This window comes from Miscanthus floridulus, chromosome 9 (assembly GCF_019320115.1).
Source record: "Miscanthus floridulus cultivar M001 chromosome 9, ASM1932011v1, whole genome shotgun sequence".
NCBI classification, from domain to species: Eukaryota; Viridiplantae; Streptophyta; class Magnoliopsida; order Poales; family Poaceae; genus Miscanthus; species Miscanthus floridulus.
Window position 1 is genome coordinate 44,954,522 of NC_089588.1, and position 144,179 is coordinate 45,098,700.

General features: G+C 46.1%; 1 protein-coding gene and 5 pseudogenes across 1 annotated transcript; 4 read left to right on the forward strand and 2 right to left on the reverse strand.

The window, feature by feature from the left end:
• Positions 1–10,996: 10,996 nt before the first annotated feature.
• LOC136479778 (probable cinnamyl alcohol dehydrogenase 1) lies at positions 10,997–47,590 on the forward strand (annotated as a pseudogene).
• A 23,234-nt stretch (positions 47,591–70,824) lies between these two features.
• Positions 70,825–76,213, forward strand: LOC136479779 (uncharacterized). The gene is made up of 7 exons (XM_066477534.1): positions 70,825–70,952; positions 71,023–71,227; positions 72,825–73,824; positions 73,936–74,616; positions 75,187–75,373; positions 75,465–75,552; positions 75,638–76,213. Exons 1-7 carry the CDS (start codon positions 70,825–70,827, stop codon positions 76,211–76,213), a joined length of 2,865 nt encoding a protein of 954 aa, XP_066333631.1.
• Positions 76,214–76,243: 30 nt separating this feature from the next.
• Positions 76,244–81,262, forward strand: LOC136479780 (uncharacterized; annotated as a pseudogene).
• Positions 81,263–87,500: 6,238 nt separating this feature from the next.
• On the reverse strand, positions 87,501–111,148 carry LOC136481840 (uncharacterized; annotated as a pseudogene).
• A 28,179-nt stretch (positions 111,149–139,327) lies between these two features.
• On the forward strand, positions 139,328–140,191 carry LOC136479782 (cytokinin dehydrogenase 10-like; annotated as a pseudogene).
• A 564-nt stretch (positions 140,192–140,755) lies between these two features.
• Positions 140,756–142,454, reverse strand: LOC136481841 (aquaporin SIP1-1-like; annotated as a pseudogene).
• Positions 142,455–144,179: the final 1,725 nt, after the last annotated feature.

Here is a 144,179-nt window from a genome sequence, read left to right on the forward strand (position 1 = left end):
CCTCAGCATCCATGCTTCGTCGCCCTCTGCACCTCGCCCACGTCCTCGTCGAATGCTACGGCCATGTTGTCGCGCACGCCTTCGTCCACGACGCCCGGAGCTACAGAAGCCGTCGCCCTTCCCGATCCCGCAACCACCTCGCCGACCTTCGTCCACGACGTCGTCCACGTCCTCGCCGATCGCCGCGCTACGTCCACGTCCGATGTAGCCCGCTGTTTCCACCACACGCACAACCGAGCCACGCCCCCTGGACGCACGCCATGTTCGCACCCACGAACACGAGCCAAGTTGTAGCCTTGACGAGCCCCTAGCGGCTAGGTAACAACAGTCACCACCATGGCGTTGTGCACTCTCGCCATGGCCAAGACACGGCCATGGTGGGGCCGTTCCACCCACACCCAAAGGGTAGGGTTAGGGGAAAGCCCACCATGAGACTCGCCTCACCCTGGAACATGCCCTGCCTTAGCCATAACCAAAGATGAACCCTGACCGCCCTAGCCACTTGACCTCGCCGGCATGGACGCGCTCCGGAGCGCTGCCGTGCCGTGGACCTTCCCACCGTCTCCGGCCACCTCACTCATCGGGATTGCGCCGTTGAGCATCACCGCGAGCCCTCGAACACCGCCAACTAGTTGGACAACCCCCAGTGCCTTAGCCCGACAACGTTCGCAACCACCTCGCTGGCCCACCATGTCCCCCCTTGCCGCAGCCATGGCGAGACTGTTTCCGATGACCCCGGCCACCGTATGGCTCGGGAAGAGACTGATGGAGCTCGCTGTCGCCCCTTGAGCCTAGCCGCATAGTTGGATGATGTCCTAGGCTACCCGAACCACCTCGCCGATGTTTTTGAGATCTCGCCGGTGCTTCGCTGCATTCCAGGCGCCACCACGAGCGCCGCCGTGACCATGGTCACCGGCATCGCCACCCATGACCCCGTCCTGACCCCAATCAAAGATAAGGTCCACTTCTGACCTCAATCGCGCCCCGCAGCCACCTCGCCACCTATCTGCTCACCGTCGGCGAATGCGTCGCCGTGAAGAAAACAGAGGAGGACAGAAAGATGTAGCAGCAGTGTTCCAGCGGACTCGTTCCACCACGAGCCAGGAAGGGAGAAGGAGAAGTGGACATGGTCCACCGCGGACCGTGTCTGCGGTTCATGGACCGGCGTGGCCTAGTTCACCGTGAGCCGACAGCATGCACCCAAGCCTGTTAAGGGCCCAGACCGAGCCACGTGGCCTCCCTCCCTACGCGACACGTGTCCGGGCTGGCCTAGCCTAGACCGGCCCGTGACCAGGTCCATTAAGCCCGATAAGAGCCCAACCTACGACCGGGCCCACCTGTCAGCCACTGTTACCGCTGGACCAAACCTGCGCTGCCACGTGTCAAGCCCCAGTTCACCCGTTCCTATTTTCTTTTTCATGAAAAGGATTCAACCTTTGGAAATTCATAGAAAATTCATACGACCTCAGAAAAATGTGAAACCAGTTCCCACATTTTTCTAAAATCGAGCCCTACGATGTGGACCAACCCTTAAGTACTTTTGACCCCTCAAAATTGAAGAGCCCACTCTTTGCTTGTGCTCACACCGTTCACGAAAGACACGTACGATGCCCTGGAATGCCACCATATGGTTCCAAGCACCCCTCGACCATGATCTATGACCAAGCCACTGACTCGACGCTCTTAGCCATGCCCGGCCAACCATGGCCAACTGTAGCCGCGCAAGACTGGCCAATCGAATCTATGGTAAGCCATTGTTGGCCATTACTGGCCAAATGCAAGTCGTGACCTTCTGGGACAAGCCATGATATCCCTTGGACAACCATGCCCTCGCTACACAATTGAGCCATAGTCGATATCTTACCGTGACCATAGAAAGCCCCCGTCTTCTATCTTTCCGTATACATATGTTATCTCCGATATGCTTCGTCCTTACAACCCGTCTATATGTCTGCCATACATGAATTCACCTATCACCCAGCTATGGAATGTGCTACTCCGCAGTCGTGTCGAGTTGTTGCGTCTTTCGGTCGTGTTTGGTTCTTATCGCTGGTTGTTGGTGTTGTTGCCTATGTGCTGAGCCTTCGAGCCGGCTAAGGGATCGTACCTCGTTCGGACGTTACGATCATGGGATCCGTCTCACCATGACCATGATGCCGAGTGTAACTCGACCCCTTGCTTTTTAGTTGACTTCATAGTACCACGAGTGTTAGCTCCTGTCTTTGGCCCTAGAATATGGTCGTGATGGATTCAATGTCGATACTAACATCAATGCGGATATCACCCGCACGCTTTGAGCCCTCCATGACCAAGTCCTGTGGGAGATGACCTGGGAGATAACAATCATGGAACGATGGATGCCAACTCGTTGGTGTAGCTTGTGGCCGTGAGTTCGCCTTGCCATGACCATGGAGCTACGCCACTCTTTTGCTTTTACTTGCCTCTTCATGCTCAAACCCCCATATGATTGTACCTTGTATGACCATCGCATTTCTTTGATTCCTGCGGTGACAACGGCACCGCTATGAATTAGAGAGATGTCTTAGTGCCAGTGCACCTAAGTCGGGTACCCTACGAGTGGTTTGCGCACTTGGTGTTTGTCGCTTCCTTCTAATGCCCCGTCTTTCGTCATGGCACGAGTGTTGGAAGAAGTAGACCTTGTGCCTTGTTGTTCTTGCTCTTGTTGCACCGATAGCCCGCTCTGTTCGATTCCGTCTTGCCCATGACGATTGGATCAAAGACCGGACTATTCCCTTTGGGCTAGCGAAGCTATGGTCTATGTCGTACCTCAGACCCGTGCGTGTCGACCCGATCGACCGTCCAAAACCATCTTTCCCGAAGATGTGTCTGAGAACATGACATGGATGTGCCTAGCTAACCCCCGCATCTTTTGCCGTGTTGAGCGACTCTCTTCTCGGCTCCCAACGTTATTATGTCATGTGGGTCGAGGGGAACCGTAGATGTCCAATCTCCTTGCGCTACCGCATTCCACCAGAGCGGGCGAGCCAAAGTACGTTGGAGCCAAGTTACAATAGTATTAATCATTCTTGTTTGCTACTTGTGTCCAATTGTGACTTGTGGGATAAGGCTATAAGAGCCAAACCCCGTCGTTCTTCTTTCTTGGGGCCCGACTTCCAATCCCCGTCAATTCAATGACACCGGATCGAAAGATCGTGAGCCGTGGTGTTTGCTCTGGATAAGCTCTGGCTTAAACCGTTTATCGTAAAGCCATACCGGCTTGGCCATGACTTAAGCTTGTGCTCAGCATACCACCACTCGTGTTTCCTTGGCCCATGGATCAGACATCAGCTAAGAGGGCCAAGTCATTTCCTCTTTGTGTTCCTTCTGGGTCTTGTCGCCTTTTTAGAATATTGTTTGTTCGCTTGCCTTGAGTGAGTTTTGGGGGTAATTGCCTCGAGGACAACATTGGATCAGAACTCGATGGAGAAGGAGGACGTGATCGATGACAGGACCCTACGAAGAGGAGACCTTGCTGATCGACTACATCAACTAACGAAGATTTGTACCACTACTACCTCGACATCGCAGGTGTCATGGCAGCACCCTCTTTTAGAGAATCCTATTAGACATTGCATAATATCTAGAACTGCTAGCACTTTATAATTATTCCTTTGCTAGTACTTTGATGCATGCTACTACCTGAGCCATTATTACCCTGATGCAACCCACTCTACCACATCACCCTGCTTTGCGCATTCGCTCGCTTATATATGCTTACTTGCCTGCTTGCTTGCATATTACACCACTATACTTATTATTAACTCCACTTCGCATTATATCGGGGATGTGATGCTGGTGGTGAACCCCCTAGGAATGGTTTGGTTATGGGTGCCGGCCATGGTGGTGTGTGACCGTGCTGCGTGTGTCTTGGGTGCATGGAGAGTGAGGGTTGTGTCGAACGAGCTGGAATAACGACGAGCCTGGGGCGAGTCTTGCCATGTGGTGCTACCTGGGCACTTGGATATGGAATACCTGTGGCGGGTAAATGGTAATTGGAGGTGGCCTTGGGTGTGAACCTCGGAGAGGTGGAGCCCGGGGTAGAGGTGCTGTGGTGGCACGTAAAATGGAAACCCTGATGAAGACATTCTGGCTTGGTCAATCCCTAAGGACTTACTAGTACTCAGACTCACCAGGAATCCTTTACATCCCACTCGCCCTATATGGTGCGGGACGGTCGGACTACTTGGTAGAGCGATGCCACTACTGCTAGGCGAACGTGTGCAAGGAGGTACGGGGCGCGCGGTTTTTCCCCCACACCCTTCCGAGACTTCAGGAGGCCTTGTGGACCCAGCTCTGGACATCCGGAGGGCCCCGGCTCTGTCTACGACTCACAGTATCAGCCATCCCAGACTAGACTTGGGATGTTCCAGGGCTGAGAGGTAGGGTGGCATCGTTCTAGGCTAGCAAGCGATCGGAATTCTACCTAGGAGATACATGGCTCCGAGGATGGCTAATCTTGTGGGTATGTAAAAGCTCTGTAGAGTGTTTGGTTGATCGATCGATACATATGCTGACTTGTCGGCTATGGACCTTTCCTGGGTTTCGCTTAAACTAGATAGGAGATGAGTCCTTCTTTCCTCCCTCCAGGGTTGGGGTATTTTCCGGTCGTGAGCCTTGGGGGCTGCGGGCCGTTGAGACAAGGCCGAGAGGGAGTTGGCCTATCGACCTGAGTGTGTGAGATGAGATATGGTGTGGTGGTATGGAGATGGTTTGGGATGGATGGTTGGTGGATGGATATGGATGGTGTGGTGGTGAATGTGTTAAAAATTGGATATTATTATATTACTAATGTTATTTACTTCTCATGCGCTAAGGATGCAAACCACATCCAAATATTAGGATCGCCAGATCCCTTGTTTATCTTTTCCACTAAAGCTCATCGGTGCTGACCATGGCCTGCACACATCTGGCGGTGTGCAGATTTCCTGCTTCTCAGAGATGCTGACTTTAAAAGGATTAGGAGGTCTCGTGCCTACGCTCAAGTTTGGTTCGGAGATGGAATCTACGATGCACTACGCCAACTCTGATGATGCCCGTGAAGGAGGAGCCTTCACTCGATAGTCTTCCGCTAGATTAACTCTGTAATAGGTGTGTTCCCCAGTGACGTAATATCTTGTATTCTTTAAATCTTACGATGTATGACTGTGACATCGACTGAAATAAGATAATATGATGGAATCAGTTCTTGGTTTTATCATATTAAAATTCATTCTGTGGATTTTCCCTTCAAGGAAAATTGAGGATGTTTCAGTTGGTATCAGAGCCATACTTGACTCTAGGACGAGACCTTTAGTACCAAACACTAGTGTTGAAGCCAAACATTCTATCTGTAGTAGGAGTCATAGCTACTAACACTTGATTCCTCGTCTTTACCTTAAATTCTACCACTAACTGACTGTCCCCGCCTTTACAAAGTTGACCACTAGGAAATGATTCCCTCGTTATTGCCCACGTTAGAACGATAGATCTGTGAGACTCAAAGGCTTAGGAGTTGCCTCAAGTCAACACTATGCGTATAGGAGTTGTAATGCTGTCTGATTGCCTGGATCTTATGTTGTTGTGTTTCTTGTGCTTCTTGCGAATTTTATTATCTGAGTGTAGGTTATAGAAGTGTAACACCCTAAAATGAGCTACTTTCTAAAAAGAGTAAAACGATTTCTGTTAATTGTTTTGTGCTCATAAAAACATAAGTAAAAGAAAACTTTCTTTAAATTAAATCTAACATAAGGGTAGCAATATGTTTGCGCATACATGCCGTTGCATTGATACTTTTGTGATGAGTGGTTTGGAAAATAAATTCAAATCTCAATCTTTAAAATATTGCTTTCAAGTAGTGGTTTAAAAAGAATTTGAAAACTTGCAAAGACAAAAGTTAGATAAGATGCTTTGTTTTCAAAATCCAATGGCTTAGAAAATGTTTTAAGACGCGTTAGAACGATGCCTCTCTTTTCGAGAATCTTTCCGACCTTTTTTCGGGATTAAATTCCTATTTCTTGGAGCTTTTTCTTTTTTCTCGATCAATCCAAAAGTCTTTTCTGGGAGCTAAACCACTTTGGTTGTGTTCCTTATTTTTCTATCTATCCCTAGGAATTTTTCTAGTATTTTTCGGAGCTCAGAGATATTTTTCGATGTCTAAATAGTAATTCTCAATTTTCTATAATTATTTTAATTCCGAAAATCAATAATTGATAAAATATCTTCACTTTCCAAAATCTTCCAACCCTGCGTATATATATATGCCGATGTAGCCCTCGACTTGTGGATTCCAGAAGTACGATCCGTTTCCCCAGCCGTTGCTCGTAGCCTCCCAGATCTAAAGCCGAAGTTTCGGATCCCTGTATCTCCGGCGAACTTCCGGCAAACCTTCGGCGAGCGTTTCCGTCCATATTCGGCGTCCTCCGCTGAAACCACCACCACCACAAGGTAGATCTCGTCGTCCTCTACACCATAGTGTATCCCTATTCTCGAATCCATCACCGTTTGACTGTTTCCCCTTCGTTTTTCTTTTTCCGGTCGGTTTTCCAGTCAGGAGCACCATGGCCGGCCATGTTCTTCGTCTTCTCCGGCCATCCCGTCGCCCTGCGCGTCTCCTTCGGGCACATCGCGCATCGCGGCCATCCAGTGCCCCCCGCCGCCGCCCCCTGGTGCGCCATGCATCCCCCGGCCCACGGCGCCGCCGCCTCCTGGTGTGCTGTGCGTCCTGGGCCCGCAGCTCCGCGTCCAGGCCAGCAGCCGCCGACCCTGCCTGGGCCTGCGCGCGGTAGGAGCCGGCCAGCTCGCCCCTGCCGAGTGCCCTGCAGCCGGCTGGCCATTCCCGGCCTTCCCTTCCCTGCACGGTAGCAGCAGTCAGCCGACCCACCGTGGCTGCTACTGTGTACGTACGCAAGGAGCACTGACAGGAAGAAGAAGAGGAGGTAGAAGATGCAAGTTTGTCACCAGTCTTTAACTAATCGTAGTTTACTCGTTTTAATTCTGTTTCAGTTCGTTTCAGTTGCGTTAGTTTCATGTCGTGGAGATCTACGCAGTAGAGTTATTAGTTTTCATATCACATGTTTACGAATTTATTTTATTAAAATATTAATTATGCCTATAATTAATTAATCGCGGATTAATTAAAGTCGATTTAGGTTTTCGATTCGATTGCGCGAGTTTCATCGCAGTGTGCGATACGTGTTAGCAGCGATGTTTAACATGTCTCACATCTTGGAAATTTATAAGTTAAATATTAATTTGATTAAGGATTATTCAATAACTTTTAATTAAAAGCAATTTAAGTTCTAATTCCGTTTTACACCGTTTAAGTTGCGTTTGGTTCATGCTGACGTGAACTATATGTTAGGAGCAATGTTTTTCATGTCACATGTTTTTCCATATATAGCTAAATATTAAATTGATTAGTATATTTGCACACTAGTTTGGAATTAAAAGCAATATAGCTGCTTAACCTTGATAATTTATACCTAAAAGTTAATATGATTCATTGTTAACTTAAAAGTGTTTCTAGAATATAATTTGATTAGTTGAACAAGATACATATGTGATAAGTACGAGTAGATGATGTCACATGCTTAATTCCTTTGCGAAGGTGAATTTTAATTTGTTTAATAAATTATGTGATAACATTTATAAATAATACATGATTAGCTTTAACTCGACTTTTAAAACTAAATATGTTGTGATTAATCTAAATCAATATTGCTCATATAGTTTTTCTTAGCTAACCTAAAACAAGCTCGTAGTTGTTCTTTTATAATATAATATAAATCTTTTGATAGTGGGTTTCTTTTAACCGTAGCTCCTTTCTTAGTGTCTTTTGCGTTCTCATAACCGTAGCATCGAGCCGTTCTTGTCGCGTTACTTTTGTTTCGGCGTGTTCTACGCAGTGGCGTTAGTGGTTCTCATGTTACTCAAATATGTTTTGGCAGTTAAAAAGTTAATTGTATTAATACTATCAATTGCATTGTTTTCGGAATATAAAGTCAATATAGGTTTTATACTACGCTCTTTCTTAAGCAATGAATCAAGTTGATTAATGAAAATATTTACATGTGTTTCTATAGTTAAAATAAGCTAAATGGATAGGTTTAATTTTCCGTTGCACCGAAAATCCTTCGATAGTCGCTTTTTCGTTGAATCGCATATAGCGTGTCTTTTGCGTTTGTGTGTTCATAGCGATACGCCGTTTTGCTTATTTTATTGGTTGGTGTACTGTTCTCATATATTCTTGTTTGTATGCCATGTATGGATGTTCGTGTGGTGATATATGGTTCAGTCAATCGGTGAGGTTTACGTGGTGATTAAGAAGCTGTTCTCTGAAGACTAGAAGCTGAGAATTGGAAGCAGAAGATTGAAAGTTGAATACTAAAGGCTTTTTGAGCGTATTGCTTTGGGGGAAAAGCAAGTTAAGGCAAGTGTACCAAAGGCCCCTTGTTACCTATGAACTATTACCATTCATATTCATGCATGTGTTTAATTTGAAATGGCTTTAAGGACTTTACCTAGATGAATACTTGTACCACATATCCTTGATACCTATGGTTTTTGGGTAGGCATTTTGGATAGATGCTGCAGCGCTTAACATAAAATAATTATTAAACATGATTAAAGGCTATATGCAATGTGATAAAATGGAGCTTTTTAGCAACAGATAGTGGGCTAGAGTACGGGGTTGAGTACTCTAGTGCCTCTCCATAAGGACTTAATCCTGAAGCGGCAACCTAGGAAGGTCCGTACAACCCCGAGTGTCATATGGCTCTGACTTTAACCTGTTAACTAGTTTGTACTAGCTCGTCTGTTGCTCCAGTAAGGGTAAGAGGGTATCTTTCCTTTTTCTGCTAGGGTGTGTACCGTGCTGCGATGCCCACGTGTACCATTCCTTTGTAGCTACGACTTGTTAGTGCAACTAGCTAAGGGTTTCATAGTGAAACCTTGCCACACTTCCTGGGAAGAGGTGTAGTGGGCCTTGCAAACCCCGGCATTGGGAATCATGGCTCGGTTGGGTAAAGATGTACAATTTCTGTAGAAATATTTAACCTGTTATAACAGCCGTGCTCACGGATATGAGCGGTCTGGATCCTTCAAGATTAGTGGTTACTGTGGATGGTGGATGGCTGGGAATTGAGATAAACTTGACTATACTTTAATATCACTTGGGAATTGGGATTGTTCACTAAAGTAGTGATACAAGATGCTAAAACTGGATCAACTAAAATTGCGAACCACAGTCAAACAGTGTCAAGCCTTTTGAGCCTCATAGATCCCTTTGATATACTTGCTAAGCATGGTGAGCTTACACTTTCTTTACATCCAATAAAAATCCCGGATGGGTACCAGATTACCAGTCTGAAGGAGTTAGGCTTGTGGTCAACCAGTCAGTCGTCCCTGTGGATTTGGAGTCTTCGCCTGAAGATCGGAGTCGACTTTCCGCTGCATATACTCTAAGGTTATTTTCCTTTTACTAATTCGTTATGTAATAAGTATTGTCTCTTGATATTACCCTTATTTGTGGCTATATGTGAGATTTGACTTCCTGGGCTCACATATAGTGTGTATCTGGTTTTGTCTTTAAAACCGGGTGCTACAAGAAGCTATTTTATTTACATGTGACTCTAGGACCCTGGCTAACCTAGCAGGCTATGAACCAAGACCGCCATATGACTAGACAAAACCTCTAGAGATCCTTGGACACCCCGTACAAATTTGGATTGAGTTATCGAAGAAAACAAAAGGATGACAATTCCTTTTGCAAGGTTCTATGGAACAACTACCCCGATCAAGAAGCAACACGACAGAAGTTTGGACTTCGAAGGCAGCACCCCGCCTCATCACCGACCGAGCAACACCTTAATCTCGGGGACAAGATTCCTGTAAGGGGGGTGGACTGTAACAAACCGGATTTTTGGAGAAGCCAAAAATACGATCTTTTTAAAGTTTTTCCTGCAATGTGTGAAGCATGTAGATGCTAGGTCAAACAAAGAACAATTTATAAATAAATTGTTGCATACATATAGTGTTGCTTGTAGGAGCTTGCCAGAGTTCCTTATTTAGTTTAGGGTTTTGTGTTGGAGAGCACAAGTCCGTAGCAAATCCTTTTGACTCCTTCTGGAATCTCTCATGAATCCCTTGACCTAATTTCTATAATCAACCAACTATCTTCATCAACTCAATGCCTGTGAGTTGCCAACCCTTGACATGGACCCCACTACCCCTAGTTGACCTCTAGCGGACCCCACCAGGAGGTGTACATGTTGGCGACACATGTATACAATACACGAGCCTTGGTTTATTTAGAAAATAGGAAATAGAAATAGAAAAGGAAGGAAATGGTAGGGGGAAAAAGAAATGGCCAAAACAGCCCAAGGGGACAGCAGGCCCAGCCAGCCTCTCCCACTCGAAGTTGTGGCCCAGCCTGGCCCGCCAGCCCACTCGCCAATCCTCCCTTCTGGCCCACTCGTGCACACGTGGCCTGCTTGGCCAAACCGGCGCAGCAGCCCGGCCTGCCCCTCTCTCCTCCCTTCGGCCCGCCTCGCCAGCGCCTTGCCCCAACCAGGCCGCTGCCACTGCATGGCCCAGCCCGGCCAGTAGCCGAAGCCCCCACTCCAACCCTAGGGCGCACGCGCCCTGGCCTCCAGACGCCGCCGCCGCTCGCTCTGACATGCGCCCTGCACGCAAGCTCACGACCCCACGCGCCTCGGCTTCCATGCCACTTGATGCGCGCCGTGTGTCTCTGCCCATGCACGGACGTCGAGGATGGACGGAGCCCCTAGAAGCCCTAGCCACTCGCCCTATAAATACCGCAGTAGTCGGCACCCTCGACCACTCCCTGTAGCCACCGCCGCCCTGCTTGCCTCCGCCTCCGTCGCCCGCGAGCGCTGCTCCGAGCCTCACCACCGGGAGCGCCTCTAGCTCGACAGTGACAGTGCCACCGTGCAGCCCTCCTAGTCGAACTCCGTAGTCACGGCCTCAGCCAGCCACCATGGCCACACCGTCGGTGCCTCGCCGCGCCGCACCGCAGCCAGCCACGACGTTCAGAGCCCGCTCGCGCGTCGCGTGCGCCGAGGACAGCAACGCCGAGCTGGAGCTGTACCACGCAAAGGGACACGCCCCAGCGGCCACGAACATCACGCCGTCCTCGCCACGACGCGTCCGCGAGGACCACCGATGGAGCCACGATCACGTCGAGCTTCGCCCCATCCCCAAGCACCGCGTCCATGACGAACCGCCGAAGCCGCGTCCACGCCCAATGTCGTCCTCGCTGTTCGAGCGGCAACCACGATGCCTCGCCTCAGCATCCATGCTTTATCGCCCTCTGCGCCTCGCCCGCGTCCTCGCCGAACGCTACGGCCATGTTGTTGCGCACGCCTTCGTCCACGACGCCCGGAGCTGCAGAAGTCATCGCCCTTCCCAATCGCGCAACCACCTCACCGACCTTTGTCCACGACGTCGTCCACGTCCTCACCGATTGCCGCGCTACGTCCACGCCCGAGGTAGCCCGCTGTTTCCACCACACGCACGACCGAGCCATGCCCCCCTGGATGCACGCCATGTTCGCACCCACAAACATGAGCCAAGTTGTAGCCTTGATGAGCCCCTAGCAGCTAGGGAACAACAGTCACCACCACGGCGCCATGCACTCTCGCCATGGCCAGGACACGGCCATGGTGGGGCCGTTCCGCCCACACCCGGAGGGTAGGGTTAGGGGAAAGCCCACCATGACCCTCGCCTCACCCTAGAACACGCCCTGCCTTAGCCGTAACTGAAGATGAACCCTGACCGCCCTAGCCACTTGACCTTGCCGGCATAGACGCGCTCCGGAGCGCTGCTGTGCCACGGACCTTCCCACCGTCTCCGGCCACCTCGCTCGTCGGGATTGCATCGTCGAGCATCACCGTGAGCCCTCGAACACCGCCAAGTAGTTGGACAACCCCTAGTGCCTTAGCCTGACACCGTTCGCAACCACCTCGCCAGGCCACCATGTCCCCCCTTGCCGCAGCCATGGCGAGACTGTTTCCGACGACCCCGGCCACCGTATGGCTCGAGAAGAGACTGATGGAGCTCGCCGTCACCCCTTGAGCCTAGCCTCATAGTTGGATGATGTCCTAGGCTACCCAAACCACCTCGCCGATGTTTCTGAGATCTCGCCGGTGCTTCGCTGCATTCCAGGAGCCACCACGGGCTCCGCCGCGACCATGGTCACCGGCGTCGCAACCCATGACCCCGTCCTAACCCAAATCAAAGATAAGGTCCACTTTTGACCTCAATCGCACCCTACAGCCGCCTCGCCACCGATCCGCTCACCGTCGGTGAATGCGTCGCCGCGAAGAAAATAGAGGAGGACAGAAATATGTAGCAGCAGCGTGCCAGCGGACTCGTTCCACCGCGAGCCAGGAAGGGAGAAGGAGAAGTGGACATGGTCCACCGCGGACCGTGTCTGCGGTTCATGGACTGGTGTGGCCTAGTTCATCGTGAGCCGACAACATGCACCCAAGCCTGTGAAGGGCCCAGACCGAGCCACGTGGCCTCCATCCATGCGCGACACGTGTCCGGGCTGGCCTAGCCCAGACCGGCCCGTGACCCTGTCCATTAAGCCCAATAAGAGCCCAACCTGCGACTAGGCCCACCTGTCAGTCACTGTTACCGCTGGACCAAACCTGCGCTGCCACGTGTCAAGCCCCAGTTCACCCCTTCCTTTTTTCTTTTTCAAGAAAATGATTTAACCTTTGGAAATTCATAGAAAATTCATACGACCTCAGAAAAATGTGAAACCAGTTCCCACATTTTTCTAAAATCGAGCCCTACAATGTAGACCAACCTTAAGTACTTTTGACCCCTCAAAATTGAAGAGCCCACTCTTTGCTTGCGCTCACACCGTTTGCGCAAGACACGTACGATGCCCTGGAATGCCACCATATGGTTCCAAGCACCCCTCGGCCATGATCTATGACCAAGCCACTGACTCGACGCTTTTAGCCATGCCTGGCCAACCATGGCCAATTGTAGCCGCGCAAGACTGGCCAATCGAATCTATGGTAAGCCATTGTTGGCCATTACTGGCCAAATGCAAGTCGTGACCTTCTGGGACAAGCCATGATATCCCTTGGACAACCATGCCCTTGCTACACAATCGAGCCATAGTCGATATCTTACCGTGACCATAGAAAGCCCCCGTCTTCTATCTTTCCATATACATATGTTATCTCCGATATGCTCCGTCCTTACAACCCATCTATATGTCTGCCATACAGGAATTCACCTATCACCCAGCTATGGAATGTGCTACTCCGCATTCGCGTCGAGTTGCTACGTCTTTCGGTCGTGTTTGGTTCTTATCGCTGGTTGTTGGTGTTGTTGCCTGTGTGCCGAGCCTTCGAGCTGGCTGAGGGATCGTACCTCGTTCGGACGTTACGATCGCGAGATCTGTCTCGCCATGACCATGATGCTGAGTGTAACTCGACCCCTCGCTTTTTAGTTGACTTCATAGTACCACGAGTGTTAGCTCCTGTCTTCGGCCCTAGAACATGGTCGTGATGGATTTGATGTCGATACTAACATCAATGCGGATATCACCCGCACGCTTTGAGCCCTCCATGACCAAGTCCTGTGGGAGATGACCTAGGAGATAACAATCATGGAACGATGGATGCCAACTCGTTGGTGTAGCTTGTGGCCATGAGTTCGCCTCGCCATGACCATGGAGCTACGCCAGTCTTTTGCTTTTACTTGCCTCTTCGTGCACAAACCCCCGTATGATTGTACCTTGTATGACCATCACATTTCTTTGATTCCCATGGTGACAACCGCACCGCTATGAATTAGAGAGACGTCTTAGTGCCAGTGCACCTAAGTCGGGTACCCTACGAGTGGTTTGCGCACTTGGTGTTTGTCGCTTCCTTCCGATGCCCCGTCTTTCGTCGTGGCGCGAGTGTTGGAAGAAGTAGACCTTGTCCCTTGTTGTTCTTGCTCTTGTTGCATAGATAGCCCGCTCTGTTCGATTCTGTCTTGCCCATGACGATTGGATCAAAGACCGGACTATTCCTTTTGGGTTAGCGAAGCTATGGTCTATGTCGTACCTCAGACCCGTGCGTGTCGACCCGATCGACCGTCTAAAACCATCTTTCCCGAAGATGTGTCTGAGAACATGACATGGATGTGCCTAGCTAACCCCCGCATCTTTTGCCATGTTGAGTGACTCTCTTCTCGGCTCCCGATGTTATTGTGTCGTGTGGGTCGAGGGGAACCGTTGATGTCCAATCTCCTTGCGCTACCACTTTCCACCATAGCAGGCGAGCCGAAGTACGTTGGAGCCAAGTTACAATAGTATTAATCATTCTTGTTTGCTACTCGTGTCCAATTGTGACTTGCGGGATAAGGCTATAAGAGTCGAACCCCGTCGTTCTTCTTTCTTGGGGCCCGACTTCCAATCCCCGTCAATTCAATGACATCGGATCGAAAGATCATGAGCCGTGGTGTTTGCTCTAGATAAGCTCTGGCTTAAACCGTTTATCATAAAGCCATACCGGCTTTGCCATGACTTAAGCTTGTGCTCAGCATACCACCACTCGTGTTTCCTTGGCCCATGGATCAGACATCAGCCAAGAGGGCCAAGTCATTTCCTCTTTGTGTTCCTTCTGGGTCTTGTCGCCTTTTTGGAATATTGTTTGTTCTCTTGCCTTGAGTGAGTTTTGGGGGTAATTGCCTCGAGGACAACGTTGGATCGGAACCCGATGGAGAAGGAGGACGTGATCGACGACATGACCCTGCGAAGAGAAGACCTTGCTGATCGACTACATCAACTAACGAAGATTTGTACCACTACTACCTCGACATCGCAGGTGTCATGGCAGCACCCTCTTTTAGAGAATCCTATTAGACATTGCATAATATCTAGAACTGCTAGCGCTTTATAATTATTCCTTTGCTAGTACTTTGATGCATGCTACTACCTGAGCCATTATTACCCTGATGCAACCCACTCTACCATGTCACCCTACTTTGCGCATTCGCTCGCTTATATATGATTACTTGCCTGCTTGCTTGCATATTACACCACTATACTTATTATTAACTCCACTTCGCATTATATCAGGGATGTGATGCTGGTGTTGAACCCCCTGGTTATGGTTTGGTTATGGGTGCCAGACTTGGTGGTGTGTGAGCGTGCTGCGTGTGTCTTGGGTGCGTGGAGAGTGAGGGTTGTGTCGACCGAGCTGGAATAATGATGAGCCTCAAGCGAGTCTTGCCATGTGGTGCTACCTGGGCACTTGGATATGGAATACCTGTGGCGGGTAAATGGTAATTGGAGGTGGCCTTGGGTGTGAACCTCGGATAGGTGGAGCCCGGTGTAGAGGTGCTATGGTGGCACGTAAAATGGAAACCCTGATGAAGACATTCTAGCTTGGTCAATCCCTAAGGACTTACTAGTACTCAGACTCACCGGGAATCCTTTACATCCCACTCGACCTATATGGTGCGGGACGGTCGGACTACTTGGTAGAGCGATGCCACTAATGCTAGGCGAACGTGTGCAAGGAGGTACGGGGCGCGCGGTTTTTCCCCCACACCCTTCCGAGACTTCAGGAGGCCTTGTGGACCCGGCTCTTGACATCCGGAGGGCCCCGGCTCTGTCTATGACTCACAGTATCAGCCATCCCAGACTATACTTGGGATGTTCCAGGGCTGAGAGGTAGGGTGGCATCGTTCTAGGCTAGCAAGCGATCGGAATTCTACCTAGGAGATACATGGCTCCGAGGATGGCTAATCTTGTGGGTATGTAAAACCTCTGCAGAGTGTTTGGTTGATCGATCGATACATATGCTGACTTGTCGGCTATGGACCTTTCCTGGGTTTCGCTTAAACTAGATAGGAGATGAGTCCTTCTTTCCTCCCTCCAGGGTTGGGGTATTTTCTGGTCGTGAGCCTTGGGGGCTGCGGGCCGTTGAGACAAGGCCAAGAGGGAGTTGGCCTATCGACCTGAGTGTGTGAGATGAGATATGGTGTGGTGGTATGGAGATGGTTTGGGATGGATGGTTGGTGGATGGATATGGATGGTGTGGTGGTGAATGTGTTAAAAATTGGATATTATTATATTACTAATGTTATTTACTTCTCATGCGCTAAGGATGCAAACCACATCCAAATATTAGGATCGCCAGATCCCTTGTTTATCTTTTCCACTAAAGCTCATCGGTGCTGACCATGGCCTGCACACATCTGGCGGTGTGCAAATTTCCTGCTTCTCAGAGATGCTGACTTTAAAAGGATTAGGAGGTCTCGTGCCTACGCTCAAGTTTGGTTCGGAGATGGAATCTACGATGCACTACGCCAACTCTGATGATGCCCGTGAAGGAGGAGCCTTCACTCGATAGTCTTCCGCTAGATTAACTCTGTAATAGGTGTGTTCCCCAGTGACGTAATATCTTGTATTCTTGTAATCTTACGATGTATGACTGTGACATCGACTGAAATAAGATAATATGATGGAATCAGTTCTTGGTTTTATCATATTAAAATTCATTCTGTGGATTTTCCCTTCAAGGAAAATTGAGGATGTTTCATCATGCTTGTCCCTTCTTTTTCTTTTGAAGGGGAGGTGAGGTTTGATTCGGAGTCCCTTGCGTGAAGTGTTGTGAGGGTGCTCTTTTGTTTTGACCTCGCGCCTGTCCCTTCCTTTTCTTTTGAAGGGGTGGTGAGGTTTGATTCGGAGCCCCTTGCGTGAAGTTTTACGAGGGTGCTCTTTTGTTTTCATCTCACACCTGTCGCTTCTTTTTTCTTTTGAAGGGGAGGTGAGGTTTGATTTAGACCCCCTTGCGTGAAGTGTTGCGTGGGTGCTCTTTAGTTTTGACCTCACGCCTTGTCTTTTGTTTTCTTTCGAAAGGCAAGGTGAGGTTTGGTTAGGAGTCCCTCGCGTGGAATGTTGTGAGGGTGCTCTTTTGTTTTGACCTCCCCCTTGTCTGTTGTTTTCTTTTGAAAGGCAAGGTGAGGTTTGGTTAGGAATCCCTCACGTCGTAATGTTGCGACGGTGCTCTTTTGTTTTGACCTCCCTCCTTGTCTTTCATTTTCTTTTGAACATGCCCTCACGGTGATGACAAAACAATCAACAACGCTTAAATGCATATCCAATGGTGACAAAATTGCATTTGGTATTACAATATATTTACTAATTGGGCCTTAATATACACCATACATACACCATACATATATAATCGTTACATCCATACATCATGTCCACAAACAAGAGTACTCTTTACAATAACAATCAATGCTAACATAACAACTGTGTGAACTGATGTACTAACACAAGTGGTATATAGATTGCAGAATAAAGGTACTGCTCTCTACAGACTTACATAACAAAAACTCCTATGTGTCACTCCTACTGCAAGGCAAAGCTTCCTTCAGATTGGTAGCCAATGCACCATGGAACCCCTCTTTTTCCTCCCTTATCCATTGCAGGAAAATTGTTGAAAAGTACTCAGACTCCACAACCTGCACAAAGCAGTAGAATTAATAGTATTCAACATACCATTTCTTTTGTTAATAAGCCAAAATTGGCCTATATATACAATCAAAAGAACTGAGTACCTGAACAAAGACATGTCGTAACAACAAAATACAGCAAATGCACCTTTACTGCTCTTCTAATGACTCCAAGAACAAGGGAAAATATGGAACATAGTAAGGCATGTTCATATGCAGATGCCCTCTTGGTCTATGATAGCGGATGACACAAGCATGTATGACATGAACCTTTCTGTGGTCCATGTCATATGCAATCAGTGTTTTTTCCTCCCCAACAAAATAAATAAAATTCCATTCTAGGTGAACTATAATCACTTTGTAGTCTGCATCACAAAGCTCAGAACCAAATTCAATATTGTTCTGTCCAAATAGCTCCTGTGTGCTCACAACATGCTTCAATCTCCATTTATTAGTACCATAGTCTTCAAGTATCCACACTGAAAGCTGGGACATATTGTGAATAGCGGCACAACACAAACACAAGTGACCCTGAGTTTGATGGATGGAGATTTCAGCACCATGTGGTTTAGGAATTGTCCTCCATGTCTTTCCCTCCATATCCACAGCAACTATCAAGAGTACTCAAGCATGTGTATAAAACCATTATGAAAAACACATCTCGATTTTGAACATAGTACAATACCCTAGCCCCGTTCAGATTCCTTAAAGATCCAAGCTGCAATTTTAGATGAGTAGATCTCCACACCTACGCACGCACCCTCCACCTGCAGACATTCAATCACATGGAAGTGTGAGGACACTATTGGATCGAAACCCAAGTGAGCCTCACTAGCAGAATGGATGCTATGTGGTAGTACAAGCCACTTCTTGGTCGTCGGATTGCAGAGAACATAGCGACATAATCTATGAGGCCCAAGACACCAGCAGAGGATGAGGCCGCTGTACCAATCTGAGACTAGGACTTTGTCAAGAGGGAAGGGCATGAAGGACAATCAGTGTCATTCACTGGTGATGCTGGTGAAGTGGCGATTGTCATTCCACCAGCTGCCAAAGAGGAAGCCGACAACAATCTAGGAAAGCTCCTTACGGTGGTCAAGGTCGGAGATGACGCGCTTCTAGGAGCGATAGATAGACTTGCAGTAGCACAAGGACCGAGCGGGGAGGTGGCGGAGGATCTCAACAAGCACATGGTTTTGTGAGGCTACCCACTGCATTCCTCCTATTGGGGGCCTCCTCCATCTGGAAGAGCTAGGACACCACCCGCTGAAGAGATGAGGTTGTCCTGCCATGCAATTGTATCAACCAACATTAGCAAGTAGATGAGTTTTGAGGAGAACGACCAATGATGGAAGTAAATAATTATTGCCCTTGCCTTTGGATCTGGCGGCGATGAGCACGAGCAACCACGCTGGTGACAACAGTAGCTCAGTCGCTGGTGGATCTGTGCGGGCATGCCGGTGAGGTGCATCGGCGCGGAGCAAGAGCTGTACTGCCGATGATTGGTGGCTTGCATGCCAGTGAGTATGGATGGTGTCGCCATTGAGCAGTGTTGACCAGGTATGGAGGTGAGGAACAACAGCAATGAGGACGAGAAAGGGTGGTGGGACAGGCTCACCGCATAACTTTTATGACCCGTGGTAATGAAAAATTTCATCAAAACTTCCTAATTCCGTGTGAGAGGGCTCCCACGTGGGAATGCAAATTTTGGAATGAAGCGGCGGTGAATGTACAGTACCATCACAACTGGATAGAAGTGGCGACTAATGCAGTACAAACCATTGGTGGAGATTGGGGCCAACGAAGATGTTGACACCGGAAGATGAATGTACCAACTGGATAGCAGATTCAACATTTAGCATGTACTCGGATTGAAAGAAAGGCAATCTGCGCACTTAGAAAAGCACAATGCCTTTACTTGGATTGAAAGGAAGCCAACTTGAGTCTCATACATTCATAGCTACTAAGTAGAGCGATAGTACAAAGCTAACAAGCATGCCTAAGGCTATAATGCAATACTAATTTGTTTTAAACATAATAATTAGGCCCACACTACGCAAAAGGTAAAAGGTCGTGATATGTACATCATTAGTTCCATAATTAATCAATCTCCATATGATCCTGTAGATCCTGGTCGACCTCCATGGCATCGTTGTGAATCTCTATGTCATCACGAGCATTCACCACTACTACCCTGTCCACATCCATTAGTACACTTTCTTCTACCTCATCATCTTTGTCCACAAAGCACTGATTTGAAGAACCAATACTGAGGACAATAAGGCTCACAAGTTATACTCCATGGAAATAAAAGGCCAAAAACTCCAAAACAAGAACATGTATTTTCATCTACAGAGGGAACAACAGTACTGTAGTTGAGTTTGGATCCATCAAAAAAGGTCCAATTCAGTACAAAGGAAGATTGAATCAAATGAAGTTACCATAGATCCGGGAGAAGCAGAGAAGCATTGACCATGCGCTGAAGATTTGTGTGTTGGCGAGGATGGAGGTGATGTAGTAGAGAGCAAGAGAGAGGCTCCCTTCCGTCCGCTGGTAGCAGGGTGAAGCAGAGAAAGGGAGCAAAGAGGGGAATGGACGGGAGGGACTTGTGGTAGGACCATGGGAGTCTATATAGAGTTCAATAAATTGTTCGCTCTTGTAGCAGGACCTAGTGTCCAGGGAACTAGGATGCCTCTCTTATGCATTTAATTCAACACTAGGTTAATCATGTTGCATTTAGTTCAACAATAGTTTTACAAAAGTGACACAATTCAGTCAGAGACATCAATTGATACTTGGAACTACTACAGTGAACTAAGCAACTTGCCAATGAACATGCCCACGACTAAGGTAAGTTCAAAATAGGTGAAAGAAGAATAGCAAGCACATTTCTTTCTCAAAGGTACCAAATTTTCCTTCATCTTCGTTGGAACCCTCGCCATTTCTTCAATCTATGGCATATGTTCCACCTCCTGTAGGTCTTCATTTGTTCTAACATTTGCCTCCTCCTTTAGATCCCTTATCTTGTTACATAAATCCAAAAGCAAAGTCTTCAGAAAATTTCCATATGGGGGATCATACCACTCATAGAACTCACAATCTAAGTCGGACTACAAAAAAAACCAAATTACTATAAGTACATCGCGATTTTAGCTTTTGCATTAGGAAAACTGAATAAACAAGAAAGAAATCGAGTTCATTTGCCATATAGCATCTGTGGTACCAACGTCCTAGGTTTTCGTGACTCCATGAAATCCACTAAGGCATTTTCAAGCCACAGCGACACAAAATTGGTGGCTGGTATGCAAAGGGGTAGTCACGGTATGGGATGGACGGCCCCTCCTGTTGTAGCCTCCTCCGCTGGAAGCCCGTGTTCTTCTCGCAAGGCCGCCTAGGGATGGTGTAGACCACTGTGAGGAGTTGGAGCTAGATCCAGCCATCGAGCAATCAAGGTTCAATGTGTTGCACACTGAGTAATAAGGTCGGCCAGGGTCTTTTGTCTTCGCTTTATGTGCCTCCTTCCAAGGCATCAACACGTCCTGGAAAACCCTCACACTCCTGACAAGATGAGATCCTCTATCACCGGCGATTCATGGAACTATCCACCATAGAAGGAGGCCCGTTTTGCCTCTTTTTTGCATACATAGAGATGTACACGTGGACCACAATCAAGACCAACACATATATAGTCGACCGAGGCACACATTGAATTAACAGTTCAACCAAAAGAATAGTGCAACAATTATGCAGTACTCATACATACTAATCGAGAGGCTTCAATACTTAGTGGGAGTGTTGGTGGTCCTTAACTCCTAAAATCAACCACCAAATCTCGCATAAAATGCACTCATATAAAATACCAAACATAGTATTAGGGATTATAACTAACAAATTCCACAAGTTTTGGTGATTGTTCATTTGCAGGAGGACATGTGTGCAAATACATAAAAAGGGCCAAGAAAATACCTTGAATAAACAGAGAAATGGAAAAAGACCACTTACCAGACAAACCTGGGCCCAAGCACGAGAAGACCAAACCCAGGCCCAGCACACAACCGACCAGCCAAAGGCGGTTGGGGGGTGGCACTACCTAGGGATGGGCGACCAAGGGGGTCGGCCGACCCCCTGTCCATGCTTTTTGCCCCTAGCCTCCACGTGGCAACCGTGCATTACTCATTGAAAGGCGGTTAGAGGGTGGATTCCTAGAATATTCCCCCAGAACTGATCTTGGAGTACTATTTAAAGAGAGGAAGAGCTCTCATCCAAGGGGGAGAATACACAAGACATAAGAGAAGAGCCCCATTTCAAGTTTAGCTCTTTAGCTATTATTACTGTAGGGAGTGAGTGAGGAAGAGTTAGAGGAGTACCGAAGTTGTCGACTCTCTCTAAGCTTGTACCTCGATGAATCTCTTGCTGTTTGGAGTACAGAGTTTCGTGTTCTCTATGGTGGTGAGTTCTCAAGGCAAAGCTAGTTTTGTTTACTATTTGCTTGTGGGTTCATCATTCATTCTAGTAACAAATGCTCTAGTAGAGGACTCCTGATAAAGACAAAAATTCCTAGCCGATGCTAGAGTAGTAATTGGTAACGTACATGTGGTGTCTAAGCTATAGGTTACCTTCATTTGCCTTTTTCCCCACGGTTGAGAGGTAGGTGGCAGGTGGTGACAGCCCTGTCCATCCTTTGTTTCCCTCCACATTTGGGTTCAGCGTAGAGCTATTGGCCGACATCACTTGGCAGACCAGGTGTGATCGGGTGCCCTAAGCAAGCTCATAGTGATCAAGCTAACTTATCCTAAGATCTCTATCCCTAGAAAACCTCGCTACCCGAGCCACTCTCCCTCTTGTCATCTTGGGTGAACTATCTAAGAGACTTGTACACTTCCATTCCTTGTGAAAATACAATACCCTGAATACTCTCGGGTGAAGTGCTACAACGATATATCCATGCGCTTGCGGATTTATTCGTGAACATTAATAAATACCAACAAGCATTTCTAGCACCATTGCCATGGAATGGTCGTCGTATTATCTCCAAACCTAGTTCACCTATGTATCCCTTTCTTTTACCTTTCTTGTCTTTTTATTCTTCTCCAATGGAGCAACCTACCATTCAACAAATTTCTTCTCCTATGGGTGAGTTCTTAGAGCCACCAGCATCTTCAAAGCCAATCATAGCTTCTGGCTATGAACTCCGTCCTAGCATTATAGCCATGGTTTGGGAACAAACCTTCTCTGGTTTAGACTATGAATATCCATACCATCACCTACGGGAGTTTGAGTAGCTTTGTGCTTGCTTGACAATCTCAGGCATGAGACAAGAAACATTTCGGTAGAAGTTGTTTCCCTTCTCTCCTGATGAGAGGGTGAAACAATGGTATGCCCATAACATAGGAAAGGTAAATCGAGATTGGGAGAAGTTGAGAAATAGATTCTGTCTCACGTTCTTCCCTACATCTCGAATCGCTTCCCTGCGACAAGAGATTCTCAGCTTCCGCCAACATGAGAAGGAAACCATAGGTGCAGCCTAGGCTAGATTTTCAGTTTTAACACACTCTGGCCCAGACTTGTATTTACCCAACCATGTGTTGTTGCAACACTTTTGGTTAGGTCTTAGCAAGGAGTTTGCCCTATAGCTTTATATCACTGCTGGAGGATCCTTTAATCACAAAACCACAGTGGAAGGAGAAACACTTTTAGATCGCATTCTAGAGAACACTTCTTCCACTGAACCCCTCTAAGTAGAACCTAAGTCAAGCCATGAGGAAGTCTCATCAGCTGAATTCGAACCCTTACTTCCTACCCTTCTAGATTCAACCTTGGGACCCTCACCTGAACCGGGAACTTTGGAGGAAGAAATTCAACCCCCTGAACTTCCCTTTTTCAAGGAAGAACTTTTCAAAGATTTTGGAAATACCTTGAATTATTCTTGATGAAAGAAACCACCAGTTCCTGTCACTCCTATTGACCCTCTAGATAAAGATTTCCTTAGAAAAACTATCAAGGAGTTGACTGCCATCATGAGCAGCAAATGGGTAGAAGAAGCGGAGCTTTCGTCTGAAGAAATTCATATTCGCGTCCCTTCTTTAACCATATAATGCAAAATCTATGGAAACTGGGTAGATGTGCTATATAACCCTACTATCGGAGCAAACCTCTTATCTGCATCTCACTCACCTACTTGGGTGATGAGCCCCTTGCTCTCACAAACAAATCCTTTAGATTCACCCCACGATCTAGCCTAAAAGGAATTGGGATTCTCCATAATATAACAGTATATCATGTTAATGTTGAAGTTGCCCTTGACTTCCATGTTTTTGAAATCTAGGATTTTGACATCTTGATAGGGCATCCCTTAGAAAAAATCTTCATGGAGCCACCAACTTTAGGGAACCTTGACATAAAGCTTGGGAGAGATACCTTCTCCATTCCCATCACTCGAGCTAAAAACTCGGTGATAGAACTTCTCCCTTATTCAAAACCATTTGAGGAGGTCATGGCTATTTCTCCTTTTGAGCCTCCTAAGGCATCCTTGGTTAAAGATGCTAAACTCTTCATTCAAGATGAGGATGACCTAGGAGAAACCATCAAACTTCCCACACATGGAACACCATCACGACCTCTGATCGAACTCAAACCCCTACCAGCTGGCCTTCATTATGCTTTCTTAAATGATGACAATAAAACTCCTATAATCATAAGCAATAAGATCTCAGATAAGGAGACTGTTAAACTCATCGCCATTCAAGAAAAACATAGGCCTATTTTTGGGTACTCTCTCTAGGATCTCAAGGGGATTAGTCCTACCCTCTGCACCCATCGCATTCCAATTGATCCTTCAAGCACACCTTCTAGAGAGCCTCAACATAGGCTAAATAATGTGAGGCGAGAAGTCATTAAGAAAGAAGTCCTCAAACTCTTACACGCTGGGATAATTTATCCCATGCCACACAATGAATGGGTTAGCCCCATTCAGGTTGTGCCAAAGAAAGGAGGGATGACAGTCGTTGAGAATAGCAAAAATGAGTTGATCCCACAACCAACCGTCATGGAGTGGAGGATGTGCATTCATTGACAAAAACTTAACTCGACAACAAAGAAAGATCACTTCCCTCCCCCTTTCATTGATGAAATGTTAGAGCTGTTGGCAAAGCACTCTTTCTTTTGTTTCGTTGATGGGTATTCGGGGTATCATCAAATTCCCATCCACCCTGATGATCAAAGCAAGACCACCTTTACCTGCCTATATGGAACATACGCCTATCGAAGAATGTCTTTTGGTTTTTGTAATGCACCCGCTTCGTTCCAACAGTGTATGATGTCTATTTCCTCTAACATGATCGAGGAAATCATGGAAGTTTTCATGGATGATTTTTCTGTCTATGGGAAAACCTTCGATCATTGTCTAGAAAATTTAGACAGAGTCTTGCAAACATGCCAAGAGAATGACTTGGTGCTTAACTAGGAAAAGTGCCATTTTATGGTCCGAGAAGGCATTGTTCTTGGACACCTTGTGTCCGAAAGGGGGATTGAGGTGGACAAAGCAAAAATCGAAGTTATAGAACAACTCCCGCCTCCTATAAACATGAAGGGAGTCTGTAGCTTCCTAGGTCATGTAGGGTTCTATCAACGCTTCATTAAAGATTTCTCTCAGATGACTAGACCCCTCACGAACCTCCTCGCTAAAGATGCACCTTTTGAGTTTACCGATGAGTGTTTAGATGCTTTCCACATCCTTAAGAAAGCACTCGTCTCGGCGCCAATCATTCAACCCCATGATTGGGCGCTATCTTTTGAGATCATGTGTGATGCTAGTGACTATGCCATTGGGGTGGTCCTTGGCCAAACCAAAGATAAGAAGCATCATGCTATTGCTTAAGCAAGCAAAACACTGATAGGAGCACAACTTAATTATGCAACCACTGAAAAAGAACTCCTAGCAGTTGTTTTTGCTATTGATAAGTTTAGATCTTACTTAGTTAGAACAAAGATTATCATTTACACTGATCATGCTGCTTTAAAATATCTGCTCACTAAGAAAGATGCTAAACCTAGATTAATAAGATGGATACTTCTACTCCAAGAATTTGATCTTGAAATAAAAGATAAAAAGGGAGTAGAGAATACTATTTCAGATCATTTGTCATGTATGCAAGTCACTAACATGTAGGAGCTCCCCATAAACGATTTTCTATGTGACGACATGCTACTAAAGTGACAGACTCCAACCCGTGGTATGCAAACATCGTGAACTTCATGGTTGCAGGATATGTGCCACTAGAGGAGAATAAGAAGAAACTCCAATTAGAAAGCAGACGCCACCTTTGGGATGACCCATACCTGTACAGGGTATGCTCCGACGGATTGTTAAGGAGATGTGTACCAATGGCAGAAGGGATACAGATCATAGAAAGATGCCATGCAGCACCATACAGAGGTCACTACAGAGTGTTCTGCACACAAGCAAAAATCTGGCAATGCAGATTCTTCTAGCCCACAATGTACGAAGACATCAAAGAGGTCATCCAAAGATGTCAGAAGTGCCAGCTGCATGGGAACATCACTGCTCACAATGCAATGCCCCTGACATACAACCTATAAGTGAAGCTATTTGACGTATGGGGTATTGACCTCATGGACCATTTCAAAAGTCCTATGAATGCGAGTATATCCTAGTAGTCATTGACTACGTGTCCATGTGGGTGGAGGCAATACCATGTAGAGCTGCCAACACCAAGCATGCACAGAAGATGTTCCATGAAGTATTTTTTCCTCGCTTTGAAACACCCAAGATGGTCATAAGTGATGGAGGGTCTCACTTCATTGATAAGACCTTCCGAAACTTCTTGGAAGAGCTCGGAGCAAGGCACAACATCGCCACACCTTATCACCATCAGACAAGGGGTCAAGCAGAGACATCCAACAAACAAATCAAAAACATTCTACAGAAAACAGTCAATGGGATGGGGAAGGGATGGAAAAACAAGCTACCTGATGCACTTTGGGCATACATAACAGCTTACAAGACCCCTATCGGCATGTCACCATACCAGCTTTTGTACAAAAAAAGCTGCCACTTACCAGTTGAGCTAGAGCACAGAGCTCACTAGGCCATCAAGAGCTGGAACAAGGATATTAAGCTAGCTGACAAAAATAGGCAAATGCAGATTGTTGAGCTAGAAGAATGGAGAGAAAGAGCATACCATAGTACCAAGTTGTACAAAGAAAGAACTAAAAGATGGCACGATCGCAGAATCAAACCAAAAGAAATAAAAGAGGGAGATAAAGTGTTACTATTTAACTCAAAGGTCAGACTTTTTGGGCAAGGAAAACTTCAAAGAAAATGGAAGTGGCCATACACCGTCATCAACACATCGTCACACAGCACGATCACAATTCAAGATGAAGAAGGTAATATTTCAAAGGTAAATGGTCAGCGATTAAAAGTTTTTCTTAAACCCTTGCACAAATTTGAAGAGGAGATAGATGTCATAGAACTAATTGATTTCAATGCATTGCATTAGCCTTTCCTCTATTTACTCTTCTCAAATAATCTTGACCACGTACATATCTCTCACTTAAATACATTTAAAAATATCATAAAAGTTTGGGATCCAGCGGAGATCAAGGGGGGTCGGGCGACCCAGCCCTAGCTCCTTTATGCCCCAGATTTTTTGTCAGCAGCAGATTCGGTGCCCCAACTTTGATTTCCTGAGTTATGGCACATCTTGACTGCGTTTTACTCTGGTAGAGGCCATTCTCCACTATTTAAACCCCCTAAGCCTTTGCCTTCTCCGCACACCAACACCTCTCCCTCTCTTCCTCCAAACATTCTCATGGCTGGTAAGACACTAGCTCTCTACACTGGCTCTAGCTCCACCTATGAGCTCGAAGGAATTCCATCACCTGCAAACCATCTTTTCTTCACCAATGAGCGCATCACAGAAGAAGCTAGAGCCATCACCCTAAAACCCCTAGCCATTCTACCACCACAAGAAAATGAGATCGGAGCCAGCTAAGGGTCAAGCCCCAACAACTCTGGATTAGCAGCAAGGTCCGTTGCACCCAATGGCAACGGAAAGGCAAAAGTTGGGCGCATGCATCCCTATCAAAGACCTACCATGGGTGCCATTGATCTCAAGAAGAAGGGTAACTTCCAAGGGGACGACGGTCCAACCCTAAAACCAAGAGAGACATACAGGAATTCTCTTGTAACGCCATCAAGCCACGTGTGCTACCATACTTACTCTAGTTCGTCCTTCCCTCCCAAAAGCCCTCCTTCGAAACCTCGCTTCACTGTTATAGGAATCCACAAGCCAGGAGGTGGGTACGGGAAGGCTGTAAAACCAGCGCTGACTCCAAAAGATAAGGAGTAGCCTAAATCTTCTCACAGGCACATCAAAGTCTGGAGGCACATCCTGTCTCTTACCATCAAGCGACCTCCCAGACAGTTCGAAAGTAGCGATGAGGAATAAGAACCAAAGGAGACTACCATTGCTCAGCTAAGCACCGCAATTAGATCCTTGCGCTTAGAAAATAGGCGACTTCACAACCGTTTAGCGGAGTACATCATCAAAACTAAAAATTTTGAGGATGACATCAACCACATCTGCCACGGTATGGGCATGAAAATGAATCGCCTAGCCAAAGCCATAGGGAAGGAAGACGCGGTTGACCCATACTTTTAAACCTTCCCTACTAGAATAACTTAGGCGCATTTTATTTTCCTAATTACTTTTATTTTCCTTTACTTATTTCAATCATGTAATGCACCTATATCATCTTGAATTCAATAAAAACTCAGCTCCCTAGTATTTTTACTGGTAGAGCTTTTATCTCCACTTGTATTGTGTTTTCTATGTCTTCAAATAAAAACCAGGTACAACAACAAGTGTGGGGGAGAATATCTACACAAGCATCTGCAATAACCTCCCCTAAAATGATGCACAAAAGATCACACAGCAAATTCAAGACTGGTGTGTGCATCCTCACTCCTCCTTTTGATAAAGATTAAAATAAAACCAACTAAAAATGTAAGATAAAAAATATTGTTCAATCTCCATGCTATCTTTTGATTGAATTTGCATACACTTTATTCCTCACTAACATTCCCAGACTTGTGAACAATTTATCATAGGGAACCCATGATATCTAAGTAACTGAAATATGTGATATAGTGGGATGAAAAAGAACCTTGCTCTCTCATGCAAAGTACTTGGGATTTATTCTTGCAAAATCAAAATTTAAAATAGCATGCTCCTTAATGATATTCAAATTCCTACCAAGGCCAAAGATATGATATTCTTTCAAAAACCTTATGATCATGCTACTTGTCTCTACACTGAGCTTTGTCAAACTATTGTGATCCTTGTGAAGAAATATTTCATACTTTCATGAATCAAGAGCACGTACACACCACCCACAAAAAGCTAAACTTTCACACTGGAAGATAGCACAAAATTCCATCCATCCATCTACAAAATAAAAACTCTATCAAAATTTTGATCTTTTTCCACAAAAGTCCCATAAAAAGAGAGGCATGGCAATGAAGAAAAAAGAGAAACATATGAAAGTCCGAGCAAAAAAAAGGAAATTGGACACATGAAGGTCCAAGTAAAAAGAAAGAAAAACATTTTGGACACAAGAAGGTCCATAAGAAGATTGCCATTACCTCTAAGAAACCTATGAAGAGGAGAGATCATGAGTAAAAGTAGGAGTTCCACTGCATCATTCACCAAAAATTTACCACACACATTGCACCTCTTGATCAGATTGTATGACGTATTTCTCCTCGGATCTGGTTTTTGACTTCACAACATGTGCAAGGCGAGTATGCCATACTTTTCCCTACCCGAGCTCCACATAAGCATTTCTAGAAGTAGAAAGATAAGAGGCAACAACTTTGCCTAGGTGAGGAACCAAACACAAACTTGAGCGATCTAAGAGAATCATTCGAGAAGTAGAGCTACATTTACATTTTCAAAATCAAATAAAAAACCCAAGTTTCTAAAAAGATTGAAGTAAGGGGATTTGAATCCACGCTGTTCCATTATTCAATTACCCAAGATAATGTGGTAGATACTCAAGGTTCACAGGTTCAGGTGAAGTGTGGAATAACTTGTATGCAGATTTCATGTCAAGGAGATGAATCACCTTAGTCCTTGAGCTTTACTCGAGGACGAGCAAAGGGGTAAGTGTGGGGGAGCTTGTTGGCGGTCCTTAACTCCTAAAATCATCCACCAAATCTTGCATAAAATCCACTCATATAAACACCAAACTTAGTATTAGGGATTATAACTAACAAATTCCACAAGTTTTGGTGATTGCTCATTTGCAGGAGGACATGTGTGCAAATACAAAAAAAGGGCCAAGAAAATACATTGAATAAATAGAGAAATGGAAAAGGCCACTTACCAGACAAACCTGGGCCCAAGCACGAGAAGACTAAACCCAATCCCAGCACACAACCAACCAACCAAAGGTGGTAAGGGGTGGCACAACTTGGGGATGGGCAACCCAAGGGGTCGGGCGACCCCCTGTCCATGCCTTTTGCCCCCAGCCTCCATGTGGCAACCCTGCATTACTCCTTGAAGGCATTTATGGGGTGGATTCCCCAAATATTCCCCCAGAACTGACCTTGGTGTACTATTTAAAGAGAGGAAGAGCTCTCATCCAAGGGGGAGAATACACAAGACACAAGAGAAGAGCCCCATTCGAAGTTTAGCACTTTAGCTATTGTTAGTGTTGGGAGTGAGTGAGGAAGAGTTAGAGGAGTACCAGAGTTGTCGGCTCTCTCTAAGCTTGTACCTCGATGAATCTCTTGATGTTTGGAGTATAGAGTTTCGTATTCTCCTACGGTGATGAGTTATCATGGCAAAGCTAGTTTTACTATTTGCTTGTGGGTTCGTCGTTCGTTCTAGTAATGAATGCTCTAGTAGAGGACTCCTGATAAAGACGGAAGTTCCTGGCTGACGCTAGAGTCGTAATCGGTAGCGTAGACATGGTGTCTAAGCTATAGGTCACCTTCGTTTGCCTCGTTCCCCACTGATGAGAGGTAGGTGGCTGGTGGTGATAGCCCTGTCCATCCTTTATTTTCCTCCACATTCGGGTTCGGCGTAGAGCTATTGGCCAGCATCACTTGGCAGACCGTGTGCGATCCGGTGCCCGAAGCAAGCTCATAGTGATCAAGCTGACTTATCCAAAGATCTCTTTCCCTAGAAAACCTCGCTACCTGAGCTACTCTCCCTCTTGTCATCTTGCGTGAACTAGCTAAAAGACTTATACACTTCCATTCCTTGTGAAAATACGATACCTTGAATACTCCTGGGTGAAGTGCTACAACGGTATATCCGTGCGCTTGTGGATTTATTCATGAACGTTAAGAAATACTAATAGGGAGTACATATAAACTTCATTAACATAAAAGTTTCCCTAATTCTAAGAATGTGGGATGCGTAGGCAGTTGCTAAGGTACTCAATTGGTTGATGCAGTCCGGAAACCTAGAGGTAGTGAACCGTGTTCAAGATGATAGCATCTCCATCCATGTCCACATTGTATCGATAAAGCATGGATGCTTCCTGTGTAGTCCTGCAAAGCACAAAAATCTTTCACAAACAGGGTCTTCAATGATTCTTGTGAAACTTTGTGGTCCAAGAAGGTGACGAACAACAACTTGAACAATCAACCCTTGCTCCTGATGAATAAGATGGCACCAAGTAGAAAACAACAACTGCTGGGCTCCTGGTGCCACCCCTAGCTACCAAAAGGCAAGGCTGCTCGCATAGAAATGTCTTCTTCCAACATAAGACATCTATTGTAATGAAGAAAATCCTAATATAAACAAAACTGATACGCAACCCGAAACCAATTAGAATCAAATGCAAACAAGGGCGGACCGAATTCATCTAACCTTCATGGGTCGTTGTCTAGGGTGACAATGTAAGATGTATGAGGCCAGGCAACCAGCGTAGTAGAGGCGAAGAAACCATAGTGTCAGAATGAAGGAGAACCACTGGGTGGGGAGAACTAATTAAGTGCTTCATAGTGGGGTTTTCTTGTGGGACAAACCACCGCCAAGGCACCAACAAGGGCCGAGGAGAGATGGGAGTTGGGGAACGGGCTAGGTGATTCTAGGTTTGTTGCGAAATGGATGGTCCAGATTGATCGGCACCAAGAACGAACAGCGCGGGATAAGTAAAACAGTGTCCATATTAAGCGGACCATTCCACGCTAAGACATCGGTATAATACAGCGATTGTCAGCTGTTGAACAACTAAGTACAATTAGATTCTCCTAGAAACAACTGTTGCAACCATACATGATAGTTTTTTGTCGTGTACAAGATAGTTATTTTTCATTCATATACACAAAAGAATAAACATACTCTCTCTATGGGCAAATGAAATAACCATTGGTCAGAATAGATTTTTTCCATTAATTCATTGTAATAGATAGTAGATACAATTTGGACGAGTATGTGATTGTACTTGTCCAGAAACTACTGAATCTAAACTACTGAACCTAAACTATTCAGCCTACTAAATCTAAACTATGATCTAAAAACGATCCTCTCTGTTATGGCGAGAGGATGATGCTCACTTTGCTCACTTGGGAGGAGGCACGTCATCGTCGTTGTCATTGTCAAAGAAGTCAATGTCGTCGTCCTCCTCCTCCTCTGCCTCCTCGTCATCCTTGTCCTCCTCCGCCTCCTAGGAGCTCCAGGGTGGACTCCGATCAGGAGACCCCTAGTAGCTAGAGGCATCGTCGGAAGTGGAGTGTTGCATCCACTCATCCTCCTTGGAGGATGAGTAATTACTGGGAAGCTTGAAGGGGGCTACCCGACATGGTTGTAGATGGAAGAAGGGGATGAACATGGAACAAGGGTGGTTTTAGATGGCAACAGCTTGAAGAATATGTAGAGCAGTGAGTGAGCCTCGCTTTGGCTTCGCCCGGTGGAAGTAATGGTGATGGGACGACGTTAGAAGTTGGGACATTCAACACTCACGTTGAATTTACCATCGGTAGACCAAATTGTCATTTAGGGCCGGCAGCCATAATGTGTATCTCAATTCGCTCGGCGTTCCATATGACGGAGAAATGCAACACCCAATAGTACTATAGCATCTATCATTCAACCATCGGTGCTAGAAGTTTCATCCACCGGTTCGATTCCTTTCTAGGCCCCGCTATCATTCCAACCGGCGGTGGAGCTACATCACCATCGCTTATGTAATAAACGACGGTGATAATGGCGACAGCGATCACTCGATCTATAGTAGTGTGAACACCAAGATTTATTCCCATTGTTCAGTTGCTTGCCGGCAACTTACATCCATGTTGTGGCGAGTCTAAGCTAGGTGGCTCACGTGCTAATTGGCATCACACGCCAAGCCCACACCAAGGGCGCCATAAGAACCACACTAGAGAGCACTCCACAAGCCACAATTCCACTAGAGTTGCTTTTTGCGAATCTCCCATGGGGAATAAGCACAAGAACCCCTCACAATGCCTTGATCGGAGCCAGCAACAATCACCAAAGCCGCTCAATGTCCTCCGCTGCTCCAAACCATCTAGGTGGCGGCAACCACCAAGAGTAACAAGAAATCCCGTAGCGAACATGATCACTAGTGCCACTAGATGCCTCAACTCAATCCAAGTGCACTAGGATCACTCCAAATCTCACTTAGGATGAATCAATGACCAAGGAGATGAGAGGGAGGTGTTTGTCTCAGCTCTAGGGGGTGTATCACACATGAAAAATGCCAAGAGAGCAGGCCACAAGCTAGCCAAGCCCCTTAAATAGACCCCCAAGAACTCCACTAGACGTTACTCCAACAAACCGACCATCGGACCTTCTTTATGGGACCATCGGACTAGCCGACGGCTCGGTCCGACCTCTTTTGCGATCGCCACATGTCCGCACCTTTGAATTTGACTGTTACATGCCCAAACGATCGACTGCATGGTCCAAGGCCAACTCCCATTGGACCAATGCCACTCACGGTCCGACGCAGTCTAGAGAGGGACCAGAGAGTGCAAAATGACTTTGACTGAGTCCGACCCAGACCGTCGAACCAATTCCAAGGGTCCGATGCTCCTTTGACCGCGTTGAAAGCTCTAATTTGGTTTTGGTGAATTGATGAAACCCTAAGTGCTAACCTAGTTTATCAAGTGATCATGAGATAGGTAGCACATTCCAAGTGGTGAAGCAAATGAAGATCATAACATAATGATGGTGATGCCATGGTGATGATCAAGTGCTTGGACTTGAAAAGAAGAAAGAGAAAAACAAAAAGCTCAAGGCAAAGGTATAAATTGTAGGAGCTATTTTGTTTTGGTGATCAAGACACTTAGAGAGTGTGATCACATTTAGGTTTGATAGCCATACTATTAAGAGGGGTGAAACTCGTATCGAAATGCGGTTATCAAAGTGCCACTAGATGCTCTAACTCATTGCATATGCATTTAGGATCCAGTGGAATACTAACACCCTTGGAAATATTTGTGAAAATATGCTAACACATGTGCACAAGGTGATACACTTGGTGGTTGGCACATTTGAGCAAGGGTGAAGAAAATAGAAGTGAAAAGGAGTTAGTCACGCTGGTCACAAAGTGACCGGACGCTGGTCTCAGAGGGACCGGCGCGTCTGGTCAATTGTAGCAGCGAAGACGCCGGCGTCGGTCTTCGACTGGACGTTGGGTCTCAAACTGACCGGATGCTGGAAGGCTGCGTCTGGTCCTACTGACGTGGTAGCACAGTGATCAAGGTGACTAATCGGACACTGGCTGTGTCCGGTCAAGGGCGACCGGACGCATCCGGTCTAGAAAAGTCGTCTCTGGATGCTTACTAGAAACGACCATACGCTGGGTTTCAGCGTCCGGTCACTTTAAGCCATAGCGTCCAGTCACTATATTACCGTTGAGATCGAGCATATAGTATTTGAAGAGAGGGGACACGTGGCACGCATCACGTGACCATACGCTGAGGTCCAGCGTCTGGTCAATATGACCGGAGCGTCCGGTCACCCCGCGTTGTGCCCAGTGAAGGGGTACAACGGCTCTATTTCATGGGGGCTTCTATTTAAGCCCCATGGCCGGTTCAAGCTCACACCCTTGGCCATTTTGCATTAACATAACAACCTTGTGAGCTTAGCCAAAACCCTACCACTCATCTCCTTCATTGATTCATCATCTTTGTGAGATTGGGAATGAATCCAAGTGCATTGCTTGAGTGTTTGCATCTAGAGGCACTTGGTGTTCGTGTTTTGCTGTAGGATTCGCTTGTTACTCTTGGTGGTTGCCGCCACCTAGACAGCTTGGAGTAGTGAGGATCATCGAGCGGAGGTTGGTGATTGTCTCTGGCTACGATCATGGTGATTGTGAGGGGTTCTTGACCTTTCCCTGGCGGAGAGCCAAAAGGTACTCTAGTGGATTGCTCGTGGCTTGTGTGATCCTCATCTTGTGTTGGTTGTGCAGCACCCTATTGAGGGTTTGGCGTGTGATGCCAATTAGTGTGTGAACCTCCAAGTGAGTGAATCGCCACAACGAGGAGTAACTTGTCGACAAGCAAGTGAACCTCGGTAAAAAATCATTGTGTTCATCATTTGATTAGGAGGTGATTGGTCTTCATCGATACTCATTCTTGTGATTGATTGGTTTACTCCTCGACGTGGCGGTATAACCTTCTTGTTCACTCTCTTTACATTACGGCAAACAAGTTGTCAAGCTCTTTAGTGTAGCTAGTTGTGAGAGCTTGTTAGTTTGGTTGGTGTAGCTCTTTAGTTAGCTTTTGTGAGCACACTAACTTTGTGTAGTGTCATAGCTATTGTGTGAATAGAAACAATATAAACTAGAATTGTGGTAGGTGGCTTGCATTTTTAGTAGGCTAGTGCAACACTCGCTTCGCCTCATAATTGTCTAACCAATTTGTTAAGTGTTGTTGTAGAATTTTTTAATAGGCTATTCACCCCCCCTCTAGCCATTAGGACCTTTGAAGTGGTATCAGAGCCGAGGTCACCGTGATTTGAGGCTTAATAACCTTCGGTGTAAAAATGGCTCAAATCAACAACACCAAGAAGCCACACCAATTTGATGGCTCAAATTATCCCTATTGGAAGGCTAAGATGACAACTTATATCAAATCAATTAATAGGAAGTTTGGAATGTGGTGGAGACCAAGATTGAGATTGAGGATGAAGAGGCTCCCACCACCGCCGAAGAAATGCTACTCCAAAATAATGACATTGCTCTTAGTGCTATCCATGATGCTTTGGATGAGAGAACTTTTGAGCAAATCAAGAATATTGAGAGAGCTCATGAGGCATGGAAGAAATTGGAGGAATCATTTGAGGGCACTCAAGCCGTGAAGGGTGCAAAGGCATACATTCTCAAAGAGAAGTTTGCAAGCTTCAAGATGAAGGAGGATGAGAGTGTGTCGGAGATGTTCCATAGGCTTCAAGTGCTTGTCAATGATCTCAAAGCACTTGGAGAAGAGGTGAAGGACAAGGACTTCTCCCACAAGTTCTTGAGATGCTTGCCTTCAAGATTTGGCACATTGGTCACTATTCTAGTGAGGAGTGATTTGGACACAATGACATCAAACCAAGTATTGGGAGATATAATGACCGATGACACATATAGAGATGACGATGAGAAGGAATAAAAGAAGGATAAGAAAGATGAGAAGAACGAGGAGAATAAGAAGAGTGTGGCATTCAAGGCCACATCATCCAAGGGGAAGGCAAAACAAGGAACATCAAGTGAAGATGATGATTCATAGGATGATGATGATGATGAGAAGATGACTCTCTTTCTCAAGAGATTTGGGAAGTTCATGGTGAAGAAAGGCTATCATGCTAGAAGAAAGAAATCTTCATCCAAGAACAAGGAAGAGTCAAGGAGGTGCTTCAAATGTGGAAGCAAAGATCATCTTGTTGCTCAATGTCCATACAATAGCGACAATGATGATGACAACAAGAAGAACAAGAAGAAGGACAAGAAGGAAAAGAAAGAGAAGAAGGACAAGATGACCTTCAAGAAGAAGAAGGGTGGTTCATATGTGGTCACTTGGGATAGTGATGCTTCCTCAAGTGATGATGATGATAGTGATGATGACAAGACCACCAAGAAGAAGGCACTTGCAAGCATTGCTATCAATGAGAAGCCTTCTCTCTTCGACACTCCATCATGCTTGATGGCTAAGGCCTCTAAGGTACAAATTTGTGATGATGGAAGTGATAATGAACATGATAATGAGAATGATAGTGATAGTGATGATGAACCTACTAAAGATGAATTATTTGACATGCTTGAAGATGCTACAGAACACTTTGACATTAAGAGAAGATAATGCAAGAGCTTGAATAAGGAGGTAAAATCCCTTAAGCAAGCCCTTGATGAGCTCAAAGCAACTCATGAGAGGCTAGAGGAATCCCATGAGAAGCTGGACAAGGATCACAAGAAGCTTGAAAAGGCCCATTCATCTTTGCTTAATGAGCAAAATAAAAAGAAGCATGTTGAAACTTGTCATGTAGGATTAACTTGTGATATAATTGATGAATCACTATCTATGCCTATCATTGTTCCTCCCACTAACCCTTCTTGTAGTACTTCTACTTCCACCTCATCTAGTAGTGATGGTCTCACTTGTGATGCCTCACTAGTGGTTGAGAATGAGAATCTCAAGAAGGAGGTCAACAAGCTCACTCACACCTTGGCTAAGGCTTATGGTGGTGAGGACCGCTTGCTTATGTTCTTGGGTAGCCAAAGAGCTTCTCTCTACAAAGAGGGATTGGGCTATATCCCCAAGAAAGGCAAGGCGACCTTTGCTCCTCACAAGACTAGTTTTGTGAAGAACAATGGTTGGTTTTGCATTAGTTGCAAGCAAGTTGGTCATGTAAAACAAAAGTGCATGAACAAGAAGTCACAAGCTAATGTATCCTCCATTAAGCTTGATTCTTTCTATTTGCTTACCAAGGGTGCAAATGGTGTAAAGGCTAAGTTCATTGGTAAACCATGGATAGGCTCAAAGAAGAAAGCCATTTGGGTACCAAAGAGTTTAGTGACTAACCTTCAAGGACCCAAGCAAGTTTGGGTACCTAAAAGGAATTGATCTTCTTTTATAGGTCAATTACAAAGCCGGAGGAAGGCATTGTGTTCTTGATAGTGGGTGCACTCAACACATGACCGGTGATGCAAGAATGTTCAACTCAATCAACACCAATGGCAATGATGGTTATGAAAGTATCACATTTGGTGACAATGGCAAAGGCAAGGTCAAAGGACTTGGTAAGATTGCAATATCCAATGACATGAGCATATCCAATGTGTTACTAGTAGAGAGCTTGAACTTCAATTTGCTATCTGTGGCTCAATTGTGTGATCTTGGATTCAAATGCATATTTGGGGTAGATGATGTAGAGATCATAAGTGTAGATGGCTCTAACTTGATCTTCAAAGGCTTTAGATATGAGAATCTATACTTGGTTGATCTCAATGCTAGTGAAGCTAGATTATCTACATGCTTGTTCACTAAGTCTAGCATGGGTTGGTTATGGCATAGAAGGCTTGGTCATATTGGAATGAAACAATTAAATAGATTTGTTTAGCATGACTTGGTTAAAGGCTTGAAAGATGTTGTGTTTGAAAAGGATAATCTTTGTAGCTCTTGTCAAGCCGGCAAACAAGTTGGAAACACCCACCCTAAGAAAAGCATGATGAGCACTAGTAAAGCATTTGAGTTATTGCACATGGACTTATTTGGGCCAACACAATACACTAGCATTGGTGGAAACAAATATGGCTTTGTGATAGTGGATGACTACACTAGATACACATGGGTATTCTTTCTAGTGGACAAAAGTGATGTATTTGCAACATTCAAATCATTTGTCAAGGGCATTCACAATGAGTTTGAAACAACCATCAAAAGAGTTAGAAGTGACAATGGTAGTGAGTTCAAGAACACTAGAATTGATGAGTTGTGTGATGAATTTGGAATTAGACATCAATTCTCGGCCAAGTACACACCTCAATCAAATGGCCTTGTTGAGAGGAAGAATAGAACACTCATTGATATGGCAAGGTCTATGCTTAGTGAGTACAATGTGAGTCAATCCTTTTGGGCCGAAGCTATCAACACGGCTTGCTATTGTAGCAACCGTCTCTATTGTCACCCATTGAAAGAGAAGACACCATATGAGCTCTTGAATGGTAGAAAGCCCAACATTGCATATTTTTGGGTCTTTGGTTGCAAATGCTATATCTTGACGAAAGGCACTAGATTGGGCAAGTTTGACAAGAAATGTGATGAAGGATTCCTACTTGGTTATTCCACTACAAGCAAAGCATATAGAGTTTGGAATTTGGATAGTGGTAATCTTGAGGAAGTTCATGATGTTGAATTTGATGAAACCAAGGGTTCAGAAGTAGAGAATGAGAACTTGGAAGATGTTAGAGGCATTCAACTTTCAAATGCCATGAAGAACATAAATATTGGTGAATTGAGGCCTAGGCAAGTGATGATGATGAAGATGATCAAGTGCAAGTGCTCTCTAACTCCAATGTGCAAGATGATACAAATCAAGCTATTACAAGTGAATCTCATGATTATGAACAAGATCAAGTGGCTAGTACATCATCTCAACCAAATGATCAAGCAAGTGCAAGCAATCAAGTTCCAATCCTCCAACCAACCAATGTTGCAAGGGATCATCCATTGGACACTATCATTGGTGATATTTCAAGAGGTGTGCAAACTAGATCAAGATTGGCTTCATTTTGTGAGCACTTCTCATTTGTGTCATCCATTGAACCAAAGAAGATAGATGAAGCATTAAAGGATGTTGATTGGGTGAATGCTATGCATGAAGAATTGAATAACTTCACAAGAAATCAAGTATGGGAATTGGTAGAAAGACCAAAGGGACACAATGTGATTGGAACCAAATGGATCTTTAGAAACAAGCAAGATCAAGATGGGATAGTAGTAAGGAACAAAGCACGATTGGTAGCACAAGGCTATACACAAGTTGAAGGTCTTGACTTTGGAGAAACATATGCCCCGGTTGCTAGATTGGAAGCAATTAGAATCTTGCTAGCCTATGCTTGTGCCCACAACATCAAACTCTATCAAATGGATGTTAAGAGTGCATTTCTCAATGGCTACATCAATGAAGAAGTATATGTTAAGCAACCCCCCAGTTTTGAAGATGATGAGAAGCCCAACCATGTATACAAGTTGAAGAAGGCATTGTATGGCTTGAAGCAAGCATCTAGAGCATGGTATGAGAGATTGAGGGACTTCCTACTCTCTAAAGGGTTCACAATGGGCAAGGTTGACACCACTCTTTTCATCAAGAAGATTGGAAAAGATTTATTTGTGTTGCAAATCTATGTTGACGATATCATATTTGGATCAACCAATCAAGACTTTTGTGAAGAATTTGGAAAGATGATGGCTAATGAGTTTGAGATGTCCATGATTGGAGAGTTGAGTTACTTCCTTGGTCTTCAAATCAAGCAATTGAAGAATGGTACATTTATGAGTCAAGCCAAGTATATAAAGGACATGATCAAGAAGTTTGGCATGAGTGATTGCAAAGCCATTAGTACACCAATGGGAACAAATGGCAACTTGGATAGTGATGCAAGTGATAATATGGTGGATCAAAAGTTGTACCGATCTATGATTGGAAACCTACTCTATGTGACCGCATCAAGGCCGGATGTCATGTTTAGTGTATGCATGTGTGCAAGATTTCAAGCCTCACCCAGGGAAAGTCATTTGAAGGCTACAAAGAGAATATTGAGGTACTTGAAGCATACACAAAATGTTGGTTTGTGGTATCCCAAAGGAGCAAAGTTTGAGCTAGTTGGTTACTCTGACTCAGATTATGCGGGATGCAAGGTTGAAAGAAAGAGCACCTCAGGCACATGCCAATTGTTGGGAAGATCACTTGTTTCATGGTCATCAAAGAAGCAAAATAGTGTTGCATTATCAACCGCCGAAGCCAAATACATATCCGCTGGTAGCTGTTGTGCACAAGTTCTTTGGATGAAGGCCACTTTGAGTGATTTTGGAATCAAGTTCAAGAAAGTGCCATTACTATGTGACAATGAAAGTGCAATCAAATTAACAAATAATCTGGTAAAACATGCAAGAACAAAGCACATTGATGTCCGCCACCATTTCATAAGAGATCACCAACAAAAAGGGGACATTTGCATTGAGAGTGTAGGCACCGAAGATCAATTTGCCGATATATTCACCAAGCCATTGGATGAGAAAAGGTTTTGCAAGCTAAGGAATGAGTTGAACATATTGGATTTCACAAATATGTGTTGATGCACCCCCACTTATATGACATACCTCTCCTTTGAGCAATCAAAGGTAAAAAGTTGATTGGCATGGCATACATCCTTGCTAAGGACATGTTTAATGCATCTAGACATTTTTAACATTTAATAGGCTCATTCATGAAAATCAAATGAATTTGATGATTGTATGGTACCACTATTGCTTGTATGCTTAATTTGATCTAGTGGTAGCATATGACATGTTTGTGGGCTTGTAAACCTAGTGTTTGATCTAGAAAATAAGCTCTAAGTATTTAACTCAACATGGTACAAGATAACCCTTATTTGGAGGTGTGAAGAAGCTTGTCCTTGGATCAAACCGAGTTAAATATCTTTGGCAAATGATCTAGATTGGACCAAATTTGGGAAAATAATCCTCACCCCATTGATTGACATTGATAATCTCAACCTATCTACATTTTGAACCTTTGTGGTCATTGATGACAAAGGGGGAGAAAATAGTGTACAAAGATAGTGAAAAAGACAACAAAGGGGAGAGAAATAAAGATATGAGAAAATAGTGTACAAAGATAGTGAAAAAGACAACAAAGGGGAGAGAAATAAAGATATAAGTGATAAGGGAGAATTTGACATAGGGGGAGAGATATGACAAAGGAAAGAGATCAATTAAAATTTTGAGCACACAAGTAGGGGAGCAAGCTCATGAACTTATATGGTGCATTTGAATGTGCATTTCATATGTTTGCTTGCATGGCACAAGTTTTAAATTTCAATATCCATGCTTGTGTGATGTATGCTAGTTGTAGGTTTGAATGATAAAATGAAAATCTAGCATGTATAGGTTATCTAGTAATTTCAATTCCAATAGTTTCCAAGTGGTATCTAGCTAACTATGGTGCTAAGTATGGTATAATGGTGCACTCCGATTGGTATCATGCTTCAAAAGTCCATCTTTTATACCTTAGCATCATTTGGTAGACATTGTCTCCTATATTTCCTATCTAAGCATATGTGCAAGCTACAATCCAAACTCTTAGCACATATGTAGGGGGAGCAATTGCTACCATTTGAAATTCATGAAACTTGTCCATATCCTTTTACATATAGAAAATATGCTTGAGCAAGCAACATGGATTCAATTGAATTTTAATTCATATCTTTGTATAAGGGTTGTCATCAATTACCAAAAAGGGGGAGATTGAAAGCTCTAATTTGGTTTTGGTGAATTGATGAAACCCTAAGTGCTAACCTAGTTTATCAAGTGATCATGAGATAGGTAGCACATTCCAAGTGGTGAAGCAAATGAAGATCATAACATGATGATGGTGATGCCATGGTGATGATCAAGTGCTTGGACTTGAAAAGAAGAAAGAGAAAGACAAAAAGCTCAAGGCAAAGGTATAAATTGTAGGAGCTATTTTGTTTTGGTGATCAAGACACTTAGAGAGTGTGATCACATTTAGGTTTGATAGTCGTACTATTAAGAGGGGTGAAACTCGTATCGAAATGCGGTCATCAAAGTGCCACTAGATGCTCTAACTCATTGCATATGCATTTAGGATCCAGTGGAATACTAACACCCTTGGAAATATTTGTGAAAATATGCTAACACATGTGCACAAGGTGATACACTTGGTGGTTGGCACATTTGAGCAAGGGTGAAGAAAATAGAAGTGAAAAGGAGTTAGTCACACTGGTCACAAAGTGACGGGACGCTGGTCTCAGAGGGACCGGCCCGTCCGGTCAATTGTAGCAGCGAAGACGCCGGCATCAGTCTTCGACCGGACACTGGGTCTCAAACTGACCGGATGCTGGAAGGCTGCGTCTGGTCCTGCTGACGTGGCAGCACAGTGATCAAGGTGACTGATCGGATGCTGGTTGTGTCCGGTCAAGGGTGACCGAATGAAAAGTCGTCTCTAGATGCTTACTGGAAACGACCGGACGCTGGGTTTCAGTGTCCGGTCACTTTAAGCCACAGCATCCGGTCACTATATTACCATTGAGATCGGGTGTACAGTATTTGAAGAGAGGGGACACGTGGCACGCATCGTGTGACCGAACACTGAGGTCCAGCGTCCGGTCAATATGACCGGAGCGTCCGGTCACCCCACGTTGTGCCCAGTGAAGGTGTACAACGTCTCTATTTCATGGGGGCTTCTATTTAAGCCCCATGGCCAGTTCAAGCTCACACCCTTGGCCATTTTGCATTAACATAGCAACCTTGTGAGCTTAGCCAAAGCCCTCCCACTCATCTCCATCATTGATTCATCATCTTTGTGAGATTGGGAGTGAATCCAAGTGCATTGCTTGAGTGTTTGCATCTAGAGGCACTTGGTGTTTGTGTTTCGCTGTGGGATTCGCTTGTTACTCTTGGTGGTTGCCACAACCTAGATGGCTTGGAGCAGCGAGGATCGTCGAGCGGAGGCTGGTGATTGTCTCCGGCTCCGATCGTGGTGATTGTGAGGGGTTCTTGACCTTTCCCCGGCGGAGAGCCAAAAGGTACTCTAGTGGATTGCTCGTGGCTTATGTGATCCTCATCTTGTGTTGGTTGTGCGGCACCCTATTGAGGGTTTGGCGTGTGATGCCAATTAGCGCGTGAACCTTCAAGTGAGTGAATCGTCACAACGAGGAGTAGCTTGCCGGCCAGCAAGTGAACCTCGGTAAAAAATCATTGTGTTCATCATTTGATTCCGAGGTGATTGGTCTTCATCGATACTCATTCTTGTGATTGATTGGTTCACTCCTCAACACAGCGGTATAACCTTCTTGCTCACTCTCTTTACATCACCGCAAACTAGTTGTCAAGCTCTTTAGTGTAGTTAGTTGTGAGAGCTTGTTAGTTTGGTTGGTGTGGCTCTTTAGTTAGCTTTTGAGAGCACACTAACTTTGTGTAGTGTCATAGCTATTGTGTGAATAGAAACTATATAAACTAGAATTTTGGTAGGTGGCTTGCATTTTTAGTAGGCTAGCGCAACACTCGCTTTGCCTCATAATTGTCTAACCAATTTGTTAAGTGTTGTTGTAGAAATTTTTAATAGGCTATTCACCCCCCCTCTAGCCATTAGGACCTTTCACACGTGCCCACTCAGCTGACCATGGTGAATAGAGCCACGATATAGTTCAATGGTGTACTTCACCATGCTCCGACGCTCTCGCGTGCTCTCATCCTCTCTGCGCAGTTAGGGTTAGGCGTTGGACCTTGCCTCCAATGGTCCGATGCTTTACCTTATCAAGGTCCGACGCTACGCAGAGCCACCTTCTTTTCTATTTCATCAACCCTTTTCCTCATGTGCTAACTCCAAAGTGTTTCCATCACTTGTGTACATGAGTTAGCATCTTCCAAAGCATTTTCACAAGGTTTTGTTAGCTCACTAGGTCCTAATGCACATGCAAAGTGTTAGTTCACCTAGTGACACTTAGATAACTGCATTTCACTTCGAGTTTTCCCCTCTTTATAGTATGGCTATCTATCCTAAACGCTATCATGCACTCTTATTGCGTCTTGACTGGCAAACAAAATGCCCTAGCTTATACCTTTGCCTTGAGCCCTTGCATTTTGTTTTTCTCTTTCTTCTTTTCCAAGTTTGGAGCACTTGATCGTCAATTGGCCATCTCCATCACCTTGAGTGCCATCCTTGCTCCGCCTTGGATGTGAACCAACCTATCTCATAAACAACACTAGAGCATAGGGTTAGTTCACTTGGTTGTCTCAATTAGCCAAAACCAAACATAGGGCTTTGAGAGGCCCGACAAGTACGGAGATTCCATAGCTCTTGCGTGTTCAACGGGCGCGAGGCTCTATTGGCCACTCCTTCTACAGGGTCACACAACCGGCGTGACACACTAGGACAAGTGACCTGGGGCTCCTTCATAGCCAAGGAAGCCTCGAGAAGGTTCACCCGAGGGAGGCCACACCGGAGCAGACAGCCCCTGATGGTCAAGTGCCAGGCGGTGGCAGCAATGTCAGGCAGTGGCTGCAGCTCCATCGACTCCTCCCTACGGGACGAAGGCAAGGTCCATACACACCGCGGCAGCATACTCCTACACCCGGCGTACGTACACCATAGACTCGAACCCAAAACCAACTTGCACCCGACCCCTCCTTAGGATATAAGGGGAGGGTCAGCTCCTGGAAGAAAAAGAGAAGAGAAGAGGAGAGGATCGAATAGTAGACAATCCCCAACTAGGCCAATTCGACAACCCAGCTAGAGAAGGCCGGTTCCTTACTCGCTGCGGATGAACACCTCCGACGAGCCGTAGGATAGCACCGAGCGATCCCCCGCTAAACTCTCGATCTCCATTGTTGCAACCACCGATTTGGGTGCTCCTTAACATGAAGAACACCTCACTGCTGGGCATAGAGCTCAGAAGCCCGAACTAGGATAGATCGCCGTGTCTCTCTTGTGTTTTGAGTGGCCGAGCCACCGGAGACCCACACATCGACTTCTGACGAATAACCACGATGCTCGCCACGGTTATGAACCCGTGACAGTGTGTCAAACTAAGTAAATACTGAAGTTGATGCTTACTACGGGGCATATATTGGGTCCATGGGATTGCAGAAATTTGAGTGCAAATAGCAACATGCTTGTCTTTTGTGCAGCTAGCTTATTGGTTTCATTCTCATAACGTCTTCTTATGGGAGGTACTATGTGTATGATAATTTGCAGAGCAGTGCAAAGCAGCGACGTTTCACTGAAGATCATATACTGTGGAGTCTATTATGCTGACATTATTTCTACACAAAATAAGCACAATAATTCAAATATCCTTTGGTTCCTGGGTAAGCTTTTTAGATCAATATGTACATTGAATCCCTCAGAGTAAAAAAACAAATTGTTAGGAAGTGCTGCCTATTGGCTAAACGTGGTGTTTGTACTGTATATTTGTCAATGTTATTGATTTGTGCAGGCATGAGATAGCTGGGGTTGTAACTGATGTTGGTGCAGATCAAAGGAGTTAAAGTGGGTGACCATGTAGGTGTGGGAACCTATGTGAACTCATGTAGGGATTGTGAGAACTGCAACAACTCTCTAGAGAATTACAGCACAGAAACAGTTTTTACTTTCAACAGAACTGATACTGATGGAACTATCACAAAGGGGGGTTACTCCACTCATATTGTAGTCCATGAAAGGTAAGGCAGTACCATTTTAGTTGGCTGTTCAAACAAGAACTTCTAAATTGATAAAAGCTAATTTTAGGGATGAAAACAGGCTCCTAATTTATTTTGTTCCACTATAATTTCATTTTCTTATTTAATCATACTGTGTAGTCTCTTATGGGAGGTGAGTAAAATTGTATTATTGTTGTCCAACCATTTTTACCAAAATCAATAAATGATGAAAGAATAATATATAGGGCCCATATAAGTAGTTATACCTTGATGCTGGTTCAAGTTCAGTACAGCTTTTCTGATAAGGTAAAACTTTCTGTTGATTAATTAACATTTTAGGTACCGTTTCAAAATACCCGATGGCTACCATTTGGCAAAGGCGGCACCTCTTCTATGTGCTGGAATCACTGTTTATACTCCAATGGTGCGGCACAACATGAACCAACCTCGAAAGTTGCTAGGAGTCATTAGACTGGGTGGTCTGGGTCACATGGCAGTGAAATTTGGTAGAGCCTTTGGTCTTAAGGTCACAATTTTCAGTACAAGTGAATCAAAGAGAGATGAAGCCATCAGCGTCCTTGGAGCAGATAATTTTGTTATATCATCAGACACACAGCAGATGGAGGTACCACACATTGCACAGTTTCAACATACCTTAGTACTTGATCTGTTCCATAATATGAGACATTTTAGCTTTGTCCTAAGTCAGATTTCTCTAATTTTGATCAAGTTGATAAAAAAATGCACCAGTACCAACAGCATTAAATTGAATCCACCATGGAATATGTCTTGATATTGCACTTATTTGGTATTGTAGGTGTTAATATATATTTTCTATAAACATGGTCAAAATTAGAGAAATTTCACTTAGGACAAAACTAAAATATATTGCATTTCGGAAAGGACGGAAGATGCCATGTTTTTCTTGTTGATAATGGTCACATAACTTTGTATTAGTAGCAAAACAACAATAAAGTCGGTATGACACAACCTTTTGGTGGGAAGATTTTTTTTCTGCATTTTATTGTCAAATATACAAGCATATCACATTATTTTCACTCGATAAAAAATAGGCCAGCAGAACACTATCTTTCATTCCTAAGTTCCAGGCAACCAGTTCTGTATATGACCATGGATAGCTTTCTTATGCTGAAAAGAAAGATGTGTTGCTAAATAATGTTTGTTCTGCTTAACCTGAAAATTGATTGTGACTATATTGATCTCTTGCTTTTGCAGTCCCTGAAAAACTCGCTGCACTTCATAGTTGACACAGCTTCTGGTGATCATCCATTTGATCCATATCTCTCACTCCTTAAGTTTGGTGGTGTGATGACAATAGTGTGCTTTCCAAGTGAGATGAAAATGCATCCTGCAAGCCTCAATCTTGGTAATTCTCTGTTTTGACACTCGTGTAGTGAAAATATATAAATGTGGTAGCAGAAGCAAAATCATTTAGATTTAACCTGAATTTCTTTTTTAGGTGGAGGTACAAAAGGCATCCAATATATGATTAACTTTTGTGCAGAGAACAAAATCTATCCAGCGATTGAGATTATCAAGATGGATTATATCAACGAGGCTCTTGCGAGGCTTGTTAATCGAGATGTGAAATACCGCTTTCTCTCGTCTTTTTGTCAATATATGAGAGCAATCACAATGTAAGTCATTCCAAATGAAGTGTAAACATAATAAATAAAAGGGGAAATAAGTATATTTGTAATGATAAAGTCGCTCAAGCGTGTTTGGTTTAGGAGTGGCCAAGGAAGGACTGCTTTGACCCGTTTTGGTAGTGTTTGGAATAAGCACTGTGTCAATGTGATCGACAATACCTCCTAGTCCTAGTTTGTTGCGTGCTCTTACAGATAAAATAATAGCAGACTAGTCTATCTGCAATGCCCAAATCAGCAGTAGTGCTCTTTTACCTGCAACAGTTTGAGTCAAATAATAGACATATGCACATATGTATCAAAAAATTATTATATTTTTATCCACTAATTGACCTTATCCTTTTTCCTTTTATGAAAACACCTAGCAGAAAAATAAATGGAATGTTTCAAAATTACTATACCTTCCTATAGCCCAGGGTTTTGGGATTCGGCCCGAATGGACCGGATTTCACGAAATTCGTCCATTTTGGCCTGGTCCGAGATAAAACTAAATCGGTCAAAATATTTCAACAACAACAACAACAAAGCCTTTAAGTCCCAAACAAGTTGGGCTAAGCTAGAGTTGAAACCCAGCAGAAGCAATCAAGGTTCAGGCACGTGAATAGCTGTCTTCCAAGCACTCCTATCTAAGGCTAAGTCTTTGGGTATATTCCATCCTTTCAAGTCTCCTTTTATTGCCTCTACCCAAGTCAACTTCGGTCTTCCTCTGCCTCTCTTCACGTTACTATCCTGGCTTAGGATTCCACTACGCACCGGTGCCTCTGGAGGTCTCCGTTGGACATGTCCAAACCATCTCAACCGGTGTTGGACAAGCTTTTCTTCAATTGGTGCTACCCCAAATCTATCACGTATATCATCGTTCCGAACTCTATCCCTTCTTGTATGACCGCAAATCCAACGCAACATACGCATTTCCGTGACACTTATCTATTGAACATGTCGTCTTTTCGTAGGCCAACATTCTGCACCATACAACATAGCAGGTCTAATCGTCGTCCTATAAAACTTGCATTTTAGCTTATGTGGTACCCTTTTGTCACATAGGACACTAGATGCTTGCCGCCACTTCATCCACCCTGCTTTGATTCTATGGCTAACATCTTCATCAATATCTCCATCTCTCTGTAGCATTGATCCTAAATATTGAAAGGTATCCTTCCTAGGCACTACTTGACCTTCCAAACTAATATCTTCCTCCTCCCGAGTAGTAGTGCCGAAGTCACATCTCATATGCTCAGTTTTAGTTCTACTGAGTCTAAAACCTTTGGACTCCAAAGTCTCCCGCCATAACTCCAGTTTCTGATTCACTCCTGCCCGGCTTTCATCAACTAGCACTACATCGTCCATGAAAAGCATACACCAAGGGATGTCCCCTTGTATGTCCCTTTTGACCTCATCCATCACTAAGGCAAACAAATAAGGGCTCAAAGCTGACCCTTGATGTAGCCCTATCCTAATCGGGAAGTCATCCGTGTCTCCATCACTTGTTCGAACTCTAGTCACAACATTGTTGTACATGTCCTTAATGAGCCCGACGTACTTCGTTGGGACTTTATGTTTGTCCAAAGCCCACCACATAACATTCCTTGGTATTTTATCATAAGCCTTCTCCAAGTCAATAAAAACCATGTGTAAGTCCTTCTTCTTCTCCCTATACCGCTCCATAACTTGTCTTATTAAGAAAATGGCTTCCATGGTTGACCTTCCGGGCATGAAACCAAATTGGTTCATAGAGACCCGCGTTATTGCTCCCAAGCGATGCTCGATAACTCTCTCCCTTAGCTTCATAGTATGGCTCATCAACTTAATTCCCCGGTAATTAGTACAACTTTGAATATCCCCTTTATTCTTGTAGATCGGTACCAATATACTTCTCCTCCACTCATCAGTCATCTTGTTCGATCGAAAAATATGATTGAACAACTTGGTTAGCCATACTATAGCTATATCCCCGAGGCATCTCCACACCTCGATTGGGATACCATCCGGTCCCATCGCCTTACCTCCTTTCATTCTTTTCAACGCCTCTCTGACCTCAGATTCTTGGATTCTCCGCACAAAGCGCCTATTGGTGTCATCAAAAGAATCATCCAACTGAAAGGTTATGTCCGTATTCTCACCATTGAACAATTTGTCAAAATACTCTTGCCATCGATGTCGGATCTCATCCTCCTTCACCAAGAGATGCTCCCTTTTATCCTTAATGCATTTAACTTGGTTGAAGTCCCTTGTCTTTCTCTCACGAACCCTAGCCATCCTATAAATGTCCTTCTCTCCTTCCTTCGTACTCAAATGTTGGTAAAGATCCTCGTACGCTCTACCCTTTGCCACACTTATAGCTCGCTTTGCAGTCTTCTTTGCCACCTTGTACTTCTCTATATTGTCCACACTCCTATCATGGTACAAGCGTCTATAGCACTCTTTCTTCTCCTTAATAGCCCTTTGGACTTCATCGTTCCACCACCAAGTATCTTTAGTCTTGCCTCCACTTCCTTTGGTTACTCCACACACCTCTAAGGCCACCTTCCGAATGTTGGTTGCCATCTTCTCCCACATGTTGTTTATGTTATCTTCTTCCTTCCAAGAGCCCTCTTTGATAACCCTTTCCCTGAATACCTCTGACGTCTCTCCTTTCAGTTTCCACCACTTTGTTCTTTCAATCTTAGCTTGTTTATCCCTATGGGCACGTACCTGAAAACGAAAGTCTGCCACCAAAAGCTTATGTTGAGAAACAACACACTCCCCTGGCATCACCTTGCAACCCAAGCATGCTCGTTTGTCCTTTCTTCTTGTGAGGACAAAGTTAAATCTGGCTAGAGTGTTGTCCGCTACTGAAGGTCACTAGATGAGATTCTCTCTTTCTAAAGAAAGTGTTGGCTATCATCAGGTCAAAAGCTACCGCGAAGTCTAGAACTTCCTCCCCCTCCTGATTCCTACTACCATACCCAAAGCCTCCATGAACTACCTCGAAACCTGCGCTTGTAGTACCTACATGTCCATTAAGATCTCTTCCTATAAAAAGCTTCTCACTACTAGGTACAACTCTAATCAAGCCATCTAAGTCTTCCCAGAACTGTCTCTTAGCACTCTCGTCGAGGCCTACTTGGGGGGCATACGCACTAATTACGTTCAAAACCATATCACCAATGACAAGCTTGACTAAGATAATCCTATCTCCTTGTCTTCTCACTCCCACCACGCTATTCTTGAGGCTCTTATCAATCAAAACTCCTACTCCATTTCTATTCGCAACTGTCCCTGTGTACCAAAGCTTGAAATCTGTATTGTCCACCTCCTTCGCCTTCTGACCCTTCCATTTAGTCTCTTGAACGCATAATATATTTACACGCCTCCTAGTCGCGGTATCAACTAATTCTCTTAACTTACCTGTAAGCGACCCTACATTACAACTACCTAAATGGATCCTAGTTGGTTCGACTAGCTTCCTTACCCTTCGCACCCATCGACTCAGATGTGAAGACCCTTGCTCATTTTTCACTACACCCGGGCACCGATGTAGCGCGCCAGTAAGGATGCGATGACCCGATCCTTGATCACTTGACACCGTGCCCAGATCGCGACATGGCGCGTCACGGGGGTGATGACCCGGCCCTTGCTCATTTAACACCATACCCGGGTTCCGATATGGCGCGTCGCTAAGAGGGTTACGCCCCAACTGTTTTCTTTCGGGTTTCATCTCCATTAAAATGGCTAGATTTAACGTTGGCTCACCACGCCTATCACAACCCTCCTCCTTCACCAGGGCTTGGGACCTGCTATGTTGAGACAACATAGGCGGTTCGGCCCAATTAAATTTCCAGCATGTTTTATGTTCCAACAAGAGCCCATGAATGTTCGTCCATATCACGCTACAAAACTTCGTCACGGTGCCTAGCTTTCTTGCGAGCCACCGCCGGCAGCATCGTCTCTGCTCCCTGCCGCCTACGCCAGCGCTACTGCAGCCACCGCGAGAGCTGTGGTTGCTTCCCTACGTCCGAGCTCGCGCCATGTACACTCCTCGACGTCACCCGCGTGCCATGGCCGCTCCTTGACGCTTGCTGTCGCGCCGTCACTGCATCTGATGTGTCGTTGCTGCCATCTGCACCCCCTGCTGCCACCACCGCGCCGTTGCTGCCCTCCGCGCCACCTGCGCATTCCCTGTCGGCGCCGCGTGCACCCTCTCCAAGGCCACTGCCATGCCTGGTCATTTGGGGAAATTTTGTTCAAATTTGCTCAAATTTCATTCAAATTTTGAGTGGATACCGGTCCGAATTTTCCATATTTCGTCCAATTCGGTGGGCTCTAAAATTTTTGGAGAAAAGAATCCCACAACCTTGCTATAGCCTCGCGTCTGATGATTCTCACATTTCCTTTTGGACCCTGATTTCAGTTCTTCACAATCATTCTCTTTCAGAAAGTGAGCAATCTCATGCAGTTTCAACCTTAATTCCACACTTCTGGCCTAAAATATTAGATATAGCAGATAGAATTCAAAATACCATTTGTAAAATATGATATTTTTTCTAGCGAGGTAGTGAGGTCCGTGGACAAACATGATAAACTACAAATGGCCCCGATATGATCATCTAGTCGGTGAACCTAGATTTGCCTGACAACAATATGCCATCTCGTCTTCATCTATGCCTGATTCCTCACAGCCATGTTCTAGGTAGGAGTAGGATGCAAAGTGGGTGCCTAGTGGATAATTTTTTTATCACCTTCTTAGTTCATTTTTCATTCTATTTCTCTCTTAACCTTGAAATCAGGATTCTTCATTTAGATGACAGTTGCCATCAACCAATGCAAAAGAATCAGAAGCATCCCTAGATCGTCGTCCAATCTCCCCAAATAGATTCCACCCGCATGGCTTCCACAACGATCAAGCAAACCGAGGATCGGTTCGCGTGGCACTGGCAATGTGGCACCCACCGGTGTCGGTCACCCCTTCCCTCACATTCGATCGAGGCCAAAATTGATGTGCTCCCTTCCCTCGCTCGGTTGCGGTCGTCCATTGACGCGCTCCCTCCTGTGTCCTCTCGACCACCCTGCAGCTCGTCCCATTATTTGGAGGTTTGCAGCCAGAAATCAATTGGGCAGTTCTGAATCCAAAGCAGTGGCACAAATCTAATACAGATAACCGTTCGTCCATTCCATTCTGATTCTTGTCTTCATTTTAGCTTTCGTAACCTCATCTTTGCATCCACCAGCTTTAGATAGAATGCAGCAATTTCAGAGTCAGAGAGGAATGGTTTTAAAAAAATACCTCTTCTTTCACTGTTCGGGCTTGCAGTACTCAAAAGGCATATATTCCATACACACATGCTCAAGAACGAAAGGAACCATCAATGCTATGCTATAGAACAAACTGGGCTGCTTAAACTTTATGGACACAAACAAACATCGAGAAGATTACAACACTACGCCTGGTTTGGACATCACTGCGGCCTCATCACTACCGGATTTGTGAGAACCGGCAGTGATGTACCTTCACTGCCGGTTATGAGCTTGAAAATGAGAAAATGATTGGGGCTCGGCTAAAACAGGCAGTGAAGCACCACATCCACTGCCGGTTTGTGGCTTGAACCGGCAGTGTTTTGGCGGCCACTTATCACTGCCGGTTCAAGCCACAAACCGGCAGTGATTTGGCTCTATCACTGTCGGTTCTAGCCAAGAACCGACGGTGATAAGCCTACAGCACAAAAAGGCTGCAGCCGTCCTCTTCTTCCTCCTCTCTTCCATCCCGAGAACAGAGGCGCACGTTTGGGCCCTTCCCTCCATTGTTGCGGCTGCTCTTCACCATGAAGCTAGCGCTTGGATTTTGAAGAATGGCTTGATCTTTTTGCTTTAAGGTTAGTAACAAACATCCACTCCTTTGATTTTGTTGCTTAATTAGCTTCGTTTTGATGGCTACATTGCTTGATTCTCATTCTAGTTCTTTCTCCATTCTAGAGAGCACTTTTTCCAATTGGACATTTGTGCAAGGCTCAAATTGTGGTGAATCCATCATCCAAACGGTTGGTGTCTATGAACACATTTAAATTCCTAGCTAATTATTCCATGGTGGTCAAGATCATCATTGTTAGTATGTGATGCTATAATTAGTTCTTAGAAGTAGAGTAGAATAGTTGTTCTTACAATATTGTGCAATAATTGTTTTTTACTACGATTTTTCAATTTACAGGGCCGGGCTACCAATTTCAATTTTCCAATAATTAGTGTACAATAATGTTTTCCAAAAATGGTACTTTCGAGCTACAATTGTTGTTCATGAAGCTCGATTTCTTATTAATTCTTTGTAATTACTGTCTCAGTATTTTTTTGTGCAGAGATGGATCGAGAGTGGATGCATCTGTCCCGAATGGACAAGCGGTACATGCATGGCGTTCAGCCAGTTTATCACCGATGCCAAAGCCCATGCTAGGAATGGGAACCCTGTCTTCTGCCCATGCAAAGATTGCAAGAATCAAAGGAACTTTCATCAAATTGAGTCTATACGATCGCACTTGATTACCAGGGGGTTCATGCCAAACTATACGATATGGACTATGCATGGCGAGGTTGGTGTGAATGTTCTGTCAGGAAAACGATGATGATGTGGACATGCCTGACGTAGCCATCCACGATGCTGACGAGGAACCCGGTGTCAACACGGAACCTATGGCCACAGTTAATAATGTGTTTAGGAACACGCTAGCTGACGACACCGAGGATAACGATGGCATTTCTCAGCTGCTACGTAATGTAGAGACCGATGTCTTAGTGAAAGACAGCTGAGAAAGCTAGAGAAAATGAGACAAGATGGCAAAACACCATTGTATAGGAATTGTCCAATGAGCAAACTGGAAGCCGACATCATGCTGTTAGAGTTCAAATCGACAAACGGATTGAGCGATAAAGGCTTCGATCAGTTGTTAGGTATAATAAGGAAAATGCTCCTAGAAAAAAACTAGTTGCTAGAAAAGACATACTTGGCCAAGCAAATGAATCTGCCCCATCGGCCTCGAGGTTGAAAAAATCCACACGTGTTCCAATTATTGCATATTGTACCGTGGAGAAAAATACAAAGACTTGGACAAGTGCCCCAAGTGTGAAGCTCCACGGTACAAGGAAGGGCTGTCAGATGAGGGTACCAAGACCAGAGGAGGTCCCATAAAGGTCGTTTGGTATTTCCCTATAGCTCCCCGGGTGCATAGGTTGTTTGCATGTGCAAAGTCAACCAAGCTATTGCGCTGGCATGGCGAAGAGTATAAGAAAGATACAATGATGAGGCACCCCACTGATGGGCATGACTGGAGGACTGTCAATACTATGTTCTATAAGGACATCAGTGGAGAGGTAAGGCACCTTTGGTTTGCTTTGAGCACAGATGGGATGAATCCTTTTGACCTAGTTAGAAGCAATCATAGCACCTGGCCAGTGATGCTCTGTATATAGAACCTTCCACCTTGGGTCTATACGAAGCGGTCATACATCTAGATGCCACTACTGATCCAAGGGCCAAGACAACCTGGGAATGATATCGATGTGTTTCTAGAACCAGTGATCGATGAACTAGTGGAGATGTTTGAAAAGGGTGTGCCGGATGTTTAGGACGAGTACAAAAAGGAACATGTCATGATCAAGGGAGTACTTATCGCTACAATCACCAACCTACCAGGTCGAGGTTCGTTGTCCGGAGAGAAGACAAAAGGTTATACTGGATGTGTCGAGTACTTGGACGACACCGATGCGGTAAATCTGCCAAATAACTCAAAGATTGTTTATATGGGACACCGTAGGTTCCTACCTAAGGATCACCCTTACCACAGGAACAGAAAAAGATTTCAATGGTACTATTTAGAAACACTTAGCTCCAAAATATCGAGACAGGCATGCGATACTTCGAGAACTCAATAAACTGGAGGTTGTCCTTGGGAAGGGGGACAATGCAGTAGCAGCGCCTGATGGGAGCGTTTGGAAGAAAAAACAGTTTTCTGGAAACTACCTTACTGGCCATTTCTGAGTGTACGCCACTGTCTTGATCACATGCACATCACTAAAAACATGTGCGCTAACACTCTTAACACCTTGATGGACACCGGAGGGACATCGAAGGATTCACTAGCCACACGCCTAGACATGCAACACTTGGGAATTAGGAAGGAGCTACATCCCGTGGAGCTAGAGAATGGCCAGTTCGAACTTCTGGTTGTGTCATGGACATTGAAGAAGGAAGAAAAGCATGTGCTTATTTCTTTCTTCAATGAACTCAAAGTCCCAATGGGCTACTGTGCGAACCTGAAGAGGCTATTGAACATGAGAGAACTCAAGTTCAGCTATGGCCCTATGAATGCCCATGACTGTCATGTCATTATGACTTAGCTACTCCCTCTTGCCCTGTGTGGTATCCTCCCCCAAAGGTCCACGCCCCAATCATAAATCTTTGCTCGTTCTTCAACGCGATATCAAAAAAGGTCATTGATGTGTCCACGCTAGAACAGCTACAGCGGGACATAGCCGAAACTCTCGTTAGGCTTGAGATGCATTTCCCGCCGACTTACTTTGATATCTCATTGCATCTGCTCATTCATCTTGTTGACCAAATTAGAGCCCTTGGCCCAATGTACCTGCATCAGATGTTCCCTTTCGAAAGATTGATGAAAGTTTTTAGGAGGTATGTTAGGAACAGATTCAGGCCAGAAGGGGCATGGTTGAAGGATGGTCAACGGAGGATGCCATTGAGTTCTGCACATATTATCTGGACATCAAAAGGGTCGGAGTTCCTAGAATCTCGTCACGAGGGAAGACTACGTGGCAAAGGAACGATCTAGGAGAAATCTGTTACAGTAGACGACCCTGTTTCTTTCAGACAGGCACAATTCATTGTTCTCCAGCAAGCCAAGGGTGTGATGCCATACATTGATGAGCACAGGCAATCACTATAAACTCTATATCCAAGCAGGTCATAGGCTTGGCTGGATAAAAAACATAAGGAGGAATATGTCAACTGGTTGCGACGTCGCTTGCTTGGAATAAAGTTGGGTAATCAACTGGATGCCTTAGCCAAGGGACCTTTGAGTACATATCTTAAGTACCAAGGGTATGAGATCAATGGATTCACATTTTACACAAAAAAGCAAGATGGAAATAGCACATACCAAAATTGTGGTGTTCGTTTTGATGCTCATGACGAAAATGGCAACGTGCAGGCGACATACTTTTGTTTCATAGAGGTGATATGGGAGCTAGCCTACGGTCTATTGAAGGCAGCTCTTTTTCGCTGCTAGTGGGTCTGGCTCGAGGAAATCAACACTGACAGCGAAGGGTTCACTACCGTTGATCTCACTAAGACCGCATACAGAGACGACCCCTTCGTCCTTGCAAGAGATGTTATGCAAGTCTTCTATGCAAGGGACAACAAGACAAAAGGAAGGCTAAAAGTAGTTCTAGAAGGGAAAAGGAAGATTGTCGGTGTCGATGGAGTGACGAACGAAGAAGACTACAGGGGCTATTAGGAAATGCCTCCATTTGGGGCGACGTACCCCTACCTATCCTTCAAGATAGTGATGAACCTGCTTACGTATGGCTTGATCACAATGAGGCCCTCATTGTTGATGCACCTAAAGATAGTTAGATTAATGTTAACTATGTAATCATTATGCACATAACCGTGAAGGATGTTTGATCCTAATGAAACTCTCATCTCCTCTCTCTTCCTCGTTAATACTCTGCCAACTCAGCAAATATGCCGACGTATCATAACAATTAATGAGAATGAAAGTTATTTAAAACTACCATTGAGATAGACCTTATTACTATTTAAACACTCGATTAGACAACCGACGTAACATTTCTAAACTTTACTCTCCGAATTTAAACACCAACTAAATATAAATATAAATATATATGTCTAGACTTTCGATAGAAGGACATTGGGGCGGCCATTCTCTTCCGAGCTACTAGTAGTAGTGAGGGATCCATAGCTCCTCGGCGCCACTGGTCCCCAACCAGTTTGAAGTCCCTTCTCGCAATACTCGAAGGAGCCTAGCCCACAGTCGGCATTGAGCAAAGGTGTAGTAGCTCCATTCCTCCTCCAACCTTCATTGATCATTGATGTATGTGCTCCTATAGATGTGAATGGGAATGCCTGTGGCTTGTGTGTTGACTGTTGAGTGATCCATTTACTTGATGCGTGTACTGTTTCAGTCTCCAGATCAGGCCAATATGAAGAGGAACGCTAAGAAGGCCATGGAGAAAGAAGGTGCAAAGGCACCCCCGATGACCCACGCTCGAATCTCAGGCGTGCCAAACTTTTTTGATTTTTCATTTATTTATTATGTAGTAGTGCGTTACGACAGGATAAAAGAAAAAGAACAACTAATTCTAACGTAATCCCTATTCTAGCGTAGTGGTTAAGGCTCTAAACTAAGAACATCAAGACCTAGGTTCGAATCCTAGGCTCGGGAATTTTTTTATATTTTTTATAAAAAGGCTGCGATGGCAGGCTCCAAACCGATGGTGATTTTTTTATATTTTTTACTAAAAGGCTGTGATGGCGGTAGGGCCCTTCACTGTCGATTTTGGTTTTAAAACCGGCAGTGATAGCGCTGCGATGGTAGGATCCAAACCGACGGTGATTTTTTTTATATTTTTTTACTAAAAGGCTGCGATGGCGGTAGGGCTCTTCATTGTCGGTTTTGGTTTTAAAACCGGCAGTGATAGCTTCTATCACAGTCGGTTGCTCGAACCGACACTGAAGGCCCCATTCACTGTCGTTTTTTAAACTAAAACCGATAGTGATGTGTAGATGCTCCTCACATGCCAACAGTGCTCCCATGACCACAATAGTTGGAACACTGCTCCCACCAACCCTGACAACTTTAGTTCAGAAATAAAATGTACCACGACTGCTAGCCCCTATAAAATGGCCCTCGGCCAGGAGCTAGCCTCTCCATGCATGTTGATTTCAGCCACGCCTTATTAGCCATGATACAATGTTTTCCTCTCACAACAAACCACAAACATCGTTATGCGTCGTAGTCCACCAAAATGGTGCACACAAGAGGTACTAGAAGAATGCTACTAAAGATAAAGCAACGCTGAAGATTAGAGATGCCACAAGGTTCACAGAGCCATCCGCTGCGGTGCGCATCTGGAAAAAGGCCATGTACAGACAAGGCGGATTCATCGATGCCACCTTGTCATCTCCAACTGGTATAGCTCGTAGACCACCTCGGTGCTGTTGTTTGACCCTAGTTGGTGCTAGAAGAATGCTATTGAGGTGGTTACATTATAATGTGTTGATACACATTGATTGTAACATTGACCTGTACGCAAATAAGTCTTTATTATCGTGTATGGAATTTTACTATAAGGTCTTTGTTATCGTATATGTAATTTATTTCTAATATTTTTGTTATTTTTTGATGTATTTCATTACTATCTAAATAAATATATCATTGTTGTTAAAACTTTCCCACTGTACTATCTAAACAAATATATTATTTACATATATGCACCTTCACTGTCGGTTCTACTTACAAACCGACAGTGCTATTAACTTTCATTGTCGGTTCTGTTTAAAAATTGGCAGTGATATTAACTTTCACTGTCGGTTCTACTAAAAAACCGGCAGTGATGTCCATGCCCCCCTATACAAAACAAATTGCCAGCCACATACATCGATCCCACCCACTCACAAACTCTCATAGTCTTATTTCTCATGTTTCACTCTCACTTGTCAAGAAATCCACTTTCTCTCTATGTGATTTGGTCATGGCTCCTGCATTTTTCAATGGTATTGATATGTTGTCTTCTCCAATATTTTATCTATATTCATTTGATCTATATTTATATTCATGTTTCTTTGTATTCTACATTTATATATATTCTTATTCCTTGCATTCGATCTATATATAATTATGCTGCCACATTTTACTTGGAAGAATTTTTTGTGCATATATTTTATGTTCATATTTTTTGGCATTTTATCGATCAGGTGGTATGAACAACGGACCTCCCCCACCACAAGAACCAGGTTTCCACCCTGGCGATGAGTCATTCGCTCCTAATGTGGCCATTCCATGGTTCCCTGTTCCAGCTATTGTATGAAATATTTTCCAACATCTTTTGTTTTTTGATGCTAACAAATAAGTGTAATTAGTTTAATATCATTGTTGCATACATATATGTCACAGACTATATCCCCAATAGATTGGCTATGAACATCACTTAGCTGGTAATTTAGATCGGACATCATCGAGAACACGACATCTAATGCAAGTGGTCAGCTATGGACGTGTGAACTCAATTTTTCCATCCCTTTGAGGGATGCAAATCATCGGAACCATATCCATAAGATGGAAAGACAGAGCCAATACATGATAAGCGCCCAAATCAGTGCCGTGCACATCTGTTTAGAGGCACTTCGACGTGTTTGCTATGATGTGCCTGATTTCTCGCACTTTAAGGCACTTGCTTTGAATGCTGGTGATATCTCCGTCCCACAAGCAAGCGAATGGCTTGCGAGCTACAACCGTGCGGATGTGGTAAAATTGTCACTTATACCTGAGTTATGGTTATTTGTTGTTTATTATTGTAATAACATTCTCTAATTTTTTTCTTTTTCTCCGCATGCAGATTGCGCTCCAGGACCTTACCTATGCTGTATGTGGCTTGTGGGCCGTTCTAGACCAAGCTACGGAGCAACTCGGGTACGATTGGGACTTCTGCAATGGAAACCTCGGCCAGCTCACTATAGAAGGACGCCAGTACTATATAAGGATTACTAACAGGGGCAGTGGTCATTCAGTAGGTTATATCTATGGTTGACCATTCTTTCGGTATTGTGAGGCACAAGAGAGTGCACTCATACGGGCATTGGACTTCATCAATACAAGCGGATACATAATCCGTGACATCAATTACTATATATGGTTACAGAGGCATGTTAGTGTGCGTGGCCCGATCGAACCCGACAGTGATTCTGATAGTAATTAATGTTTATTTAGCTAGGTTGTCAAGGTCATAGTTTAATTGGGTTCTCATTTTAATTTGTATAGCTTTGTGTGTTTAATTATTGTCATGCATGTAATTCGTGTAACATTTGTTCGACAACTAAAAATATACATTCCGGTGTCGTATTGGTTTTAAAAATTTTCTTAGGCTTGCACGTGCCACATGTGAAGGAAGCACCTAGTTTGGGATTTTCTGGAGATGGTTTGCTACTTTCTGAGGTTTAATTGAATTTCCGCGCGACGACATCGATTTATTATAGGTTGAACTGAGTCTACCCATAAAAAGATCCGAAATGGTGCCAAACTTTTACATAGGCTCTAATGTGCCCTAGGGATAAGAATTTTATGGAGGTCGATGAAAAAATCTATTGGGTCCAAGATGAAATTCACCCTCTTTTGTCTCATTCAGCACATAGAAAAATATAATAAATAAAAAAACTGATCAAAAAAACCTAAGATCCTGTGTGGGGTCTTAATTTGGGTGTACATGCTTGCCAAAAAAAATTCAAGCCATTTCAACATAGGAATACACATGCTTCTATTTATTCAGTATATAAAAGAAATTTTTTAATATATATAAACATCACTGTCGGTTTGAAAAACCAGCAGTGATGAGACGAAACCGACAGTGATGCTGGTTATCACTGTCGGTTTATTTTGAAAACCGAAAGTGATATATAAAAAATTAAAAAAATGTGCCAGCCCTCAAGTTCGAGCTCAGGTCTCGGGCTGCAGAGTTTTGAGACTTAACCGCTGCGCTAGTATAGGATCTGTGCTAAGGCTAATTTATTTTTTCATTTTGACCTTTAGTTCACTTAATAAATTATAATATTAAACCAAAAAATTGGATCGCCCGTGATTCGAACACGGGTCTCAGGGGCTAAGCTGCGGGGTCTTAACCGTTGAGCCAGTTGGAGGTATTCGAAAGAAATGGAAAAGTTATCCTACTTAACCCCTTACTGCTACAACCACATCACTGCCAGTTTGAGGATTGACCCGACAGTGATATTTCCTCATCACTGTTGGTTTAGAATTACAACTGGCAGTGATGAATAATTTCCCAAAGTCATTTAATAATTTATAAAATTGAAACAAAAAATTTGGGCTGCCTAGGACTCGAACACGGGTCTCGGGGCTAAGTTGCGAAGTCTTAACCGTTGAGGCAGTCAGAGGAATTCAAAAGGAAGGGAAAAGTTATGCTACTTAACGCCTAACTGGTACACCCCCATCACTGCCATTTTGAAGAATGGCCCGGCAGTGATGGCTCCTCATCACTGTCGGTTTATTATTAGAACCGGCAGTGATGAACCTCATTGGTATATAGCAAGGCGCGGGTTGAAATGTTCGAAATTCATTTCAACCCTGCGCTGCTGGAGCACCACCCCACACCGACGGGCACCACCGTTCGCTGTGCACCCATTCACTGCCCCCCGCATCGCCGTTCCTAGCCCCGCGCTCCTCTTCTTCGACGCCGATGCCCGTGCACCGCCCCACGCCGGAGCACTGCCCCACACCATCGACTGCCCCACGCCGTAGCACCGCGCCATTCGTGCCCTCGTTCCTCGTCGACGACGCCAGCCATGCCCCTCCTCCTCCAAGCCTGCACTCCCACCGCCGAGCCCTTTAGGAGCACGTGGACAGCTGCTTTCCCACCCCCCACGGTGAGTGCGTGGCTCACTGCCATCTTTATGATTGATGAAATGCCCCACTGTCTTTGTGAGGCCTCTCAGTGATTGCTCAAGCTCGAGTTGAATTTGTTAATGAAAATGGTTATACTGAGCACATGTCCATTGTTGAAATATGTTTGTTATATAAATCTGAGCACATGTCCATGCCAATGACGATTGATTATATTCTGAGGATTTCTCTATAGCAAGCACATGTCTATGCTTATGATGGTTGTTTTTAATCTGAGCATTGATCCATTGCCAATGGTGTCTTCTTACATCTTAGCACTGTCCATTTAATCTGGAAATCGATGAGAATGAAATAAAGAAGCCGAGTAGATCGGGTTTCACAGTTCTCTAGCTGCTTATGCAGTGAAAGCTCCGATCCACGGCATGCATCCGAGTGACAGTTCAATGCAAATCCTTTCACAAATCTCATTCCTAGAGCTGATTATGAGTCACTTCAAGTTTCAAGCTTGTGCAAAAGCCAAGATAAAGAAAAGTTAATTAGACTGAGGCTAACTACAAGCAAACGAGGGTTGTTCGATCAGTATCAGGCAGGAAGAAACAATCATTATCAAAGAAGATTGGAATTTGGAAAGATGCTTACCTGCACTGATACTTATTAAAGAACCTCGCGCCGATGGTTGGGGGATTGATAGTGAGACTAAAGACGAAGAGACGCGAAGCCGAGGAGGCAGAAACACATAAATGGACTCGATCCGGCTGTTCGGCTCTAGCACCTGTTCTGAGGCTGTGGTGCTCTTTCCCGTGCAACTTCCTACCTCTTTATTGCTTCCTATTTTTTTTTACTTGCATGCATGCAATTGCCAGCAACTCCAAGAGTTGTTTTATATTTTTCCATATAACCATAGAAAAGCTTGATTGATTCTTTAAAAATATTATCATCCAGCATTTTAAATTTAGAGAGTGAATTTAGGAAAGACTCTGAGACACCTCTAGGAGTATATCCAAAAGTCTTAAACTGGCTCTCTAAATCATCATTTGGTTTTTAATGAATAAAAAATATTCTTTATATCTTTCCTACATCTAACAACTTTTCTTTATCTTGTATGCATTGTAGAGGGTTCAATGCACTTAGACTAAGGTTATGATGACTTAATATATTAATTGGACTGAGGCTATGGTCATGTGCTATGATGATATAATCATAAGTTATAGTAACTATTACTGAGGCACGTGAATAGCTGTTTTCCAAACACTCCTATCTATGCAATGGTTGTGTATTATTCATAAATATATTAAATTTTATAAGAATACATCATGTTTAAATGACAACCTAATTTACTTAAATGTATAGGCAACCATGGCATGGTATGTAGTGCATGTTGGTCACATGCCTAGGATTTATCAAACCTAGGAAGATTGCTATGCTCAAATCAATCGCTACCCTGGTAATTTGCACAAAAAATACAACACAGAAGCTGGAGCTTTGAGCGCCTACTATAGTCATCCGGCCTACCTTGCAAACCATGGGCAACCGGCCTACTATGGTCCAATGAATGCAAACCATGGCCATCCGCTGGCACTGGAGATTGAAGAGAAGCCACCTGCCGGAGATGTGAAGATTAGGAGAATTGTTCCTTGGTCTTGGAAAGATGTCATGCTTTTATTTATGGCTATGGTCATTGCTTTTCTTATTTGGAAGTTGATGTAGGCTTAGATTCATAGAACAATAGGTGGACTTTGTTGTATGTGGTCAATCAAACAATGAATTTGTTCTAGGTGAACATATGCTATTATTTGACTTTATTGTATGTGGACTTATTATTAGACTTTGCATTAAACATATTATATATATATATATATATATATATATATATATATATATATATATATATATATATATATATATATATAATATGAACACATGCTATTAGTAGTTGTCCGCAGCCAAAACTAACCACGATCGTGTCACAGCCATGACTCATCATCGCCTATTACCCCATCGCCGAAGAATAGATCGGCAACAAGAAGCGGCTGATATTGCTGGGATGGGAGAGCCGCATGATCCGACAAATGGTGACGGTGTCAATCAGGACGGTGAGAACGAGCAGCCATGGACCCCGTCCGGCCTGCTCGATCTGGGTCAAACTGACCTAGAAGGCCAGGTAACTTTGGTATCATGTGACTATGTAGCCACACATGCTAATCAATTGAGAGGGTCATAGCTTACTTGGTGTCTCCAGGACGAGCCTTCGTCGGCCGAGGAGGCAGAGGGTTCGGGTAGCAGGAAGGCCAGATCCAAGCGAGGCATGTCAAAGATTCCTATTGGTAGGAATGCACACTGGCACATCACTGAGTTCAATGAATTCGGGGATCCACTCTCACCGCCTATAGCTTTGACCAAATACAAGACTATACTCAGGTTACTTGTAAGGGACTTCATCCCGATTAGGTACAGGAAGTGGATTGGGAAAGATGATGACCAATGGAGGGTTCCGAAAGTGAGAAGGATTACATATGGGATATCAAGATCCTAGAGTATTTCACTTTCCCAATGGAGTATGACAAGGAGTTAGTCAAGAAAAAAGCAAAAGAAATCATGGGGGCATGCTTTAAGAATTTCAAGGGGATATTGTACAAGAATTTTGTCCTCCAAAATAAAGAGCCAGATTTCAATGGTGGACAGTTTAGCAAGCAGAAGGACTTCTGGCAGGATTTTAAGGAATATAGGTTATCCGAGGAGTACTTAGAACTGAGCAGGAAGAATAAGGAGAACTCACATAAAGTGACGAATCCTCATCATCTCGGCTCTCGTGGCTATGCCAAAAAGATGCCAGAATTTGAAGCAGAACTTGAAAAGATGGATCGCCTTGCTGAGGAAGGCATTCAGGTTAAGACCGCTGATTGGGAGCCAAGATCGGTAATATACTATATGGGGAGGAATCTATGCCACGCAGAGGACGGGAGCTTTAGCTCCACAAATCAACCCATGAGCGAACTCATCCAAAGGATCTCCCAGGTAACTAAGGAGGTGAGGCAAGGGACTTGCACTTCTAATAGGGAGAAAGACGTGCTCACCCAAACACTAGGAACCAAGGAGCACCCTAGTCGCACTAGAGGAACCGGTGTTGTTCCTTGGAAACTACCATTCCCCCAAGAATATAACACTTACCGGAGCCGCTCGAGGGGTAGAGCAGATCAGGAGGCAGAGTATTTGAGACGACTAAAAGAGATGGAAGAAAGAATGGACGCATGGATTGAGGCGACTGTTGAAGCACGAGTCCAGCAAATTTTGCTGTCCAAGGGGTCAGGAGTACCACAAAACCCTACTCCTACTACCTTTATCCCACAGTTTAGGGGTCACAACAGCTGCGGATCGACCCCGCTCAACGAAGAAGATGCGAATGTGCCTCATCCGGTGGACGACGTCACTGAACCCATCAATGTCAGGTTGTACATCTATGAGGAATGGACAAAGGATAAGGTGGCGCTCGGCCAGGCCTGGCCTGCAGGAGACGGGACCATTAATGGCCGCCCAATTCCACTGGGGTACGCTCGTGTCACCTTTGATAGAATACTTGATAAGAAGTATAACAAGCTACACATTGAGTACCCCGTAGTGGAAAACAGGCCGAAACTTGGTCATAACAAGGGCTCTCAAGTGGCTTGGCGCAAGCGCTTCATTAAGCTTGACAACCAATTGTCCTCTGATGATGAGGATGATTGTGAGTCTTCGCCCACCCGCGATGATCACTCACCATCTCCCAACAGAGATCACTCCCCTCCTCATCCCTTGCCATCACCCCCAAGAAGACAGAGGTCTCCTTCTATTCCTCCTCGTCTGACTCCATCTTCATCAGACCCAAGAAAAGAGAAGACTCCTCCTACTCCTCCTCCTCCTCCTCCATCTTCATCAGCCCCGGGAAAACAAAATTCTCATCGTCATCCTCCTCCACCTCAGCCCAAAATAAGATCAAGGTCATCCTCGTAGTCGCAGAAAAGGTCCTTGGATTCGGTCGCTAATGCTCCCAAAGTGGACCAACAAAAAAGAAAAAGGTTGTTCAGTGGCAGCGTTACCACCTTGATGAAAGAAAAATTTACAGCACACATCTCGAAGGAGGATTGTGTTAGTTTCTTCAATCTCTGTGCCTCACTGCCTTCGTGTTTGTTGAAGTCCAAATTCGAAAGGCAAACACAGAATCAATACGCTACAATAAGAGACGAAGAAATACACAATAAAGATTTAAGGAACATACATAAGTATGTCGAAGACAACCCTAAATTAACCATGGAAGAGGCTGCGAACATCTATTATGATGTACAAGGGACGGGAACACCGGCAATGAAGTATGAAAGGGGTAATCTTTTGGTTCCCGATCATGAGTATAAAAATTTGACAACATATATGCGCTAGTTACAAGAATATTACATGGCTCAAGCAACAGAGATGGAGAACTTTGGTTTTGAGGTTATTATCCGTTTGCCACATATTTTTCATTATCCTGAAGAAGAGAAGTTCGATGTCGAGTGGGAGTGTTTGTTCCAGCTATACCAGAAACACTCTCTCGATACACAAATGTTGACGTTGTGGACTATGTAAGTACCCTACACGCACGATATTACAATTAACTACTCTCTCGAGATACAAATTGTTAACTTTTGAGCACTTCCCATGATTTTATGTAGGTGTATAGAAAAATTTTACATTCTAAAAAGCAAATGGGATAACATAGGTTTCTCGGACCCCTTGCGAGTCAATGAGAAGACATGTCTAAGCCTCCATGGATGTGACGTGGAAGACCTAAAACAGAGATTGATTGTTGTTTTCGACGAATTCAAGATCAAGAACAAAACCCACATACTTCTAGCCTACAACTGCGAGTATGTGTTCTCGGCTTTTAATTTTATGCTTCTTTTTTTGTTAAGATTATTCGATAATTAGGATTCTGTGATTGCAGCAACCATTTCATCTTCATTTGTGTTAATCTTGCCAAAAATCTGATCGAGGTGTGGGACTCAAAGAAAAAAACCATTTCATAATCTGGATGCACTGGTGGCAGTGCTGAATTAGTAAGCGGTCCTAATAACATATTATTTTCTAATCACACATACCGCTTTCTAATATTTCTGCTTTTAATGTTGCTCAGTGTCCGAAGAAGACATAGAGGTGGGACGCAGGTCCCATTCAAGGTTGTCGAAATGAAGGGGAAGTACCTAAAACAGCCGGCGGGAAACAATGAATGCGGGTTTTATGTAATGTGGGCAATGCTTCGCTACGTCGGCGGGAAATCGGAAGAAGTCGATAAGTTGGTGTGTATAATCCCCATTTCATTTATGTTTGTTAATCATTCAACAAAATGATTTATTGATTCCTCTTTGGATATCATCTTTTTTGAACGACAGCGCAAGAAATATAACCACGAAATGCTGTTAGACATGGAGATCGTCGCGCTACAATCGGAGCTGGCAAAATTCATCTTAGCCGAGGTATTGGAAAAAGATGGAGTATTTTCCATTGCGCAATCCGTGAAGTTCAAGGACCAGTATGGCCTAGAGTGGCTCGCCAAATTATTGTAAGAAGTCCTAGAAGCATTGCACAATCTGTGAAGTCCGAGAATACTTCTTTTTTATTTTCAGGGATCGAGATCTTGATAAGAACATTTGAACTGTAAGCGTAATATTTGTAATATTTAATATTGATGGACCTGTCGTCTACATAGCGTATATAAAGTGAAACCCGATTCCACAAAAAAATATAAATTAAAATAAATTATAAAATAATAAAATACGAACGTGCCATCACTGCCGGTTAGCAGCAAACCGGCAGTGTTGTCGTAAACATCACTGCCGGTTAGAAACAAACCGGCAGTGATGGACAAGATGGCACTGTTGGCTGGAGCCACAAACCGGCAACGTTGGCTTATACATCACTGCCGGTTCTTGTCACAAACCGGCAGTGATTCTTACGAGAACACTGCCGGTTGAAACACAAACCGATAGTGTTGCACTGCCGGTTCTTGTCACAAACCGGCAGTGATTCTTACGAGAACACTACCGGTTGAAACACAAACCGACAATGTTGGTGGAACTGAACTCTGCCGGGTGGTCTTATGAACCGGCAGTGTTGGTGGAACTGAACTTTACCGGTTGTGTAAAGAACCGGCAATGAAGTTGAAGATCACTGCCAGTTTGTAGAAACCGACAGTGATAGCTTACCCTCATCACTGCCGGTATGGTTGTGCCGGTTCAAAAGCCAGCAGTGATGGGGTGTTTTGAACCGGCAGTAAAATGCAATTCTGACGTAGTGCAAGTTTTGGCTAAAATGAAGTACATTGCAGAATTCAGCTGGCGACACAATAATGAACGGTGCAGCCGTGCAGGATGGCTCCAACCGCTGGTTAATTAAACATGCTAAACCTTTAAATGCATTAAGCAACATCTAGAGTTCTAAACCTTCAAATCTAAACCGGTATGGCGGTATCGACTTGACACTTCCACCAGTTTAGACTTAACCTAGAGTTCTATACATGACTGGGATGATTCTAACCTGACATGAGAAATACTCATCAGTATTCATAGTACTTTGGTAATATAACATCTAGTCCTTTTTTTCCTAGATGAAAAACATTCATGTAAAACACTTTAAGATCTCATCCCACATTCCCACTGATATTCTCCAACAAGATTTTTTTTCCCAACCATGGGTGACCACAGTCCGTGGTTAAAAGCTAGGGTCCACAGGAGGTTTAAAGGGTCAGTAGTATCCCTTCCAAGCATGTCACATGCTGGGAAAAGATTTAAGTATTTAACAGCAAAGTGGCTTAGAGGCCTGCCAAATAGAATTAACTAATGCACCGAAAGAACTTAACACCTAACACAGCTGCAACCGCCAGATACTTCAGAAACCACTTCATTCTACTAGTACAAACCACCCATCTACTGATCTACCACCAATCCAGAATCCCTCAGTACCAGTGATGCAGAATGAGCCTGTGCCTTCATGACTTGTTCTTGGCTCAATCTGGCACCTTGCTCTGATAAGGTTAAGTACAAACATAAATAGGAACAGATTAGACAACACTGCTACATGCCGTACTTGACAAATTGATAATAGCAAGCTAGTAAGGTTTGTCTACATAAAAAAAACCAAGTGTAGAGAAATGTCAAAGGGCTTGACCTTGAGTCATTTTCCCTATTTTCCACAAAAAAGAAATATAGAAAAAAAACATATGAAAAAAAGAGTTAGTAATGAGCACTTGCATTCTTTTCCAGTTCCAGGCATGTTTAAGCAGCCATGTGAACAGTCCTGAACAAAAATTAAGGGTGAACTGCATGGATTCTATTTCTAGAATGCAGTTAGAAATATCCGCAAAACTAATGTATCTTTACATAAAGATACCTCAACTGTCAACCATGATGTAAAATCAGGAATTAATTTAAATCATTTGTGTAGTACTGAATGATTTTGTGAAATGCCAACAATCAGTGGAAGTTCCACATTCAATTCAAGTTGTTATGTGATGAAGGATAAAAGGGGCCGGTAGTTGAGGAATTCAGCTTTTCATTTGTTTGTTTTTTCGTTGAGGAAACTAGCTTTTCATTAGGCTAAACTTCTCGAAAATCTTTGCTTTATGTTTTAACTTTAAAAATACTACTCCCTCTATTTATGTTCGTTAGGCATTTTAGCTCTAAGCACGCAGATTAAAGAACATCAAAATCAATATAACAAGAAAAAATACTATATTAGTCATGCTGTTTGTGCATGCAAGGAAAAAATACACCAGCTGCATGGTCTCCATTTATAGCTTGCAGCCTTTGAAACTCCCAATCCTCTCATGATGGCGATATGAAGTAGAGGAAAGAAGCTGTTGACGGGGGAGCCAAGTAATTTATTTGCAGGCACTATTCCCAACGGTAAACAATCAGGGGAAAATAGGAAGAAAGTGGTGAATCAGACTACTAAACTTTTAACCCCCAACAAAATGGGGAGAAAAAAATGTTTCCCTAAGAGCATCTCCAAGAGTTCCCTAAATCTCCTCCTAATCCTTAGTTTTTAGAAAGATGAGAGAAAACCCCTCTCCAACAACTCATAATCCTTCCTCCTAAAATTTACGCACTTGTGAAATCCCCCCCCCCCCCACGTTCTGTGTAACTTTGCGCGGCTCCCCCGTCGCGCGGATACGGCGTTCCCACGCGGTGTCCTTCTTCCCGCGCCATATTTTGCCGCGAAGCCATCCTTCGTGCGCTCTCCATCGGTGGTTCTTCGTCGTGGTAGAAACAACTCGCTCCTCCATCGCTCGCCACCAGGAACTCACTCCTCCATCTCTCGCCACCAGGAAGACGATCGACAACGCCGCGGACGTAGCGATGAGGTACATACTCTGATCTACCGTTTTGTCGTGGGCTTGCTGCGTCGCCGCCGCCACCATGGCTTCGTGCTGGCCGCCGCCGCGGCTAGGTTTTGCCGTGGCCGTGGTCTTTTGGATGTGCTGCTACGTTCTTGTGTCACGGGATCAGCAGCCGTCCCTATGTTTATCGTGCTAGGTTCCTTGCTGCTACGTCACCATGTTTTGGATCTGCTGCTGCCTCTGTGCCAGGCCATGGCGGGAGGCTTGCTGGGCTGGCCGGCCGTGGCTGGCAGTGGGCTGCCGTGGTTGGCTGTGGCCGGCCATGACTGCCTGCTGGGCTGGCTGCGGCCAGCTATGGCTGCCTACCGGGTGCCGCTAGGGTTTTGATGTTGTAAACAAGATTTTCTTATTCATGGCAATTGGTATTGATTTCTTTGTCCATATTTGTAGGCTCGTCGCAATGTCCGGTGATCGATCTTGGACAGACATGCTCATGGGAGTGGATGACGCTCCTTTGGATGACTTCATCTTTCCCATGACACAGGAAACACAAGACTATGAGGACGTGCAGGCTGGAGCAGGTGTTGAATCAGTTGAAGTGCTGGCAAATGAGGATGTGCCGGCAGGAGCAGGTGTTCAAGCAGTTGAAGTGCAGGCAAGTGTAGGTGTTCGACGCCCACGCGTTCCAAGGCCAAATGCCAAAAGGCAGAAAAAATTCATTTCGAAGGAGGATGAAATTGTTGTCTCGGCTTGGTTGAACGTCAGCAGAGATCCCGTGCAAGGTGCTAATCAGTCGGGAGCCTCCTTTTGGCGTAGAATTCATGAGTACTATGAGCAAATAAAGGAGACCGGTGAAGCACATTGATATCATTATGAGACCCAGGCATTCCAAAAATGGCATGCCATATCCACAGATCGTGAGAAGCAAGAGCCTCCAAAATAATAGTGGGCTCCTCCGTATGCCCCTTGTACTAACCCTGCCATTCTAGAGGACATTTCTTCCATGCACTACTAAATTTTGACCCTATTGCATCGCGTCCCCTTGCATCAAACAAAAATCTGATGCAATAGGTGGCTGCTATTGCATCAATTTTTGGAATCTGATGCAATATGTGGTCGTTATTACATCGAAAAAGAGTTGGATGCTATAGTAATTCATGTCGATGCAATAGGTATGATCTATCGCATCATTTGGAACAAGGGATGCAATAGGTAGAAATTATTGCATCAGACACATTTGGTTGCGTTAGTATTGAATTTTTGATGCAATATGTAGATGGTATTGCACCGGATTAGAATATGGATGCAATTAGGAAGTACTGTTGCAATGGATTTGTGTTTGATGCAACCGGTATTTTTTGAAAGAAAATTGACTAACGTGAAAACACCTTGTAGCTACCTAATAAGTGAGACAGACAGGCGCCACGCTCGTGCCTCTCAGCTCGCAAATCGCGTGCCTCTCAGCTTTCCTCTCTGGGCTGGGCTGTGAGGCTACAATATTTGGCCCAACCTCCTAGGGCCAGCCCAGAGAACAACATATACTATAAAGGGTTCTTTGGGCCACGCCTAGGGCCGTGGCCCTAGTGGCCCTAGGTCCAAATCCGCCCCTGGTTCTAGTTCAGTCTGTGCGGCAACCCTTCCTATTCGCGAATCGCGACTCCACGGCATCGTATGACGTCGTGCTGCTGCGCCGCTGCGCGGCCGTTCCGCGCGTGGTCTCGGATCGGAGTTCCCAATTCCCGTAAGCTAATCTCGTGATCCCAAAGTGCGGACGCTAGGCGCTAACATGGTCACTGTAGATCGATCTACAATCCCTCCGTCCCTGACTCGTGACTCCTGTGGCTGCGGTAAGTGGTTTCATTAATCACTAATCAGTAGTACAGTCTCATTGGCTTCTGTTGCAGTATTTGTAATTTTTTTACCTTGCAATTCAATCCATACTAGCATCAAGCGACTGAAGCTAATAGTTGATCCATTAATTTAATTGAATTCATCAAGCCATATAGGGACAAAACAACTGAGAGGCTGCAGGTAGTATAATTTCAGTTTTGAAATTATTTAAATTGTATTTAGTAGATATGGCTTCCACTTAATTCATGAATTTAAACCTTATTACCAAATTGGTCAATGGATTTACCGAATTGTGTATGAATTTTTTTGTGGTGCATACCCTGACCTAAAATCCTAGATTCGCCACTGCTTTGTTTCCAATATGTAGCATGTTCTTATTTATCTTTGTGTGTGTTTGTCAGGTGTTCAAATCAATGTCACACCAAGGTAGAAGTTGGATGCGGCTGGATAAGGCATCTGCAGAGTGGCAACAAGGATTAACAAATTATCTTGATAGCACCTTTGGAGGAAGCTCTAAAGGAGGAACGGCACCATGTCCATGTTCAGCATGTCGTTCCATGTCATTTAGAAAACGGTCGGATGTTCAGAATCATTTGCTTCGGAAAGGTTTTGATGAAAGCTTCATCCGAGAGCAGGAAAGTATATGTGAAGGTTCAGCTATTGATGATGATGATGATGATGTTGATGATAGGGCTGGTACCACAGATTTGTTACATTCTTTGATCAGGGGTACTATACGTGGAGAAATCGATGAGGAACAGCCAAATGAGATGGCAAAGAAGTTCTTGAAATTGCTACAAGAGGCCAAGAAGGAGTTGTTTCCAGGCTGCACAGAAGCTACCCATGTGTCTTTCATTGTCAAAAGGTTTCAGATGAAGTGCATGTTTGGTTGTAGTAATGCTTGCATGGAGTACGTACTTGGGCTGTTCTTACTTATTCTTCCTAAAGGACACTGCCTCCCAGATAGTGTGGAGAAGATCAAAAAGGTTGTTAGAGATCTTGGTCTAAATTATGAAAAGATAGATGCATGCTATAATGATTGTGTGTTATTTAGAGGGAAAGAATATGAGGGCCTGGATAATTGCCCAAAATGTGGTGAGACAAGGTGGAAGCAGTCTAAAGAGGTACATGATGTTGGCAGTAGTTGTGGCTCAAAAAAGCGTGTTCCACGTAAAATCCTACGGTACTTCCCACTGATTCCACGGCTCCAAAGGATATATATGTCAGAGACTAGAGCATCATATATGCGTTGGCACAAGGAAGAATTGGTGGTTGATGGAAAAATGCGACATCCTGCGGACTCCAAAGCATGGAAACATGTGGATGCAACCTATGAATGGTTTGCAGAGGATCCTCGTAATGTCAGGCTTGGTCTGGCATCTGATGGATTCAATCCGTTTGGTATGTTGAATGTGTCATATAGTTGTTGGCCTGTGATTTTAATTCCTTACAATCTTCCGCCATGGTTGTGTTTGAAACAGTCGTATTGGATGTTATCGATGATGATCCCAGGAGCGAGATCGCCTGGTGTTAGCATTGATGTGTACTTGCAGCCTCTAATTGATGAGCTCAAAGTTCTCTGGGAAGAGGGTGTCAAAGCCTGGGATGCCAAGGAGAGGAAGGATTTTGATTTGCATGCAATTCTACTATGGACAATCAATGACTTTCCAGCATATGCGATGCTTTCTGGATGGAGTACGAAAGGCAAGTTTGCATGTCCATACTGCCATACGGAAACAGACTACTTATGGTTGAAGCATGGGAAGAAGCATTGCTACATGGGGCATCGTCGCTTTTTGCCTATGGACCACAAGTGGCGCAAAAACAAGGTCAGTTTCAACAAGACAGAATATAGGGAGGCTCCACAACCACTGACTGGAGAACAGGTGTTGCAACACTATGATAGTTTTGACCAAGTCACATTCGGCCCTGAATCAAGAAAAAGGAAGCAGCGTGACGAAGAAAAGAGATGGCACAACTGGAGGAAGAAGAGTATTTTCTTCCATCTTCCGTACTGGAAAAAATTGTTTATTAGGCACAACTTGGATGTGATGCATATCGAGAAAAATATATGTGAGAGCATATTGGGCACTTTGCTAGACATAGAAGGTAAAAGTAAGGATAATGAGGAAGCTCGGCTGGACATGCAGCATCTCGGGATAAGGATGGATCAGCATCCAGAGCATGAGAATGGTAAGTTCACCTTACCACCTGCTTTGTACAAATTAGAGAAAGATGACAAGAAACTTTTATGCAAATTTCTACATGAAGTTAAGTTGCCTGATGGGTACGCGTCCAATATCCGAAGATGTGTGGATGAAAATCGGTGTCAGCTGTCTGGTCTGAAAACTCACGATTATCATATTATATTCCAAAAACTTTTACCATTAGTACTACGCAACATTCTGCCTCAAGAAGTTGTTGTCCCATTGATTGACTTGAGTAGGTTCTTCAGTTCGCTTTGTTCAAAGGAGCTGGATGAAAAGGAGCTTGCTAACATGAGTGCTTCGATTAGGGAGACTCTATGTCGGCTTGAGATGATATTCCCACCTACTTTTTTTGACATCATGGTACATTTGCCAGTTCATCTAGCTGAAGAGGCTTCACTTGGTGGACCTATATGCTATAGATGGATGTATCCCGTGGAGAGATATCTACGTACGGTAAAAGGTTATGTGAGGAACAAAGCACATCTTGAAGGCTCAATAGCGGAGGGATATATCACAGAAGAGTGCATGACATTTTGTTCTTTGTTCTTCAAAGACATGCCAACTCGCCCAGAGCGTCATGAAAGCGCCACAGCACCTGAACCACCATCTGGTTTGAGCGTTTTTGGTGACCTTGACTACATTAGGAAAGGCTATAGGTTCGAGGTCTTGGACGAATCCGAGATGCTGAGAATAAGGCACTACATACTCACAAATACCGAGGAGTGTGCTACTTTGCCTGAGTGAGTTAAATTTAACATTTCAGCATGCTATTTTTTTGTTCACATGATATATTACTAATTCTTTGCATTTTGTTTGGTCTGCCCACTGCAGTGCACATAAGGCTTCACTAAAGGAATATAATCCACATAATGTTGAGAGAAGACACAAGCAGCAATTTGTTGGTTGGTTTGAGGACAAAGTGAGTCACCAGAATTTTTTTTTTGTTCATATTATGATGCACGTAATGAAAGCACCTTATTAATTTTTGTTAAATGGAAGTACAGACCAAACAAGAATATGACCAAGGAAAAGCTAGTGAGGAGATGTACAACCTTTCTCAAGGACCAGATGATCGTGCTCGTGTATTCAATAGATGTTTCATCAATGGCTTCCTATTTCGGATGGTGTCGGCAGAGACGAGCTTGATCACACAAAACAGTGGTGTCCTTGTCAAGGGTGATGAAAGTACGGGTAATATGGACTGGTATGGAGTTATTAAGAAAATTATCTCTCTACAATTCACTGGTGGAAAGGAAGTGATGATGTTTCAGTGTGATTGGTTCAATGTCCCCGCTCCAACAAAGAACAAAGGTAAAGGGTACAACAAAGATCAATATGGAATTATAGATATTGATACTACCCGTCTCAGATATTCAGATGATCCCTATATTCTGGCGACACAAGCAGAGCAGGTGTTTTATGTCAAACACACAAAGAAATCAAATTGGTGTAGCGTTGTTCGAATCAAACCAAGAAACCTTTTCTCCATGCCGGAATCAGCTAGTGTTGAAGAGGAAGCAGAAATTGATGTTGACTCATTGCTTGTTGGGGTGGAGGACATGACTGTTAGAAGCGATTAGGGGGACTTGATGAATTGGCGACGAACGGACATGGAAGGGGAAGCAATTGATACTTCTATTATTCAGAAAGCAATTGCTCAGTCTGTACTAGAACCAAATGATGAAGATTTTAGTGATGAGGGTGAAGATGATGTAGACGCATATATTGACGATGGAGTTGTCGCACCTGCCGTTGCGACAGATGACGAAGCTGATGATGATTTTTCGTTTAAGTATTCACAATTTTTCTTGAATGACGTTTGGATGTTCTTAGCTGATCAACAGCATGCTTATGTTAAAACGTGTGTTTGTGTGTGTGTGTGTGTGTGTGTGTGTGTGTGTGTGAGCAGCAACTAGCAGGTTTGAATTTTTGTGAAGGATTATTTTCTGGATTCCCAGCTACTATCCGTCATTATTTTCAAGAAATTGTGGTGGCTGAGTTGATGATTTAAAAATCTTTGTAGTTTTAAGCTTTCAATTATAATTGGTTGGATGTGATACAACTGGGGTATGCTTGTGTTTCCTGGGAAGAGATAGGATAAGTGCACACATGATGTTATAACACTACTGTTTCTATTGAAAGAACAATTTAGATATTGGGTAAATTTGAAAATTGAGGTACTGACCATACATAAATTGACCATATTGTAGTGAATAATTTTATATGTTTGTTCCCAAAATTGTTAGGAATTTGCCATATTGCAGTCATTAATTGATTTTACAATCATAAGATAAATTTGTTGAATGAAGTTAAAATATTTTGTAGGAAAACACACGAGAAAACGGGAGATAGATGGAAAGTATTTATTGATTTCTCGGGGGACCCAAGGACCAGCAACGTGCCATATTGGACATTGACCGTGCTAGAATTACCTTTGCCAACTTATTAAAGTACAAAGTTAAGTTGGGTTATTCTGCGAGGGACTTCATGTACTATATGAAGAGATGTGGCAATGATAGAGCTTTGCTGCAGCGTATAGATTACGAAGAAGATGCATTGACAATGATAGAAGTTTGTACAGAAGAGAAGACAATTAGGATAGCAGTTTCAACAACTCAGGTAGATCAGGAAGGAGAATATTCAATCACACCGATTAAGCAACGTAGTACACATGAGGAAGTTAGTGGAAAAGGAATTCAGGATGAAGACATTGATGCGTACAAGGTGTGGCTCAATAAGCTACCACAGGATGAAAACAACCCAGGTACTAATGTACTAGAAAAATACATCTCAATGATTTTTAGTTACTGATCTAAAACTGACACTATATATATAACATCTATATATGCATCTCGCAGAATTTAAGGATGACACCCGGCTGAATACTGTTGCAACATATAAAGAATGATTGAGGAGGGAAGGACTTCTTCAAGATATATGTAATCTGATTTTGTTTTATCTTGGCATTAGTGGAAGCATTAATATATATATATATATATATATATATATATATATATATATATATATATATATATATATATATATATATATATATTTCCAACTCCATTGTAACTATGTGCTTTCACTTTTTTGTATGTGCAGACACATATTTAGATGATGAAACCATTGAAGAAGACGGAAGTGGTGACATATATATATATATATATATATATATATATATTTCCAACTCCATTGTAACTATGTGCTTTCACTTTTTTGTATGTGCACACATATTTAGATGATGAAACCATTGAAGAAGACGGAAGTGGTGACAATAGCGCAACACCAATGCAGTTTCCAGCTCATGCTCGTAGGCCAAAGGCCTCTCAGAAAGGTATGCAATGGTTCAGAGTGTTCATACATTACTATAACATAAAAATGCTGATTTATAATGTTAACATACGTTCCATTTTATAACATCAATTTTACAGTAGGGGTTGGCGACAAGAGAAAGATTGGGCGTGGAACATTGAAAGGTTTATCGGTCGAAGCTAAGAGATTTAAACTTGGCACTGAGAAACTTAGTATAGATTTCTCATCCACGAAAGGCGGTCCTATAGGAGATAACTATCGCGGGTTTGTTGATGAAATAGTTCGGTTTACAAGAAAAAGGACTCCACTTATTGGAGTTAAAAAGTGGGGAGATGTCAAGCAGATTGTTAAAGATAAAATAGCATGAGATATAATGGTATGTTATAGTCTTGCTCCCGCATATGATAAATTAATTCTTTGTAATATCTTATTTGTTCACAATTTGTTGGTATCCCTTTTCTACATGTTAGGTGGAACATTGAGAACAATGATGATGAGAAGGCTAGGATATGGAAGATTGCAAAGTATCGTTACAAAGGATGGCGAGCTCAATTGAGTGCCACATACAAGGCATACAACAGTTATCATGAAAGAATGAGACATAAGCCAGATGATTTGGACATTGTGGAGTGGCACTACTTGGTGTTGTATTTTGGAAGTGACAAATTCCAGGTTCCAAGCCTCTGACATATATGTGTTTATTGTCTGTATTTTTATAGTGCAACTAACATATCTGTGTTTATATTAGCGAATAAGCACCACAAACTCTAGCAATTCGCAGCATCGACAGACAATACATCTTACAGGATCAAAACCTTTTTCACAAGTTAGTTATGAGCAGGTAATGATATGGAACCTAATCTTCTTCTTTTATTTTTTACCTAAACAGTAACAATGTTCAATTTTCACATCTTAGAGAAACCTGGAGACTGGTGAAGAGCCAGATGGTTTGACATTTTGGAGGAGTACACGCACCAAGGAGGGCCGATGGTCTTCTGATGCTGCTAAGGAAATATATGTAAGTGCTACTTTGTTCATTAGTACTTAGTGATATTGCCATTATATATAACATAATTATTATATTGATGGTTGTACTTGCCCTGATTGGGTGATAAAAGGTCATCATCTCCTTGTCCTTGTGTTGGGTTTGGCAATCCTATCTTTAGTTTCTTATTTATGCTATTTTCAGCTGTGCCACCTGTTCTTTTTGGTATAGCAAGTTTGGATGAGCCAAATGCTTCCAAACTTTTTCTGTGGTCTCCTGATAGCATATGGTAGCTGCTGTAATTTTTGTAGAATTTTCTATGCAAGTCTTGTATATGGTCTTTTATGCATCCTTGTATCTATTTAAATTTAGAAAAGCATCAAATAATTTTATTTTATGATGGCCATCATATTTTCTGGTGTCCATGAGTTATGTATGTTGCCATGATATGGTTGGTATGGTCCAAATGTAAGTTTGGAACATCGTTAATTCTTTAAGTGAGATGTTGGTCCCATCTGGACAGATCTGGGGACTTAGAGAAGTTCACCTTGATAAGTTGGTTTCCTGGGAAACTTGTGAATACCAAAGTCGAAGATAATTGTCATATCTAGCTGCTGTTCCAATTTGAGGTCATTTGGCCTAGTGGTTTGAAAGTTACAGCTGTTTGAAGTTACCTCCCAGTTTTTGGGTGCTCTCTGTTTCAGCAGAGTAGTTTCTGTAATTCTGCTATTTCGAAGTACTTAAGTTCTGAATCATGCTTTGATGTATGAATATGAAATCTCGATAATTTTATAAGCTTTCTAGAATGTCCTCTTGCAAGTCATTTGGACTTGTATATCTCCAGATATGATTTATTTTCTGTACAGCTGTTGCATGCCCAGATTTCTGGGAACTTGCTGGAAAGCAAGTTGCTTATGTTAGATGCTTTATGTAGTTAATTATGTTCTTTAAAGTGATTTGAATAGAGCTGGGCTACTCGGTAAACGAGTGTCCAGTGATGTATGTTCTCATAACATGTTTTATTCATTTATCTCCAATGTCATACATATCTCTGAAATGCTAGAGTTCAACTGTCCATTGCTTTTTACCTCTCAACATGCTTTGCTAGGAATCATATTTGGAAGATTAACATGGACTTGGATTTTTTGAGGAAGTAATCAGTACATGAATCTAACTGATACAGTTTGATTTCCAAAGTATCCATTTTACCTAATTCTTATTATACTTGAACTGGAACTAATGTTGCTACTTGCTAAAGTTGAAAACACTAATTGTGTTCTTAAATTTAGGAAAGCGCCTTCTCCAAAATTGGAGAGAGAATTGAGTTGGAAGCTTCTGTGATTTCAAAAGAACAAGAAAGGCACATTCTTCATGAAACCTACAAGGAAACCACTGGATGCAGGAGCAGGAAAGGTCCTGGACATGGATACTTGGCAAAGTATCCGACCAGAAGCCAACTTATGAATGAACGAATTGAAGAGCAAGCTCGTGCATCTGCATTAGCAGCAGCAGCCCAACAGAAGAATAGTGAGATGCAAGCTGAGGTAGAGAAGTTAAAAGAAAAGCTTACCGTTCAAGCCGCTGAGAGGGAGAGCGACAAGGAAAAAATTCAGCAGCTGCAACATCAACTGGAGAGTACAAGTAGCAAGATTAGAGAAGAACTAAGGCAAGAGCTTTTTTTCACTAATCAAACAACACAATCAAGCACCGCCTTTGGTAATAATACTACTTCTTAATTGTTACCAACATCATTGATTTTAGTAAAGGTTGATTGCTAATGTTTCTCCTTATAACTCCAATGCAAGAATGCTGCACCAACCACAACAGCCCCTCAGCCTGCAGAAAATATGGTTAGTGGAAATGAAGGTGCAAATTTAGCACAGGTATTATTTTTTGATAAATGCAAACTGCGATGTAATGGATACCTACATTTAATCTGACATAATGTGTGAATCTTTTTTTTAAATATGAAGGCTGGTACAGAATCTGCCCTGCCCACACATAATGAACCTGCTGTTGTTCCGACTCCCATCCAAGAATCAGAACATGTGCAACAGGTAATATACTTCAAAATTATCACCTGCAGTTGAATAGATTCTTAGAATTGCTAAGTGGTGATTGCTCCTTCAAATCTTCTGGTTTTTACAGACTGTACCAGACAGTGTATTGTTGAGCAAATAGAAGAGTATCCAACCTAGTCGCCTCACTCGCAGCGCCAACAGATCACTTTTCCCAAATGATAAAGATAGTAATGAGACAGTGACATTTATTACATCACAAACACTGAGGAATACTGCAGCAAAAAAAAAGCTACAATGCAGAAAGAAAGGAGGAAAGGTATGAGCAATCAGGTGTCATTTTAAGTTGTTGTCCAGATTATTAACATGAACTTTGTTCACTTATACATGTATGTTTGTTCACTTAACATGAGCAATCAGGAGTTCATGCCTTATGTGTTTATAGTTTGGCTTCAGTATCCATTCTATTTGTTAAACCCAAAAATATTGTTGTCTATCATGTGTTGTCTATGTTTGATTCCAACTGTGTGATCAACTATATATATTACTAATGCATGTCATTTTGACTTTTTCAGGAAGATCAACCTTGAGGGAGTCTTGGTAAGCTGAAATGAATCAAATATTGTGCAACGAGAAAGATGCCATGTTGATCTGTGCTAAGAGACATGTATTTTTGTTTATGATTGCCTATTTGTAGCATAAGTTAGTGGTTTGTAATGCAGTTCAACTTTGCAATTACCTATTTGGAAATAGGAAGGCATTTGACTTCCTTACATTGTACAAACTATTGAATGCTTATGATCCAAGTTATTAATATGATTGCCTTTTTGTGCCATTGAATTTTGTAATTTTATGAATTTCTGTGCAATGAATTTGATGCAATAATTGGTTGCCCTTCAAATCTCATGTCGATGCAATAGTTTGTATTGCATCCAAGCTCATGTCGATGTGATAGTTTGTATTGCATCTAACCTCATGTCGATGCAATAGTTCGAATTGCATCGAACATAACGTCGATGCAATAGTTCCTATTGCATCGAACCAAAATGATGATGCAATAGAACCTCTTGCATCGAATCAAAATGGTGATGCAATAGATTATATAGCATCGAACCTAATATGGATGCAATATAGTCTATTGCATCGAACGATAGCCGTTGCAATAGATGTATTGCATCAACATGATTTGGATGCAATAAGCTATTGCATCTCTCAATTTTGATGCAAGAGACAATGGATGGACGATGCAATAGCTGCTTCTCACATCAACCACAAGTAACCGATGCGAAAGGCTATTGCATCAAGACCACTTGCATCGGCTGGCATCAAACGAGAAATTGATGCGAAACCGAACTATTGCATCTATTTTAGACCTATAACATCAAAAATTGACCAGTGCAATAGGGTCAAAATTTAGTAGTGATGCCCAATGCATACAATCGATGGACCCTAACATACCAGGAAAACCATTTTCCTCACCGAGTGCCAGTAAGTGTGTTGTGTCGGCCTCATTAGGATATCTCAGGTATTCATCTTCAAATATATCAACAACTGCAGCAACGAACCTACATAGGCTCTCAATTGCGGTACTTTCGCCAATGCGAACATACTCATCCGTAGCATCAGCTGGAACCCCATATGTTAACATACGAAATGCTGCAGTGACTTTTTGGAAGCAGCTTAATCCAATAACATTGGCTGCACTCCTTTTTTGCACAAAATAGTCATCGTGTGATTCTACAACATTCATTATGCATAGGAAAAGATCCTGACTCATCTTGTACCTAAAATTAAAAATAAAATAAATCTTAGAACAATTACCTAGCGTACTATGTACATATCACAAGTGAATGCCCACGAACCTCCGACGGGATAAATTTGGGCCGTATGTCAGGTCATCAGCCAAATAATCTTGAAACATCCTTCAGTGCCCGCCTTCTCTATCTCGATAAATAACTTTATGGCCTAGGACAGAACCACCATGTCTTCCTTTTTTATTTGAATATGTTTCAACAATTGCAGCTGCTAACAAGTTGAAATAGTCTTCGTTGTCTGATGATGAATCTTCCAACTCCCTTTGAAGAAGTGTCTTCTCAGCAGCCATGGCCGCCCTACTGGGAGGTGCTGCCGGCAGCCTGTGACTTGGAGGTGCTGCCGGCCTGCTCTGAGGTGCCCACGGCTGGCTGGGATGAGGCAACGGCTGGCTGGGAGGAGGCCACCACAGGCTGGGACGTGTAGGGCTAGGGCAACACAAACAAGGAGCGGTGGCGGCATGGGTATGTGCGACGACGAAGACTGTCGCGCGGAAAAAAGACCGAAAAAAGCCAAGTGGGACAAAATTTTGATTTTTAGGAGTGAAATATTAGGTACTATTGGAAATGGCCTTCTTTTTTTCTCCTAATACATTTTTAGGAGTTGGGAAACATGGAGTTTTTAGGAGGAAAATTTAGGGAACTCTTGGAGATGCTCTGACATATAGAAATGGAAGTAGTAAACTATGGTAAAATAGGGGGACATCAGCTTGACAAACAAAATGATTACCAATTATACCAGTTGTACTACCAATGGGGAAAGTGGTGTTATTAACTAGCCCCAATGTAGTGTTTACGACTACAAAAAGCTAGATTCAGAGAAAAATGAGGGCATCATGATCTAAACTTCTAAACACATTTGACAACTGCAACAATATCTTATATTTAGATGGAGACAATTAATCTAAGTATCTAGATCACTACAAAACACTACCGGATTCAACTTCTTTGCCGAGTGTCTCAGGCACTCGGCAAAGGCCGATATACACTCGGCAAAGGCTTTGCTGAGTGTTACACTCGGCAAAGGGCGCTCGGTAAATAGTTTATCGGCAAAGACCTCTTTGCCGAGTGCACTTTATCGGGCACTCGGCAAAGGCCTTGCCGAGTGCTAATCTGACACTCGGCAAAGAAAAGTCGCCGTGACGGCGAGCGCCATTGTGACGGCGGCTTTGCCGAGTGTCAAGGCCAAGCACTCGGCAAAGGTTGCCTCTTTGCCTAGCGTCGTTGACTCAGACACTCGGCAAAGGTGGCCACTGTGCCGAGTGCCACCAGCAAGACACTCGGCAAAGGTAGCCTATTTGCCGAGTGTCCTGTCTGTGGCACTCGGCAAATCTTTGATGTTTGCTGAGTGCAATGGCCTTTGCACTCGGCAAAGCTTGTTCCCAGGTAGTCACTTTGCCGAGTGTCATCTCCATTACACTCGGCAAAGTGACTGAAAATAGCCTTTTTTATTTATTTTTTACATCCCATCCAAACAAATAGAAGATATATATATATATAACAAACATCACCAACATCACATATATATCATCAACAACACATATATATCACCAACACCACATATATATCACAAACGTCACGTATATATCACAAACGTCACATGTCTCACAATATATCACAAATAAGTTCACAAGTAATCCAAGTGCTCCATCATCTACAACCATAATTGCAAATAGAAGTACCATTAACAACCACAAGTATCATCACCAAGATGGTCAATGAGACTAATTTGGTGAAGGATTCGCTGAAGCATGAGGATCGTTCGATGCCGCCGATTGATTCTGCACAAAGGAGAAGAGATTGCATGTGTGAGACAAGATAAATATATACCATACATGAATAAAACTTTCATACTCCACTAGGTTTGACCATAAGCATGAACATACAAACTAAAACATTTATACTCACAGGAGTAGAATAGTGAGGAGGTGGAGGTGGAGGTGGAGTGAATAGTGAAGGCGGTGGAACTACACCCGTAGCGGCGCCAAGACTTTGCATGTACTGAAGAATCTCCGCCATCCTCCACTGCTCGGACTCCCGCTCGGCCTCCACCCTCTCCATCTTCGCTTGCATCTGCTCCCGTATCCTCCTCTCTTGTTCCAGCTAGGCCTACAATATATTCACCCCAATGTTACAATAATGCAAAGGAAAGGTATGAAAAAACCAATGAACGACGAATAAACCAGGAATAACCTCGAGTGCCTCCACCCAGTGGTGTGAAGTGTCATGCCGAGGTCATATGGCCGGTCTCGTGCTCGTGCTGCTTGCTCGAATCTAGGAGAGACTGGGAGTAGCGGCCGAGTCGATTGCATCATCGCTAATCCAGTACCGCCCATGCTTCTTGCCTCCTCCCACCCTCATGATGACTTCTCCATCAAGGCCCTCGGTGCTCGGATCGTACTCTGGCCCATGGACCTCCCTTGCCATCGATGTGTACTCACTAAGGCGGTTGTGGACGGTCGCATTGTTGTACGCCTCGGGCCCGTCCTCCGGGTTGTAGTTGACGTCGGACGTCGCCTTGCCCTTGTGGGCCATAGCAAATGCCTTGAAGATGGAGCAAGGCTGGCCACCATGTGACGCCGACTGTGAGAAAAACAGGAAAATGATTAGAAATCATGCAGAATTGAGCGTTAGAATAAATAAATGTATTCACGTACACATGTTTCTGCGTATCTGCTGAGGCTACGGTGGCCTTGATGGTGTGCTACACCTGGCATCATCAAACGCTGCTCCCGGCACAAGTAGTGCGTCTCCTCCTACTCGCGTGAGCACCACTTGTCCACCATCTGTACCCAGCACTGGGGATGAGCGGCGCACCAATAAGGAATCATCTATAGGACATCAAGTACATGACATGTCAGAAGATGAAATTAAGCCTACTTAATCACAAAAGGAATCAGTATTAATGTTCTATATTTACCTGCAGGTACTGGTCCCGGGTCAGCGTCATGGTTCTTGCGTCCCTTTTGGTGACCTTCGTTCCAAGGATGGTCCCGTGGTAAGTTACGACGGCCTGGATGCACGCCTCGTAATGCATGTCCATGACGAGTTTTTTGCAGCATTTGGTAGCCACCGCATCCGCCCTGGCCTCATGTTCGTCCTGGCATCTAAAGAAATCCTGCATACAAACATGATGTATCCATTCATTAGTTCAAGAATGTCCAATGAATGCGATGTATTGAGCAATGTAGCGCGAGGAAGACTTACCCACAGCTCTTGCTTCACCCGCTCCGCCTTGTTGTTGAATACCCTGTGGGCCCGATCTACAGCATCGGGGGCAGCAGCGTAGTGGTCAAACGAGTAGGCCGGCCCCATCACTCCGGCATACTCAACCAGGCTAGGGAAGTGCTCCTTGCACAGAAGACCGAGGATGCCATTGACTTGGCGTGTGTGAGCACCTCCACTCGCCACAATCGTCCCGTTCCTGCCCAAGTGGTTAAGAAAAAATATTAGTTTCTATTTTGATTTTCAATATATCATATAAAGTAGTGATAACATCTAAAGTTACTTACTTTTCCCTCTCGGGTAGAATCAGCGGGCGTCTCTCACGAGGTATCGATCGCTGAGGGAGTCTCGCGGGACCTCGCAAGTAGACGCTCGACGAACAACCAACGGCACGATGGCCGACATGCACATATATATGAACGGCACGATGGCCGACATGCAACAGATTATATCCAACCACATATATATAATAATGTCACAACCACTCCTACGACTCCTACAACTACCACCACTGCTACTCTACCACTACTACTACCGCAGCTACTAGTAATACTACGACGATGACGATGGTAGGGCATACCTAGTAGGCGTCGTAGGGCGGTGGTGGTGAAGAGGACTGGGCACCGGTGGACAAGGCGACGGCTGGGGAAGCGCCGGGGCGTGGCAATGGCGGCCGGGGCACCTCCTCCTCCTCTCTTTCTCCTTCTCCTCCGGCGGCGGGGCGCGGGGGGCGGCGCGGGCGTGGGCGCGGGCGGAGGCGGCGGCGGCGGCAGCGCTGGCGCGGGCGTGTGTGCGGTGTGTGTGGGCCGGCGAGGTTAAATCCCCCCTTTGCCGAGTGCCCCCGATCTGGCACTCGGTAAAGAGGGTTTTTTTAAAAAAAAATTAATATTCTTTGCCGAGTGTCAGACGTCCTGGCACTCGGCAAAGCGGTGATTTGCCGAGTGTCATTTTTTGACACTCGGCAAACCATATTTTTTCACTTTTGACCTCCAAACTTTTTCTACAGTCCTCATACAATACATGGTACTCCATATTCTAATGTGGCACATTTCTCCGACTTTTTCTATATTTCTTTAATTTATTTCATTTAATTGAATTTTTTTGGATAATTTAAATTATAACTGCTAGTCATTCGAATAATCAAAAAAATGAATGGGAAAATGATATTCATGTTATTTAGTATAATTTGAGGCCGTATCCAGGAACAGACCACCAATTTCGAACATCTTGTTCACGAAACATGAACACGAACTTGCGGTCGAGTTGTTTTTAAATTCTATAAAAAGCAAACCAAGACCGAAAATCTTAAAACTTGTCGAGATGTCATGATATCATATGTGGAGGCTGTGATAAAAAATTGAGGAGGTTTCGCACAAGTTTGTCACGTACAACTGCAACAATATCTTATATTTAGATGGAGACAATTAATCTAAGTATCTAGATCACTACAAAAAGATGGAAGTACACAGAACAAGAAAAGGCGTTGTACAGTTCAATGGGGACAAACTTTGTGGGATCATTCATCCTTATCATGCCCGCCATTCAATGTAGGAAAGGTGGGAGGCCAAACCATCATTCATGGAGACACCCCGTACAGGGATTCATCTTGCGCTAGCTCATACACTTTCTCCACTGTCCTGCTTGAAATATGGAAGTAGAAGACTTTGTTCTGTATCTGAAGAACACAAAATCACCATTATCCCCAACCACAGCCACTCGAACATCAGCACCCAGAGACCACCAAGTAGGATCTGCATTAGGCCCAAACACCTGACGCAACGAAATTGTATCGATCAGCTCCCAATTGCCAGTGTTACTGTTGTCCATAGTGTAGCGCCAGACACTGATCTGAAACCTCCTCACATGAACGAGACAGAATCCAGAACCCTCTGCACGGGACAGGGCAATGTTTGCATCATACTCATACTCCACACCGTTTGGGAGTTGAATAGAGAACAAGCTCATGGATTGGACATCTAATCCAAGAATATACTGCGCCATGCATATCATGTAGATCTTGCCATTGGCCAGCAAAGCTAAGCGTTGACATCTCTTCCACCGTCCAGGTAGCTGTATCAGGTCCGAATTTCGGCATTCACTCCAGACTCCAGCTTGAAAGTCCTGTGACTGGACCCTTGCATGCCACTCGTTGCGCATCACGGCCACCGCTGAGATGGCCATGTCGTCATCACCATCATCATGGAACAGGAATTTAGTAGAGTAGTGGGTAACGCTATCATGAGCCGGAAAAGCAATACGAGGCAGTGGAAGGGCCGAAGCTCCTCTCTCAGGGTGCAACGGTGTCAGCACCCAGCCCTCCCCTGCTGCTGACACTAATGAAGACGATGCCGCGACTGCACCCAAGCCGATCAAAGGGACCGCTGCTCCGTCCAGGCCCAAACGTGCCATCCGGCCCAATACTCGAGTGGTTGGCCCAATGTGGGCTGTGTAATGAAGAGAGTAAGAGAGTATAAGAGTAGAGAGGCGAGAAGGAAACAGGTCATGTAATTTTCAAACGGTGAACAACACTGAGTAAATCCGGTCATTGTGCCGTCTCCCACCTTCTCTCTGTTTCCTGTTCTTCTTCTATCTTCTTCCCCAAGTTCCTTCTCCTCACAATTGGCATCAGCTTCCAGTCCTCATTCTGGCCTCCGATTTCCCTCATCCCCACTTCACCCGTCTCCAACGATCCCTCAGCGCCATGGATCCGACCCTCAAGTTGGTTTTGGAAGAAATCCAGAAGTCGAAGGATGACTTCAATAGACGGTTCGATGAGCACTACGCCCAGTGGGAGCGGCGCTTCGCCAATCTTGAGCTCGACCACGCCGCCCGCACCGCCGCCGTCGACAAACGACTCGACGCCCTCGAATCCGCCTACGCCGACACTTCCACCGACACCGGCCAACGCGTCACCAACTTGGAGGCTGTCCGCTTCGACCAGATCCACGCCGAACACGACGACCGCGTCGCCGCCCTCAAAACTGCTGCCACGGAGCTTGGCTCCTGGCATCCGGAGGTCGACGCGCTCGTCGACGACCTCAAACTCGAAGTGAAGAAGTTGTCGTAGGAGTGCGACCGCAAGGTGTTCGACAATTCGCCTACCCGGCCAAGCGTCGTCGCCTCTCCTTCCTCGGAGTCCGTGCGCCCACCTGCCGTAGCAAACGCCGATGGGCCCCGTGGGCACTGCGATGCATTGTATCACCGGGATGGTGGGCTCGGGTCTATGACGACCTGAACCCATATCCCGGTCATGGGTAAGGGCCCTAACCCTCCTCCCCCTCCCCTCCACCGACGTTACCACGCTCGACACCTCCGCTTCCGCACCATCCACCGCCAGTCTACATACCTCCCCGTCCTCCGATCTCCATGTCTTTGCTCCCCACTCCTCATGCCCACCACGATACTTCTGCCCCTAACACCACCGGTCGTCTTCCCAAACTCCCCTTCTCCAAATTCGACAGCGAAAGTCCCAGCCTCTGGCACTCTCGCTGCAAAAAATACTTCAACATGTACGCCGTCGATCCATCCCTTTGGGTCGGCATCGCTTCCATGTACGTTGAAGGCGCCGCGGCCCACTAGTACCAGTCAATCGAAAACACCCCGGTCACCGCCACTTGGTCATCTTTCTGTCAGGCTCTGCACGAGCGCTTTGATCGCGACCAACACGAAGCCTTGATCCGTAAGCTATTCCATGTGAAACAAACTTCCACAGTGTCGGACTATGTCAAGCGCTTCTCTGATTTGATCGATCACTCAAAGCCTATTCTGCTTCCACAGATCCACTATTCTATACCATGTGCTTCGTCGATGGCCTGCGAGCTGATCTTAAAGCTATGATTCTTGTTTCTCGGCCCCAAAACCTCGATGCTGCCGTGGCTCTTGTGCAGGAAGAAGTCGGCGCTCCATCTCCTTCCCGAGCGCCTGGACGTGCTGAGTGGACTTCCCCAGGCCGATCCACGCCTCGGACCACACTTCCCCTGCCGCCTCCTCCACGCACGGACAAGCCCATGCAAGTGGAGTAAAGATCACCGCTGCGCTCCAGAGGTTCTACACGCCGTCGAAGCTTTATGAGAGTCTCTGTCTTCTGTTGAGACCTCCGATGCTCCTCCAGCCGATGAAGTACATTCAGAACAGTTGTTTCTAGCCATCTCCAAGTTAGCTATTTCTGGAATTCCGGCTGCTTGCACAATCTGGCTTTTGGGTACAATTTCTGACATTCCCGTGCAGATTCCGGTGGACTCCAGCAGTTCTTCGTCCTTTATCATTACTGCTTTGGCTGCACGGCTTCATCATTCAGACTCTGTTCCCTTGGCCAGTTTGCGGGTGGGGGTATTCTCCAGAGTTCAGAGCTGCTACGCAATGTTAGTTGGTCAGTCAGTTCGTTCTCTTTCCACACAGATTTCAGGGTCCTGTCATTGGCTTTCTTCGATGCTATTGTGGGTATGGACTGGTTGAAGGCTTATAGCCCTATGCAGGTGCACTGGCGGCTCAAATGGTTGGCAATTCCTTATGAGGGTCGCATCCATGTGCTGCAGGGACAGTTACCTGATGCTCCTGATCAAATCCTGTTACAGTTGGCTGTCACTGATTCTGAACCAAGTTCATCTGCTGATCCAGTTCCAGTCCCTCCACCTGTCAGTCAGCTGCTTGACGAGTTCTTAGACATCTTCAGTCCACCTACATCACTTCCTCCTCCCCGCGCCTGCAATCATGAAATTCCACTGATACCAGGAGCGCAGCAGGTGTTCATTCGGCCGTACTGATACCCCCCAAAGCTGAAAGATGAGATTGAACACCAAGTTCAGAAGATGTTGTCGCAGGGAATCACTCAACCGAGTTCCAGCTCCTTCTCCTCTCCTGTGCTGCTCGTCAGGAAGAAAGATGGCTCGTGTCGGTTTTGTGTCAACTTCTGGCACCTCAATGCTCTGACTCGGAAGTCCAAGTTTCTGGTACCAGTGTTTGATCAGTTAATGGACGAGTTGGCGCACGCAAAATGGTTCTCTACACTGGATTTGAGAGAGGGATTTCATCAAATTCTGTTGTAGCCCGGTGAAGAGTTCAAAACCACCTTTCAAACTTACCTAGGTCAGTACGAGTTCCGTGTCACGGTGTTTGGCCTCCCTAGCGCGCCGCTTTGTGTTGGTCTTTTTCGATGACATACTTGTCTACAGCCCAAGCTTCGAAGCTCATGTGAATCACCTCAGCCAAGTCTTTCAGTGGCAGCGCGCTAACCAACGGAAGCTCGAACTGTCGAAGTGCACATTTGCCAGGGAGTCCATCTCTTACCTCGGCCATGTTGTGAGCAGTGCTGGTCTTTCCACAGATCCAGCTAAAGTTCAGGCAGTGATGGACTGGCCGGTCCATTCTTCTGTTAAGGAACTGCGTGGATTCTTGGGATTGGCCGGTTACTACAGGAAGTTCGTGCGCCATTTCAATGTCATTGCCGAGCCGTTGACAGATCTTCTCAAGAAAGACCAGCTGTTCATTTGGACTGACACTCATGCCAAGGCCTTCACAGTCCTCAAGCAAGCCTTATGTTCAGCTCCTGTCTTAGCCTTGCCGGACTTCAGTGTACCCTTCCATATAGAGACAGATGCCTCTGGGTCTGGTGTGGGCGCTGTCCTTCAACAGAATGGCCATACGCTTGCATTCATCAATAAGGCTCTTAGTCCACGGAACCAGGGCCTCTCTGTGTACGAAAAGAAGTATTTGGTGGTCTTGCTAGCAGTCAAACATTGGCGCCATTACATATGGCAGGCTGAGTTCTTCATTCACACGGATCATCGCAGCCTCATACATTTGAATGAGCAGCGTTTCCATACAGCTTGGCAGCAAAAAATGTTTGCTAAATTACTGGGGTTGCAGTACAAGATTATTTACAAGAAAGGGGCTGACAATGGAGCAGCCAACGCTCTTTCCCGTCGAGCCCACAGTCAGCAATCTTATGCTATTTCGTCTGTCACTCACTCTTGGCTGGAGGAAGTCATTGTCGGGTATCAATCTGATCCAGCTGCATTGGAACTGCTCCAACAGTTAGCTGCTCGCCCCGACTCTCGGACACCGTTCACCCTGGTTCAAGGTGTCATTCGGCATAAAAACCGCGTCTGTCTCGGGGCTAACAAATAGATGCTGCTCAAGGTTCTCTCGGCATTGCACGCAATTCCAGTGGGTGACCACTCGGGTGGTCCAGCTACATATATCAAAGTCAAGCAGTTGTTCTTTTGGCACGGCATGAAGAATGATATCTGGGCATTTGTTCAATCCTGTTGGGTATGCCTTCAGTCTAAGCCCGATCGTGCCCGTTACCCCGGTCTGCTCCAACTGCTACCAGTCCCATTAGCTTCCTGGGAAATCGTATCACTAGACTTCATCGAAGGTTTGCCTCAGTCCGCTTCTTACAATGCCATCTTGGTTGTCGTTGACAAATTTTCGAAGTTTACCCACTTCATTCCGCTGCGTCACTCCTTCACCGCTGCCACTGTGGCCTCGTGCCTTCATGGATCAAATTTATGGGCTGCACCGGCTTCCCAAGGCAATAATCTCTGACCATGATCACATCTTTACCAGTCATCTATGGCAGTTGCTGTTCAAAGCTGCAGGGTCTGACCTCTGCCTCAGTTCGGCATACCATCCGCAGACGGATGGGCAAACCGAGCGTGTCAACCAGTGTGTTGAGACGTTTTTGTGCTGCTTCGTCCACGCGTGTCCAAGTCAGTGGAGCTGATGGCTGCCTTATTCAGAGTTCTGGTATAATACTTCGACTCATTCAGCTCTCGTGCAGGGTCTTTTTGAGGTACACTATGGCTTCCCTCCACACCTCCTTGCCTTGGACCTCCATTCAGTGGCGCCCATTCCAGAGTTACATCAATGGATGGCTAATCGTGAGATGATGCAAGACTTGATCAAGCAGCACATGCTCCGCCCTCGGGCCCATATGAAGCGGCAGACAGACAAGCACTACTGGAAACAGGGCCTTTGCCGAGTGCAAACTGCTTTGCCGAGTGTCAAAAATCGGGCACTCGGCAAAGACCTTCTTTGCCGAGTGCCGCACTCGGCAAAGACCTTCTTTGCCGAGTGCCGCACTCGGCAAAGAATTGCACTCGGCAAAGAGTTCGTTGCCGAGTGCCGGGCACTCGGCAAAAAAGGGCACTCGGCAAATGACTTCTTTGTCGAGTGTCACGCTCTCGGCAAAAGCGCGGCACTCGGCATAGGCTGCCCCGCGTAACGGTGTTCGGCCACGTCCTTCTTTGCCAAGTGCCTGCTGTTAGGCACTCGGCAAAGATTTTTTTTTGGAAAATACTTTGCCGAGTGCCCCTGACACGGAGCTCGGCAAAGATTCAATATTTTTTTTGAAATGTCTTTGCCGAGTGCCCACTGATTAGGCACTCGGCAAAGAGGAAATTTCTAAAAAAATTCAAAAAACCTGTTTGCCGAGCGCCTTATTCTTGGCACTCGGCACAAAATCATGAAACTTGTTGGGTCTTTGCAGAGTGCCGAGAATAAGGCGCTCGGCAAACAGGTTTTTTTAAATTTTTTTTAGAAATTTCCTCTTTGTCGAGTGCCTTCACAGGGGCACTCGGCAAAGGTATTTCAAAAAACAATTCTATGCCGACGGCCAGATCGGGGCACTCGGCAAAGTTGCCTCCTTTGCCGAGTGCCTCCCTGATCCGGCGCTCGGCAAAGGAGCGGGTGGGGGCACTTAGGCGAATTCGGCCAGGCAGTCCAAGCCACACAGACAGACAGCCGCACACGCACCGCTCCCGGCCGTCCCCGCGCCGCCGTCCGCCAATGCCGGCCCACCCCCGCCCCGTGCGCCGCCCTCCCCTCCCCGTGCGCTGCCACCCGCGGCCGCCCCTACGCTCGCAAGCCACCGGGCCGCCGCCGACGCCGCGCGCTGCCGCCCTTCTCCGCGCCGCACGTCGCCCGCCGCAGCCAGCCCCCGCCCCCGCCCCCGCGCCCGCGTGTGGCCAAGCGTGGCCAGCTCGCCCACGCCGGCCCGCCAACGCCGGCGGGTGGAGGAGGGAAGGAGGAGGAGGAGGGGGAGGAGGGGAGGAGGAGGAGGAGTAGGAGCTGGCCCTGCCCCCGGCCGCGTCCCGTGGACCGCTCGCCCCGACGCTGCCCGTGCCTGACCCCGTTCCCGACTCCGGCGACCCCGACCCTGACCCCGACGCCGCCCGCCCCTACCCCCGGCGCCCGTCAGGTATGCCCTCTCTCTTATTGTTGTCGTGGTAGTGATAGTTGTAGTAGTATTAGTTGTAGTAGTAGTAGTATTAGAAGTAGTAGTAGAACTAGTGGTAGTAGTAGTAATAGAACTAGTGGTAGTAGTAGTAGAAGTAGTGGTAGTAGTAGTAGTAGAACTAGTGGTAGTAGTAGTAGCAATAGTGGTAGTAGTAGTAGTAGAACTAGTGGTAGTAGTAGTAGCAATAGTGGAAGTAGTAATAGAATTAGTGGTACTACTTGGATATATTCTTCTGCATGGATTGATATCCAAACTACATGGCTTCTCTTGAGACATATGTGCTTGTCGGCCATCGTGTCGTTGTTTTTTGCAGGGTTTGGAAACCTCACCGTGCAGGGGAGGTTCTGCCAAAAAAATTTTAAATGACAGTATTTTGTTCCATTTTTGTAGAGAAGAGCCCGTCGGAGCAGAGTCGGAGTTCCCATCGCCGTGCCGGTCTGCCTATACCGTGTCGCCTCGCCACTGCACCGAGCCGCCACGGCCCCGCTAGCCTGACTCCGCCGCCACCCTAGGTATAACCCCTCTTTCCGTATCATGGTCATAGATCGCATAACCCAGTTAGGCGTCTCCCGTTCGAAAGAGATACGGTTGGAGGTATGCAGATCTTTGCATATCTATGACCGTATCTATTTTGGATTGTCCACATTTTTTGGACAGACCGCGGATGCGTAGATGGGTTAGTTTCCATGGTCTGCTCCGGTCCGAGACAGAGTTTCGGCATCACCTCCCTGTTGTTCTCCTAATACGCACTCTTCTTTGGCAGGACGTGTATCTAGAGAACAACGGGGAGGTGCTACCGAAATTCTGTCTCGGATAGGAGTAGAGCATGGAAACTAACCTCATCTACGCATCCGTGGGTGGGATTAGGACCTATCCTCACCTATTAGACAGTAGGAACACCATGTAGATGCAATTGATGGTTACATTACTCGCTGATACATATGTTAGAGGATGGATGACCGTCAGTGGATGTACACGGGCTAGAGAAGTCAGAGTGATTACACCACGGAATGGATGAAAAAGACCGATGCTTTCTTGAACAGTGCATTTGGCAAGGCTGCTAAAGGACATTGCCTAGTTTTGTGTCCCTGCAGCAAATGTGGAAACAGGAGAAGGGTAAACAAGGTGTAAATGGGTAAACATCTTGTGAAGAATGGATTTAAGCCAGACTACACCCGGTGGGTCCACCATGGTGAAGCCCATCGTATGAGAGAGGAGGTGGTCAGACCATGGGTGGAAGCTTTTGATGCTGATGCCGGGGTAGCAGACATGTTAGATGACTTTCACAAAGGACAGTTCGATGAGGGACGTGAGAAGGAGGAGATGGAGGCAGCTGCACAGGCGTTCTACGACATGATGGACTCGGCACAGAAACCCCTTCACGATCGATCAACGGTGTCCCAACTGGATGCCATTGGACGCTTAATGGGGTTGAAGTCCAAGTTAAACTTTAGTCGAGAAGGCTTCGATTAGATGTTGGCCGTGATTGGCACCCTGCTTCCGGAGGGCCACATTCTGCCAAAGAGCATGTACGAGTCACAGAAACTCCTTCGTGCACTTAAGATGTCGTATGAGCAGATACATGCTTGTCCGAAGGGGTGCGTCCTATTTAGGAAAGAACACGAGCATGCAAAGTTCTGTCCAAAGTGTAAATCCTCTAGGTACCTGGAGGTAGACTCTGATGATGGCCAGAAGAGGCAACTTACGATCCCCGTGAAAATCCTACGGTACCTTCTGTTCCTACCGAGGATCCAATGGCTATACATGACCGAGGAATCCGCGAAACAGATGACATGGCAAAAAAATGGCAAACGGTACAATCCTGATAAGATGGTACATCCATCCGATGGTGAAGCTTGGATCCGCTTTAATGACAAACATCGTGACAAAGCAGATGAGGCTTGTAATGTACGTGTCGCGCTGGCAACAGATGGGTTCAATCCTTATGGAATGATGGCTGCCCCATACACATGTTGGCCCATCTTCGTTATCCCCCTTAATCTCCCCCCCCCCCGGTGTCTCCTTTCAACGACACAATGTATTCTTGTTGTTGATAATTTTTGGACACCTAGGGAGTAATATGGGTGTGTTCATGGAGCCCGTGTTTGATGAATTGGTCCGTGCTTGGGACGAAGGGGTATGGACATACGATCGAGCTACAAAGACAACCTTCAAAATGCACGTTTGGTACCACTACTCCCTGCAGGACTTCCTGGCGTATGGGACATTCTGCGCCTTGTGTGTTCACGGGAAGTTCCCATGCCCAATATGCAAGGAAGGTGTGAGGTTCATTTGGTTGCAGAAGGGTGGCAAGTATTCGTCGTTCGACAAACATCGTCAATTCCTACCTCTTGACCATCCATTCAGACAAGACATCAAGAACTTTACGAAAGGTGTCAAAGTGACAAACCCTGCACCGTGGATGATGACTGGTGCCAAGGTTCATGCTCAGATAGATGCTCTCGTGCCCAATGAAGAAGGTGGTTTTGTGGGATATGGTGAGCAACATATGTGGACTCATATCTTGGGCATGACGAGGCTCCCCTATTTCGATGACCTTCTTCTGCCACATAACATTGATGTAATGCACACTGAAAAGAATGTCGCCGAGGCACTTTGGGCAACACTCATGGACACTGAAAAGTCTAAGGACAACCCTAAGGCTAGAGTGGACGTGGCAACGTTGTGCGATAGACCAAATCAAGAGATGCAGCCTCCTAGTCGTGGCAAGACCTAGAGAAGGCCTAAGGCCGATTTCGTCTTGAAAAGGGACCAAAGGAGGGAAGTACTTGAATGGATCCAGATGCTAATGTTCCCTGATGGGTATGCAGTGAATCTAAAGAGGGGAGTGAACTTAGGCACTCTGCGAGTCAATGGGATGAAGAGTCATGACTACCACATATGGATTGAGCGGCTTCTTCCGGCGATGGTTCGAGGCTATGTCCCGGAGCATGTCTGGCAAGTGCTGGCAGAGTTGAGCTACTTATTCCGCCAGCTTTGTGCCAAGGAACTCTCTCGGACCGTCATTGATGACTTGGAAAAAGTGGCACCCGTGTTGCTCTATAAGTTGGAGAAGATCTTTCCACCTGGCTGCTTCTTGCCGATGCAGCATTTGATTGTGTACCTCCCGTATGAGGCACGGATGGGGGGGGCGTACAGGACCGTTGGTGCTATCCAATCGAGAGATGTCTGAAGACTCTTCGCAAAAAATGTAGAAATAAAGCCAAAATTGAGGCTTCCATTGCAGAGGCATACATTCTAGAGGAGGTGTCGAACTTCACAGAGAAATACTACACTGAGAACCTTCCTAGCATTTATAATCCACCCCCTCATTATAATGCTGGCGAAAATGAATCGAACCTCAGCCTTTTCCAAGGGAAACTCGGAAGCGCAAGTGCATCGACCACTAAGCAATTGAAAAATGAAGAGTGGCGCAGTATCATGCTATATGTGTTGACCAACCTTGTCGAGGTGCAGCCGTTCATTGGGCAAGTTCTGAACGAACTTGTTTCATTTCGTCGTATGTCCTTGTTTCTTCGTCCAACCCCCTTGTTTCTCGTTGGTACAGGGAATTTCTTCATCAATCCTAGCATGGATCAAGGCAACCTACCCCACAAGAAAATGATACCCTTCTTTCACAGGGTGCGGGACCAGAGAGCCCCGATTTCATTTGTTGGTTCAAACAGAAAGCCCAAACTGATGCGCCTATAAGTGACGAGCTGAGACAGGTTGCAAAAGGCTGTGCCGTTAGGGTCAAGTCATTTACCGGTTATGACGTGAATGGATATCGTTTTCACACAGCAAGCTACGAGTAGAGTCGACCCAATCGAAAAAACCACAAACAGCGGAGTTGTTACGCCCGGCACTAATGGACTCGACTATTATGGACGAATTGAAGAAATCTACGAACTATCATTCTATGGTTCCAAACCTCTTACTCCTGTCATATTCAAATGCCATTAGTTTCATCCTGGAGTAACGAGACGGACCCCTAAGCTTGGGCTAGTCGAGATTCAACAGGATTCCATCTATCCAGGAAAAGATGTCTACATTGTGGCTCAATAGGCCGTCCAGGTTTATTATACGTCATAAGCGTGCAAAGATGCCGAGCATCTTAAGGGTTAGTCTATTGTGCACAAGGTATCGCCACATGGTAAACTACCTGTCCCAAATGATGAAGATTACAACTTCAACCCAAACACATATGATGGAGAGTTCTATCAATAAGAGGGGCTATAAGGGAGGTTTGACATAGACTTAACCGAAGAGATAGGAATGGAAGTAGACAATGAAAGGGATGATGATGAGGACGCTGGAGACGAGGTGCGAAATCTGAAGGACATACAAATGCTTGAGCGATTACATTTAGGCAATGACAATGAGGACAACATTCCTCCTTCGGATAGTGTTGATGAGTTGGACAATGTTGATAGTGATGACGAGACCTATGATCCAGCTAATCTCAATCATGAAGATTATTTCTAATACATGTAATACTATGTTTTTTCTAATTATGTTTTGTTCATTTTTGCATATATTTCTAATACATGTATTACTATGTTTTTTGTAATTATGTTTTGTTCATTTTTGCACCTATTTCTAATTACGTCTTGTTTTTCTTTTTTATTGCAGGTGATTGAACAAGATGGCGGGCGACCATCATAGGTCCATGAACTCGATTTACCAAAGACCACGCCGGCTATAGGAGGAGGTAGAGGGGCGGCGGAGGGATCGGACAGGAGGAGGAGGACCACCAGCCGTAGGAGGGGGCCGTCTCCTCCCACGCTGCGTGAGGAGGAGCTGGAGGAGGAGGTGGCACCCATGGACGAGTCAGACGAGGGGCTGGTTCGGCAGACGGACGAGGAGGAGGGGCCGCACGAGGACGACGAGTGGGAGGCAGCAGGCATAGGTTCTGCTTCCTCCGACTCCTCTTCGAGTGTCTACTTGCGAGGTCCCTCGAGCCTCCCACAGGTTCCGCTTCCTCACCAACGCCTAGTGATTCGCCCCGAAGGGCAAAAGTAAGTAAATTTATATGTTATCACCACTACTCATTGTTCGACTAAACGGCCATTTAGCCCGTTTAAACACCATGTAAACACTACACGATGGTGCGTTGTTTCCGTTTAATTACCCGTTTACCCCGTTTAATTGGCCGTTTAGCCCGTTTAATGGGACGTTTTGCCCGAATAATGGCTAAACGGTAGGTGACCGACTGTTTACCGTTTAGCGTTTGGGAAAACACTGCCACTACTTCATATGATATGATGAAAAAACTAATAATTTTTCTTAATCACTTGTGCAGGAACTGGGTGGTTGTGTCGGGTGGTAGCGCACGGCTAGTCAACGGCATCCTGGGTCTTCTGTGCAGGCAACACTTCCCCGGCATTGTCATGTACGCATCGAAGACGGAGCCAGCCTACTCGTTTGACCACTACGCCGTCGCCCTCGATGCGGAGTACCCCAACAAGGCGGCGCGGGTGAAGGCAGAGTTTTGGGTAAGTCTCGCTCGCACAACATTGCTCAATACATCACATTCATTGAACTTTTCTTGAAATAATGAATGAATACATCGCTTTTGTATGCATACTTATTACAGATGCGAGGAGGGATTTGAGGCCAGGGCGGAGCAGGTGACTACCAAAGCCTGTAAAAAACTCATCACCGACATGCATCACGAGGTGCGCATCCAGGCCATCGTAACCTACTACGGGTCGAAGCTTGGAGAGAGGAAAACCAAGAAAGATGCAAGAGAGATGCAGCTGACCCGGGAGCAGTACCTTGAGGTAAATGAAGAACATCAATATTGATTCGTTTTGAGATTAAGTTGGTTTAATTTGATCTTCTTATATGTCCAATACTTGATGACGTATAGATGATTCCCTGGTGGTGCCAAGCGTATCCCGAGTGCTGGGCGATGATGGTGGAGAGGTGGTTCACGGAGGAGTACCTCAAGATGCACAGGGATGCCCGGGACCATCGTTTGCAGATGCAAGGTCCAGCACACCATCAAGGTAGCCGCAGCCTCGCCGGATACAAACAAGCATGGGTACGCGAATTCATTTATCTATTGTGACGCTCAGTTCTGCCTGATTTCTAATCATCGTGCTGTCTTTCTCGCAGTCGGCGTCACATAGTGGCCAGGCTTGCTTGGATTTCCAGGCATGGTGTATGGCCCATAAGGGCAAGGCGATGTCCGACGTCTCCTTCAACCTGGAGGACACGCCCGAGGCATACACGAACCCGAGCGTCCACTCCCGCATCAGTGAGTACACTGAGGTGGCGAGGTCGCTCCATGGGCCAGACCACGATCCGAGCACCCAGGACTTCGATGGAGAGGCCGTCATGAGGGCGGGGCAAGGCAAGAAGCATGGACGGTTCTGGCTTGGCGATGGCGTCATCGACACGGCCTCTACTCCCTCTCTCTCCCAGATCCGAGCACGGAGCACGAGCGAGAGCCCGGCCATTCGCACATGGCCGACCGCTGCACAGCACCGGGTCAACGCACTCGAGGTTATTCCTGTTTTACTCGTCATACATTGATCTTTACACACCTTAATTAGCTTTGTTTTACTGAAACATTGGAGTGAAATATTGCAGGCCCGGCTGAAACAAGAAATGAGGCAACGTCAGGAGCTGGAGGCCGGGCAGCAGAGGATGGCAGCCCAGCTGGAGGCCGAGCGGCAGGCCCAAGCGCTAAGGCTAACGGACATTACGGAGTTCCTACAAGGGTTTGGGCAACATGTGGTCTTCTCTCTGCCAGCTGGGCTGTTGGTTCCACCTCCGCCTCCGCGTCCTGCAGCTGCAGCTACTCCTATGAGTATGAAAGTTTTTTACTTTCGCTTGTGCTTTGCTTGTATGGCCTCTACCTTCCTAGATCAGCTATCCAAATAATCTTGTCTCACATGCAATCTTTTCTCCTTTGTGCAGTCTCCATCTGACGGTGGTTAGAATAATCCACGTCATGCACCTCCGAATGATGGAGCTGGGCCATCACCACAGTCGCAGTGGCCGAGATGAGTGCACGTTGTATTTTTTCATTTGTTGTTCACTTGGTGATCGACTTGTGATATACTTGTGATGCACTTGTGGACTTTGATGGACTTGTAGATTTATTTCGATGGACTTGAGCACTTATTATTATATATGTGATATATATTGTGATGGATGTGATATGTGCGGATGGATGTGTGGATGGATGAGATATATATGTGATGGATGAGATATATATGTGATGAATGAGATATATATGTGATGGATGAGATATATATGTGATATATGTTTGTATGAATTTATTTGTCATGATGGAATGTAAAAAAAATTAAAAATTGCCGTTTTGGGTCACTTTGCCGAGTGTTGCACTTGGCAAAAGACCCCGTTGCCGAGTGCCATGGTCACAGCACTCGGCAAAGCTGGAAAAATGGGCGCTCGAAAACCATTTTTCTAGCTTTGCCGAGTGCCATGACCATGGTACTCGGCAAAGAATTTTTTTAAAAAAAATCAAACTTTGCCGAGTGCCGGCCAGAGGGCACTCGGCAAGAAAATTCAAACTTTGCCGAGCGTCGGACAGGGGGCACTCGGCAAAGAATTTTTAGAAAAAAAAAATAAAACATCTTTGCCGAGGGCCGGATAGAGGGCACTCGGCAAAGAATTTTTTTTAAAAAAAATAAAAAATCTTTGCCGAGTGCCTGCAGGGTTGGCACTCGGCAAAGCGACCGTCAACGGGGCCGGCGCCGTAACGGTCGCTTTTCTTTGCCGAGTGCCCCCGGGGCTCTCGGCAAAGAGGGCTTTGCCGATCAATTTTTTGCCGTGTGTTCTTTGTCGAGTGCCGCACTTGGCAAAGGCTTTGCCGAGTGTAATTTGGCCTTTGCCGAGTGCCTCAGGCACTCGGCAAAGAACCTGAATCCAGTAGTGAAGGGTCTCTTAGAGCATACCTTTGCGGTTGGTGATATGGTGTACTTGAAGCTCCAGCCATACATACAGTCTTCCTTGGTTCGCCGTTCTAGCAACAAACATTCCTTCCGGTTCTTCGGCCCTTTCTAGATTCCGGAGAAGATTGGGGTTGTTGCTTACAAGCTCTGTGTTGGTCTTCCTTGGTGACATACTTGTCTACAGCCCAAGCTTCCAAGCTCATGTGGATCACCTTAGGCAAGTCTTTCAGTGACAGCGCGCTAACCAACGGAAGCTCAAACTGTCGAAGTGCACATTTGCCAGGGAGTCCATCTCTTACCTCGGCCATGTTGTGAGCAGTGCTGGTCTTTCCACAGATCTAGCTAAAGTTCAGGCAGTGATGGACTGGCCGGTCCCTTCTACTGTTAAGGAACTACGTGGATTCCTCGGATTAGCCGGTTACTACAGGAAGCTCGTGTGCCATTTCAGTGTCAATGCCGAGCCGCTGACAGATCTTCTCAAGAAAGACCAGCTGTTCATTTGGACTGACACTCATGCCAAGGCCTTCACATTCCTTAAGCAAGCCTTATGTTCAGCTCCTGTCTTAACCTTGCCGAACTTCAGTGTACCCTTCCATATAGAGACAGATGCCTCTGGGTCTGGTGTGGGCGCTGTCCTTCAACAGAATGGCCATCCGCTTGCATTCATAAATAAGGCTCTTAGTCCATGGAACCAGGGCCTCTCTGTGTACGAAAAGGAGTATTTCGCGGTCTTGCTAGCAGTCAAACATTGGCGCCATTACTTACGGATCATCGCAGCCTCATACATTTGAATGAGCAGCGTTTGCATACAGCTTGGCAGCAAAAAATGTTTGCTAAATTACTGGGGTTGCAGTACAAGATTATTTACAAGAAAGGGGCTGACAATGGAGCAGCCAACGCTCTTTCCCGTTGAGCCCACAGTCAGCAATCTTATGCTATTTCGTCTGTCACTCACTCTTGGCTGGAGGAAGTCATTGTTGGGTATCAATCTGATCCTGCATTGGCACTGCTCCAACAGTTAGCTGCTCACCCCAACTCTCGGCCACCGTTCACCCAGGTTCAAGGTGTCATTCGGCATAAAAACCGCGTCTGGCTCGGGGCTAACAAATAGATGCAGCTCAAGGTTCTCTCGGCATTGCACGCAAGTCCAGTGGGTGGCCACTTGGGTGCTCCAGCTACATATATCAAAGTCAAGCAGTTGTTCTTTTGGCATGGCATGAAGAATGATATCTGGGCATTTGTTCAATCCTGTTCGGTATGCCTTCAGTCTAAGCCCGATCGCGCCCGTTACCTCGGTCTGCTCCAACCGCTACCAGTCCCATTAGCTTCCTGGGAAGTCGTATCACTGAACTTCATCGAAGGTTTGCCTCAGTCCGGTTCTTACAATGCCATCTTGGTTGTCGTTGACAAATTTTCAAAGTTTTCCCACTTCATTCTGCTGCGTCACCCCTTCACCGCTGCCACTATGGCTCGTGCCTTCATGGATCAAATTTATCGGTTGCACGGGCTTCCCAAGGCAATAATCTCTGACCATGACCACATCTTTACCAGTCATCTATGGCAGTCGCTGTTCAAAGCTGCAGGGTCTGACCTCAACCTCAGTTCGGCATACCATCCGCAGACGGATGGGCAAACTGAGCATGTCAACCAGTGTGTTGAGACTTTTTTGTGCTGCTTCGTCCACGCGTGTCCAAGTCAGTGGAGTTGATGGCTGCCTCAGGTAGATTTCTGGTATAATACTTTGACTCATTCAGCTCTCGGGCCGTCTCCTTTTGAGGTACACTATGGCTTCCCTCCACACCTCCTTGGCTTGGACCTCCATTCAGTAGCACCTGTTCCAGAGTTACATCAATGGATGGCTGATCGTGAGATGATGCAAGACTTAATCAAGCATTCTGTGACCAGCAACCTTTTGCTTTCTAGCGCTCTGCCAACGGCCAATGCATTTCAGATGTACCGGCAACAGCAGTTTGCAGCTCTAATGAATGCATGCCTCAGTGTCATTATCTCGCTAATTATTGCCTATATCACACCCAGAGAGGGCGTCCAGCTGGCCTCCCTCCCCAGTTCTTTGTTAAAAAGGGCGCTTTTGGTTTTCTTATGGCACAGTTGAATTGCCAGATACTGAACTGGAACGTCAGGGGCTTGAATGACGGAGCGCGGCAAGACTCCGTATACGAATTAGTGAGAACCACAGCGGCAACCATCGTATGTCTACAGGAAACAAAGATGCAAATGATGGACCATAGTGTGGTGAGCCGAACGGTCGGAACAAAATTTGTAAACTCCTATACTGTGCTACCAGCGGAAAATACGCGAGGAGGCATCTTCCTTGCGGTGAATGAAGACTATTTCGACCTCTCCGACATCCTACTAACCTCGAACGCCATAACTGCGCAGATCACTATGAGGGCCGATGGAACAAGATGGCAGATTACGGTGGTATACGGCCCGCAGGGAGAGGCAGCCAAACTTCAGTTCCTCCATGAATTAAAGAACATTCCACCGCCGGAACACAATAGATGGCTCATCCTGGGAGATTTCAATCTCATCTACCAGGCGGAAGACAAGAACAACTCCAACCTAAACCAGCGTCTCATGGGGGCATTTAGAGCGGCGATCAATCATTTGAGGCTCAAAGAAATTAAGCTAAATGGGCGCCGCTTCACCTGGAGCAATCAACAGGACAACCCGACACTCACTAGAATTGACAGACTACTATGCACCCCCGAATGGGATCTGCTCTTCCCCGCGTGCTTCTTACACTCCCTCCCATCGCTCATGTCGGACCATACCCCGCTGCTACTTCAGGGAGAGCTTAGCCACCATCAGACCACGTCTTTCCGCTTCGAGAATTACTGGACAAAGATGGAAGGCTTTCATGATCTTGTCCATAATTCTTGGAATAGGACGGTCGCCTCGGCTATTCCTATGAAGCGTTTGCACATCAAAATGGCGCGTCTGGCAAAAGCGCTCAAGCGTTGGAAGAAAGACAAGATAGGGGATACAAGGATACAGCTCGCCATAGTAAAAGAAGTATTGTTACAATTAGAAGCAGCCCAAGAGCATAGGCTGCTCACTGCCATGGAGCTTCACCTATGTCGTCGCCTCAAATCCCGTGGCATTGGCCTCGCCACTATTGAAAAATCAAGAATCAGACAGAGATCCAGGCTAACTTACATCCGATGCGGAGATGCTAACACTAAATTTTTCCACAGTAGAGCCAATGCACGACGGAGAAAGAACTACATACATTGTCTACATACGGAGGGGGGGATCGCGATGGCGCAGCAAGACAAAGAAAAGGTGATACAAGATTATTTTACAAACCACATCGGCTCCGTGGTACCGAGAGCGGCCACCATAAACTGGCAATCCCTTGGCTACATTCAACATGACCTCTCCGAGCTGGAGGTGCCTTTCTCACAAGAAGAAATAAAAAACACTATATATTCAATGCCTTCCGACAAAGCGCCAGGACCGGATGGCTTCACGGGTGCCTTCTTCAAAGCTTGCTGGGAAACCATCAAAGAAGATGTTATGGCGGCAATGATCAGTCTATTCAATCTGAATGCACAGGGCTTCGAGTGGCTAAATTCGGCATCCATAATCCTTCTACCAAAAAAAACCGATGCGACAAGAGTCACTGATTTTAGACCCATCAGCTTAGTCCATGCCATTGCAAAGATCTTCTCCAAAGTGTTAGCTAACAGACTTGCCCCTCGACTCAACTCCCTTGTTTCGAACTGCCAGAGCGCTTTTATAAAAAACAGAAGCATCCATGATAATTTTCTGTACGTCCAGGGCACGGTAAAAAGACTACACAAGCATAAGCTTCCGGCTTTGTTCATGAAGCTTGACATCCATAAAGCCTTTGACACGGTGCATTGGGGGGTACTTGCTTGAGACTCTTCAGGCTCTGGGCTTCGGACAACGATGGCGTGAGTGGATCTCCATCCTCCTACGTACATCCACTTCGACACCCATCCTGAACGGAAGACGGGGGGCCACTTTTAGCCATGCCAGACGCGTCCGCCAAGGGGATCCGCTTTCCCCCATGCTTTTCATCCTAGCCATGGACTCGCTTCAACGGTTACTTGACCTGGCAACCCAACAGGGGATACTCACCCCATTACCAATCACGGCGGCAAAATGGAGAACCTCAATGTATGCAGATGACGCGGCCGTTTTCGTCAACCCCACGTACGACGATGTGGACGCCGTCAAAATCATCCTGCAGGCTTTTGGCACATTCTCCGGACTTCATATTAACCTACAAAAGAGCTCAGTACATCCTATTGGTTGTGCAAACGTGGACCTAGACCAAGTCCTCGCACCGTTCACCGGTACTAGAGGGGGATTCCCATGCAAATATTTGGGCCTTCAACTACACATTAGAACACTGCAAAGGATCCACGTGCAACCTCTCATAGACCGTATTGGGCAAATACTACCCAAATGGAAAGGAAGACTACTAAACAGAGCGGGACGCCTCACTCTTGTAACCTCTGTCCTCTCCTCCATGCCAACATACCACCTGACAGTGTTTCCTCTAGCCGCTTGGGCTAAGAAAAAGATAGACAAAATCAGGAGATCTTTCTTGTGGAAGGGGGACGAGAATGCAAATGGCGGCCACTGTCTAGTTAACTGGCAAACGGTCACCAGGCCGAAAGACATGGGAGGGTTAGGGGTCCCGGACCTCGAAAGATTTGGGCGAGCCCTCCGTTTACGATGGCTATGGCAAGATTGGGTGGACGAGTCTAAATCTTGGAGCGGCTCAGAGCTTCCATGTACTGAGGATGACCGCCTCCTCTTCAACTCCTCAATCATTATTTCCTTGGGGGATGGTGCAAAGACAAAGTTTTGGCACCACGGTTGGCTCGATGATCAAGCTCCTAAGTACCTAGCCCCCAACTTATTCCGCCTGCTCTCAAGGACAAACCGAACGGTGCAGCAAGAGCTCCGAAACAACAATTGGATGCATAAACTTGGAAGGAAAATCACCTCGCCCATCCACATAGAGGAGTTTGTGTCCTTCTGGATACGCATACAGGATGTGCACCTGCAACAGGGCGTCCAGGACACCATCACCTGGCGTTGGACCAACGATGGGAATTACTCCACCCGATCGGCCTACAGAATACAATTCAGAGGTTCGCTCCTCCACTTTGGTACGGACTTGATTTGGAAAGCGCATGTGGAGAACAGATGCAAGATCTTCGCATGGATCTTAGTACAAGACAAAATTCTAACGGCACAAAACCTACAAAAGAGAGGGTGGCCTCACCAACAACAGTGCGTGATGTGCAATGGACCTTTAGAGACAAGCCTCCACCTATGCCTTAGTTGCCCTTTTGCAAAGGCGGTTTGGAATCAAATCCTCACGTGGCAAAACTTCACTCAAATCCAACAACAGCAAAATGCAAACCCCACCCATATCAAGTCATGGTGGGAAGATGCGGCGGCAAAAACGCCAAGAGCTGAGCGTCGGAGGCTTAACGGAGTAGCTATCTACACCTTTTGGAATATATGGAAAGAGAGAAACAGGAGAATTTTCGACAATAGGAGTGAAACGGTGCCGCAGGTAGCCGCAAGGATAAAGGAAGACATTGAGCAAAGGAAGAGAGCATTCGATTACATTTAGCTCGCATGCTTAAGGGGGGGGGACTTTAGCCTAGTTGCCTTTGCTTGTACATAAACTTTCTTATCCCATCTTAATTGAAAGACAGAGCTCCTGCCAGTACGTTCAAAAAAAAAGACTTAATCAAGCAGCACCTGCTCCGCCCTCGGGCCCGTATGAAGCGGCAGGCAGACACGTGTCTCTTAGATCGTACCTTTGCTGTTGGTGATATGGTGTACTTGAAGCTCCAGCCATATATACAGTCTTCCTTGGTTCGCCGTTCTATCAACAAACTTTCCTTCCGGTTCTTTGGCCCTTTCCAGATTCTGGAGAAGATTGGGGCTGTTTCTTACAAGCTCTGTGTTGGTCTTCTTCGATGACATACTTGTCTACAGCCCAAGCTTCGAAGCTCATGTGGATCACCTCAGGCAAGTCTTTCAGTGGCTGAGCAGCTAACCAACGGAAGCTCAAACTGTCGAAGTGCACATTTGCCAGGGAGTCCATCTCTTACCTGAGCAGTGCTGGTCTTTCCACAGATCCAGCTAAAGTTCAGGCAGTGATGGACTGGCCGATCCATTCTTCTGTTAAGGAACTGCGTGGATTCCTAGGATTGGCCGGTTACTACAGGAAGTTCGTGCGCTATTTTAGTGTCATTGCCGAGCCGTTGACAGATCTTCTCAAGAAAGACTAGCTGTTCATTTGGACTGACACTCATGTCAAGGCCTTCACAGTCCTCAAGCAATTCTTATGTTCAGCTCCTGTCTTAGCCTTGCCGGACTTCAGTGTACCCTTCCATATAGAGACAGATGCCTCTGTGTCTGGTGTGGGCGCTGTCCTTCAACAGAATGGCCATCCGCTTGCATTCATAAATAAGGTTCTTTGTCCACGGAACCAGGGGCCTCTCTGTGTACAAAAATGAGTATTTGGCGGTCTTGCTAGCAGTCAAACATTGGCGCCATTACTTACGGCAGGCCGAGATCTTCATTCACACCGATCATCGCAGCCTCATACATTTGAATGAGCAGCGTTTGCATACAGCTTGGCAGCAAAAAATGTTTGCTAAATTACTGGGATTGCAGTACAAGATTATTTACAAGAAAGGGGCTGACAATGGAGCAGCCAACGTTCTTTGCCGTCGAGCCCACAGTCAGCAATCTTATGCTATTTCGTCTGTCACTCACTCTTGGCTGGAGGAAGTCATTGTTGGGTATCAATCTGATCCTGCATTGGCACTGCTCCAACAGTTAGCTGCTCACCCCAACTCTCGGCCACCGTTCACCCAGGTTCAAGGTGTCATTCGGCATAAAAACCGCGTCTGGCTCGGGGCTAACAAATAGATGCAGCTCAAGGTTCTCTCGGCATTGCACGCAAGTCCAGTGGGTGGCCACTTGGGTGGTCCAGTTACATATATCAAAGTCAAGCGGTTGTTCTTTTGGCATGGCATGAAGAATGGTATCTGGGCATTTGTTCAATCCTGTTCGGTATGCCTTCAGTCTAAGCCCGATCGCGCCCATTACCCCGGTCTGCTCCAGCCACTACCAGTCCCATTAGTTTCCTGGGATGTCCTATCACTGGACTTCATCTAAGGTTTGCCTCAGTACGTCCAGTTCTTACAATGCCATCTTGGTTGTCGTTGACAAATTTTCGAAGTTTTCCCACTTCATTCTGCTGCGTCACCCCTTCACCGCTGCCACTGTGGCTCGTGCCTTCATGGATCAAATTTATCTATTGCATGGGCTTCCCAACGCAATAATCTCTGACCATGATCACATCTTTACCAGTCATCTATGGCGGTCGCTGTTCAAAGCTGCATGGTCTGACCTCCGCCTCAGTTTGGCAAACCATCCGCAGACGGATGGGCAAACCGAGCGTGTCAACCAGTGTGTTGGGACGTTTTTGTGCTGCTTCGTCCACGTGTGTCCAAGTCTGTGGAGCTGATGGCTGCCTTAGGCAAAGTTCTGGTATAATACTTCGACTCATTCAGCTCTCGAGCGGTCTCCTTTTGAGGTCCACTATGGCTTCCCTCCACACCTCCCTGCCTTGGACCTCCATTCAGTGGCACCCGTTCCAGAGTTACATCAATGGATGGCTGATCGTGAGATGATGCAAGACTTGATCAAGTAGCACCTGCTCCGCCCTCGGGCCCGTATGAAGCGGCATGCAGACAAGGGTCGCTTAGAGCGTACCTTTGCTGTTGGTGATATGGTGTACTTGAAGCTCCAGCCATACATACAGTCTTCTTTGGTTTGCCGTTCTGGCAACAAACTTTCTTTCCGGTTTTCGGCCTTTTTCCAGATTCTGGAGAAGATTGGGGCTGTTGCTTACAAGCTCTTGCTTCTGCTGGGCGCCGCTATTCACCCGGTCTTCTAGGTTTCCCGTCTACGCTTATCTCCGGGCGCACAACAAGTATCCACCACTATTCCTTCTACCTTGCAGCGCTTCCAGGTGCCTGTTCGTGTGTTAAAGCGTCGCTGGACCTCTGGTGATCGACCAACAGAGTAGGGTCTAATCAAGTGGTCTCATATGCCACCTGAGCTATCCACCTGGGAGCCGTTGATCCAGCTGCGCAAGCTGTTTCCCCGAGCGCCGGCATGGGGACAAGTCGGCTCCGAAGAGGGGGAATGTCAGCACCAAGCGCTCCCCTGCTGCTGACACTGATGAAGCTGATAAAGACGATGCCGCGACTGCACCCAACCTGATCAAAGGGACCACTACTTTGTCCAGGTCCAAACGTGTCGTCCAGCCCAATACTCGAGTGGTTGGCCCAATGTGGGCTGTGTAATGAAGAGAGTAACAGAGTATAAGAGTAGAGTGGCGAGAAGGAAATGGGTCATTTAATTTTCAAACGGTGGACAACACTGAGTAATTCCGGCCATCGTGCCGTCTCCCACCTTCTCTCTGTTTCCTGTTCTTCTTCTATCTTCTTCCCCAAGTTCCTTCTCCTCACAAATGGTTTGCACACAGTTTTTTGGCCGGGCCTACTACAGTCATTTAGCATCTGGTAGATGATGAGACGGCCATTGCGGCAATCCGACACGTGTCCAACGCCTCTGCCCAAATCAAACTTGCCGCGGTGGATGACTGTGGCCAGCTCCGAGGGGCGGTGGTAGTTGTATGAAGCGCAGACAGAACTCGTTGCTGTTAAGGTAGAACCCGAGGAGGCAGGGCGGGTGGAGGCCGTGGAAGCGGCGGAGGAATGCGGGGTCGGAGGTGTACCTGAGCCAGCGCTTGGAGACGGTGGCGGCGTGGATGAGGTGGGTGGGGAAATCGAGGCAGAGGAGGATGTCGTCGTTGCCCAGAACTGCGGAGATCAGGGCCGCAGATGCCGCTTGCGGCGGCCGCCGAGGAGGCTCTGTGATCTTCCCCGTCGAATCCATTGCCACCACGATGTGGCAATCGGAGTAGAAGAGCGCAGATTCGCACGGATTTTGGAGGGGAGTGAGTACCACAAGCCCAGCCTAGGGTTTTAGTTTGGGTTGAGCAGATTTTGGAGGGGAGTGAGTAGATCAGAATGTTCTCTCTCCATTATTTTTTTTTGAATTTTGCTATATTTCTATCAACAGATTTCTTTGCCTTTTATCTGTTGAATTTGGGACTGTCGATTTGCTTTGAGATCCGTGCTGTCTATTGGGTGTTATTGGGTCCGTTGTTCATTATTTGGGTCCAGCACTGGAGAGGGCACCCGCTAGCAGTGTTATCTGTATTGGGTGTTATCTGTATCAAAACATCATTCATCACGCCTTTCGGTGCGTATTGCTATACCACCATGTCTTTCAGACTCAAAAACACCGGGGCGACCTACCAAAGGGCCATCCAGATGTGCCTTGACTAACAGATAGGCCGCAACATCGAAGCTTACATCGATGATGTGGTCGTCAAATCCAAAACCACCGACAGTCTCATTGTCGACCTCGAAGAAACGTTCGCCAACCTGAAAAGATACATATGGAAGTTGAACCCTTCAAAGTGCATCTTTGGAGTTCAATTCGGCATACTCTTGGGCTACATCATCGGCGCCCGCGGTATTGAACCCAACCCCGACAAGGTATCTGCCATTACCAATATGAAACGGCCGACCTACATAAAGGATATACAGAAGCTCACAGGGTGCATGGCTGCTCTCAGCCGCTTTATATCACGCCTCGGTGAAAAGGGACTACCGTTCTTCAAACTACTCAAGGCCTCCGAGCGCTTCTCCTGGTCAGAGGTGGCTGATACGGCCTTCGAGCAGCTCAAGTTGTTTTTAATGAAGCCCCCTATCATGACGGCGCCTCAACCAGACGAAATCCTATTGATCTACATCACCGCTACCTCTCGCGTCGTTAGCACAGCTATCGTCGTCGAGCATGAGGAGGTCGGACACGCCTATAAGGTGCAACGTTCGGTCTACTTCATCAGTGAGGTTCTTAATGAGTCCAAAACTCGTTACCCTCAGGTTCACAAGCTGTTATATGCCATTCTGGTCACGGCGCGCAAGTTTCGCCATTACTTCGAGTACTACAAGATCGCCGTGGTCGCTGAGTTCCCTCTAGGGGACATCCTCTGTAACAAAGAGGCCAATGGTCGCATCATCAAGTGGGCAGTCAAGCTCAGCACTTATTCCATAGAATTTTGAAGCAGGCCAACCATTAAGTCGTAGGCGCTGGCTGACTTCGTCGCTGAGTGGACCGAGATCCAAGAGCCCATCCCCGCTGCTTGCCCCGAGCACTGGATAATGTATTTCGACGATGCCCTCAACACATCGTTCATGCTGGTGCTAGTATTTTGTTTATTACTCCAACTAAGGACAAGCTCCGATATGTCCTCCAAATTCATTTTCCAGCTTCCAACAACACCGCGGAATATGAAGCATGTCTCCACGAACTTTGTATAGCTGTCGAGCTCGGCGTCAAACGCCTCATGGTATACGGAGACTCCGCGCTGGTCATCAACCAAGTAAACAAAGATTTGTCCTATTCCAGTGAGATGATAGACGCATACTGCGCCGAGATCAGGAAACTCGAAGGAAAGTTTTACAGTATCGAGTACCACCACATGGTACGACACCAAAATCAGCTCGCCGACCACCTATCTAAGATAGGCACTTCTCGCGCCGCAATTCCACCAAGGGTATTCGTTCAAGACCTCTTTACGCCGTCTATTAAGGAAAAGAAGGAAGTTTAAGAAATTATGCCCACCAAGCAGCTGGTACTTGCAGTACCTTCGCCGGCTGTAGATTGGAGGGAACAGTTCATCAAGTATCGAACTAGCACCGATGTACCCGCCGACAAGACCGAAACTGAATGTCTCATCCGTCGCAGCAAGAGACTATACCAGAAAGAGAAAAAACATCCGGGCAGATGGCTCAAAGATCTTCCAGCTGTGGTCTGGGGGCTGTGAACTCAAGCTAGTCACAACACCAGCCTATCTCCATATTTTTTGTCTATGGCTCAGAAGCCATACTTCATGCAGACATTGCCTTCCGAGCACCTAGGGTGGAGCATTATAATGAAGAGCAAGCCGCAGATGTTTGGACAGAGGACGTCGACAGAGCTGAAGAAGAACACCTGATCAATTGCATCCGCACAACCAAATACCTAGAAGGCCTGCGAAGATACTACAATCGCAATATCAAAGGTCGTTCATTTGCGGTCGGCGACCTTGTTCTCCGTAGAAAGCAGAAAACCGAAGGGATGCAGAAGCTCTCCTCCCCTTGGGAAGGGCCTTACGTGGTCAAAGAGGTTAACCGACCAGGGTCTTACCGGTTATGTGACATGGAGGGAATCGATATCCCCAATTCATGGCACATCAAGCACCTTATACGTTTCTATCCTTGAAATGCTCCAGATATGTACTCTTCACTCCATAATGAATAAAGTTTTTGTCACCATTATTTATCCACTCCAGTTTAATCTCCATTTACGATTACCAGCTCCAATCTAGTCCTTAACAAACTCCGACAATTATGGCTGCGTTCGGCTGACCCCAAACCCGGCTTGATCCGCTTCTTTTTTCAGCCGGAACAGTATTTTTCTCTCACAGAATACCAGCCGCTACAGTACATTTCAGCTGCTACAGTATATTTTTTGGGTCAGCCGAACGCACCCTATATGTGATCTCCACAAATGCTTTGACTTGTTTCTCTATACTAAAATATCTTTAAGATATTCCGCTAACCATCGAGCAACAAATGTTCCACTCTGTGTTCTTTGGAGAAAACCCTATCTCCAATCTTTCCCTACACGTGCTACGGGCTCTAGCGCTCTGCGTTATGGGTGGTCGGGCGTGGTTCCTCGGTCACGTATGTTCCCCGTACACATGCATGGGCTCTAGCGCTCGACGTTATGGAATATGGGCTAGCCAAGGCCAAGAGCACAGTAACGAACTAACTACTCGCATGCTACTTATACCACGTATAAACGCATTAGGGTTAACAACACGTCTCTTTTTCACCGCAAACGCTAGCAAGCCGCCTAAACACGCATACGACGTCTACTTACAACATTTATACAAATAGACAAATGTTTGCTTAGGCCCTCGTGCATCTAACTCACCTTTCTAGTTGTTCCATACATGTTCCTCCCCACTCAGGCTATTGAGCTTGGCCATCACCGTCTACCTCACCGAACAGATCGACATCGCCTCCTAGCCTCTTCACCGCGTCCTCCACCTCATCTTTTAGCTGCTCCTCTTTCATCGCACTTGTCCCACTGCCGAATCCGGCCCCTATCGCTTGAAGATTGATCGTAGGGTAGTGGGACCGGACCACCGCCAGGGCATGCATCACGACAGAGACAACGGCATCTCGGTTGAAGCCTTTGAAGTTTTCCCATGCCGCCTTGCACCTGTCAATGATGGCGTCCGGATGGGGCGGCCTGTCGTCGGGCTGAGGAGCTACCTCCATATCGATACAGTCAAGCACCGGCCTAACTCTGGCTACCACGGCATCAAATTTTCCCCTCTCGACTTTTGCATCCAGCTCCAACCCGTCGAACCACGCCTTGGTTTTTCGATGGTATTCTGTAGACACCAAAGGGATTTGTCGAGCGAAGAAGTCATTTCAGCAACAACTCCGACCATGAACTACTCACCTTCCAGATCCTTGGCCAGATTCTCTTCTCACCCAGATGCCTTCTCCTTCTCCTCTTGGAGTTGACCGATGAGTTGACGCAGCCAGCCGAGCTCCACATCTTGCTCTGCAAACACAGTAAACAACGACTACATTATGGTCGATCGACAATACGGAACAAGCTCACCGATTGGGGATACCCTTTTTTTGCTCGGAGATGCCCTTCAGCTGCTCGGACGTGTCCCTCGGCTGCACGGAGATGGTTCTCAACTGATCAGACAGGGTCCCCTTTTGGTACTCTAGGTCCTTGGTGTTTGATTTAGTAAGATCCCTTTCGCGCTAGGCCCTCTGGACGTTCTTCTCCATCAATTTCATTGCCTCCCTTAGTTTCTCGTTCTCCTCGGCGAGGGGCTCCATCCTTTTGATCAACTGCTGTCGTTGTACGGTAGTCCACGCTATGCCCTGCAAAGCACCAAGATTATAAAAGACCGTAGTCTCCAACGCCAAAGATGGACACCGCTGATGCAACACTAACCTCAATTTGCTTCATAGCTATGCAAAGGGTGGACCGTAGCCTCTTCACCTCCCTGGTGGTGTCCTCCTCTTCTATGACCACAATTTCCTCCCCTCACTTACGAAAGATGCAGACGATCTAAGGTCGTGATCCTCCACACTCGATCTCCTCGACCCCGTCCTCTTCCTCCACAATCGATGGTGCTCCCTAGGGGCTCGGTGGCCACACAGAGCGACCGACCTCGTCCTGCGGCATCTCAGGGTGCGCCGCTTGCTCCTCCGACGCTGTCGGCCCCTGTGCCCCTGATTCCAGCGTAGCTCCGGCAGCTCCCGCTTCTGCCTTTGAAGACTCGGCGGCTCTCGCTGTTGCTCCTGGCATCTCTGTCGAATCACCCATCATTGTCGCCGACCGCTCTCCACCTCCAACTCCATCAGCAGCGGTGGTTGAATCCACCGCAAACTGATGAGCGCCCGGGGACTCTGGGACAGAGTCTGTCCGCAATGTCTCCTCGCTGGGACCAGCCCCTGACTGCTCGCTAGTCTGGCCTGAAGGATTCAGATCCTCCGCGCGCCTCGTTTTGCATCAGGTTAGCCCATCGATCACCGCCACTATAAAGATTGGACAGCCACTGATCCCAAAGCAAAGATACTTACACATCAACTTCCCGATTAACTGTTCTGAACCGGCGCTACCTCCTCGAGCTCCCTGGCACTGCTCTGGGTCAACCCGCGTGTCCTGGGCTGGAGGTCTTGCGGCCCCCGCCATCGGCGTCTTCTCCGCCTGCTGCTCGGGGACTCATTCCCCTCCCTTATGTAACACCCTAAAATTTGAATTTTTGGAAATAGAGCTAAAAGAATTAAGTTGGAATTTTTGTGCTCATAAAAACATAGGAAAATAAAAATTTTCATTAATTTAAAATTTATCATAAGGTAGAAACGTGTTTGTGCATACATGCCCTTGCATTTGATGTATTTGATTGAGTGATTTTGATTGAAAATTCAAAATGGTTTAAATTGCTCTTGCAAAAGAAATTAAAAATGGCTTTGAAATAAAAGAAAAGAAAAATTGAAAGTAAAAGGATTTAAAAAGTTGTACAATTTATTTTTGGAAAACTCATTAAAATGGCTCATTTTTTTTGAGTGAAAAGTATATTCAAAACTCTATTATAATTTGATTTGATTCGAATTTGAATTTGGTTTTGAAAACAAATTAGAAAAAGATTTGGAAAAAGAAGAAGAAGAGAAAACCCTCTCTCCTCCCCTCTTTCCCTTTCGGCCTGCTTGGGCCACTCTATGTTTTTTTTCTCCAGCCGGCCTGCTTGCGCCCCGCGCTTCTCTTCTGTGCGGCCCAGCATTCCTTCTCAGCCCCGCGGCCCGCTGCAGTCGGCCTAGCACAGCAAGCCCACAGGCCAACCAGTCGCGCTGCGCCTTTCCTTCCTCTCTGAGCTGCTGACGCGCCGGGCCCGCTCGACAGGCGTCTCCTTCCTCCTCCGTCTCATGTCCGGCATGGACACCATGCCGACGCCGCCCGAGTCTAGCCCTGCCACGCCTCATACGCCGTGCCGCCCAAGTTTCCGTGCCCCATAAATACCTCCGCGCTGCGCCGCCTCCCTATACCGCTTCAGCGCCAGCTATTGCACTGCTTTCGAGCTGCAGTCACCGAAGGAGATCCGCTGTCCGCCTCATGGAGTACCGCGGCTGCTCTATTCCCTCTCCGCCGACGAGATGACCCTAGGTGAGACCGCCGTCACCCCCTCTCTCTCCTGGACCTCTTAGTTCGTTGAACCATGCACCTTAGGCCCTAAATCGATGTCTCTGGCAGCTCCTAGTCGTCCCGGCCATGGCGCCGCCGCGCCTGTCTATTCCGGCCAGCCGCCGCCGTCTTCTTCCCCGCTTTATCTATTTTGGCCCGTTAGATAGGGATCTAACGGCCGGTATTCAAGGATACCGATTCGGCTGGCAGTTTTGCAAGAAGGTCCCTCGGGGTTTTAATTAAAAAACCCACCATCCATAGCGCCTTTTCAGATTCTGTTTTCTTCTTTTGAAAGCGTGTTTCATTTCGCTTAAGTCTAAAATACGTTTTCAGCTATTTACATATTTGCCACTGATTTTGTTTTAGCCATAACTTGTCCGTTTTAACTCCGATTTGATCCGTTCAAATTGCGTTAGGTTCATAATATCATAATCTACATGTTCATACTACTGTTATGTAGGTTTTCAACTTTTAGAATTCGAGCTTAGGTTTAATCTATTAATTTATTAAAGGAAATCTTGTTTAAATCATATCTTCTGCGTTTTAGATCTGTTTTAGCCCATTCAAGTCACGTTAGATTCATATCGACGAGATCTACATGTTAGTAACAGTGTTTACCATATTACTATTTCTAAAATTTCATGGTTTAAATTATATCTTGATTAATAATTATGCAACTGGGTTTTATAAATAAAATATGATTTCTTTCACTTTAGTTTTATAATTCAAATCTAAATTTGACTTAAATTATAATATCTATAAAATATCTTATATATGTTTTTATATAACTAAAACACATGAAGCTAATAGTTTTATATTTTCTTTTATGAGTAGATCTCTCGGTAGTTGTATCTTTTCAACCGTAGCTTCGATTAGTGTGCTTTTCGTGTCTGTGTGTTCGTAGCGAGACGTAGATTCGTTTCATGAACTTTTCATCTTGATTTTATGTTTGGTGTACTATTTTAATTTAGATCTATTGTTTTCTTTGTGTATGATTGTATGGATGCTTGTGTGGTGCTATATGATTCCGTCCAGTCGGTGAGATATGCGTGGTGATCAAGAAGAAGAAGAATAATGTTAAAGATTAAAGCTCACCGAAGGATTGGTGTTTAAGGCAAGTATAGCATGGGATCTTCCTTGTTACCTATTCACCTTTAATAACTTAATTCATACGGCATGTGTCTACCTTGACTGCCACTAAGGATTTCCTAGTACTTTATTACTTTGTACCTTGATTCCTATGGATTTATGCATTGGGTAGTATGATGCTAGTGCTCAACTAAAGCCATGATCTTGTAACTTGACTAATGGTATATGCAATAAACACTAAAAGATACTTTTCAGCAACATGGAACAAGGGGGCTAGAGCATTGGGCTATTTTTATGGTGCTCTAGATTCCTCTCCCTAAGGACTTATCTATAAGTGATCATCCAGGACTTATAGTACAGTTGTGAGGGCTATATGGCTCTGGCTTTAGCTCTGTATGATGACCTTTTCTAGCTTGTTAGTGGTTACCTTTATGGTGCAAGAGGGGCTCTGGTTTGTATGATCTTGGCCTGCCAAGAGAGTGCACTTTGGTTTCTTTGTATATTGTTAGTCACTCCTTGGAGGGGGGTTCATGCTTACTGATAGGGAAACCTTAGCGGCCCTAACTTGTTAGACGAACCTTTGAAATGCTTCATAGTGAACCCTGCCGACCTTCCTTGGTAGTGGGTCAAGAGGTTGGTTGCCTCGGGCGAAAGGATAAATCACGACTCACAGTGAAAGTGTACAACCTCTACAGAGTGTAAAACTGGTATATCAGCCGTGCTCACGATCACGAGCGGCCTTGGAACCCTTACAGAATAGATGATGAACATTGATGAAACCAATGATAAAGATGCTCATTAATGATTACTGTTTATGCTTTTCATTATTCATGTTTACCTGATCATGTGTTTATATGGGCTTGTGATAAACTTGTTGCTACTCAATTGCTAAAAGATGACTCATTAAAAGCTAATGAGTAAATTGCACTGTAGGTACCTAAACTATTTGGTGTTTCACAGATGGGTACTCCAACTAAAAAACGTAACGTATGGGTACTGGAACTATACTTACGTAACTTCTGGGTACTCCTCGGATTCCTGATGAACGGTGCTCCTGTCTCCTCCTGAGCCACTCCGTAGCCAAATATATACTGGGTCCAAACCCTAGCTCTCTCTCGTGTCCGCATCCGTGCCTCCTCCCTCTCCCTCCTTTCTCGCAGTGGCGGCGCGGCTTCCAGGCGAGGCCGGGCACCTCGCCCCGGCGAGGCCGGCTCTCTCTCGCGTCCGCATCCGCGCCTCCTCCCTCTCCCTCCTTTCCCGCGGTGGCGGCGCGGCTTCCAGGCGAGGTGCGGCCGCAACCCGGCGCGGTGGCGCCCCGCGTGGCGGCGGCCACAGCCGCGAGCACGCCCCGGCGGTGGACGTAGGCCTGGGCGAGCACGCCCGGCTCCTCCCGATCCCTCCTCCCTCGGAGCTTCGGGCGCGGGTGTGAGGCGAGGGCGCTCCCCGGCGCGGCATGGTGGCGCGGCAGCCCCCCAGCGCAGGTTTCTTCTTCCTCTGGTGATTTTGGGCCGGATATTCATGGATCTGGTGCTTTTGCTTTGAGATTTCTTGATTCTGAATCTGGCTGTGTACAGCACGGCAGCCCCAGCGAGGAAGGCCCTCGGCGCGGCGGCCTCTGGTGCGGCGGCCCCGGTGCGCGTGGCCCCTGGTGCGGCCACGGAAGACCCAACAACCATCCGTCACGGTCCGCTGGGGATTCTGTCCTTAACACATAGCAAGGACCCAAGCTTTACAAGCGCACAACCTGTACGGTTTCCTTCAGGGGTTTAGGGTTTCCCAGTAATTGCATTTTGATGTTGCTTTTGCTGCTAATTTTGTCAAGGTGTCCATATAGAATTGTAGAGTAATTAAAAAGGTGCTGCCAGGTATGCATCCTCTATATATGACCTTTCAACTTTTGCTCTGATCCATTATTTATTTTGCTTCTAGGTTTCTAGCTCAAAGTTAACGTTTCCTGAATTATGAAGCATTTGAAATGCCATCAGAGAGTTAATGTTCTGAAAAGGCAGCTTTTAATCATGCTAATAAAGTGTTCTGAAGAAACTGTGAATAGTTGGATAAAAATGCTAAATTTATTATGTTGTTAAATTCATGCTAGATGTGTCATGTTACACCCCTAGACTACCATTTTACCAATGAAAATATTTCAATATTCCATTATACAAATATGATGTACTGAACTTGCATATTATTACAGGATGCTTGGCCTGTAATGGTTTTTGGACAATAATCATGTCTCTATAAATGAATAGATGAGATGTTGATCTCACCTATGTTGCTTGTACCAAAAGTTGGTTTGAGTGCACTGTGATATTAATCCAATCCAAGCAAGTTTGGTGATTCTGATCTTTGATTCAGGTGTGTCGCTAGGCAGGTTGGCGAGCGGCTAGGTGAGGTTGTGTCATAGTCTGTAGGTCAGGGCAGTGGCCGGACATTGGCTGTCCAATTAAAGTTTACATGGATGTTGCAGGCTGAGGCACAGAGAACCCTGACTTGAAGCTTCATCAAATCCATACAGAAGCAATCTAGTTTAGTTCTATATGTTCCACCATCTCGGCCTAGCTATTATTCATGTCAGCTATGCTGAAACCTGTATTATTCATGTGTATTATGACATGTAAGATATTTGCAATAATATTCAATATCTATGCATCCAGTTTAGAGTTTTTGATTTGAGGACCAACCTTATATTCCTTACTCTATTGATCACATGTGTTCTGTCATTATCTACCTCAAGGTTCCATTTGACAAATAAAACTGCAAAAGTTATCATGGCCATAAACTCTTTTATGTAGCATCGTGTACAATCTGGACGCTTATCCACCTGAGGATTGCGTCCTATCTGTATGTATTATTGGCACATCCTATGTAGGATGAACTAATCTCTCGTGTCGAGTAACTGATGGCTAGATATCTTTCAGTCTATTACTACAACGTTATGATCACATTTGTTCTTAGGTCCGTTCTGATTCAGTGATCGTAGGCACTACCGGCCAATGCCCGCGCGCGCATGGGCGCGTGCAAAAAGACTAGTAATATATAGCAGGCAAGGCGGGGCGAGCACCGCCGGCCGCGAGCGCCTACGTCTCCTCCTTCGCGAGCCGCGAGTACCCAGAAGTTATGTAAGTTTAGTTTAAGTACCCCAGACGTTACGTTTTTAGTTGGAGTACCCAGAAGTTACGTAAGTATAGTTCCAGTACCCATACGTTACGTTTTTTAGTTGGAGTACCCATCTGTGAAACACCAAATAGTTTAGGTACCTACAGTGCAATTTACTCAAAGCTAATCGCAGTTAACCAGTGATAGTCTTTTGAGCCTCATGAACCCCATGTCATATTGCTGAGTACGACATGTACTTACGCTTGCTTTACTTTTTAAATCTTTGGAAAAATCCCGGATGGGTACCAGAGTGCTAGAGTTTGGAGGAATTAGGCTTGTGATCAACCAGTCAGTTATCCCTGTGGATTTGGAGTCTTCGCCTGAAGATCGGAGTTGTCGTTCCGCTGTCTATACTCTGAGGTTATATTCTTTATACTAATACGCTATTTATTTAAGCATTGTCTTTTGATATTACCCTTATTTGTAGCTATACGTGAGATTTGACTTTCTGGGCTCACATATGGTGTGTATCTGGTTTTGTTCTTGAAACCGGGTGCTACACCTTCGATTGCACCTCCACGCTCGTGCTGCGCGATGACGCTTTAGTGCTCAGAGGGGGAACTACCAGAGCCTCCTCGTCGTCCGACCACTCGGATATCACCGCACACTGCGTCCGAGCGGTCCGACCACCACCAAATGAGATGCCGACTGGCTTGCGGGGAGCTACATCCGTCCTTCTTCTTTTCTTTTGGGCCAGCTCATCTTTTGTCGCCCTTTTCCCTTGAACTTTCTCTGATACTGGGGGGCTCTCCTTTCGACCAGCACCTTCACCTACGGATTCGGATGAGGTGCTGACGACACCTTCCTCCGGCTGAGTGGTCGGCCTGGCGTCCACTGCCTCTAGCCAATCGCTCCTCGGCACGCCCGAGAAGTACGCCGCCCGTTCCTTGCAATGGATCTTTCCACAAGCGAATTAGTCGACTGCTCAGCGCCGACGTGGGATAAAAAGCACCAGGAACATCAGTCGAGATTTTTACCTGAGGAGGTGAGTTCGTGCAGTTGAAGGGTTTCAGCTTCCCTAGCATGGTGTATGACATGTTTGGAGTGAATAGTTCAGTGGCCCCGTGTAGCACAGCCTCCTTCGTCAGGTTCTTCGTCCTCTCCCGGGTGCCATCAGTATCTCCTATGAAGTCAAAGCCCGAATGAGCCCTCTCCTGGCAGGGCTGGACACGGCGCAGTATGAAGTTCATTGCCACCACCACTCCGCTCGTCTTCATGCCCCTCATTAGCTCGAGGAGCTCCTTCATGTAACAACCCAAAAATCCACACACCAAAAATACCAACTACAAAAATTTTCTCAAAACTCCCATGTGATGATGAGTGTCATGTATAGAAACCTAACCTAAGAGATGCATTAGGTCTAACCCCAACCCAAGTCAACACATAAGCATGGCATGTCATTTGTTATCATGATTATTTAAATACTGACAAATGAAACATAACATACTTTGTCAAGTCAAATAGTGATTTGGATTTTCATTTGTTTTATGTAATGTCTAACAACACCTTTAAAGAAATACACCATAAAGTAATTATTACTCAAACCAAAGAATAAATGTATAAAGAGAAAACTATTGCTATTTTTGTATAACAAAACTACACCTATTTTTGTTATACAAAATAGCTAAACAAAAATTCCTTAAACCCCAATGAATAAGGTACACCAATTTTGAATTCAAAACCACATTTGAATTCAAACAATGGAGAAGAAAAGAAAAACAGAAAAAGGGAAAGGAGAAAAAGGCCTCACAGCAGCTCGGCCTGTTCGGCTTCGCGGCCCAGCCAGCCCAACGCGCCCACCTTGCACCAGCGCGCGCGCACGCGGCCCACGAGCCGGTCCATCACGCCGCTCACGCCCATGCGCGCTCGTCTGCTTCGCCTGCTGCCACTGCCAACCGGGCCCCGTACATCAGTCACACCGCCACAGTGTCATCTTCTCCACACCCACGCCAAATCCGTCTCTCCGACCAAGCCCCGACATCGCTGGCAGGAGCGGGCCAGGGGGTCACGCCCGGGGCATGACCCAGTCTTCCCTTGTGCCATGCTCACGCAACCTCACGCGAGCCGTCTAATGCGGTGCACACGCCTCCACCGCACGATGTTGTCCGCCATGGGAGCTTGGGGCTCCGGCTATAAAAGCCATGGCCTTCGGTTGCCCTAGCGTTCGTCCCATCGCCCCGCCGCCACTTGGTGGTCAACCACTTCACACCGAGCCAGAGAAAGGAGAGAAAGAAGGAAGGGAGAGGGAGGAGGAAGAAGGAGTCGCCGCCGGAGCACCTTTGAAGCCGCCGGAGCAAGAGACCACGCCGACGTCTTCATCACCATTGCGGGTCGGCACTGCACTGCTTCCATCTACACGGCCATGACTCTCCACTGCACCACCATCCTATCTCCCACGACACCTACGGTGAGCGCCCGATTTTCCCCTGCTCGCCGCCGGACTCTGCTATTCTGGCCATGGCGCTCCACACCGTGAGCGCGTAGGCCAAGGCCATCTCCGGCCTCTGGGTACACAAGCACAGCATCCACGACCACACCGTAGACCCCTCCTAGCCCCAAGGACGTCGTAGACGAGCACACGCATGCCGCGCTCACGACGCCACCGCCATGGCACAGCCACCACCGGCGCACCCGACCACCTCGCTAGACTAGAACGTAGCCGTAGAGCATCACCGTGATGACCGAAAGATAGCCGCGTAGACCAAGACGACGATAGTCAGCCGTAGCCCCTTGGCCAGAGCACCAGACCACCGGCCAGAGCACCAGACCACTGGCTAGAGCACCAGACCACCGGCCAGAGCACCAGACCACCGGCACGACCACCAGACCACCGGCCAGAGCACCAGACCATCGTGGCCAGTACCGCTGGGAGCGCCTAGCGCGTCCTTGACTCGCCCGCCCTGTTCGCTGGAGCCCCAGGAAACTCACGTGCCCCGCTAAACACGCTCTTGGCCACCACCACAGCCTGGCCATGCCACACCGACGAGCACCACCACGGCCAAGCCACCGACCACCGTGGCCAACACTTTGGAAAGCCCTGGCTGCCACCTGGACCCCACCATTGTGTTCGCCATGGCCCGGGGAAGCTTTCCCGCTCCTCAATTGGACACCAGCGCCACCGCGGGGGCTCACCAACGAGCTCGCCGCCGGCAAGAGCATGGCCGCGGGAGAAACAGAGGATTTCATCCTCTCGCCGGCCGAACACGCCTGCACTCGGTGCATGTGAGCCAAGCCAAAAGGGAAAGAGGGTGGACTCGGTCCACCATGGACCCTGTCTTAGGTCCATGGACCATGAACCTGAGTTCACCGTGAGCCACACAGTGCGGGCCGCACGGTAGACGAAGCCCAGTGGGAGACCATGGCTACGACGTGGCAGCGCCATAGCTTGCTACGTGTTCGGGCCGGCCCGGCCCAAATCCAGCCCATATCCAGGCCCAACCGGCCCAGTTCAGACCCGGTTCATGTTGACCATTGACCTGGCCCCACATGTCAGCGACACAGAGACGCGGGACCCACACGACAGTGTGTGACGTCATGCTGACGTCAGTTGGGCCCCACCTGTCAGTACCAGAACCGAGACGATGACATCATGACGTCAGCATGCCATGTGGACCAGTCACAGTGTGACACATGTCAGCCCAGGATTAAATCAGCCTTTTCCATTTTCAGAAATGATTTAAACTTCGGAAATTCATAACTAATTCATACGACCTCAGAAAAATACGAAACCAGGACCAAAATTCATCTAAAATCAAGCTCTACGCAATGAACCCATGTTTGAGTGCATTTGGATCTTTTGAATTTTCATTGCTTCTTTGTGCCATTCTATAGACGTCGCTAACGCGGCTATAATGCGATCGTTTGCAGACTCGGAGGAGAACCGGACGGACGAGGATCGTGAGTACCGAGAGGAGTACGGAGACGACTACACTGAAGGTGCCACATCCCACCCAATTTCGTAGCACCTATTACGCATGGCTAATATAGAAATGTTATTGCTCTACTTAATTGTTATATTCACACTATAACAGGACTTGCATGGTAGTATGCTTTCTTGATGGCCTTTACCTTGACGCAACCTTACCCCTGCTTACCCAGCTATTAGGCTAGACACACGCTTGCTGCTGTATTTCATTGCTTACACTACATTGATGCGTGGTGGAAACTGGTGTTATCTGGACTATGGGGAGAGTGCTGCGTGTGTGACCTGGGTGAGTGGAGGGTGAGGGTTGTGTCGACCAAGTTGGAGTATACGACGAGCCTGGGGCAAGTCTTGCCATGGGGTGCTACCTGGGCACCCCTGGAATGGATACCTGTGGTGGGTAAATGGTATATGAGGTGGCCTTGGGTGTGAACCTGTGATGGGAGGAGCCCAGGGTGGAGGTGCTGTGGTGGCACGGTAAATGGAAACCCTGATGAAGACATTCTGGCTTGGTTATCCCTAAGGACTTACTAGTACTCAGATTCACCGGGAAGCCTTACGTACCACTCGCCCTATATGGTGCGGGACGGCCGGACTACTTGGTAGGATATTGCCACTACTGCTAGGTTGATAGCGGACAGTGATAGGAGGTATGGGGTGCGGATGATTCCCCCCACACCCTTCCGAGACTTCATGGAGACCTTGTGGACCCGGCTCATGACTCACAGTTTCAGCCACCCTAGGCTAGACGTGGGGTGTACCAGGGCTGAATGGTAGAGTGGCATATCCTAGGCTAGCAAGCGGCCGGAATCAGCCCAGTTGATGACGGTCAACGAGGAAGGCGGATCTTGTGGTTATGTAAAACCTCTGCAGAGTGTATGGTTGATCGATCGATACATATGCCGACTTGTCGGCTATGGACCTTTCCTGGGTTTCGCTTAAACTAGATAATGAGATGAGTCCTTCTCTTCTTCCCTAGGGAGTGAGTGTTCGGTCGTAGCCAGGGGCTACGGGCCTTGAGATAGTGCCGAGAGGGTGTTGGCCTGTAGACTGAGCGATGGTATGGTGGTAATAAGGTGATGGTGTGAAGATGGTGGTTTATCGATCCCAGGATCGAAACCTGGCTCTGGATGGAAATGGGGTGGAATGGGTGTGGGAATGGTGTTAAAACTTGACTATACTATTATATACTTGATATGCTAAATATATAGGAAACCCCAGCCTTATAGGTTCCTTTTGATTATATCCAACTTGCATCCAATTTCCACAAAGCAATGCTCATAGGGTGGGAGTGGCCAGTACAAATCGTACTGATAAATTTTGGCACACAGGTTCTGCTGAGGAGTATAGCTCTGAGGAGTTTGACGGTTGAGGGATTCGTTCCTACGCTCGAGTTGGTGATCTTATCTTCAAGCTGTTCTGAATGAATGCTACTTTTGAGTCCGCCAATGCAGCGATGTAATAATTTATGTAATTCCGCACTATTCGTACTCTGAATTTATCGTTGTATGGATGTGATATTCGACTGGGATTTGGGTATTATGATCTACAACGGTCATAATACACTTCGACTCTGTTGATTTCCCTTCGCGGAAATCGGGGTTGTTTCAGTTGGTATCAGAGCCATACTTGACCTTAGGACGAAACCCCTAGAAATGGGCGATAGAATAGGACATGAATAGCCCTTCTTTCGTTAAATACCAACCCTGCATTTACTTTTATGCAAGGCTTATCTATTTATTGACCTGCTAACACATGTTCCCTTAAAACATGCAGATGGCAACGAACATCGAAGGGCCGCCTCTAGGACCGCTACCTCTGGACCACGCCAAGCTTACCTTCGACCTACGTGAGCTCAGGGGTTTTGCACAGACCCTCTACCGAGTTCTCATCATGTTAGGAGTCCCCGACGAGCTTGTCAAGGTCACCTGCACCGGGAAGCCAGCTCAGGAATGAGGAATCGAAGGACCAGTTGTCACCTCAGTCGAGTTCCCAGCTAGCTCTACCTTACCTTCTGCCCCAGCTTTCACCGAGATGACTATAGAGGACACAGTTGAGGAGGGACTATGAGCTGTATCACACAAGGCACTTCGTAGAGTGATGAGGGACCACTACGAGCACCTGAAGATGACAGAGTTCCGTCTACTTCCCCAGGCCCTCGACCTCAGCCTTACCCCTAGTGAGCAGAGTTTCATAGCCGGCAGAGTTATCTTTGCAGAGGAGGACAGATGCCTTCGCGTCTCTGCTATCCACCTTCTAGAGCAGGATAGGTACGTGACCTAGCTTGAGCAGAAGAGACGTCAGAACTAGGCTCTTCTATGGGAGTACTAGGAGCGAGACTCGCAAGGAGCATAGGAGCGAGCTAGTCTGCTGGAGACAGTTGCCAAGCTACAGGACGAGCTCAACCGTTGTGAAGAAGTCCATAGGGCCGAGGTCGCTGACTTACAGGACAAGGTAGCCGACCTAGGCAACAACAACTGCTACCTCGACAGCAAGGTCTTGGAGTTGCAGAGAGAGTTGGACGACAAGAAGGCCGAGTTCAATCGCAGAGGAGACAGAGAGAGGTCCAAAGGGATTGATATGCTGAAAATCCAATCCAAGAACAAGGCTATGACTCAAGAGCTAGAGGGGTTCAGGAAGAAGGCTGTCCGCAACTAGGGTCACCAGATCGAGGCACTCAGGCAGAACGAGTACCTACAGGACAAGTGTGAGAGGACTTGGCAGAAGTCTGACAAGAAGCACCTCAGGGAGATGAAGGGTATGTGGGATCAGCTACCCAAGGAGATTCGCAGCAAGACGAAGCCTAGGATAGAGGAGTTTGAGTTAGCCCCGACTCGCCTCAACCTAGACACTTGCCCTACACTACCTGGAGCCAAGCCTACTGAGGAGCTCGCTGAGGCCTTGAAGTACGTGTCTCGACTTCACAAGTCTGACGAGGAGATCGAGATCGAGAACAGTCGTATCCTAGCTGCGGTGTACGAGTTAGAGTAGATGACCATGCGTGGTCATGAGTCATGTCAATAGCTTCCATAAGTGTACCCCATGATGTACCCCTTATGAGATGTATTATGAGACACTATGCATAGTACGATTCTCGCACGTCTTCAAGTGTAGCTACTGGAGACGATGTTATGTAATAAAACCCATGTAATGAATGTTTTGGATCTTATTTCATCTTATGGATCTTATTGCTTCTTTGTAATGAGTGTTGGATAGTATAAATGCTTTTTTTTAAATTGTCAAAATCATGTAATCATACTGAAATATAAGCACTTACGGCACAAACACTAAAATACTATGAACTGTGATGCAGATGCTGAACCGCCGATCTGCTCGCCTAATGAACCGTGAGCGTGCACCCACCCCCGAACCAGTCGAGCCCAACAGGGGGCGTGGTGGCAACAACCATGGCCGCGGCCGTGGACATGGAGGGATCCCCTTCCACCTGGAGAATACCCCACCGCCTGTTGAAGAGAACATTCCACCACCACCACCACCGAACCTGGCAGAAGTGATGGCACAACAGACCCAGCTTCTTGCAGCTCTGGTGGAAGGAGCAAACCGTCGCCAAGGAGGTCAGCAGAATGACTTCCAAAGGAAGCTAGAGGGATTCCTGAAGCTGAGGCCACCTACTTATGATGGCACCGACCCTGACCCGCTCGTAGACAATGACTGGCTCAAGGAGATGGAGAAGAAGCTTGACCTCACCACCTTCACCGACATTGAGTGTGTTGTAGCTGCCACACACCAGCTCATAGGTACAGCACGCGCCTGGTGGGACAGTTTCAGTGATTCCCATGAGGACCCTGCCAACATCTCGTGGGATGAGTTCGCCGAAGCATTCACTGAGTATCACATTCCCAAGGGTATCATGGAGGCCAAAGCCGAGGAGTTCCGCAACATCAAGATGGGAAAGGACAGGGTGACCGAGTACACTACTCGTTTCACCAACCTTCTACGCTATGCACCTTCCTATGTTGTGAACTCTGAGAAGGAGAAGCTATACTATTACCGCAAGGGACTTAACCCGCACATCAAGCTGAAGTTTGGCAGTATTGAGAGTAGCACACTGCGTGCTCTGGTGGACCGCTGCATCCAGATTGAGAAGGACCGTGCTGAAGCTGGAGAGGAGTACAAGGAAAGGAAGCGTAAGCCTGAGGAGTCCTTCCGTGGCCGTGATCGTAAGAGGTTCCGCAGAGATGCACTATCTAGGGAGCGCTCTCACCACAACAGGATGACAACCCTGGATCGAGTAGGGGTAGTGGAGGCTACACCACCAAATACTCCCGCCCTGCTCAGGATCGTTACACCCGGGACCGTTATGCTCAGGACCGCAACACTCAGGACCGTTCCAACCGTCCCCGCTCAGCGAATGAACGCCCAACACAGAACCGCTCCGCACCAAGCACTGGAAACTGGAAGGCAACCGCACCAACCCCTACAGGCAGTGCGCCTTTCACCTGCTTCGCTTGTGGCCAACCGGGTCACAAAGCCACTGAGTGCCCTCAGAACTCAGCCGCTTAGAAGTCTCAGTTCAAGGGATCTGCTACTCGTGGATGTCTCAACCATCTGGACGTTGAGGACGCACAGGCTGCCCCTAACGTTGTGTATGGTATGTTTTTACTTAATGGCAATACTGCATCAGTTCTATTTGACTCTGGAGCAACTTGTTCATACATATCATCCAGGTTTGCACGAGAGCATGACCTACCTGTAACCCCACGTGGAAATCCTATCATCACCAGCTCACCTTTAGGAGACCTAAAGTGCACCCACATCTGTAAAGGAGTGAGTCTTACTATAGAGGGTCTTATCTTTGAAGCCAACCTAACCTTGTTACCTTCCACAAACCTAGATGTCATCTTAGGTATGGATTGGCTAACCATTCACCGAGGTATCATATCTTGTTCACCTAGATACGTCCAAGTGACCCACCCATCAGGCCAAGTTGTTAGATGTGAACCCCAGTCTAGAAAGTCCACCTCTATCCTATGTGCCCTTAAAGCGAGTTCAGAAGCACAAAAAGAGGAGAAGACAGTTCATGATGTGCCTGTGGTCAGAGACTATCCCGATGTATTCCCTGAAGAATTACCGGGTATGCCACCAGACCATGATGTAGAGTTCATCATTGATCTTTTGCCGGGAACAGGACCCATTGCCAAGAGACCCTATCGCATGTCAGTTGACGAACTGGCCGAGCTCAAGGAACAGCTTGACGAGCTCATCTCGAATGGATATATCAGACCCAGTGCTTCACCTAGGGGATCCCCTATTCTGTTTGTTAAGAAGAAGGATGGCTCAATGAGAATGTGCATTGATTACCGGAACTTGAACGCAGTCACCATCAAGAACAAGTACCCCCTGCCAAGAATCGATGATCTGCTTGATCAGCTTTGAGGTGCCAAGTACTTCTCCAAGATTGATCTCAGATCTGGCTATCATCAGATAAAGATTCGAGAGAGTGACATCCCGAAGATAGCTTTCGTGACTAGGTATGGGCAGTTTGAGTTCACTATGGTGTCCTTTGGACTCATGAATGCTCCCGCATACTTCATGAACATGATGAATAAGGTTTTCATGGATGAACTGGATAAGTTTGTAGTAGTATTCATTGATGACATTCTTGTCTATTCACCTACCGCTGAAGAACATGAGCATCATCTAAGAACTATGCTTGAGAAACTAGCCCAACATCAGCTCTACGCAAAGTTCAGCAAATGTGAGTTTTGGCTATAGGAAGTTGCCTTCCTAGGCCACATACTATCAGCCGAAGGTGTTGCAGTTGACCCAGCTAAGATTGAAGCTGTGAAAGAGTGGGATCAACCTCATAACGTGACTGAAGTCAGGAGTTTCTTGGGATTGGCTGGATATTACCACCGATTCATCAAGAACTTTTCCAAGATAGCCCGACCAATGACCAACCTTCTGAAGAAGACTAAGGAGTTTGAATGGACGCCTGAGTGCGAGCAAAGCTTCCAGAAATTGAAACAGAAGCTTACCACAACTCCTGTGCTAGCATTGCCTGATATCAACAAAGATTTCGTGGTCTATTGTGATGCATCCCGTCAAGGACTTGGCTGTGTATTGATGCAAGATGGAAAAGTGATTGCTTATGCTTCTCGATAGTTGAAAGAACACGAGAACCATTACCCTACTCATGATCTTGAGTTAGCAGCAGTTGTGCATGCCTTGAAAATCTGGAGGCACTACTTGATAGGCAACAAGTGTGATATCTACACCGATCACAAGAGCTTGAAGTACTTTTTCACTCAAGAAGATTTGAATATGAGGCAATGCCATTGGCTAGAGTTGATTAAAGACTATGACCTAGAAATTCACTATCATCCAGGAAAAGCTAACGTAGTTGCAGATGCTCTCAGTCGCAAGAGTTACTGTCACGCTTTGATCATATAATATGTACCACCTGAACTCAAGGAAGAGATTGATGATTTCCAACTTGAGATACTACCGCATGGCTTGTTGAATGAGCTCCGTATACAGTATGATCTTACAGACCGCATCCGTCAAGCTCAGAAAAATTGTGAAGAAATTGAATATCTCCATGGACTAATGAAACTAGGCTACAAGACCAACCACCATGAAGATGAACAAGGAACCATCTGGTTCAAGGATAGAATCTGTGTACCTTCTGATCCAGCACTATGAGAAGAAATTATGTCAGAAGCTCATGATTCTAAGTACTGTATTCACCCTGGAGGTTCAAAGATGTATCAAGACTTGAAGAAACATTTTTGGTGGAAAGGTATGAAGACGGACATTGCAGGACATGTGGCACGATGTGACACCTGTAATAGAGTCAAGGCTGAACATCAAAGGCCTACAGGATTGTTAAAGCCTCTTGATGTTCCCGAGTGGAAATGGGAGAGCATATCCATGGATTTCATAGTTGGATTGCCCCATTCACGGAGAGGCAATGATTCCCTTTGGGTGATTGTTGATCGCTTGACCAAAGTTGCTCACTTTGTACCAGTTAAGACCAAGACCGATGCCGAGAAGTTAGCGGATCTATATGTTGAACATATCCTCAGACTGCATGGAGCTCCCGCTAGCATTGTATCTGATCATGGATCTCAGTTTGTGTCCCGATTCTGGGAAGCTCTGCACAAGTCCATCGGAACCAAACTTGATTTCAGTACCGCTTATCACCCATAGACAGATGGACAGACTGAACGAGTAAATCAGATCTTAGAAGACATGCTTCGCGCTAGTGTACTGAATTATGGCTCTGATTGGGAGAAATGCTTACCCTATGCAGAGTTCTCTTACAACAACAGCTATCAAGCCAGCATCAAGATATCACCGTTTGAAGCTCTGTATGGCAGACCGTGTAAGACACCTTTGATGTGGTCTCAACTGGGAGAAAGATCGCTCTTTGACTCCGCTAAGATTCAAGATGCCAAAGAAGGAGTTGCTCAAGTAAGAGAGAATTTGAGAATTGCTCAAAGTCGATACAAGAGCTATGCTGACAAAAGAAGAAGAGAACTTGAGTATAATGTGGGAGATTTCGTCTATCTCAAGGTATCCCCACTACGTGGAACTGTCAGATTCCATGTAAAAGGAAAGCTTGCCCCTAGATTTGTTGGCCCATACAAGATTTGCAAGAGAATTGGAAAGCTCGCTTACAAGCTTGAGCTACCTGAGGAATTGGCGGGAGTACATCCTGTATTCCATGTCTCTCAGCTACGCAAGTGTTTGAGAGTGCCCGATGAAGCAGTTCCAACTGATACACTTGACATTCAAGATACTCTTGAGTATAAAGAACATCCTATCAGAATTCTGGGTAGAGATACCAAAGAGACTCAAAGCAAAACTATTCCTATGTGCAAGATCCAATGGAGCAATCACACTGAGAGAGAAGCAACATGGGAGAAAGAGTCTGACCTCCGGCTACAATATCCTTATCTTTTCGAAGAGTACGTTACGTTTTAATCTCAGGGACGAGATTCTGTTAAGGGGGTAGGACTGTAACAACCCAAAAATCCACACACCAAAAATACCAACTACAAAAATTTTCTCAAAACTCCCATGTGATGATGAGTGTCATGTATAGAAACCTAACCTAAGAGATGCATTAGGTCTAACCCCAACCCAAGTCAACACATAAGCATGGCATGTCATTTGTTATCATGATTATTTAAATACTGACAAATAAAACATAACATACTTTGTCAAGTCAAATAGTGATTTGGATTTTCATTTGTTTTATGTAATGTCTAACAACACCTTTAAAGAAATACACCATAAAGTAATTATTACTCAAACCAAAGAATAAATGTATAAAGAGAAAACTATTGCTATTTTTGTATAACAAAACTACACCTATTTTTGTTATACAAAATAGCTAAACAAAAATTCCTTAAACCCCAATGAATAAGGTACAACAATTTTGAATTCAAAACCACATTTGAATTCAAACAATGGAGAAGAAAAGAAAAACAGAAAAAGGGAAAGCAGAAAAAGGCCTCGCAGCAGCTCGTCATGTTCGGCTTCGCGGCCCAGCCAGCCCAACGCGCCCACCTTGCACCGGCGCGTGCACACGCGGCCCACGAGCCGGTCCATCATGCCGCTCACGCCCATGCGCGCTCGTCTGCTTCGCCTGCTGCCACTGCTAACCGGGCCCTGTACGTCAGCCACACCACCACAGTGTCATCTTCTCCACACCCACGCCGAATCCATCTCTCTGACCAAGCCCCGACAGCGCTGGCAGGAGCGGGCCAGGGGGTCAAGCCCGAGGCAAGACCCTGTCTTCCCTTGCGCCACGCTCACGCAACCTCACGCGAGCCGTCTCATGCGGTGCACATGCCTCCACCGCACGATTTCGTCCGCCATGGGAGCTTGGGGCTCGGGCTATAAAAGCCACGGCCCTCGGTTGCCCTAGCGTTCGTCCCATCGCCCCGCCACCACTTGGTGGCCAACCACTTCACACCGAGCCAGAGAAAGGAGAGAAAGAAGGAAGGGAGAGGGAGGAGGAAGAAGGAGTCGCCGCCGGAGCACCTTCGAAGCCACCGGAGCAGGAGATGACGCCGACGTCTTCATCACCGTTGCGGGTCGGCACTGCATTGCTTCCGTCTACACGGCCACGACTCTCCACTGCACCGCCATCCTATCTCCCATGACACCTATGGTGAGCACCCGATTTTCCCCTGCTCATCGCCGGACTCTGCTATTCTGGACATGGCGCTCCACACCGTGAGCGCGTAGACCAAGGCCATCTCCGGCCTCTGGGTACACAAGCACAGCATCCACGGCCACACCGTAGACCCCTCCTAGCCCCATGGACGCTGTAGCCGAGCACACGCACGCCGCGCTCACGACACCGCCGCCATGGCACAGCCACCACCGGCACACCCGACCACCTCGCTAGACTAGAACGTAGTCATAGAGCATCACCGTGATGACCGAAAGATAGCCGCGTAGACCAAGACGACGATAGTCAGCCGCAGCCCCTTGGCCAGAGCACCAGACCACCGGCTAGAGCACCAGACCACCGGCCAGAGCACCAGACCACCGGCACGAGCACCAGACCACCGGCCAGAGCACCAGACCACCGTGGCCAGTACCGCTGGGAGCGCCTGGCGCCTCCTTGACTCGCCTGCCCTGTTCGCTGGAGCCCCGGGAAACTCACGCGCCCCGCCAAACACGCTCTTGGCCACCACCACAGCCTTACCATGCCACACCGACGAGCACCGCCATGGCCAAGCCACCGACCACCGTGGCCAACACTCTGGAAAGCCCTGGCTGCCACCTGGACCCCACCATTGTGTTCACCATGGCCCGGGGAAGCTTTCCCCCTCCTCAATTGGACACCAGCGCCACCGCGGGGGCTCACCAACGAGCTCGCCGCCGGCAAGAGCATGGCCGCGGGAGAAACAGAGGATTTCATCCTCTCGCCGGCCGAACGCGCCTACACTCGGTGCACGTGAGCCAAGCCAAAAGGCAAAGAGGGTGGACTCGGTCCACCATGGACCCTGTCTTAGGTCCATGGACCGTGAACCTGAGTTCACCGTGAGCCACACAGTGCGAGCCGCACGGTAGACGAATCCCAGTGGGAGCCCATGGCTACGACGTGGCAGCGCCACAGCTTGCCACATGTCCGGCCCAGCCCGGCCCAAATCCAGCCCATATCCAGGCCCAACCGGCCCAGTTCAGACCCAGTTCGTGTTGACCATTGACCTAGCCCCACATGTCAGTGACACAGAGCCGCGGGACCCACACGGCAGTGTGTGACGTCATGCTGACATCATGATGACGTCAGCTGGGCCCCACCTGTCAGTACCAGAACCGAGACGATGATGTCATGCTGACGTCAGCATGCCACGTGGACCAGTCATAGTGTGACACATGTCAGCCCAGGATTAAATCAGCCCAGTTGATGACGGTCAACGAGGAAGGCGGATCTTGTGGTTATGTAAAACCTCTGCAGAGTGTATGGTTGATCGATCGATACATATGCCGACTTGTTGGCTATGGACCTTTCCTGGGTTTCACTTAAACTAGATATAAGATGAGTCCTTCTCTTCTTCCCCAGGGAGTGAGTGTTCGGTCATAGCCAGGGGCTACGGGCCTTGAGACAGTGCCGAGAGGGAGTTGGCCTATCGACTGAGCGATGGTATGGTGGTAATAAGGTGATGGTGTGAAGATGGTGGTTTATCGATCCCAGGATCGAAACCTGGCTCTGGACGGAAATGGGGTGGAATGGGTGTGGGAACGGTGTTAAAACTTGACTATACTATTATATACTTGATATGCTAAATATATAGGAAACCCCAGCCTTATAGGTTCCTTTTGATTATATCCAACTTGCATCCAATTTCCACAAAGCAATGCTCATAGGGAGGGAGTGGCCAGTACAAATCGTACTGATAAATTTTGGCACACAGGTTCTGCTGAGGAGTATAGCTCTGAGGAGTTTGACGGTTGAGGGGTTTGTTCCTACGCTCGAGTTGGCGATCTTATCTTCAAGCTATTCTGAATGAATGCTACTTTTGAGTCCACCAATGCGGCGATGTAATAATTTATGTAATTCCGCACTATTCGTACTCTGAATTTATCATTGTATGGATGTGATATTCGACTGGGATTTGGGTATTATGATCTACAACAGTCATAATACACTTCGACTCTATTGATTTCCCTTCGTGGAAATCGGGGTTGTTTCACTTCACCTGTTCCATATCGGCACTAGTCGGTTTCTCTGACCAGCTTCTTTGATTCTTTGAAATCTGGTCAACATCGCATTGGACGGTAGGATCACTTTGCTTCATATAGAACCACCTGGTATTCCACCCCTTCAGCGAGGTATTCAGTGTCATAGGAATGTTTTCGCTTGCCATCCCATCGTGGAGCTGTAGATACGCACCGCTGACAACTTTGGAACCTCCCCCTCCTTTCTTCTTCAGCCAGAAAAAGTGTTGGAAGAGATTGAAATGGGGAAGAATGCCAAGATAAACCTCACAGAAGTGGATAAACACATAAATGTGCAAAACAGTGTTTGGATGAAGATTACATAAGCTCACTCCCCAATACTCCAACAGAACTCGCAAGAAAGGATGTACCGGAAGCCCTAATCCACGCCAAAAGTAATCTTCGAATACAACGAGTTCGTCGATGTGTGGCATCGGATAGGGCTCACCGTCGGCCGGACGCCATCTGGCAGTGACACGATCAGGAAGAACGCACGCCTCCACCATCTCGTTGAGCTCCATATCCCCCATGAGTGACGGTACCCATTCCTTGTCACGGCTCGCCCCGGTGGCTTCCTTCGTCGTGTTACCACCTCCCCTCTTCAGCGCCATCCCTCAGATTTGGATCGGAACTGGTCCCTTTACGCAAGCTTTTTAGCCCTAGCGGCGGAGCGCGTGTGAATGCGAATGGGGGAGCGCGAGGGCAAGGAGGAAGATGAAGTGACAGAGTGGCAAAGGTGGGAGCGCAGAGTGCGGTGACGCAGTTATAAAGACACCCTCCCGACTTTTTGCATTCAAGGGTTTTTGGGAAACCGCACCATGCTGATTTGCGCCCTTCTGAATTCCCCAAAGCGGCGCGCAATGACGCCCCATATCGCCCATTTTTTGATGCAACTCGGTACTGCACACCGAATATTCGCCGACCTCTCCACAATACCATCAAGGCTCAGTATTTTCTACTATACAGTCATTACTCTGGTTTTTCTCCATGATAGTAATCGGCACTTCTTGATTTATCTAGGATTTTCACTTGTGGCTCGGGGACTATGTCATCATTATGATTCGGTTTCTCACCATACTGGAGACTTTTTTTCTGGTTACTGTTGTTTCTGACCCTAGAACCACGTGACCACATCACCTACTATCAGGCTCGGGGACTAAGTGGGCACACTTCACCTTGCGGTGAATGTGCGTTTTTCATTTCAAGGCTCAGGCCGTGGACTGGTTGCTGTTCGGCTGGTCTTCTGTCTTTCTTCTACTTTCTGGACCCTGGCACCATGTGACCACATCACCTACTGTCAGGCTCATGGACTAAGTGGGCACACTTCACCTTACGGTGAGTGTGTTTTCTTTAATCTGTTCATTGGAAGACTTTGTGCCTCCCGAAGTTGAAGAAGATTATCTCCCTTTCTCGTGGTCTGACTCTATGTGGGCACACTTGGTTCACAGCGAGGAAATTTTTGATTTTGAACTTGAGCTCCTTACATCCTTCTAGCAAGCCTTACTTGGGTAAGTCCGGGCTCGGCCGAACAGTTAAGCTGGTCGGTTACGGTCCACAACTGCTCGGCGACTCATTAGGGTGGTCGGACTATGAGTCTGACTGCTCGGCTTTGTTTACACCTTCTCGGATAAGCTCAAGACGGCATTGCACAGCGGATACAAGGCGCTCGGGGACTAGCCGTGGGGGGTACAACCCTAGATACCCACGGCAGACTACATGGGCTGCGCCGCCAGGGGTGGTTCAACCCACAAGACGAAGACTTACGGTGCACGGTACTGCTCGGCGTGTACCGCAAGACATCAAGGGCGATATCCTGAAGATGCTACGAGATCTGTTAGGATATGCTCGATCACGTGATTCCTATAATCTGTTATTACTTACTGGTTATCTCCTATATCTAACCGACTTGTAACCCTACCCCCGGCTATATAAGGCGGGTAGAGGACCCCTCAAAACACACGCAATATCATACGATAGCCAATACAAACCAATAGACCACAGGAATAGGGTATTATGTCGTACTGACGGCCCGAACATGTCTATCTCTTGTGTCTCTGTTGCCTTCTTGTTCTTGATTACGCGCGCCTATGTCGATCAATCTACTTTCGTGGGATACCCCTCGGAGGACTGCCGACAATATTGTATCGACAAGAACCCAACCCGTACTCTGTAGAGATAGGAAGAACTTGCCCAACATAGGTGAGTAAAGTTTATCTTAGAAAACACGTGGAAGAATCTTAAAATGGTTTTCAACCTTATATAAAAGTTCTTGGTGTCATAAAAATATAAAATGTTGTTGATCCTTCTACTCTAGAGAGTATGTAGTTCAGTTGGGATCAATGATTTTGCCATACTCGTCATAAAGAAAACATATAAAAAAGGGACATTTTGCTGTAGGACATCGCTAAAAGCCTAATATGCTGATGAACACCGCCAAGAGCAAAATTTGCCCAGTACCATTACAAAATCACGTCCATTTGCTGAAACACACCGCACCAAATATTTTATTCATTTATCAGATTTGTGGAGAGAGAAGGTGAGGAAAATGACTCTTCTGCCCTCGTCTTCAACCTCCAGCTATTCACTAATTTTTGCCAAAACACACTGTTGCCTTCTCATCGTCGTCAGCGCTGATCCTCACACGTTAAACTCGCGATGGTACCGAGTGCAGCCGCCGCCAAAATTCGTCAGTTCGGCAGTGCATCGACGCCGGGCAACCACTGCTCGCTGTCGCTGGACAGCTGAGGCCTCAGGCCTACTCGGTCACCCCTAGGACCGCGTGCGTCCTGCCTGCGCGCCGCTGCAGCGCTGCTCCCGCTGGTGGCTCGCCTGTTTGTGCAGCACCGCTTGCGCACTCTGCAGTCTGCATGACGCCACCTTGCCACCTTGGTCGCCTCGCACGCGCCGGCGCACCGCCCTCGCCGTCGTCTACAACCCGTCAGTCCCCGCCTCGCCATCACTCTGAGCAGACCATCGTCACACGCGGCTGGACTCCTGCGCGAGGCCGGGGCCGGAGGACAGACACGGCGGGCACGGGCGGGTCTACTGCAATCTACTACATCGAGGGTGCAATGTACTATCATGACGATACTACTGCCTCCTCATCCTCTGTAAAACTTGAGACACTACTGGAAGAGCTGAGCTTCGTCCCGGGGCATGCGTTCGTCAGAGACGTGTCCTACGTGGATTTTCTCGACCGAGTCGGCCGGGATGAGCAGAAGCTGCGGTCGGCCGGCATCTAGGACGTGCCGCACCCATGGCTGAACCTCTTCGTCCCGAGGTCGCGCATCGTGGACTTCAACGCCGGCGTGTTCAAGAGCATCCTCAAGGACACCAAGCCCGTGGGTCTCGTTCTCATGTACCCCATGAACAAGGACAGGTGGGACGACAGGATGACGACGGCCATGCCGGACGAGGACGTGTTCTACGCCGTCGGGCTGCTGCGGTCCGCGGTGGCCGCCGGCGACCTAGAGCAGATGGAGAGGGAGAACGCCGCCGTCCTGGAGTTCTGCCACTGGGAGGGCATAGGGTGCAAGCATTACCTGCCGAGCCACGCGTCGCGGGACGGCTGGAGGCGGCGGAGCTGGCTCCTCCCGCGTGGCATCGTACTCCTGCGCGAGGCCGGGGCCGGAGGACAGACACGGCGGGCGCGGGTGGCCCTGCTGCCTCGCCGGAGCCTCCAGGTGCGCGGCCATGGCGGCCTCTCCCGCGGCACGCGCGGCCGGTGCTAGAGCTGGCAGGCGCGGCCGCGGCCTCTCCCGCGGCCTGCTCGTGGTGGCCAGCTGAAGCGCCTGCAGGCGCTGCACGGGGGCCGACGTTCCTGTCCAAGGTTGCGCACACGGCGGTGGTCAAGATGGACGAGGTGGGAACCGAAGCTGCCTGCGTTCGAATAGCCGGTGAAAACTAGAGGTTGAAGACGAGGGCAGTTTAAACATTTCTTCTGCCTTCTCTCTCCTCGAAACTGAAAAATAAATAAAATAATCAGCGCGGTGTCTCCCGGCAAAGAATCACAAATTTGTAATGTCCACTGGCAAATTTCGACGTTGGCGGTGTTCCCTGGCCAATTTCCTGATTCTCCAGTGTCCCACAGCAAAATTCCCCTATAAAAAACTAAATAAAAGGACAAAAAATACATCCTGACCGGCCCAAAATTACAAGTACACATAAATTATTGATGAGAAATAAGTAACAGAGCACAATACCCAATTTGTGGGAAGTTGAAGAAATCAAATACAACACAGGAGCTTATTTGACCTTGCTCTGTTTGCTGATTTCTTCAAAACCAGCATCCACAACCGAGTGATGACTATATATGAATACAAGCTTGAATTTTGTTATGCTTTCTTGGTCTTGGGCTTAGGTGCCAGTGGTAGGAACACCGCCCTAAAGATCCATCCAGCAAGCATGGCCCCAATAAAGGGGCATATCCAGTACACATACAGCTGCTCCCATGTGTTGTGCCAATTGTTAACATATGCCCAGGCAAATGCCTATTCAAGATAATTGACCAAAAACAAATTACTAAATAAAATGGAAAACAAGATATGATTAATGCTTGTTTTCCTACAAAGTGCATAGCTGAAAATGGATACAAACAGGATACCTCCGAGCTGCTCAAAAGGAGAAATAACTTAAAATAAGTTAACAACACATTCAGGATTTATAAATACTATGTGAAGCATACTGGGCCCTGATAATAAAAAAACTAATGGTATATACTTTCAGAATTTTATAATTTACTGTTAGATTGATATAAAAAGAAAGGACTCAAGACTGTTTTATAAGCAGTACACTCTTTGACTGCTCAAACGCAGATGGACAAATCAATGTGAAAAATAATGAATAAGCAACTTTCGCATCACAATCATAAGAGAAGTATTTCTCCAAATAAAAGATTACTGACAGGTAGTGGTAAAAAAAATAAAAACAAATGCTTCGAACTGCCAAATACATAGCAATATTTCTGGCAGTATGTTTTTCTTAACAAAGATTCGCTGATACTTGCTATAGTAGATGGAAACATTGCAACCTGAAGCTGAGTTTTGGCCATGACATTCCCATCAGTATGTATGTTCTTTTATTGCTAAGCCCATTATAGTTATTGGAGGTTAGATTTTAGGAATGGTACTTCTGAAGCTGTAGGTCCAGGATGCAATATCACATATGAAAAAAAATTAATTTGGTTTTCTCATGGCCTGCACCAATGCCATAATGTAATGTTCTTGGTAACAAAATTAGTAGTAAGAAGTAGATGGCGACGGAAACTACCCGTGGACATTGAATGAAGCAAACAAACAGAGAGAGATCAAAATGAAAGGAAAGGCAAGATACTGACATTAGCTGGGTTCATGGACGGTCCGGTGTACTCTGCGCCTGCGAGGATGAGGGAGACAATGGAGGCTGAGAACAACAAGGTCTTGAGCATGGCGTTGCGGGGGCCCTTAACGATGACCCAGAGCACGGCCAGGGTGATGACGAAGGTGAGCACCCCTTCCGCAAGTGCGCCGGTGTGGGGATCCACCTTGAGCAAGGGGCCCGCGAGCGTGTGCTTGTACTGCGCCGGCATCAGCTCCGAGATGGCCAGGGCGCCGCCCACAGCGCCGGCGGCCTAACAAAGATGCTGCTTCAGAATTCGACTTGATTACACTGAATTTAGAAGGGGCAGACGACGGGCGGAAAAGCCGATCGCTACCGTAACTGCGCCGGGAAGCGGAGCGCGACCGAGAAGAGGGAGGGGCCGTCGAGTCCGGCGGCATAGGAGGCGGCGAAGTCGGTGGGGTTGAAGCTGGCGCCGCAGAGGAGGTCGAAGGTGAAGAGGAGCACCGAGAGGAGGGACGCGGTGACGAGGAGCGCGTAGTGGCCGGCGCCCTCCTGGACCCCCAGGTACTACGTGATAGCCGCCGTGGAGGCGCCGAGCGCGGAGGCGCACAGCACCCACAGGAACGTCACCACGGCGTCAGCGGCTGCCGCGCGAACCGCCGCTCCCATCGCCATCCCGCGCCCGCGCCGGCGTCGGCCTTCTTCCTGCCTCGTTTGCGGCTGGATCGGAAGTAGAAGATCGAATTGGGGTTTTGGGAACGGCAACTCGATTGATCACGCACTCCGGGTGACGTAGAGGGGTACCCACGAGGCCACGAGCACGTTCTCGCCGTGCTTCTCCCTCTGACAGACTCTGTTATCTCTCTCCCAAGTCCAACAAGATAACAACGACCCATGCTTATCTTTCCCTTAGGACCTCGCAAAACATAGCAATCCCTTTCGATTCATACATATTATTAAAAAAGTTATGGTAAAAAATGTTAAGTTTCTGTTCTAATCTATATAGACTAGCAAACATGCTCTTGCGTTGTAACAGAGACCAATACATGTAAGAATCGGATTTCATAGCATCGCTAGATGCGAATTGTTCTAACTCGTATAAGTATATGTCATGAGGCCGAGTCACACATTAGTGCAATTTGGAAAGTAAAAGAAATATGAATGAAAGAGACTCACCACTGACGGGTAGTTAGGAGGTTTGACAAAAAAAATAGGGCAGGTATTAGTGCTCTTTAATACTAGGTATAGAGGATACAGATATAAATATATGATATAGATCATGAGAGATTGAGTTTATCCAAACAAGACCTTATACAAGTTTTTCTCCAATCTTTTCTCTGCAGATAAGCTGTGTATATAATTAATTGCCACTTGTTTGAACTACTCCGTATAAGCTATAGGCCGAAGTCTTTGTATGTAAACGCAATTGACGTATGATTCTACATATTTATGTAAGGACTTTAGACCAGTCTTAAGTACAATAGAATTGTTTTGTTAGGTTCTTGTTTATAGTAAGATAAAAAAAAAGATACAGTAGATAACGATGAGTGTTAGGTCTTGTTTGAGTCTACACAGAGCGTGGAATCTAACCTATGATGAAAACATCCTATTCTGTAGTCCGACTAATTTTTACAATACGCTAATCTCTCAAATTGTATAATTCCATAAGCTACCACACGTGGGATTGGGAACATGGACATAGCCTAGTAGTAGAAGAGCTATTGCGTGATCTACAGATTAAGAGTTTAGCTCTCCGTTCTTACAAAAAGGGTCACTACTCACTAGTTTCTTGACCCAATGAGGTTGAGATTTCTTATTAATAAAATAAAATAAAATATCTTTCTCCATGGATTAATTTTTTCTATAGGCGGCTATCCTACCGTGACTTCTTCAAACTTGTGACATCGCTGCCCGAGGCTTGCCCAACCAGTGGACGTGCGCTCTCTGCCTAACCATCACTGAAGATGCTGCGCACTTATTCATCCATTGCCGCTACTCCATTTGGATTCAGGACAAGATATATGCCCTATTTTTTAATAAACGCCAGATCGTTTACGTTAAAAAAAAACTTGTGACATCCAACCACTCTATGACCTAGGAATTCAAATAGTTCGTTATTAGATTTCACAATTCGGTTTTAATTTTAACCATCGACAATCTACAAGTTAGACTTCAAAGGTTATTGGCATTGTCCTCACATTTGATGAGGGAAAAATTATTAAAAATTGATATACCCATATGATTCATTGACATAAATTGTACTCTCTCCGTCACTATTTAAGTGTCGTCGTGGGATTCGTGTCGGTCAAACTTTCTCAAGTTTGACTAAGTTTGTAGAAAATATTAATAACATTTGTATCTCTAAATAAATTTATTTTAAAAATAGATTCAACGATCTAT

Excerpts from the sequence above, each read along its gene's own strand:
- LOC136479779 (XM_066477534.1), top strand. The coding sequence starts at position 70,825 with ATGGCGGGAGGCTTGCTGGGCTGGCCGGCCGTGGCTGGCAGTGGGCTG. Across the intron at positions 73,825-73,935 it reads TGATGGATTCAATCCGTTTG|GAGCGAGATCGCCTGGTGTT; the intron begins GTATGTTGAATG and ends TGATGATCCCAG. Across the intron at positions 75,374-75,464 it reads GAGTGTGCTACTTTGCCTGA|TGCACATAAGGCTTCACTAA; the intron begins GTGAGTTAAATT and ends TGCCCACTGCAG.